General features: G+C 41.4%; 3 protein-coding genes across 5 annotated transcripts; 2 read left to right on the top strand and 1 right to left on the bottom strand.

The window, feature by feature from the left end:
• The first annotated feature begins 15,756 nt into the window (after nt 1–15,756).
• RSPH1 (radial spoke head component 1) lies at nt 15,757–33,545 on the top strand. Its single transcript, XM_005303701.5, has 9 exons — nt 15,757–15,920; nt 17,530–17,643; nt 17,764–17,869; nt 26,023–26,113; nt 26,449–26,584; nt 26,900–26,971; nt 30,989–31,145; nt 31,628–31,783; nt 33,361–33,545. The coding sequence occupies exons 1-9, from the start codon at nt 15,867–15,869 to the stop codon at nt 33,432–33,434; spliced, it is 960 nt and encodes a 319-aa protein (XP_005303758.1). The 5' UTR covers nt 15,757–15,866; the 3' UTR covers nt 33,435–33,545.
• Nucleotides 33,546–42,951: 9,406 nt separating this feature from the next.
• UBASH3A (ubiquitin associated and SH3 domain containing A) lies at nt 42,952–82,023 on the bottom strand. Of its 3 annotated transcripts, XM_005303702.4 has the most exons (14): nt 81,849–82,013; nt 78,115–78,168; nt 75,768–75,954; nt 73,132–73,330; nt 69,714–69,883; nt 68,430–68,638; nt 55,991–56,117; nt 53,756–53,864; nt 52,068–52,190; nt 50,989–51,081; nt 49,685–49,829; nt 45,143–45,249; nt 44,538–44,644; nt 42,952–43,524 (listed from the first exon to the last, which is right to left on the bottom strand). In XM_005303702.4, exons 1-14 carry the CDS (start codon nt 81,959–81,961, stop codon nt 43,387–43,389), a joined length of 1,881 nt encoding a protein of 626 aa, XP_005303759.2. In that variant the 5' UTR covers nt 81,962–82,013; the 3' UTR covers nt 42,952–43,386. The 3 variants fall into 3 exon arrangements, 2 of the variants coding, with proteins under 2 accessions (XP_005303759.2, XP_065433949.1); XM_065577877.1 differs by lacking the exon at nt 42,952–43,524 and having other exon boundaries at nt 44,535–44,644; nt 45,039–45,249; nt 81,849–82,020; XR_006174739.2 differs by lacking the exons at nt 42,952–43,524; nt 44,538–44,644 and adding an exon at nt 46,953–47,117 and having other exon boundaries at nt 81,849–82,023.
• A 2,320-nt stretch (nt 82,024–84,343) lies between these two features.
• TMPRSS3 (transmembrane serine protease 3) lies at nt 84,344–110,928 on the top strand. Its single transcript, XM_065577619.1, has 13 exons — nt 84,344–84,361; nt 85,528–85,672; nt 88,190–88,300; nt 91,450–91,566; nt 93,435–93,558; nt 95,490–95,615; nt 96,169–96,212; nt 101,728–101,893; nt 103,787–103,956; nt 106,392–106,487; nt 107,601–107,743; nt 110,417–110,569; nt 110,875–110,928. The coding sequence occupies exons 1-13, from the start codon at nt 84,344–84,346 to the stop codon at nt 110,926–110,928; spliced, it is 1,467 nt and encodes a 488-aa protein (XP_065433691.1).
• The last annotated feature ends 5,544 nt before the right edge of the window (nt 110,929–116,472 follow it).

The raw sequence follows: 116,472 nt of genomic DNA, 5'->3' as shown, positions 1-116,472 counted from the left end.
AACATGTCTGAGACGTTTCAGGATCAGACTCTTTGTCAAGAGACTAGGTCCTACATTTACAGGAAGATGGACTTAATCTAATTCCCTTCCCACCTGCTCTAATTTGGACAAACCCTTATTTCAGTTATGTTTTGAAGAATCTGTTTATTTTATTCAGTACCCAGTAACGTAAACAGTTATGGAGTAGCAGCTTTAATTATCCTCTACAGCACAGACAGTTTCTATTTTGTATAATGTAATATCCTTGGCTCCAGCAGGCTGCTTACAAAATGTCTCACAGCTCTCACTGGAAAGTTATGCTTCATTTCATTTTCTCCCTTGTACTGCCTATCCCAGCTTTCACAGTTAAACAAACTCATTAGCTCCTAACATGATTTTACTTATGCCTGATCCTGCAAACATACATGCTCAACTTCACTACCATGGGTAGGCCCATTCATTTCAATGGGACTATTCAAAGTAATAAAGTTAAACGTGGTGTTTGCAGAATCGGGTCCTTGGCAGTACATTGAAGCTTAGTAAAATTACACTAGATAGTTGTGATCTTGGGTAGCCATTGTGCAGCTTGCTTTTTCTGACAGTTGACAATAGTGGCCATTGTCATTATATAAACACCTTCAGAAAGAGATTTTTGAATTCAGTTTCCAAAGACAGTCGTTTATGTGGTGTCTAAAGGAATAGCTCCACTATATAAGCTATTGGAGAGAGTTGTTTTATATAACTAGGCCCACAATATTCCAGTACAGGCCCAAACAAATACTTCATTTGCTTTCCCACTTTAGAGACAGCCCTTGACTTCCTCCTCCACGCAGAGTAGTTGGCATTCACAACTATTCAAGTTGGGGAAAAAAATGATCCCTGCCTTGGAAGCTAAAGTGTTGTCCTGGATTATGATCAATCTTATCCTCAAAGTAGAACATTTCTGGTTCACAGGTAATCCAGTAATTTAGGACCAATTTCAGAAAAACAAACACTCCTACTCTGTATGTTAAATGTTTAGTTTTGGCACAACTAGTAGAGAGGAATGTCATACAGTATGGGCTAAATTGTGACTTTATCACAAACCCTGGCAGTACATAGTTGCCCAGTCACAATATGGCCCCTTGTTCCCTCATTACTCCAGAGAAGAAATGATCTGCCTCAGCCTGATGCCTGACAGGGACTACATCCCCCTTCACAGTAGCTCAGCAATGCTGGCTGGCTCATTGGAGGTGGAGCTAAAGCTCTATTCACTCCCCATCTGTGCAACAAGTGGGGAACCAGGGCCTCAAGGAAGTTGCTCTATCGCTACACTGCTACTCACTATATGTGTAATCCTTACAGGGGAAGGCAATTTATGCCCCCTTCTTCCACTGTTGAGGAGCATTGGGTAAATTGCCCAATATGAGAAAACTTGATATGTGGCTGGGGAGGAAACATCAGCTACATTCTACTAATAACTACAGCACAGACAATGCAGGGAAGCATGACATTATTGAGCTATTGATGGGAGCCATCAGTCTGGGCTGCTTCTTTATCAATATGCTGATTTTTAAAAAAAAATTCTATTTTATGGACCGTTTAACAGAGAGAAAAATAGAAAGAGGGTGCCCTCCTATGAAACACAATTTGCATAATTTGAATAATGCCATTGCCCTTTTCTGCCAGCACCAGAAGACACTCAGGCAATGTTTACTCTGACTGACGTAAAAAGTGAAGATTTGCACTCTTTGCAGCAGAACGGTCAGATACCCTAAAGTAACATTTGTTTATATGCAAAACTACTCAACATAAATTATATTCTTACCATTACATGCACAGCCTCTTGTCTTTTTTAAGTCTGTTTTGACCTGGTTATGTTATCTGATGCCTACTCTCCTAAAGTACATAAGCTTGATTTGGTAACATCCAGTCCCTGATTGCAAACATCTCCTTAAAATAAATAAACCAACAAATAAATAAAAACAATTCTCCTCTTAAAGCTGAAAATGCTGCTCTTATTGAGATCAAATAAAAATCTCTTCCAGACCGTTCTTCTCGAACACCAGAAACCGCTGCTGCATTTAGCACAGCTGCCAGCAGCTAAACTTGCCAAAAGCCAGCAAGTAAGCAAGAACACATATAAAGAGTGACAGGAGTCTGTGCCTGCCAGTTACACAAGAGAACAGTGGCAGGGAGAATCAGAAGGTCAGCCTCCAGCCTGAGATGCAGATAGTGATATGGCCAGGAGTAAAGAATTAAAAAAAAACATTGAGAGGAGAATACATAATCCAGAGCACCATGCAAAATAATTGTTGGGTTTTGATGACGTTTTCTTTATAGAAGGTATGTATGAGGATGGCAGTATGTTGTTGGATTGATTATACAAACCATTTCCTTTCTTGCCACGCCTGTTCCAGCATTCACATTGCCCAAAAAAAAGAGAAAAGTTTGTGCTTATCTCCAAAAACAAACAGTTATTATGCTCTGTATATTGACATATCCTTGACTACATCCCTGCTGACATCACAGCCTGAAAAAGTACTCCAATTTCCTGGGTAAAAAGTCAGTTTAATTTGTACAGAATTAAGGTGTACTCTTAACTCCTTAAAGCTCTGACTCAGCAAAGTACTTAAGTTCATGATTTGAAGTCAATGGGAGTTAAGCATATTTTTTAATGCTTTGCTGAATTAGGATGCTTTGTTGAATTGGGGCCTTAATACAGAAATTCTGTAATACAGCCTGTAGCCACATATAGCATTTAGATGTACACAGCTGGTTTCCCTCCCAGTATGTTATATTGCATGATCTCATTTTCATGTCTTATGATTAGCCTTTTATGTATATGCAGACAGTTTCAGAAGCTCAAAAAAGCTAATGCCTTCTCTAGCTAATAATGGGTTACTATTTCCAAAGAAGTAGCAGTATTCCGGGCATGGGTACAACTATTGGTCTTCATTTGTTTTTATTAATTTTAACAGCCTTTGTCTCCCCAACAGAGGACATGGGATATTATATGAACAATTTACATCAAAATTGGGGCCAGTCCAGATATAACCAGCCGTCAAACCTTGGCAAAGAAAAAAAATCCAAAAGGAAGAGCTGGTAACAAAAGGGAGGGGGGAAATAGCTATAGGTGCAGTGGATTTATATCTGGATTTATATCCTCTTAAGACAGCCAATAAAAAACTCTGGTCATCCTTAGGAAGGGAGTTCAACAGGCAGTTCCGGAACCCAGATGTTTCTGTTCTAGCCTGATTGAGATGGCACCTCTGAACTAAAGATGTGGTCCAAAGCCCACTGAAGTCAATGGGAGTCTTTCCATTGACTTCCATAGGCACTGAATCAGACTCACACAGCAAAGACAAGATGGCCAATTTCACTTGCTTTGGAGGAGCACAGGGAGTGAGGCTGACCTATTGCCGTGCTCTGGACAAACTTCTGATAGTGTCTCTACTTTTAATCGCTTTTACAGGGAAAGGCTTTGGGCACACTTACAACCAGTGTAACGGCACTATCAGAACATTTTCAACAAATATTTCTGTTATGACCAGAGTAAATATTTCTCTAATCCTCAATAAATAAAGATTTCATCTGTGGCTGCTTTATCCAAAGAACTAAAAGCCCCCCGTTGAAGTAAAAATTGCAAGTCAGAAATGTTTTTGTACAAAAAAAAAAAAAAAATGTATGGCAAACTCTTGTGCATTTATAACTACAGTTGTGCCAGGACTGGAATGCCAGATTTAAAACCACCTAGATCTTGGGGAAGTCTGAATCTGGATTCATTTGGATATCAGAGCATAGGGGAAACACAAGCCTACTCTGCATTACCAATCTTGGAGAAAGGCATCTGTTGCTTGTGCATGTTGTGCTCTCATAACTGAGCAAATAGCACATATATTAAGGGAATACTTTTAAGAGGGCAGGAAGCAATTACTCTCCTTAGATAAGGATGGATAAGATAAGAATCCAGTTAAACAGCAGCAGAGAAAATCACGTTAAATATTAAGAAAACCTATAACTACTGGAATGATTAGGCAATAGAACACACTATTGTGGATGGGTGTGGAAGTGCCGTCATGAGTGCTATTTAAGGATAGATCTGACCCCTACAATAATGACTCATAGCATGCTTGGTGAGTCACACACAAATCTCTTGTTCCAATCAGACAAATGAGGTCAGCTGCCTCTGTGCCATTATCCTACTCTTACTGGACCCTTGTGGAGGTTTCCCACGGGCAGTCTCAGAAAAGTTGCTCTAGCACCAGGCTTTTCTATGGAGCCCCTCCCAGTAAAGGAACCATCTTGAGTGTTGTTTCTTGGGGCATTAGGTGTCAGAGAAAGACCTGGGCAGAGCTGCTCCATTTGATCCATTCTACTAGGAATCAGTAGCTCCTATAGTGAGTATAGAGGGCACTTGTCTCCTGCAGATCCCAGATTGAGACGGGAGGTGGAATCACAAATATTCCATAGTGGGGCAGACCTCACCTCTCTGTGAAACAACTTGAGCAGAATTCCATAAAGGAATCCATGAGGAATTGTTCTCTCCTTTAGTCCTCTCCCGCATTTTCTAACATGGGTACGATTGAGCTAGCCCAATTCAATCAATGCTGCCATGTGGCAGGAGGTCCCTCCCAACCCATATAATCCTTGATTTGGAAAATCCATGACTCTAGGTTACCTTGACAGGGTCACAAGTTCTAGATCCTTCATCAATCCTTTCTTAAAGCATCTGGAAAATAAACTAATTCTCATCTGACCCCTGTCCACAGAAAGAGTACCAACAATACGTTAAGAATTCTGAAATTTTTAAAAAAGGATTGTTTTTCTTTTAACTTTACTATAAATGCAGCGTGCAAGTCAACATATTGCCAATCTTATGTCCCATCTGATCCCCCTCCCACAAAAGTCTGGATGACAACAATGCACAAATTGAGAGAAAATGAGAGAAGGAAAGGAATCTCAAACTGCATAGACACCTGTTATAGAAGTGTTGGGGAAGAGTTCATAAGGTTAAGGTTAAGTTCATAAGGTTTTTCCTTTAAATGGCATTTGGTGTGTCATTTTCTTTCTCGTCCCCTCCCAAATATTGGAAGGGGAAACTCTCCTTTTTATATAAAAGTTAAGGGGAAAATACTTGTCTTAAGAATGGGATATTCAAAGTCAGCTGTAAGGTTTGAGGAGTTCTGGAGTAGGTATTACCACTCCCTTGGGTCTGCAATAGAAGCTGAGCAGGGTTGCATTAGCTGAGGAGTAATGAAGTGCTACAAGTATTTCAAGAATGGCTTCCTCCATATTTTTTGTCCTTAGGCTGTGACAAACTATGTCTCAGGAGCATCTATGTTTGCAGGGTGTGGGGAAGGAAGGACTAGATAAGCCATTCATTTGTTTTCATGTATAAAACAAACTTTTTTCTTAGTCATAAACACAGAGGGATACATACAGATATGTTAAGCAGCTCCACTTTTGCTGGAAGGGTTATACTTTGTTCATGAGTATAATATGCTCTGTATTAAGAGTTAACTTATGTAATTTGAAGAGGGGTGGATGTGAAGACCTGGTAAAAGATCTGGGAGTATTCTTTTCTACGATTTTTCTTAAAATACCTGGTCCATTCCAGAGGAAACAAATTTGATATTCAGGGCCCTTATTCTGCCCCCACTGAAGTCAATAGAAAAAAATCTCATTGACTTCAATGGTTCAGGAATGAGCCCCAGAAATAAGTCTACTCTGGCAATGATAAGTTAATTGTATCCAGAGCAGAGATGAGCTCTGTTGGAATCAGAGAAATCACCTCAACTTTCATCTTAAATTGGTGACAGGATTCTAAAAAGGGTTCCAGAGAGCAATCTCAGTGCCTAGTAGGATGACCAGACAGCAAATGTGAAAAATCGGGACAGGAGGTGGCAGGTAATAGGAACCTATATAAGAAAAAGACCCCAAAATTGGGACTGTCCCTATAAAATCAGGACATATGGTCACCCTAGTGTCTAGGTAGTGAAAAACTGCTACAGTTCACAGATGTACTGCTGCTGGCGGAGGGATGAAAGCATATGGAGAAGGGTCTAAAATGGAGCACTCTTTAAGGGCTGGAAGTCTGGAGTGCACTTGGTTGGCTTAACTGAGAGGATAAAAGCACATGAGGTTCTTCAACAACTTGTGATTCTAAATGCTAATTGAGGATCTGGTAATATAAGAAACTGTGAAGCTGTCACAGACCACAGTTGAGTGCCCCATCTCAGCCACACACTAGACTACTGTGAGGGAACTCAGTCACTGGTCCCTGGAATTTTAAGACTCTGGACCCTGAACGGAGCCCAGACACTGGGTCCTTCTCTCTGTCTAGCACCCCTCTGGAATTCCAGTTCAAGATAGAGGTCACAAGACAGTAGGAAGGTAATGACCAGCCTTACAATCAAAATGGAGTTTGCAGTCTCATACAGACATATAGAGAGCTCATAATCTCAAACAGAATTCACAAATTGTACAGACAAATTCCCCAATCATCACAGAGGTGTTATCAGGGGGAAGGAAGGAGGAGATAAGAAAAGGAGGTGGATATGTTTAGTGTTGGCAAGCAGATGTCAAATTCTGAAAGTAGTAAGAAACTGGAATAGAGTGGTTTGTATACTATACAGTTATTAAGAAATAACTGTACAGACCCCCTCATCCAGACACAGGGGATTTGCATAAGTGAGAAATAGTCATACAATTATGACTTAGTAAGTGTACAGCTTCCTTTGCTCTGACAGTTGGGGAAATTTGATTTCAATATTGTTAAATATCTCAAAACAGGATGTTCCCTCAGATTAATAACCATGCACGAAATAAATTCCAAAGCCAAAGGACAAGGAGTTTGTTAACCACGTACACAGTTATTTTGAGGTCAATATTAAGCAACATTGAACTGCTTTTTAATAAAATGTCTTCTCCCTCCTCACCTTTGTTCCCTGGGAAATAAAATCATTATATATATGCCATATAATAAGAATACCTAGCTCTTATTGAGCACTTTTCATCAGCAGATTTCAAAACACTTTACAAAGGAAGATCAGCATTATTACCGCCATTTCACAAATGGGGAAATGGGGGCACAGGGAGGGGAAGTGACTTTCCACCCAGTAGGTCAGTGGCAGAGCACTAAGAAGTGCCATGTTTCCACATACTGAATGTATAGATTCCTGTGTAAACTAATGTGAAAAAAAACATTTCTTTGCACATGTTGCAGTCCACGCATAGGAAACGGATATTAAAAATACTACATACTATCACAAAACATCTCTCCATATGGGGTACCATGATTGGCTGATGTGAACACACTGTTCTGATTAGCTACTGTGCTCAGTGCTCCAGTTCCTTATGCCAACAGCCAGCACTACTCCCTGTTACCAACTCAGTTTTAGCTATCTCAATATCAGCCCATTATCTTCCTTACCTTTGAAGCGGGGAATCCTCATCACTCCCTACATTGGTTTGACACCAATAATTAGGTGAGGGTGACCAAATAGTTAGAAGTTGAAGTGGTTGTGCTTGTTTTGGGTACGTGAATGAGTTCCGAGGCCAATAGCTAAATATAACAGAGGGATTTAGAACAGCAAATCAGAATACAAAAATGTGCATGATCTATTACTGAGGCCAGGTCTACACTATAGTACACTAACTCTGTAAGCGTCTACACTAAAATGTAGCTCCCACCAATGTAACTCGCCCACTACACTGGCTTAATAGCTCCACCTCCATGAGAGATGTAGTGCTTAAACTGATGTAGTTAGGTCGATGCAGTGTCAGTGTAGACACTGCATTGCTTACATTGACTTTTGCTGTCCCACAATGATAGCCAAATTGGTGCAAGCACTCCTGGTGAGGACCCACACTGCTGACAAAAGCAGCATGGTGTGGACATGCAAAAGCGATTTAATTATTTCAGTGGCTGTACAATGATGTAACTTAGGTTGACTTAATTTTATAGGTGTCACAGGGCAAGTGCGCCCGGTCCCTTCTTGGGACGGGATGGGGGTAATGATGGCCCCACGGCTTTGTCTATACAACCATCCCTTGTCTTGGGATAGCTTGGCCTAGGGGTAAAATTCAATATGTCTGACCTGTTCAGCAGGGCTGTGTGGCCTGGTGGCCAGAGTCAGTATGGCTGCCACTTCTCAGGGCTGCATGGCCCAATGGCCAGAGTCAGTACAATGACCCTTTTTAGTAGGGCTGTTTGGCCTGGCAGCCAGTCAGGGGAGTGGGTTGCCCCTTGGTGGGGGGTGGAGGGAGGGTGCAGCCGGGTAGGGGGACCCAGGCCCTCCCTGCTCCACCGTGTCCCAGCTCAGGGCCCTGTCAGTGGTAAGTATGCCTGCCACTGAGTCAGCCGGAAATCCACCCGAAACACACTGATCTCACATGGCACCATAACTAGTCCCCCTGAGCTACTTCCTACTCTGTTTCTGATGCAGCGTTCCTGGGGTCTCTGGGCTCCTTGGTCAGTGCAGCTCCCAGCAGCTCCGACACTTCTTGGGCATCCTCCAGAGTCTCAGCGTCCCTGGCTTCCACCATCAGGGGCTTCCACAGTTCCCAGGCTGGAGCTCACAGCATGCATCCTCCCTCGTCAGCAGTCAGCCCTGAATGAACCAAGCTGCTCCCTTTTATATCTAGTCTCCAACCAGAGCATGCCCAGCAGGGCAGCGGGGGTGAGGCCTCCATGGTCCAGAGAGTACAGTTAATTCTCGCACAATCGGGTAGACTTGTCCTGAGAAATGACCACAGAGTCATCAGGCAAAAAAGACCCATTTAGCCAGAGTATAGATGACTGCATACATTGTCTATTTGATATGCGGTCTTATACTGCATCCATCATGCGGTACCTGAATACCAGCTCAGTGGTTTAGCAACTTCCCTGTGGTCATACTGCCTATGACAATTCAATTTTAGTGGAACTTAAAAACACCACTTCTGTTTATTTATATAGGAACATAAGATTTTCCAGACCAGATCACACCACTAGTCCATGAATTCCAATATCCTCCCTCTAGCAGTGGCTAGTACCAGGCATTTTTAGAGGAAACTGAACTCTCCCCCACCCCAATCTTGGCTCACAAATAATGCACCTAGCCAGTTATGCAGTGCTTTACATGGGAAGCTGGGAATCCTTCCCAACTGCTGAGGCATCAGCTTAAGCACCGAAACATGAGATTTAATTGCCTATTCTTTTTCTTCTTTCTTTATCCTCCCGCACCCTCAGATGCACAGGGCATTCATCAGTTTCCACCATTTCGTCTGGTCTTATGCTGGTCTGTTTAGGCTTCTGAATGTCATGTTGACAGATTTAGCTTCTTTCTCTATTATCCTATGTTAAGTTTCTCTAGGTTACCCTCTTTTTTTCTTTCCAGGTAGAAAAAGTGGTATGAAAGTCATGTTGGTGGTATCCTTAAAGTGTCTCCTAAATATATCTATTGTCATCTTCCTACAAGAGCGACTAACAGGGGAGTTTTGCAAGGGAGTTTAGAGGATGAGTGTGAGTGGGGGCTAGATACATTTAACATTCTTTAAACTTAAAGACATAAACACCCCCTGATAAAAACAAAACATCAGTGCGCTGCAGGAGTAAAAAGAGAATGCAGGCAGAAGTCCATCAACAGCGGGGGGGTTATCCAGTTTATTGCACCCAATGCAGCATGTATGATTACCTGCCGTATGGGCAGATGGCATATGTTTGCATTTGGTGCAAAGATCTCCTGGCCCTCAGAGACTGTGTACTGGCTTTGGAAACCAAGGTGGCTGAACTGGAGGAGCTAAGGGAGACAGAGAGGTACATAGATGAGATTTTCTAGGACACAGTAGACTGGTCTCACCCCCGGTCTGACAGCCTCTGGGCTGTGGAGGAGGATGAAAGTCTCAGAGAAGGAGAACATCCAGCTGGAGCAGAGGGAAATGATCCATAGTTGGGACCCTCCTTCCAGATGATGTTGTGGTATCCTCTCGCACTGAGGATACCCATCTGGGGGAGGGAACTCCAGTTCTTTGGAAGAGACAGGTATTAGTAATGCGGGATTCGATCATTAGAAACGTAGATAGCTGGGTTTGTGATGACCGGGAGAACCGCATGGTGACTTGCCTTCCTGGTGCGAAGGTTGTGGATCTCTCAAGACATCTAGACAGACTTATGTGTAGTGCTGGGGAGGAGCCGGTGGTCATGGTACATGTAGGTACCAATGACATAGGGAAAGATAGGAAAGAGGTCCTAGAGGCCAAATGTAGGCTGCTGGGTAAGAGATTGAAGTCCAGGACCTCCATGGTAGCATTCTCTGAAATGCTTCCAGTTCCACATGCAGGGCCAGTTAGACAGGCAGAACTGCAGGGTCTCAATGCGTGGATGAGACGATGGTGTAGGGAGGAGGGATTTAGATTTATTAGGAACTGGGGAAACTTTTGGGAAAGGGGGAGCCTATACGGGAAGGATGGGCTCCACCTAAACCAAAGTGGAATCAGATTGCTGGCACTTAACATTAAAAAGGTCGTAGAGCAGTTTTTAAACTAAAGGCTTGCGGAAAGACAACAGGTGCGGAGGAGCATGTGGTTCGGACAAAGACATCCCTTAGGGGAGGACCTATTAATGGAGATTGTCTATGTCCTAGTAAGAAGGAGAGGATGGAAGATGATAAAATACGGGTAGGATCTAATGAGAAACAGTCAAATGAAAAAGAGCCCCATTCAATTACATCATGTAATGGCAGACAGCTAAAAAGTGACAAGTTTTTAAAGTGCTTATATACAAATGCTAGAAGTCTAAATAATAAGATGGGTGAACTAGAGTGCCTCGTATTAAGTGAGGATATTGATATAATAGGCATCACAGAAACTTGGTGGAATGAGGATAATCAATGGGACACAGGAATGCCAGGGTACAAAATACATTGGAAGGAGGGAAAAGGTCGAGCTGGTGGGGGAGTGGCAGTATATGTGAAAGTAAGCATAGAATCAAATGAAGTAAAAATCCTAAATGAACCAAACTGTACCATACAATATCTATGGATAGTAATTCCATGCTCTAATAATAAGAATATAGCAGTAAGGATATATTACCAACCACCTGACCAGGATGGTGATCATGACGGTGAAATGCTCAGGGAGATTAGAGAGCCTATAAAAATAAAATACTCAATAATAATGGGGGATTTGACTGGTACATGTCACCTTAGGATGGGATGCAGAGGTAAGGTTTCTTGACACCTTAAATGACTGCTTCTTGGATAAGCTAATCCTGGAGCCCACAAGAGGAGAGGCAATTCTTGATTTAGTCCTAAGTGGAGCACAGGATCTGGTCCAAGATCTGAATATAGCCGGACCGCTTGGTAATAGTGACCATAATAGAATTAAATTTAACATCTCTGTGGTGGGGAAGACACCACAGCAGCCAAACACTGTAGCAATTAATTTCAGAAAGGAGAACTACACAAAAATGAGGAAGTTAGTTAAACAGAAATTAAAAGGTACAGTGCCAAAAGTGAAATCCCTGCAAGCTGCATGGACATGTTTTAAAGACACCATAATAGAGGTTCAACTTAAATGTATACCTCAAATTAAAAAACACAGTAAAAGAACTAAAAAAGAGCCACCGTTGCTTAACACCTGTGTAAAAGAAGCAGTGAGAGATAAAAAGGCATCCTTTAAAAAGTGGAGGTTAAATCCTTGTGAGGAAAATAGAAAGGAGCATAAACTCTGGCAAAAGTGTAAAAATATAATTAGGAAGGCCACATTTTTTTTTGAAGAACAGCTAGTCAAAGACTCAAAAAGTAATAGAAATTTTTTGTAAGTACAACAGAAGCAGGAAGCCTGATAAACAACCAGTGGGGCCACTGGACTATCGAGATGCTAAAGGAACTTTCAAGGACAATAAGGCCATTGCAGAGAAACAAAATTAACTCTTTGCATCGGTCTTCACGGCTGAGGATGTGAGGGAGATTCCCAAACCTCTGAAGGAACTCAAATGTGAAACTGCAGAACTACTAACTGTGGTTTTTAACGTAACATTTAAACCAGTTTCTGCACCAAATGACTGGAGGATAGCTAATGTGACACCAATTTTTAAAAAGGGCTCCAGAGGTGATCCAGCCTGACTTCAGTACTGTGCAAACTGGTTGAAATTATAGTAAAGAACAAAATTTTCAGACACATAGATGAACATAAATTGCTGGGGAAGAGTCAACATGGTTTTTGTAAAGGGAAATCATGCCTCACCAACCTACTAGAATTTGTTGAGGGGGTCAACAAGCATGTGGACAAGGGGGACCCAGTGGATATAGTGTGCTTAGATTTTCAGAACGCCTTTGAGAAGGTCCCTCAATGAAGGGTCTTAAGCAAAGTAAGCTGTCATGGGATAAGAGGGAAGGTCCTCTCATGGATTGGTAACTGCTTAAAAGATAGGAAACAAAGGGTAGGAATAAATGGTCAGTTTTCAGAATGGAGAGAGGTAAATAGTGGTGTCCCCCAGGGGTCTGTACTGGGATCAGTACTATTCAACATATTCATAAATGATCTGAAAAAAGGGGTAAACAGTGAGGTAGCAAAATTTGCAGATTATACAAAACTATTCAAGATAGTTAAGTCCCAAACAGACTGCAAAGCACTACAACAGGATCTCACAAAACTGGATAACTGGGCAACAAAATGGCAGATGAAATTCAGTGTTGATAAATGCAAAGTAAAGCACATTGGAAAACATAATCCCAACTATATATATAAAACAATGGGGTCTAAATTAGCTGTTACCACTCAAGAAAGAGATCTTGGAGTCATTGTGGATAGTTCTCTGAAAACATTCACTCAATGTGAAGCGGCAGTCAAAAACGTGAACAGAATGTTGGGAATCATTAAGAAAGGGATAGATAATAAGACAGAAAATATCATATTGCCTCTATATAAATCCATGGTATGCCCACATCTTGAATACTGCATGCAGATGTGGTGGCCCCATCTCAAAAAAGATATATTGGAATTGGAAAAGGTTCAGAAAAGGGCAACAAAAGGATTAGGGATATGGAAAGGCTGCTATATGAGGAGAGATTAATAAGACTGGGCCTTTTCAGCTTGGAAAAGAGACGACTAAGAGGGGATATGATAGAGATCTATAAAATCATGACTGGTGTGGAGAAAGTAAATAAGGAAGTATTATTTATTCCTTCTCATAACACAAGAACTAGGGGTCACCAAATGAAATTAATAGGTAGCAGGTTTAAAACAAACAAAAGGAAGTATTTTTTCATACAACGCACAGTCAACCTGTGGAACTCTTTGCCAGAGGATGTTGTGAAGGCCAAGACTATAACAGGGTTCAAAAAAGAACTAGATAAATTCATGGAGGATAGGTCCATCAATGGCTATTAGCCAGGATGGGCAGGGATGGTGTCCCTAGCCTCTGTTTGCCAGAGGCTGGGAATGGACGACAGGGGATGGATCACTTGCTGATTACCTGTTCTATTCATTCCCTCTGGGGCACCTGGCTTTGGCCACTGTTGGAAGACAGGATACTGGGCTAGATGGACCTTTGGTCTGATCCAGTATGACCATTCTTATTTTCATATTTGATGCTTTAGATTGATTTGCTCTACTGAGAATTTCTGGTGTTGCAAGAAACTCTTTCCAGTGGACTCTGAAGATCTTCCACATCCATTTACTTTAGAATGAAGTGATCTTCTTATCAGTTTCAGGGGTAGTTTTCTGTGACTCTACTCCATAAAGGAGTCCAGACATGATGCTGGTGTTAAACATTCATATTTTTGTCAGTGCCAATCATGCTACTTTTCCAGATCTTTTCAATTTTATGTTGTTTTCTGCTTTTGATATTTGTTGCTTGATATCTAGCATGGTGTCACCAACACTGCACATCTCACTCCCTCGATGTACATGAATAATAAAGCGGAAGTACAGGTTATTATCAATGTACTCTTTTATTGTATTCCCATTGAAACACCCTTCTTTTGATGCTAGTCAAGGCACACACAAGTTCTTTTGTGCATAAATTCTCCTTACTATGAGTGCTGCCAAGTTAGCTGCATCTTTCTTGATAGTTTTCAGACACGCCAGCACATTGGTATGTTGACCATAAGATCTCTGGCTTCGATTTGAAAGAGTACACTGTTTCCAATAAGATTTACCCAGCTGTCCACAGAAAGCGCCTGCTCTGTTGTCCCGATGAACAAGACTCATTTACAAGCAAAAGTCATAAGATATAACAAGCAGGTAAAAATCTATGAACTGGGATTTCTGAACACCACTATACCCAAGTGAAAGAAAATTGGACCTAGCAATAGTTTAAATTTAAAATATTATTTACAGGTCCAAGACCAAACTATATGAATTACTGGGAACGCTCAATATGAATGACAGAAAAAGAATTGTGAACATTTGAAGCATTTATTTAGACAGGTTCATGACATTAATTGTACACACTAGAAAAAAAGAAGTCCTAGGTGTAAAGAAAGGAGTTATTTCTGGGGAAGTAAATATTTAATAAAGATAAGCGATACACTATTGAATATGTATAGCTACGTTATCATAATTGCATTTCCATGAAGGACTTCAGTCATAACAACAATAATATCGAGGCCCAACATTCCTTTAAAGAAACTCAAACAAAAATAACCAAAAAACAAACAAACAAACAAACAAAGGAATGAGGAAGGAGGTTTCTATTTATTGGGATGTGGTCATTTTCATTTTCTAACAGGAAAAAAGGCCTGACACACTTGTCCTTTCTGAAGTAAGGAGTAGTCATACATTATGTGCCCTTGGTCATGCACTGATCTAGAGATGAGTCCAAACCAAAACTCTTGTTAGAGCTGTGTAGCTGAAGTCGCTCTGTACCCTAGTCATAAAATTAAAATCTGAACATGGTGTACTCTGGTAAAGTTTAGAGTCAGACACAAGCCCCACACTCAGAAGTGTAGAAATTTGGAATTTTGACTTGTACCTTATATTTGTTGGACTAATAAAGCCATGGCACCAGGGCCAGCTCCAGGCACCAGCCTACCAAGCATGTGCTTGGGGCGGCACCTGGAGGGGGGCGGCGCTCACCGGGGAGAGCGGAGCCACAGTGGGCTCGCCGCCCTCCCCGGCGCTCCGGCCAGCCGGGGAGAGCGGGGCTGCGGCCGTGCTCTCCGCCTCCTCCCGGTGCTCCAGCCTGTCGGGGAGAACGGGGCCCCGGCCGGGCTCCCCGCCCTCCTCCCGGCACTCCAGCCGGTCGGGGCGAGCGGGGCCGCGGCCGGGCTCGGCGCCCTCCCCTGCCGCGTTCCCCACCGGGAGGCGGGGGCAGCAGGCAGTTTTTTTGCCTGGGGCGGCAAAAAAGCCAGAGCCGGCCCTGCATGGCACAGCCGGCCTTCTTCCATCATTGCTGAGCTAAACCACACGCTGTAGCCATTCCCTTTGTTTGTGCTCAGTGCTATGCCATATGTGCACCAGGCTGAATGTGCTCTGCCGCCTCTGTGCATGCCATACCCTGCACTGTACCTATCACCCCACAACTTGCACACACCCCTCATGTCAGTGGATGCTACTGTCTCTGTGCCTCGCGTCCTGCTCTGTGCCTTACAATCGCCCCCTGCATGCCCCCGCCCCGGGTGCCCTTTATCCCCTGTGTGCCAGTCCCTCGCCCCCTGCCGGCCCCTCGTCTGCCCGGGACTGTGCCCTTGGGCGCTGCGCTGTGCGCTCTCGTCGCGCCCTCTCCGGTACGAGCGCGACGCTGCAGCCGATTGGCTGGGCGGGGCGCCCCGCTCTCAGGACCCGGGACAGCAGCACGCGCCCCAGAGCGGAAAGGGGGGCGGTGCCAGTGCGTGTTGCTAGGGTGACGGCGCGCGCCTCCCTCCGCCCAGGACGGCGGTTCCCATGGTGACGGAAACGCCGCGGGGCCCGGCCGGATCATGTCGGACCTGGGCTCGGAGGAGTTCGAGGAGGAGGCGGAGAACGACTTGGGGGTCAGTGCGGGCCGCGGCCGCCGGCTCCTCCGGGGCCCAGCGCTGCCTCCCCCGCCCCGCTCCCGGGCCGGGGTCACCCCCCGCCAGCGCCTGCCCCGCAGAGCAGGAGCGTCCCCGCCCCCATACGGCCGGGCCCCGCCTCACCCGCCCCTCTGTTCGGATCGGCCGCCCCTGAGAGCCGCGGCGCCGGGCGGGCGGCGGAGCGGATCCCTCCCAGCTCAGCACCGGTGCAGCCTCCCCCCCCCCCCACGCCCAGCTGTGCCCAGCAGCCATCCAGGCCGCGCTGGCTGCCAGCCGCCTTTCCCCGGTGCCCTCGGCGATCCTCCCTCCAGAGGCCGCGTGCAGCTGGGCAGCCCCGTGGAGAACAGCTGGCACCAGCTACCCCAGAGCTGCCCTTCATTGCCACCCAGGCACTGCTGCACTGTTACCCTAGGTGCCTGGGGGGTGGTTGTGTCTGTGCACCAAGAGAAGGTTAAAGGGTGACGTGATTATAGTCCGTCAGTATCCTCCTGGGGAACAAATATTTAATAATGGGCTCTTCAGTCTAGCAGAGAAAAGTTTAACAGGATCCAGCGGCTGAAAGTTGTAGCTAGATAAATTCAGGCTGGAAATAAGACATACATTTTTAATAGCGAAAGTAATTAACCATTGGAACAACTTACAAAGGGTCCTGATAATTTTTAAATCAAGATAGGATGTTTTTCTAAAAGTTCTGCTCTAGGATTTATTTGGGAGAAGTTTTATGGCCTGTGCTATATGGGGGTCAGACTAGATGATCATAATGGTCCCTTTGAATCTATAAATTCACTTTTTCCCCTGGTACAGCCCCAGTCCATAACTATGTGGAATATTAATGAAAAAGCACCCATTAGACACGATTACACCAACATATCTTTAGTTTTGTCACCCCAAAAAGAACTGAATTTGTAATTACTCACTGTTGCATATTTTAAAGGTCAATTCTGCTCTAATCAAAGTTAACAGAAGGCCTGCCACTCATGTCAATCAGAGTAGGAGCAGAGCCATGGACTAGGATCACACAGGATATTGGATTTGTAGTATTAAAGTATGGGGAAACGAAAAAAAAATTAATCACTGTTATGTTGGGATTCTCAAAGCTATGCGATGTGTATCTCAAACAAAATATTTTTTAAAATAAGAAATAATCTTATAAATACAATGATGTCCTTAGTTGCTGTTTTCTTTTGGAATATATACATTAGTGATACTCAGCCTCAAAGAGTTGCTAAGCTACTGCATTCAATGGAGTTGTAGAGATAAAAAGGACTTGAGTGAAGTCCTGTCATTTTACTAGGGTATGTAATGTCTTTTTCAACTTGCTGCAGTTTATGCAGCAAGAATCCAGCCCCCAACAAATTTCAGTAGTTTGCAGGCAGAAGACACCTTTGGGTACCAGGTAGGATTTGGTGGGTTGGTACAAGATACTCACAACAGTTACCAATAGATTTCTTGGCCAGGTGCCATCCTGGGACTCAGGAAGAAAAGGAGCTGTTCAGAACAAACAATTGGCTTCCTCTTTGTACTCATATTGGATTCAGCTTAGAACCCCTGCCTCTTAACTGTTGAATGGCTTATTCCATCTAAATAGGAATATGAAGGTGAACGCAATGCAGCAGGTGAACGACATGGACATGGAAGAGCACGGTTACCCAACGGTGATACATATGAAGGAGAGTATGCCAATGGTGTGAGAAATGGGCGGGTAAGATAATTATAGAGGATTATTTTGAAAGCCATGCATGTGTTTCAGCAGTTCCATTAGTTTAGGCACTTCATTTTCCTTTTAATTCAAAGTACTATATCTACACCAAATATATTGCAGGGGACCTACAGATTTAAAAATGGTGCTCGCTACATTGGAGACTTCTTTGACAACAAAAAGCATGGTCAAGGCGTTTTTATGTATCCAGATGGATCAAAATATGAAGGTAAAATGTGCATCTTTTGTTGTTGAACATAATTACGAAGATTTAAATATTTGAGAAGATGAGGTGCTTCAGTGGAATTATGGGAAACAATGAGCCAGGCAGCATATTATTGCTTCAATCCACAAAATTCTTTTTTCCCTCTTCATTCCTGCCTCACCCCAGATGTTAGGAGAAGAGTGGATTGAAGTTTTTGGCAACAGTTTATTCCTGCCAAATCATCTGATCAAGTGGAATGCTTCATTATATTGAGTGTTGAGCAAATTCTTCACATTCTTAGTTAGAATCAGAGTAGAAGAGAGTATAAGTTATGTTAAAAACAACAACCCAAGAACATCACAAGAATATTCATTGACATGTAGTGATTATGCTGACAGTCAAGTTCAGTCCAGAACATTTTCAGATCCTTTCAAAGAGCTATAGGTTCTGAGTATTGTAAAAATATAGGATTCAGTTCTCCACTGCATCCAAGCAAAGCAGTGGAGAGTGGAGGCTAAGGAGGAGCCTATCACAGCTCACCGTTTCTCAGCCACCTAGAGTTGGTGTAAGTTAAACCTTCAAGAAGGCAGTTTAAATTTACCCTGTTGGCAGAGAATCCATCTCCTATCTTTCTGGACATGGCTCCCTCCCCTGACCTTTCTCCATACCCGTATACCAAATGGAATACCGTCAGCAGAACTAGGATAAGATGTGGCAGAACCAGTGATGCAGGTAAAATCCATTTCTTACTGGTACGGGGGGTGGGGAGGGCAGCAGCTAATGGGGGGGCACATAACCCTCCATGTGACTCCTCCCAGCCCCGCCCCCACGCTTTCTCCATCCTCTCCCCACGATCCACCCACTTTACCTGGGGATGGAGGGGGTGCTCTGTCCTCCTCCTGTTGCGCCAGAGACTTCAGGAAAGGAGCAGAACGTGGGGCTGCTGGGCAGCCCCGTACGGGCGGCTCCTCTGGCGCGGTGGCTGTACCACCCCCAACCTTGCCGCCAAGTCCTGTCCTCTGGCATGGCTGCTGTACTGCCCCCAGTCTGGCTCCCCAGTCGTGTCCTCCGGCGGGGCTGCTGTAACACCCCCAGCCTCGCCTCCCAGTCCTGTCCTCCAGTGGGGCTGCTGTACCGCCCCCGGTCTGACTCCCCAGTCATGTCCTCCAGCGGGGCTGCTGTACCGCACCCAGTCTGACTCCCCAGTCCTGTCCTCCGGTGAGGCTGCTGTTGTACAGATGGAGCCAGAGGAGAGGCAGGTCAGTGGAAGGGCAGGGGGTGGGGCTGGGGGCAGTACAGCCGCACCAGAGAGGAGCCATGTGGCCACTGGCTTCTCCAGTGTCTTTCCGGTACATAAATATCTTGCTGGTATGGCATACTGGGCATACCGGCCTACTTGCACTGCTGGGCAGAACTCTACATTGGCAGAGATTCCCCCAGAATTTTCTAAGGGGAATCTGTGGCCAGAGAGCTTAGACTGAAGAATCCAGCCTTTAAAGCTTACTTTAAAAAAAAGTTTTTACCTGTTGGGAAAACATTTATTTATTTATTTATCTTTATTGGTGAGTTTGCCAACAGCACGGGAGGAGTCCATATATATATATCTGCACCTATCTTCAATATGATAGTAACCCCCACAGGGCATATATATATATATATATATTTTTTTTTTTTTTTTGAGTTAACACCAAGTGTCCCACTACCTCTCTGTGGACAACTAGTAAATACTCTGTGGTCCACAGTTTGAGTCACTATGATAAATATCCTAATGCAGTTTCTACTTCTGGGAGTAGCAAGAGTCTTTTCCCTCCTCTGTACACCTCTATAAGTGTGCAGTTCAGGAAAAGTGAGAGATCCAGGAGAAGAAAGCTTTATATATTATAGGTAGATAAGAAATCTGCTACTTAATAGAAGCACCACCTCCAAATGTAGGCATTATATCTGACTTGTGATTAAGCATTCGCCAGGGAGGATCACTGCTTTCATCAGAATATGGATTGGAAGGCATGGGAAGATTAGATTCATACTGATGCATCTTGCAATGCAGAAGAAATGGATGTTAGCAGAAGTGCAAGAAAGAATTAAGTGACTTGCACAGACATAAGTTAAATTAATTTGTTTATGACAGTGTCTTTTGGCCTGATTCATACACTGATTCAAAGCTACGTTGGATTCTTTGCTTTCTGAGGCTAAAATACTCCTAAAATGAGGTCAAACTATATTTTACTAGTACAGTCTTTGTTCTATATTTTCCCCTCTAAGGAAAGAAATATTGACTGATGTCATTGTGACTCCCTTACTTTCTGTCTGCACCTATCTTCAATATGATAGCAACCCCCACAAAAAACCAACAACCATAAAACTAAGTTGCATAGGCCCAATCCACAAAGTTATTTAGGCTCCTCACTTCCATTGAAATCAATAGCATTCTGTTGAAATTAGCATGTGCCAGCAGTTCTCCTTCTATCCCCAGATGCTCTTTTAGGGTTCTTGTACAGAATTATTTAATTTAGCTTGATCTAGATCTTTGCCCTGAACAGAATTCTCAAGATTAATCTGAAGGCTCATTACAATCTTTTACAAATAACAGATTATTTTAGGAATTCACTTTCTTCCTTTATGGTAGCAATGTCTAGGAAATGCAACAGTTTAAGCAAGATACTGTACTTAAAGAATCTCATAAGACAGAAGATCAGAATATCATTAGTCCAGCTCCTGAAACAGAAGCTCATACAGAATATTTCCCCACATTTTAGTATTAGGAATGACTGATTTGGTCTGATTCTCTTCACTGTCTTCCCTGAAATATGAGGAGACAGATAAGTCAGACTCCAGCCACTTCATTAACCATCTTCAGAGAGTTCTTTTCCAGGATGACATTTAATTGGAGGACTAATGCTGTCTCTGCAAAACGTCAGGAGGTTGATCTGATTGTTGACACTTTTTATTCATTCTTTTCAATAGCGTAATGTTGTATGCTATACCATCAGCTTTGAAAGAGGAGGTCAGAACCAAAGACAAAGTTTTTAAACTTAAGTGCTTAATTTTAGGCACCCACATCCATATTTATGCCCCTAAATGAGTGAACTGATTTCCAGATGTTCTGAGCCACCCAGCTCCTGTTGCACAGTATCTGAAAATCAGAACGCTCAGTTACTGGTTTTGGCTTAGGTTCCTTAGAACCCGTTAAAAGATTATTTCAGCTACAGTATAAGACACTCTGAAATAGTCCCACCCTATTCTTCCATCTGATGTCTGTAAATGTCTCAGATCTTAAAGGTGACCTGAAAAAGAAAATAATTTGCCTTCTGCTGTCTTTTTTTGCTGCTTTGTGATGTGCAAAGAAGGCCTGAAAGGTAGGGGTTTTGGCCTGTGTTAGAAATTTAAACCTCGTGAAGGCCAGAAGACTATATTTACTGGAGAGCTAGTGAAATGGTGATAATCTGAAGGGTCAGTACAGTGAACATTGAGTTAAGACTACCAGCCACCCCATTGGGTTGGGAGAGGTGGCTGCCCTGCTCAAGATAGGTCACACAAAAGGAATAAGAACAACAATATTCCAGGCTCAGCAAGGTGAAAGTTAAACAGGCACAGAGTAGCTACCTTTGGCCACAGGGCAAATGAAACAAAACAAACACAGGGTAGTTTCCTCCCACTTACCCCAAGTGTCCACAAAGAACACAGGGCAGCAGCTTCCTTCAGTCAGGGCCTAGTTTGAGGAAACAAACAAAATTCAGTTCTGACTGTGATCAGAGTCTCTTGGCTCCAGCATAACGTTCTGTGTACAAGGCAGCCAAATAATTCCCCAGATCCTCCTGTCCCCTGAGGAAGAAAAAGATAAATGAGGCTATTATCTCTTCCCATTTTGGATGTCTGTACTGCCTAACTAGCCACAGCTGACAGCACTTCCCTCCAAGTTTGGCAGCTCAGACAGTCTTTAAGCTTGAGTTTCCTCTTTTCTGGGTAGTGAAGATGTTTACATTCTGGTTCACATGATCGAGATGGGGCACATACACCACATCACAAAAGACCTGCTTTATTTGGTTTTGCTAATACCCATTTAACTTTAAGAATCATAGAACTGGAAGGGACCTTGAGAGGTCATCTAGTCTAGCCCCCTGCACTCATGGCAGGACTAAGTAATATCTAGACCATCGCTGACAGGTGTTTGTGTAACCTGCTCTTAAAAACCTCCAATGATGGAGATTCCAGAACCTTCCTAGGCAATTTATTCCAGTGCTTAACCACCCTGACAGTTAGGAAGTTTTTCCTAATATCCAACCTAAATCTCCCTTGCTGCAATTTAAGCCCATTGCTTCTTGTCTTATCCTCAGAGGTTAAGAAAAACAGTTTTTCTCCCTCCTCTTTGTAACAACCTTTTAAGTACTTGAAAACTGTTATCATGTCCCCTCTCAGTCTTCTCTTTTCCAGACTAAACAAACCCAATTTTTTCAATCTTCCCTCATAGATCATGTTTTCTAGACCTTTAATAATTTTTGTTGCTCTTCTCTGGACTCTCTCCAATTTATCTTTCCTGAAATATTGCGCCCAGAACCAGACACAATACTCCAGTTGAGGCCTAATCAGCATGGAGTAGAGTGGAAGTATTACTTCTCGTGTCTTGCTTACAACACTCCTACTAATACATCCCAGAATGATGTTTGCTTTTTTTTGCAACAGCGTTACACTGTTGACTCATATTTAGCTTGTGGTCCACTATGACCCCCAGATCCCTTTCCACAGTACTCCTTCCTAGGCAGTCATTTCCATTTTGTATGTATGCAACTGATTGTTCCTTCCTAAATGGAGTACTTTGCATTTGTCCTTATTGAATTTCATCCTATTTACTTCAGACTATTTCCCCAGTTTGTCTGCAAACTTTATAAGTGTACTCTCTATGCCATTATCTAAATCAATGACTAAATATTTTGGGGAAAGAAAGCCTATGTTAAAGATTCAGCAACCTCCTCCCTTCAGTTAAGGTGTTAGGCCCCTGAATAAGTGATGCCCTGGCTTTGGCAAATTAGTGCTAATCTACTGGTACATACCCTAAGGTCCACTTTTAGATTTTGGAGGAAGGGTCCCTTGACATAACCAAATACATATCCCACACTACAAAATAAGACTATAAGACACGATAAAATTTATGGTGTGGGAGGTGGGGACAGCCAGTGCCACAAGTTACGTAACTTGCACTGTCCACATTAACCTAAATAAAGGTATGCATGTAAGCATGATACTAGGTGAGAATAAATGGAAGAATGTGTTTGGAGTGAAAGAAATAGCAGGCAACTATGTAAGTTTGTGTAGAGAGGGGCAGAGAGTGGGGAGGGGAAAAAATGATTGGAGCCCAACCAAGTAAGGGAAGAGGCTGAGAGCCTGCCACAGGGAAGAGAGACAAGAGGATGAGAGGTGGAACAAAAGGGTCAGAATGAAGAAAGAAGGGAGGGAAGAGAAGGGACCAGTGCAAGACAGTGCTGCTTAGATTGAGGACCTGTATGGCCTGCTGTATGATGACATTGCCAGAGCAGAAAACAAGTGACCTTTAAACTATTCTAAAGGGGAATCTGAGGATTCCTCCTGTGTGGTAGCATGTTGGATATTGCCTGAAAGGAGGGCATGGTTGAAAAGGTGGAGTGTGTTCCAATGATACTTGGTTGGCAGAATAGTCCCTAGGGACGGTCTAATTAACGTAAGTTAGAGCAGCCTTGTGGCTAGGTCTGTGGCCCAAAGAGCTGTGACTTTAAATAAGCCTTCTCATCCTGTTCTTTAAATCATCAATTAAGCAATGAGATGACATTGCGTAGTTCAGACAACAAAATGATTGCATTTTAACTAAACCAACAAGAGAACACAAGATAAAGAGCGTTTGAGGCAGAGATAGTCAGCATATAGAAATTCTGTATGTGCAGAAACATTCACCTGATAGTAAGTAATCTTTCAAGTCATGAGTAACCAAGAGCACAATAACTGAACAGAGGTGCAAAACCACCTCACTAGTGAGAACACTGCTGATAGGCCTTTCTTCTTCCATCACACCTAAAAGTAAAGTAATGCATGCATGGATATCCAGCTTCAAGACCAAAAAGTTATGCTGTAATCTGTCATACATGGCTATATATTGTCAGCTCTACACTGTGTCCTGTTAAGTTTGGAGTATGCTTATTTATTTGGGTTACTTTTTTTGGAGGGGGGGGGGACTTCTGTAATTCTATTAATGTACTGCTTGTGTTACTTGTGTTTTTATTTGGAGCTCTACTTCTCCCTTCTGCAAGTCCCCTCCCAATGGAGCTATCCTGCAGGACCTAGGTTCCCTAGGGCTGGGTTTTTCCAGCCCCAGAACTGGATGAGCACACACACAGCCACACATACATTAACAGAGCCAGTTTGAGCAGACCAGGTCAATTAGCACTTTTAAGGTGACCCCTTATATGTCTCTGGACTTACTGGGCTTAATGAAGCAGCACTTTTAAACTGCCTCCTCTTATATGCCCCTGGGTTCCTTGGGCTGGGTCAAGCAGCACTTTCAAGCTGTCACCCTTATGCATCCCAGATTCAGCACGTCCCTATCCCCACTCTTACATCACAGTTGTACTGGCAGTAACCTATTTGATGAGCAAACCCCACAGTATTTTGGGTGCTGTAGGGATCTTTAGCTTAGGTAAAAGAAGCATTGCTGTAGACCGAATGGGGGAAGCTAAAAACACAAAAGAGTAAAGTTTAGCAAGAGAGAGAGAAGCAACCAGCTTAATCATAAAAGTTATTTATTGAATAATAGTGATAAGTACACAAGGAGAGCCTAAACCAACATAACATGAATTATTAAAGGTTAATACCTAAGGTAGAAAGGAAAACAGAGAGAAAGAGGGGGATTTCACCCACTCCATGAGGCTTGAATGGGTTGGGGTTCCCAGGTGGTGGTGGTAGCTCAGGGTCTTGAGTGCTGGAGACAGGCAGAGCCCCCAGCACGATCAGTCAGGAGAAGATGGAGTCCCAGTGGAACTGATGCATAGTTTGGATCTAAGCATCAGAACACTGACTGGAGGGTGAGTAGGGATTTTTGTAGAGAAAATACAATGGTTCAAGGGAGAACACTAGATTTGTTTATGGGTAAACTGATGACTCAAGGGTTTTCTTTAGGCTAGAAAATAGGAGCTGATTATTCTTGGCTATGGGTGGTGGTTTCTTCCAGGGAGCTCACAATGCAACTAGGCTGCTTTAGTATTTTGGATATTAATCAAGGATTCATTACTAGAATTGGTCTGATAATTGCTGAGCTGGGTGTGTGCAGGCGTAGATTCATTAACATCTGGAGCAGAGATTCCCATGATGCAGTGTGTCCCTGCTTTTCTGGTCCCAGAGTTCAGGGCGGTTTTCTGTTCTCCATTCTGTATGCAAATTGAGATGTTTCCCTGTCCTATTTTTTTATGCAGATGAGGCTAGGGGAGTTGTCTCTGTTTTTCATTCTGTATGCTAATGGAGATGTCTTAATCTTGTCACCCTTGTCAGGAGGGGTCTAGGTGTGTCTCCCATCCACACTTCATTGCTCTCTGCAAGTCTTTTCTCTAATGCGTTTTGATTTAAGCAGTAGTAGACTACAGCTGGCTAATTCTAATTCTCTAGCTCTCAACTGGCCAAGTAGATGCTGTTTTGCACTGATTAGCTTTATGGTCCAGAACATTCTCCCTGCCCTTTCTAGAAGCCTGAAGCCCTACTGATTCTCAATAAGAGAATAGTTTAGCACATCCTCTGAATCTGTGCATGCTCATGGCTTTTCTCCTGACGTCAAATCTTTCCATCAGTTAGAAATACTGTACTAGTAATATCAATAATAATAGTGACAAATGGTGGCCTGCTTTTTGTCAGAGAATGCCAGTACTTTTCTAATTTAATTTACTGTGGAGTGTGAAGAGACTACACTGATATACAAGCCTGATAAGCTATCTTTACTGTTCACACCGAAATTGAAGATTACTGAGGTAGAGCTTGCTTCTGCTCTCATTGAATTCAGTTACAGAATTTACATTGTCTGAGTTTACATTTTCATTTTCTAATACTGTATATTCTTCATTCACATAAAAAGTTGACTAGATGTCTAGATGATCATTCTGAAGGCTGACTTCTATGACAAGTAAAACTGATCACATCTCACTCTGTTTTTGTCATGTCCATTGCAGGAGAATGGGTGGGAGACCAAAGACATGGCAATGGAGTTTACTACTACGTGAATGGAGACACCTACACTGGAGAATGGCTTAACCACTATAGGTTTGTTTCATTATTACAGTGAACTTTCAAGTTTCTTGATGAAGTTTAAAAAATGTTGTCTTCAGAGTTGTGGTTGTCCTTTTGAAAGAGAGAGCTGTGGAGGGCCTTGGCAACCAAATCCAGTTTGGAATGGAAGGAAAGCCTGCAGTAAGACATCAGCTGAATTAAATAGAGCCAGACACAGAAGGCAGATGAGCATGAATGTATGAAGAAGATGTTCTTGGGGTTGGAAATATAGATTAATGTGGCATTTCTTTAAATACTTTAAAATTGCAAAGTAATCCTGCACTTTTAATTTACAGTAATATAAAGTACAATTATTATTTGCCTCTCAGGCACGGGCAAGGTACATACCTCTATGCAGAGACTGGCTCTAAATATGTTGGTGGCTGGGTAAATGGGCAACAGGAAGGAGCAGCTGAACTTATTCATCTAAACCACAGATACCAGGGCAAATTTGTGAATGGAAATGTAAGTATGTTGGAAAACGCTATTTGAATTTGAAAAACTAGCGCATGTTGTTGTTCTGGTATGGACTCTTTACATTGAAAAATTAAACCAGGTTTCCCATTTTGCACAGTATTCTTTGAACCATAAATGTAACAGGTATAAATAAATCAATGACGATGCAAAGTTTCTCCAAAGTTTACTTTTCTCATTGTATTTTTATTTATTATTGTGTAAATTACATAGTACAGTGTTAAGTGATCATTTCTATTTTTCATTTATTCCTTCAGAGTTTTCTAGCTTTAAAGTCTTGCTAACTTTTTATTTCTCTTTGTACAGCCGGTAGGTCGTGGAAAGTATGTCTTCGATATTGGGTGTGAACAGCATGGTGAATACACACATCTAGATCAGGTAAATAATATAATACAGACTATACCAAATGTTAGAAAACTCAGCAAGTCAGGTTAGCCTGTTCAAACGTAGTCTGCCTAGCTCATTACAGGTACTGTATATTCAAAAAGTCCAACAGCTTTAGAATGTGCTTTTCTAAGCACCAGAGTCAATAAAAAAACGTGTCTGGCTACTGTGCTGTGCAAGCCCTGACACATGAGGGCCCCATTGCTGCTCCCATTGCAGACACTAGAAGTTTTGCCGTTGATTTCAGTGAAAGCAGGATCATACCTTAAATGTGCTAGCCTTCTGCAATACAAAAAGCCAGACAGAGTTTTGATTGACTTTGGCCTTTATTTTGAAGATGTCATGTCCCTTTACCAGATATGGACTGGCTTCAGAGCTTGCTTATATACACCAGATGTGGTCATCATAAGATCCTTTAATGCTGTGCTTGGTATAGTTGAGGTTCATTTAAATAAGGTATTTTACACCCCATGCCCCTTAGTGGCTGAACAGTATAATGTATTTTAGCACTCCATTACAAAAGACTGGAAAATAAAAATATAGTACTAAGTAATTCTAAAATTTAGTGAAAAATTACAGGTGCAAATTTAGAGCCACAATTGAGACTACTTTTGAAAATGTGGTCTGTTATTGTCTTGATCCTGTGAGGTACTAAGTACCCACAACTCCCATTGATTTCAATAAGAGTTGTGGGTGAATAGTATTGGGGAATGATTTTTCTTCTTGCTCTTGAGTGTGGCCTTTCAGACCTGTTTCTGACTACCAGACCTACGTACTCTAGTTATATAATCAAAACAATAATGCCTAGCTGTTATTACAAATATATTTTTAGCTTAGTATTTTAGTTTCAAGATAATAAACATGCTGCATTTAGTTCAGAACTTGCTCTTTTTCTATATTGCCTGACATGCCAGATCTTAGTCTATTACATGCTATTTCAAAACTTCCAGGGAAACAATTATTTCAAATATAATCGCACCTAAATGAAAGTTTTGGGCGATTTGTAATCTTTTATTTTTTTAAAAAGGGTCTTTCTAATTTTTCTATCTTTCTACAGTTAACATGTCAATCTAGTTCACATTTATTTCTTCTCTTTCATTGATTTGCTCAGCTAATACAACCCAAGGACAAGAGAAAGGGCAGCAAAAAACTGCCTTCTGTTCCAGGGTTCGGGAACCCACAAACCACTAAAGGCTTTATCTTCATGGAGCCTAGTGTAACAGAGGTGCTCTTTGGGTTTGAATGAAGTGTTTCTGCTGCATGGTTTACCCGCATGTAACAAAAACAAAAAAACAATATTCCTTCATAATATCAGTTTGAATGAGAAACTTTTGCTTTACCTGTAAAATTTAACTCCAGTTGTTTTTGTTTGTTAAGACCTTAAAAATATGAAGCATTTTATAACTGAAATGATTATTATTTCTATTGTATTGAATGTTTTGGAAAACAGCTATTAAGATGTAAAACATATGCTTTGGCTTTGTTTTACTTTTATTCCTTAATCAAACTGTATTTGCCTCCTTAAATGACAAATAATGATGGGTGTTTCCTCTTTGTCTGTAAATATACTGCAATTACATTTCGAAATGTTTAGATATTGTTAGACAAAGCACTAGGAAAGATAACACCTATCCCAAGTATATTTGTAAGCAATAAGATATGAGGAAGTGTGTATGGTTATAATGGAAGATTTATGTGTGTGACGTGATGAAACCTTCAGCCCCCAAGAAGTATGAGCAATATCAATTTCTTTATGCCAGTGCTCTCAGATTTCTATAAAAAAGGAACAACTTGCAGCTCCACATCAGATCCCTAAAGAACAGTGTGTGGTGGTGGGTATGCCAAAGCCAGTGTCTCTGCTGCTAGAGGTCTATGTTGGGAGAACTCAGGGCTCTTGCAGACAGTGGCTTCACAGATGCTCATTGTGTCTGGGAGGAGAGGAGGAAAGTATCTCCCCCTTCCCCACTCCCCCTGGCCTGGCTACTTTGTGTGTGCGAAGATTTGCCCCTTAGGCGTTTGTCTATACTGGAGCTGGGACTGTAATTTCTAGCTGAGGTAGAAATTCCCATGATCGCTCTCTGATCAAGCAGTGTAGCCAGAGTGGTGCAAGCAGTGGGAAGGGCTAGCTGCCCAAATACGTACCTAGCATTTCAGAGGTGATTGTGTTTGTGGGCTCCCCTGCTGCCACTCGTACCTCTGTGACTACACTATTTTTAGCATGCTAGCTTGATCAGAGCTAGCACAGATATGTCTGTCTGAGCTAGGAAATATACCTCCAGCTCCAGTGTAGACATACCCTCAGTTCTAACTGGTGCTGATTGAGATGAGAACATTAAAAACATTAAAAATTAGGGCTCAGTTATGGCCTGTAAGAGCCTGAACCATATTTGGAAAGTGAAGAGGTGCACTATTGGGGGTGTTGCCTGAGGACATTATACCTTCGCAAAACGGGCACCTAAAATTAGGCACTTAACTCCATATTTGGATACCTGAATATAAGTAGCCAGACTTTTACAAGTGCTGAGCACCCAGCAGCTCCCACTGACTTCAGCAGGAGCTGATGGGTGCTTGATACTTTTGAAAATTAGGCCATTTATGTAGGTGTCTAAATGTGAACTTAGAAGCCTAACTTTAATCACTCACTTTTGACAGTCTTAGCCCTTAACTATAGCAATTACTCTCAAGTGAATCCTGTGATTATATTATTTACTGTAGGTCACAGTGCTATACTCCCATTACAGCAGTGGTTGGCAACGTTTGGCACGCAGCTCGCCAGGATAAGCACCCTGGCGGGCCGGGCCAGTTTTATTTACCTGCTGACGTGGCAGGTTCGGCCGATCGCGGCCCCCACTGGCCGCGGTTCGCCGTCCTGGGCCAATGTGGGCGGCGGGAAGTGGCGCGGGTGAGCGATGTGCTGGCCGCGGCTTCTCGCCGCCCCCATTGGCCCAGGACGGCGAACCGCGGCCAGTGGGGGCCGCGATCGGCCGAACCTGCCGCGTCAGCAGGTAAATAAAACTGGCCCGGCCCGCCAGGGTGCTTACCTTGGCGAGTCGCGTGCCAAACATTGCCGACCCCTGCATTACAGTAATGAGAATAAACAGTCAAAACTTTGCTTGTTTGCTGTAGTTGAAATAGTTGTAGTACAAGACTCATTTTCAAATAAAATTAGTTAAGAAAAGTTATCTTTCAATACAAGTAGCTAGTCTATTATTTAAACTCTCCCACTTTTGTATAAAATAAATCATTCTTATTTGTAAAGAAAGTGACAGAAGGTCAGATATTGAGAGCACAAAAGCTCATGTACAGTACTACATTCTTCATAAGTTCCATGGGTCTTACCTGAGCACAGACTGCACTGCCTTGTGAAGCAGAGAGCAATTTTGTATTGCGTGCACTCTTGCTTGTCTGTTTCTGAAAGGAGTTGGGGCAGAGAGCTGTATAACTCCACTGTGAGAACCAGGATGCATTCCCCCTCTGGGGCGCAGAATGCCTCCGTGAGCTCCCTATGTGCCAGACCTATGGTATAGGCTGGTGTGGAAAGGAGGCGGATAATGATCCTGCCTTCTCTCCTTTCCATCCCTTTTATGGCATTGGGGAAATGGAACAGCCCAGTCTCTGTAGGTACTGCTGTTAGGCCCAGCCCTTCTGAGAGTTGCAGAATGATTAAGGAAGAAGGCTCTTTGGGCCTTCATGACACGCTGTGTTGCCTGAATCTAAGCATAAGAAAGAAAGGAAACCAGCCATTTTTTTTTTAATTTTGAGACCAACATTGTAACTGACTGACTGCCTTCAAGTTTTCTAGCTTAGAAAGGTTTTCTCTCTCTTCTAAAGTTTGTGACTATTAATGTTGTTCAGTTGTTGTTACATATTGGCACCTTACTCTAAAGGGCTGTATCGTTACCATTTCAAACTCAGGGTAAAGAGATTTCAATACATGCAAACAGGCTCGTAGTCCTTACCTTCACATTCCCAATTGTGATGCTAGATTTTTTATGTTTGTTTGTTTTTTAGGATAAAGGGGAAGAAGAGGAAGAGGAGGAATCTCAGTCAATTATTCCAAAATGGAAAGCAAAAAATATTACTAAATTAACTCTGTGGACACCCGGGATTGAAAAACCACCACCTCCTGAAGAGCCTCCGGCAGCAGAAGAGATACCAGCAACTGCAGGTTTGTCCCGATGAACTGTTGGAAACTCCTTCCCCCCCAAATTCCCCAAACTGTTTCTGCCTGATTAATTTGCATATGTTATAATAAGAGAGTTGTACTTTTTGTCAGCTTACAAGATGCTGGATATTAGCGAAAAGTAAAAGTGTGAAGGTTCATCTTATTGCAGCACATTCTTATGCTGCAGCATGCATGCTGAATATACTTCCATTTGATATAATGTGGTATTAGTAACAGAGACAACTGTCCTGGGAAGCCTTTAACATTATTGAAATTATTATAATCTGATTCAGGGCTTGATACTGCAACCCGTCTATACGCATTCCCCATGAAGCCAGTGGGACTACTCACATGAGCAAAGGCTACAGGATTGGGCCTAAGATGTTAGCTGTTACTTAAGAGTAAAAATAATGGCAATGAGCAGATCTATGAAGTTCTTCTTCCCCCTCATAGTTTGGCATATATCTCCTTTTCTCCCGTTTCAGTTGCTGAGGAACCTGTTGCTGAGGAACCTGTTGCTGAGGAACCTGTTGAGGTTGGGGAACCTCCTGCTGAAGCTACAGAACCCATTGAAGATCTGTCTCCATCTAAGGAGGGAGAAGAAGAGGAGGAAGGGGGCAAAGAAGATCAAGTAGATCAGGGTGAGGAAGAAAGAGAGGAATGAGTGATTATAGTTGGTCATCTGAAATGGTGCATGTCAACTAGCTGAAAATGTGTTACTGTGTGGGGGCACATTATCATTCTGAAAAGATAGTAAACTCTTGTTTTTCATAAAGGGCTAAATCGTCACAAGGTGGCTTTTAATTTTGTATACTCAAGTTTATGTGCATTATTGTTTGGACATAATGGATATTTGAAACTTCTGTGTACAAAAATTAGAGGCCGGGCTGACATGCCTCACAAAATTTAACCCCTCAGAGTGAAGCTCCCCTCATCCCCCAATGAGAGGAATGTTCTCCTCACTGGAATGAAAAAACAAAACAGAACCAAAACACCCTAAGAGATAATGAAACAAACCTTTTATATTAATGTAAAATTTGTTTAGTTAGAAAGTGAAACTGACATTCAGGACTTCAAACTATATCACTTATCACACAAAGCTTTGTTCTGAAGAAAAGAAATATCATTACTATTGATGGGTCTGATCTTTGTAATACACTAAATGGAACGCCAGAGCTAACCAACACCAGAACTTTGGATGTTTGAAATCTACATATGGATTTGGAGGCTTGATCCCATTGGTGACACTTGCACACTCTCATTCAGAAAGCTAAATTAATTATTAAAAGAAAAACTGAAGTTATTGCTTTTTAATGTTTGGATGTTTTAAGTATAGTTTCTGAATTTTCAGTATTTTTAAAAAAATATTTCAAATTATTTATCAAAATTATTAGAAGGTATTGTAAAATGAGGCCTGTGTTAAGCCATATTTTATGAGTAAATCTTTGCCTACTTAAAATATGGACTGCATATATTAAAACATATCCAGATTTGTAAACTTTTTTATTCTGATGTTTCCAACCATCAAGTGTTTGATTCTCAGTTTTTCATCAATCCATTTCATGTTAAGGTAAAGTGCAAAACTGACAACAGGAGCCAGAAAGACAATTAAATGGCTTGAAAATATGCTGAAACATACCCTAAACACGTAGAGCTAAGTTTTTTGATTTCAGGAGAGTTATGTCCACGAAGAATTTGGCCCCTAATATACAGAATGTGATGATGCTGAATGTACTTGTAATTTTTAGGCCTCATTATTACTTTATTGATGAATGTTCTCTAATAATGAAATATTGATTGAGCACCCCACACCTCAGTATTTAGTATTTTTTGTAATGAACTGAATCAGTCCATTTAAGTCCTGCAGCATTCTGTTGATGAACCTAGGACTATGAGTATGGGTTACATGTTTATATCCTTATTCGTTTACCATAGGGTCTTTACTTTGGTAATGTGAATACAGTAAGTGGACTGTAAATTTAAAACAGTTTAACAGTAATAGGGATTTTGTTATATGCCTATCTTCTAACAAGAGTAGGATTTTTTAAAGCACTCCACTTAGGCCCACTCCTAATAACAAACTAGACAGTATATGTAAGGAGCCTGCATTATATTTTCCAGGATAAAGTATTACTACAATGAATGAATTATTTAAAAAGATCTCAAGCACTATTATTTTATTAAATTTACCCCAGAATTCATGTTTTTCCCCCAACAGCAAATACTAGTTTAGAGGAGAAGGAGGAAGAATCGAAGGAATCAGAGGAGGCAGAAATAAGTAAAGAAGAATAAAACCAAATAAGGAAATTACACAGAAAAAAGCTGGGTACCATAGCCCTGTATTATTCTTATTTAATTGAAAGCTCTGTTATACTGTTTTGAATAAACATATTTTTCTGGGTACTTTGTGTAGAAAATGCCTTTTTGGGTGTTTTTCTGAACTCCGAGTTTATGATTTCTAACCCCAAGTCCATTTTCTTTGCTATATACAGTAGCTGTAACCACTGGTTGAACTCAGTGGGACTCCTCACATGGATAAAGTTACTCATTTGTGTAAGTGATTACAGGATCGGGGCATATCTTTGGACTCCTTCACATTATTACTTTAAAATGGAGTGTACACAAATGAGAAGAAAAATTCTCAGTAATTTCCCATAATGTATCAGACCATTGTTCACTGAAGTCTGTATCTTAACTGTGGCAGTGGTCTATGCGCAATTCTTCGCAGGAAGGTGAACCTTGGATCTTATAGTCCTCAAAGTCCTTAAGAGCAGTACCAAACCAAAACACAGCCTCTATGTTGGAAACTAATTCACATCATCAAAAATATTTTTGAAATTATGATGTTATAAAGCAATTAAAATGACATTTGCACCTGCTTCTTCAGCAGTTTTACTAACTTCAAAGACTACGGCAGTGTGGAGTTGCACAAAAAAAATTGCACTAGTGTACAGTGCTATAGCAAGTTTTTGTGCATCTTCCGTGATTGATTGGAATAGCACAAAAACAGTTGCAAAATCTCAGTGCTTCAGCTATGTTTTCTTTTCCTTTATAGAAAAACAAAATAAGAAGGAACTAACCACAAAATGCTATGTTAATACAATGTTAAAATTGCAAATTTGACTGCACAAAATTCAGACAATATAAATTTAAGGTTCTCATAATAACAATAACTCCCCCTTGTTGAGTTACTAGTGGTGTTCCCCAAGGGTCAGTCCTAGGACCAATCCTATTCAATTTATTCATATATGATCTGGCGAAAGTGGTAAAAAGTGAGGTGGCAAAGTTTGCAGATGATACTAAAGTGCTCAAGCTAGTTAAGACCAAAGCAGACTGTGAAGAACTTCAAAAAGATCTCACAAAACTAAGTGATTGGGCAACAAAACGGCAAATGAAATTTAATGTGGATAAATGTAAAGTAATGCACATTGGGAAAAATAATCCTAACTATACATACAATATGATGGGGGCTAATTTAGCTACAACTAATCAGGAAAAAGATCTTGGAGTCATTGTGGATAGTTCTCTGACGACGTCCATGCAGTGTGCAGCAGCAGTCAAAAAAGCGAACAGGATGTTAGGAATCATTAAAAAGGGGATAGAGAATAAAACGGAGAATATCTTATTGCCCTTATATAACTCCATGGTATGCCCACATCTTGAATACTGCGTACAGAAGTGGTCTCCTCATCTCAAAAGAAATATACTGGCATTAGAAAAGGTTCAGAGAAGGGCAACTAAAATGATTAGGGGTTTGGAACGGGTCCCATATGAGGAGAGCTTAAAGAGGCTAGGACTTTTCAGCCTGGAAAAGAGGAGACTAAGGGGGGATATGATAGAGGTATATAAAATCATGAGTGATATGGAGAAAGTGAATAAGGAAAAGTTATTTACTTGTTCCCATAATATAAGAACTAGGGGCCACCAAATGAAATTAATGGGCAGCAGGTTTAAAACAAATAAAAGGAAGTTCTTCACATAGCGCACAATCAACTTGTGGAACTCCTTGCCTGAGGAGGTTGTGAAGGCTAGGACTATAACAGGGTTTAAAACAGAACTGGATAAATTCATGGAGGTTCAGTCCATTAATGACTATTAGCCAGGATGTGTAAGGAATGATGTCCCTAGCCTCTGTTTGTCTGAGGGTAGAGATGGATGGCAGGAGAGAGATCACTTGATCATTACCTGTTAGGTTCACTCCCTCTGGGGCACCTGGCATTGGCCACTGTCAGTAGACAGGATATTGGGCTGGATGGACCTTTGGTCTGACCCAGTATGGCCATTCTTATGTTCTTATGTTGATACAATGTTTAGGCCCTGATCCTGCAAATACTTCAACACTTGCTTAACTTTAAGCATACAAGTAATCTTATTGACTTCATATAGGACTACTCATGTTCTTAAAGGTAAGCCAAGTATGTATTGGCAATTTTGTGCCTAAGATATTTTACAGGTCTCTTTTGGGGTAAAGTAGCTGTTTCTAGCCCCGGTGAGTCGTGAGATATCAGTGTTACTGAAACAGCACTAAATATTTTAATCCTACACCTCAGACCAGGATAATTTGAGTGACATTCCACATTAAGGGGAAAAGGAGTTAACATTTTAGTGGCAGGTTCTTTTTATTGTAACACAGAACCTATCTGAAGCTGTTGTAGAGGTTTGGAAATTAATAGTAGAGATAGTTAAAGAAAGGAAGTGATAGGTGTAAAATAAATACAGTTTATCACTTGGTTTTGCAATTTTTCTCCTGTCTACAGTTTCTTATGCGGTTATTTTGTTTAGTTATTGAATATTCTCCCCTCTCCTTACATGGCTTCCTTGGTGAATGGAAATATCATATTTCCATTAGTGGCACTGCTAGATTAAGGAAAGCTTGGCTTACTAATGTAAACTTTCCTTCTCTTTTAGAAGAACTCATGTAAATTAGAATTCTATGATATGCAAGCTTTAACATAGTCTGAGGCAAATTTGATGAAAAGCTGCATGACATAGTTAATCAGTTGCTGCTATCTCAAGGTTGTCTTCAGTTCAAGCTGAGTTCATTCTTGGTTGGTTTATGAAATTACTTTTTCCTCAGGCTCATCATGAACTCTGACTTCCAGGAAACTAAAAGCATTTGTTTTGTGAGCATATTTACTCGTGCATTTGGACCGCATTCCTGTTTCTGTAATCCTTACAGATGTTTATGGTACAATCTCACCATGAAGAGCAAACTATAAAACCTGCACCCTTCCAGAACAAATAAGGAGATAGCAACCAAAGTCCAATCCACAGACTTACTTTATAATACATTGTTTCTCTTTTCTTCCTCATATTGCTACAGCACCATCGCTACCCTTAGCACTGAGACATGCATGACCTCTAGTGGTATGACACATGCTTCGCATCTTCTTACATACAGAGTAGCCCAGGCTGCTAAGAACCTTTCCTTGCTTTCCTGAGAGCCCTGAAGTTATACTATCTTTGTTGTTTCAACATCTTTCAGCAGTATGTTTCAGCTTGCTTACCGCTAATGACTAATCAGAACTCTGACCCTGAAGTCAGTAAAAGGTTTGCCTGAGTAAAATAAGCACCTCAAGAGCCTGAATAAAACTAATTTATTAGCAAGTACCTGTGAAAAATGAATTGTTGAGAGATAACTGCCTCTCCCTCTCTCTTTCCTTCTTGTCTTCCTCACTATTCTCCTGCTGCTGCGCTAGGGGATGTTCATGTTAATTTCACCATTCTATGACATCACAATAAACTGTGGGCTCAGTGATGGAGCGCAGTCAAACAAGGTTCTGCACATGGATTCTGGATACAGATTATTGTGCCACTTCTCTTGCAATGGAAACTACACTTTAGCCCAGTTTACTGATAAACCCTCTTTTCCAGCCCTCTGCATGTTCTGAGTGATGGCTGACAGTCCCTGTTTTGTTCTTCTAAAAAGACTTCACAGGCAGCAGAACTTGAATGGACATCTTTCTCATCACTTTTCTAGCAGAATTCTGATGCAAAAGGTCCTGCTGTTTCTGGCATTTACAGAGAGTGTGGGTTCTTTTAACTTAGCAGAACCTTTTTTTAGGTGTTCAGATTGGGATCTATCTTATCCCATAAAGTTCAGAAACAAGGAAAAAGATACCAATGTTAACACTATTTTAAAAGACTTTAGAGATCAGACGTTAAAGGGAGGAAAATGGAATAAAGAACCATGAAGTTGCTTTCTGAATTTTATACACATATATGTGTATATATTCACAAAACACACACACACACACACACACACACACACACACACACACACACACACACACACAGTCTCTCTTGTGGAGTTTGCAATTTTTTCAGCCAACTTCTTCACAAACCACTCTTTGGAGATTTTCAAATAGCACAGTTATTCTCTTGTGCTGTACTATGTTACTCATGAAACATCTTCTATTTTAGTGACATAATAGATGATTTACATCCTGATCCTGAATATCACAGAAGATAATAAATTAATGATTTCCTCAACTAAATCTATGGGACTACAAAATCCTATTTTATATGCATCTGGCTCACTGGTTTTTAGACTGATGTATTGGCAAACTTGTTTGCCTGTATTGTCAGTGCCGCCCCCTGCTCAGGACTCCGGCGTACCAGTAAGTCCTTTAAGTTACTTTCACCCCAGATGGAATCCCACAGTGTGCCAGTTTCATTTGCATTTCTCAGAGTACCACAGTGGAGCCCTTGGCCCTTTAGATCGCCAACGGAACCCCAGGGGCTCCCGGCTGCCGCTGCTATCCCAGTCTTGGGGCTCTGGTGGAGATTTAAAGGGTCCTGGGCTCCACTGCGGTAGCGAGCCCCTGGCCCTTTAAATCACCCCCGGATCCCTGCTGCCACTACCCTAGGGCACATTGGAAAACATATCCCCAACTGTCCATATAAAATGATGGGGTCTAAATTAGATGTTACCACTCAAGAAAAAGATCTTGGAGTCATTGTGGGTAGTTCTCTGAAAACATCCACTCAATGTGCAGCAGCAGTCAAAAAAGCGAACAGAATGTTGGAAATCATTAGGAAAGAGATAGATAATAAGACAGAAAATATCATATTGCCTCTATATAAATCCATGGTACATGCACACCTTGAATACTGCGTGCAGATCTGGTCATCGCATCTCAAAAAAGATATTGGAATTGGAAAAGGTACAGAAAAGGGCAATGAAAATGATAAGGGGTATGGAATAGCTTGCATACGAGGCGAGATTAAAAAGACTGGGACATTTCAGCTTGGAAAAGAGATGACTGGGGGGATATGATAGATGTTTATAAAACCATGACTGGTGTAAAGAAAGTAAATAAGGAAGTGTTATTTACTCCTTCTTATAACACAAGAACTAGGGGTCACCCAATGAAATTAATAGGCAGCAGGTTTAAAACAAACAAAAGGTATTTTTTCACACAATGCACAGTCAACCTGTGGAACTCTTTGTCAGAGGATGTTGTGAAGGCCAAGACTATAACAGGGTTCAAAAAAGAACTAGATAATTTCATGGATTACCTGTTCTGTTCATTCCCTCCGAAACATCTGACATTGGCCACTGTTGGAAGACAGGATACTGGGCTACATGGTTCTTTGGTTTGACCCAGTATGGCTGTTTTTATATTTCTATTTCCTATCTCTCTTGCTTCAAAACATGCACACAAGTTTGGCTCTTAGACTGTGGTTGAGGCCACGCCTCTTCCGGTTGAGGCACCGCCCCCTGCTCAGGACTCCGGCGTACCAGTAAGTCCTTTAAGTTACTTTCACCCCAGATGGAATCCCACAGTGTGCCAGTTTCATTTGCATTTCTCAGAGTACCACAGTGGAGCCCTGGGCCCTTTAGATCGCCAACGGAACCCCAGGGGCTCCTGGCTGCCGCTGCTATCCCAGTCTTGGGGCTCTGGTGGAGATTTAAAGGGCACTGGGCTCCACTGCGGTAGCGGCGGCTGGGAGCCCCTGGCCCTTTAATTCACCCCCGGACCCCTGCTGCCACTACCCTAGGGCTCCGGTAGCGGGGCTTGGGTGGCGATTTAAAGGGCCCGGGGCTCTCTGCAGCGGCCGGAGCCCCAGGCCCTTTACATCTCTGCCCGAGCCCCGCTGCTGGAGCCCCCAGGGTAACGGCTGTGGCCCAGAGCTCCAGCGGTGATTTAAAGGGCCGGGGTTCCCGGCCGCAGTGGAGCCCTGGGCCCTTTAAATCACTGACGGAGCCCCAGGGGCTCCCGGCTGCTGTCACTACCCCAGGATTCGGGGCTCTGTCAGCGATTTAAAGGGCCGGGCTCCGCTGTGGTAGCGACGGCTGGGAGCCCCTGGCCCTTTAAATCACCACCGGAGCCCTGGGCTGCCGCTGCTACCCCGGGGCTCTGGCAACGGGGCTCTGGTGGCAATTTAAAGGGACCGGGGCTCCGGCCACTGATGGGAGCCCCAGGCCCTTTAAATCGCTGGCCTGGGGAAGCCGGTCCGGTCCAGCACGGCGTACCGGCTCTTGCTTTCACCTCTGGATTTCATGTTTAATGTCTCATTGATTTCCATATCAAGTATATGCATCTTACAGATAACACAATTGTTTATAAAATTGCCAGCCCTGCAACCACAAGCTGGAAACTGAGACTCAAAGGATGTTCATGCCTTCTTGCACATCATCACCTGTAATAAAGGGTCTGTTAGATATGTCCTTCAAATACACCCGTGCTAGTCCATTATCTTTAAATTGTGTTCTCAGTGACACCTGTGAAACCCAGGCTCACCCCATACCTGTCAAAGAGTTTGTACCGGTGTAACCGATGGAAATTTAGTGGACAATTATGTTAATGATGCACAAGCAGCAATAGTTTCCAACTTGGTGTCTCTTAGCTCCATTAGTTGTGTAGAGGTAATAGGAATAAAATGTAATAGATCTATTTCATCCTTATAGTCACCAGGTGTCACCAAAAGAGCAGCTCTGTTGAGTAAGAAGATGCTATTTTTTTCAGAGTTGGAAGACTTTTAAACTTTTCTATTTTTTTTTAAGCAAAACCTATTTATGAGCCCAAACTACCTGACAATGTCTGTAGTGTGCCCTGAGATCCTTGCATGAGAGAGGCTATAGAAGGGCAAAGCATAATTATTTCAACACAGGTAAAGAAAAATTTCCGCTGTTTTTTACAAGACAGACAATACTGATAGATAAATATTTTAAAAATATATCATTTACAATTTAAAAAAATTCAGAAACTGAGCAAGTTTTGCCTTCTCCATGGCTGTTAGTGCCAGTCGTACGTCCTGCAGGCAGGTATGTTTGTGACAGAGAGAAACCAGAGTTGGATCTTAAGAACTTCCTCTCTGAACTCTTTTGGCTGTATCCCCAAACAGGGAACATTCCACAACTCCCCTCTTACAAGGTGTCACTTGGGGAACAAATCCCACCCCTCCCCCCTTGAAGCCTGGGATTGGAGCACAGCTATTGTTCCAGCTCTGACTCACTCTTGTTACATCTTGATAAGTCTCCATACCTGGTTCATCCTTCTTGAACCAAGCTTGGGAGGCTTGCAAATTCCCTCTCCCCTAGGACAGTGAGCCAAGGCCATTCACTGGGCTTGTAGAGGGGACAAGTGTGCTGGGGTGACTGACCTGGCCATTTTTCCATAATAGCAGGGTAAAGTGAAGTGGGATATGAGGTGGGAAAAAGAGACCAGAGCATGTGGCTACAGAGCAAGGAGAACAAATTGAAGCAGGCTTGCTAGGATCCAAGATCAGGCTGCAAGCTCAGTTTGCTGTCCATGGCAGGCCTGGATGGAGAAGCTCTAGAAGGTTACTTGGTGGGGTACTATTATTGACTGATTACAACATATAAAATTGAAGGGAAAGATCTTGGGTCCAGATCAAGACTAAAAAGCACCTGTCCAGGTGCTAGGTGCGTTAGGTGTACTTTTAAAAGTGCAATGACATTTTACAATTGTGACACAGCAGGGCCAGAGGGCAGCAGGAGAGTGGTAGATGGGAAGTATTTAAGCCCTAGGTTGATCAAGGCCTTAGTACCTGGGGACTAGGGAAAGGTTACTACAGGGTAATTGGGGCACCTGGAGTCAATTAAGGCCCTGCTAGGGTGACCAGATAGCAAGGGTGAAAAATCAGGACCAGGGTGGGGGGTAATAAGTACCTATAAAAGACAAAGCCCCAAATATTGGGACTGTCCCTACAAAATTGGGACATCTGGTCACCCTAGGCCCTGCCCAAGACCTAATAAAAAAACCCTGCTTGGGGAAGGAGCAGGAGTAGACTAGTGTTTGGAGGAGTGTTGTTGCTAGCTAGAAAACCATACCAGGGGAAGGGAAACCCTGCCTGAGCATGGAGGACTGAGGGAAACCCTACCTCAGGGGAAAGAGGGTAAGCAGCCTGCAAAGCTGAAGGAGCTGGGACCCAGAGCTCACAATGCTCAAGAATAGGGGCAAGGAGCGGCACCCTGACTCCCCCACATGAAGGAGAAGTGCGGGACCCACCACAGTAACATCGGCCATTTACCAATCAATAAATTAAATAAATAACAGCTTCCTCAAAACCAGAACATCAAAGTGAATCATCCAGAGGTTGACACTAACCCACCCACAGCACTTCTCACAGTGAAAATCTAGTCCTAAATATAGAAAATATTTTTCTGTCCCTCTAATGACCACTCTGACTGTTACCATCTAATTTCAGCAGGCTGTTTGGCACCTATTTTTGCAATGATCTTGTTGAATTTTCCCCATACCTCTGTTTCCCCAGAAGCCTGAAAAAAAAAGATAGGCTTTGCAGCATATTCAGAAAGTCAATGGAGACAATGTTAAGGGTGTGTGAGATGTAAAGAAGAAATAGAGCTATGCAAATAATGGATTTTTTTGGTTTGGTGGTTGAACCGTTAAAAAATGTTTTGGATCAACCCAATCATTCTGTTTGGTTTCCAACTTTTTTGACCCTTTTAATTATTTAAAAATAAAATTGAAGTAATTTTTTTAAAGTTTCAACTTAAAAAATGTCAAAACAAATTGTTTTTTAAATTATTTTTCTTTTTTTTTTCAACCAACACAATTTGCTGAATTCAACACAAATTAGCAAAATGTTTCAATTGTCCCAAATATGGGGTTTTTTTTGTTTTGTTTTTTTTGAAGGAAAAAAGTTTAGTCTGAAAAATTTTGCTCGGCTGTAGGAAGAAAGAGAGAATGAGTCATGTCTAAGAGTGAAAAATAAAACTATATCAGACAACATAAGAAAGGAATAAGGACCTCATTTATTTCTCATTGAAACAAAATCTCCCGGTTTCACTTGGGATAGTCAGGGCATTACGAGGAAGATAGTTTAAAGAGGCAATGTGAACCTTTTGAAGAAGTGTTTGTCGGCGTTTGGGTCTGTATCCCTTTAAACAAACAAGGAATTGATAGGAATGGTGTACATGGTTTGTGAGTAACCAATAAGCTTGTCATCTCAGGTCTGGGGGGGTAAAACAATAAGAAACAAGCTGTGCGGTTCTGTCACATGACAGCCATCTCAGGAAACCTGCAGCAGATAGAATTACCCACAGCATGGTCTTGTCACCATTACGACAATGTATTGTACAATCTTTTTTTAGCAACAATGAGGCAATAAATTCAATTTTCTTAAACTTTTTTTCTGCAAGTCATTTATTAACAAAGATGTGATATTTGCATGGTTAGAGTCACTTGATGGAAAAGCTCCTATGATGGAACCTGATTATGCATCAGAAGAAAATAAATAGTCTGTATGATACATCATGTCCATTCATACTCTGGATAAACTAGAAGCAATCAATAAGAAAACAAAATGTCCACATGTCTGAAACAAAATGTCTAATTCTTTATTGATTGTACTTTGTTCTTGAAGATATAACCATATGTTTTCGTGAGTGCGTCAAGCAACGAGGCTTATAGTCAGTTTTATATATATATATATATATATATATATATATAAGCATTACAGATGTTAGTCTAAATAAAGAATTTTAAAAGTTCATTCTTCAGCACTGGATGAATTATCGTTCACTTTTATGTCAGTTAATAGGTTTTTTCTTCTGAGTCACTGTAACAAAAACAGAACTCAGGTTCAAAAACTTCAAAAGTGCTTTCTGTGCATTGACAATTCATACAAGTAGTAGAGGAAAATTCCCCCAAGTTCTAAATATTTTGGACAGACCGCTGGCCTGTGTTGAACCAGGAGGAAAAATATTTGTCTTCTCTTCTTTTTTGAACTATATAATGAATGAATATAGAGTCTAACTGTCCAGTATGCCATTTCTCCAATTAAATGCTGCATTTGATCCATGGGTTAACGTCTTAACTGGTGGGTTAATCATCTGCCATCTATTCTCCTCTTTAAGCTCTTCACAGAAACACATGCCCAGTGAAGGTATCTGGAAAAACAGAGAGATTTCAACAGGACTTTGTATTAGAACTTTCCTGAATACACTGGAAATGGGGAAGACATACCATATAGACTGAAAGCACAGCGTAATTAAACAGTTTGCATTGTGGAACAGGGGTGTGTATCTTGAGAGCATTTTAGGAATACAGATCAAGATATTCTCCCACTTGACCTAAAATGAATTGGTAGCATGAGGAAGTCCTATCTGTTGGACACTAATGGAGCTTGTGTCAGCTCCACAAGCTCTTCCAGAGATCTGATAATCAAGCTATGTTCTTTCTATCTCATGCATCATCACCAGTAATAAACACACTGCTGACCAAATTCTCCCCTCCCTAACACCAGTGCAACAGGTATAATGGAAGGGAAAATTTGGCTTACAGAATCTTTGTTACCGGTGATTATGTACAAACCAGAAAGCATAGGTTGGTCATCAGATCCCAGGATGAGCTTGTGATGCTGGCAACACAGATCACTCTTTTATTCATAAACGGAGCAAATATGATTTGGGCTCACTGAGACACAGTGAACATGGTACCCCACTGTACCACTTTACAGACTGACTTTTCCAAATGGGAGCTGTGCTTTCTTGACGTAGGCCGCACAACACCTTGGGAGATACAAAGGGGACACTGTTATCCATCTTAGTGACAGACAAACCAAGATACCTAGGGGGAGATTTTCAAAGGCACACCTGGCAGTTCGGTGTGTACCTCCCAGTGACTTTCAATGGGAATCTGGTGCCATGGTGCCTTTGAAAATCTTCACCGGAGAGACATGATATGCCCAAGGTCACATGGCAGTTGACTGGTAGAACTCACATCTCTTGACAGCCAGTTGTGTGCTAGAACTACTGAACAGAGCTCCCTCCAGAATCAGAGAGTAACTCTTGTTTTGAGCAATTGAAAAAACAAACAGCCCATTGCTTGAGTAGGTTCCTTACTGAAAATATACCAAGGAGAAAACAGTGGGCAAGAGCTTCCTGTTGGAAAAACTTCTTACCTTTCTAACCAATGAGGCAAAATCATTGCTGTCTCTGGCTGGGAGCCCTAGTACAGGTCGAGTGAAGGAATCCAGGGATGAGCCATGACCCACTATCAGGATGATACCTGTTACACCAAAATAAATAAAGGAAGGAAGAAAGAAAACTGTAACTTCACAATTCACTGTGTGTTGGTTATGCTTATTGGCTGTTTTTGTGTTGTTCATCTTTGCAGAGCTGTGTGACATATAAACTGGGCAGGTGTAAATATCCTGTTTGGTATGTTTCATGCAATTTAGCTAACGAGACAAGCATTTGCTGGGGGGAAAATGAAGCTTTCAAAACAAAAAAAAGCTGCCTTACAGTGTCAAGTCACATCCTGACAAACTTAGTTTGTCAAACTAAGACCCTGCATATGATATGATTTAGCAATGGAGTATTTTACTGCTTTATGTTTAGTCTTGTCTATTTCTATTTTAAATAATAGATATATTAATTTAGTATAATGTTTAATAATCTACCTCAAAGACAGGACAATACCAAGCATCCATACTGAATGTATTTCATATGGCACAGCTGTTTCCGATCCTGCCATTGAAAACATGCGAGAATGTGAAATATTTACCGTTGCTTGTACAGTCACTGAGAATCTGTTTTATAACTGCAGAGCATCTGCTTACATACTCTTCATAACTTTCCGATGGCACCAGGGAGGAAAGTGGGAAAGTACATCTGATAATAAAAACCACAGAGGAGTCACTATCTAGGTAACGTTTGTTTGTATATTGAGACAGTGTCAACATTATCAGTAAACAAACTGGTACCTATACACCATCTTTACCTCAGAGACTGCACTAATCTGAAGCATGGTACTTCAACTCACACCAAACAGTAGCTTTCTCTGCAAGTAGTCCAACTGAATCCAATAGAGGAACTCACAGAATAAGATACTATCCAGTGTGAATAAGGGTAGCAGCATCTGTCCCTTAGTAAACCTCACAATGGATCATGCAGTTTATAAGAAATATACCCCAGAAATGCTTGTGTTCAGAAAAAAACATACAAATATAGGCTCCTCCAGGCAAGAACATTAAAAAAAAAAATCATTGTCCAGGTAGGATGGATTTTAGGCTTAAAAACTGAGCCAAACCCTGAAGTCCGTACTCAGTTCTTATCTATACAGAACTCCCACTGACACCAATGAAATGGCTGATTCCAGGATTTGGCCCCTTGGCTTGAGTGTCCCTTTAAAAATCCCTACCTGTGCCTGCTTTGACAAAACAAATTAACAGGTTTCAGGGTAGCAGCCGTGTTAGTCTGTATCCTCAACAAAACAAAAAAAAAAAACAGGAGTACTTGTGGCACCTTAGAGACTAACACATTTATTAGAGCATAAGCTTTCGTGGACTACAACATTGAATCTATCTCTCCTTGTAAGTATTCTCACACTTGCTTCTTATCAAACTGTCTGTACTGAGCTATCTTGATTATCACTTCAAAAGTTTTTTTCTCTTACTTAATTGGCCTCTCAGAGTTGGTAAGACAACTCCCACCTGTTCATGCTCTCTGTATGTGTGTATATATTTCTCCTCAACATATGTTTCACTCTATATGCATCCGAAGAAGTGGGTTGTAGCCCACGAAAGCTTATGCTCTAATAAATTTGTTAGTTTCTAAGGTGCCACAAGTACTCCTGTTTTGTTTTTTTTTTTAAACAAATTAAACAATCCTTGTTTGCTTTTTACTTAAAAATAAATCTTTATAAAGACCAGTGAGAATATTTATTAATATTGGGCCAGTCTTAGGATTTTGGGCAGTTGTGCCTTCAAGATCTGACCTTATAGTTTCTTTTACTTATAGGTGTCCCCTGCATGTAAAATATAGTGTTTACAAATTAAGGGCCAGATCTTCAGCTGCTATAAATCAGCGTATCTCCACTAAACAGCTGAGGATCTGGCCTGAAATATTTAGGGTTCTGTCATCAAGTCTAGAGTAAATGGACAAAGGAAAGTTTTTATTTCCTTCATTATTTCTTTCTATAAAGTCACTTCTCCTGTTAGCTGGAGACCTGCACAGCTACATGTTGCTCTGCCACATGCAATGGCTCTGGTCCAGGAAACTATACCAGCTAACTTCTTTCAACCACACAGAAGATCAGAATCTGATCATCTTATCTCACCCATTTAAAACCAGCGTGAGCAGCGAATAGGTAGCAAGTAGATTGATGTATTGTAGGGCTAGTGTACTAGACCTGTCATACAGTACAAAAGTGAATTTCAGACTGTCCTCAGAGCTTTTAAACCATGGGACCATCACTGAATAAGAGATACAATAGCTGGATGGTTAAGCGTTCCTCCTCTACTTTTACAGGGACCCATTCAACATAGTATTCAAGCACCAATTCAGAAAGCAGGGAATAAGTAGTAACTAAAAACCTGTGAGGAATGCAGATATCTTTCAGTGTGTGATCATTGATAATGGGTCATTCTATGTATTACAGTAGTGCCAAGAGACCCCAAGTGAGACTAAAACTCCATACTGTAGGTACTGTACATATTGGCTATGTGTGGAAGCAGTCCCTGCCCCAAGTAGCTTGCAATCTAAATAGACAAGAAAGACAAAATGTGAAAGAGGAAACAAAGGGAGAGAGGTTAAGTGATTTGCCTAACAGATCAGTGGCTGATTCAGGAACAGAACCCAGGTATCCTAATACCCAGTCCAGCACCCTATCCATTAGACAACACTGCTTCTTTAATGCCATTAAAGATCAGTTTAGTTTAGACTGAGTACCTCCACTGATGGCGAGTGATCAGGGTCCTGACCAGAAGATGGTCATGACTTTTACTTAAATAATCTAAATGGCAATCAGTGGGTAGAGATATCTTATGTGACTTTGCAGAAATCTCACCACTAAGCACAGTCCTTTCAGGAAGGTTACAGACTTCACTGACTCTTCTGTGACCTAGAGATGCTATCTTCTGCAAACAGTACTAGGGGTGACGTGAAACCTTGATGGTGTCTACTGATTTGGAGAGCCCATGGTGATGGAGTATTTGAGGAATACAATATCTGTATATCGATAGCAAGGATCAGAATTATTAAGCAAGAGTCAGTAATGGAGTTAAAAAGCAAAGCTTAGACCTCGATTGGCCTGGCCATAAACATAGAAAAGAAACAAGTGCAATGGCTCTTCCCAAAAGAAATAATAGTGAGGGTGCTGAAGAAAGGAGGAGCCAAAGGAGTTGGAAGGAAGGGGGTTGCAAAGTTACATGTATATGGTAACAGTAGCTACTGGAGACAGTAGATTTTGACCCTGGCCATGTGAGAGGAATTAACCTTTTTTAACACTGATTTATGGCAGATGACCGGGGCTAGGAAATAATAGTCGCTTATAATCACTCACGTGGGGTGGGGATAGAGAGAATAGAAATGTGAGCTGTACTTCTGAATGAAATTTGGAGGAAGGAGCACAGGTTTCAGCAGGGAAGTGTTTGGAAAAGGCACCAGGAAACCAGTCTGTGTACATATGATTAGAATGCTATCTGCAGTTGCAGCATCTCTACAAACAGTTCTCTTAAAAAAGAGCCAGTTTTGTTTTAGAAACATGGAGACCTCTCATGTTATTATCCAGCACACTGCACATGAAACATCTGGGGAAGGACGCTACACTGTTTTCATTGATGTACAAAATGCATATTTATAGTTTGTTTAGGTTATTCAGTTGCTGGCTGGCTCCAATGTTGCAACACTTTACAGTTTTCCCTTCCACCCATTAAGCGCTTTACCCATCTTCAATCGTGGCCTGTCTCTATGGAGTCTTATATCAACTGATTTTTTTTTTTAAGATTAGTGAGTTTGTATGGAAAGTGAGAAACTAGGGGAAATAGTAACTTTGCTGTGAATAGTTTTAACCTAGGAAAATGAAAGGGTTTGTCTATTCACTCACTCTGAAACTAAGGATTTTGCTCTGTGTTGAGAAATACTATAAAGACACAACACTTTTTTACTTGTCCAGACATGGGAAACCCCAGAGTGAGGTACCTTTATTAACCGAGGGATTTTCTGGGTTTGGCCATGCACTGCAGGTGTAATGCAGCATGGCACTGTGAACAAACAAACAAACAAAAAGAGGCTAGAACAGATTCAATGCCTGGTTCATTTCCTGTTCTGCTGTGGTTTACAAGCATTCAGAACCTTCACCACACCACAGAATTGCATTGTGGAAGGCAGGGACAAAAAAGGGGACTTTGCTGAGTGCAGTGATTATTTTTGAGCAAAACAAAAAATACCACAGAATTTAATGCAGAAATCTATTTTAATGGAACATTAACATCCCGACAACCTATAAAATTAGAATGACAGATGCCTTGCTTTCTGTTCATCTCTCTTCTCCCAACACATTTGGGCTGCCCCTGGTTCCTACAACTCTCTGCTCCAGCAGTATTTTGGGACATGAGCTCTGTCTCCCTTACACTTGCTGTTTAGAGGGACTTAGTTGAAAATTGGTGAGTTTTTCTTGCTGTTGAGAAGTTCACATGTGGAACTGTGCGAATCTTGGCAGCTACGGGATCATGTGAGATCAGCCCCCATTGGGACAAATTCTGAAACCTTCACTCAATTTTGAGCTGAGCACCAAGGAAAGGACTTGACCCCCACCCCACCATCAAAATGCAATACAATTCTTTCTTGGCTGAAATGTGACAAGACAGGAATTTTTTCACACTTAACAAATCATGGCTCATAGTTTTTAGCTAAAAGTAAAAACAAAAATATGGATGTCCATCATGAGAGTCTAAAATATTTAGATAATCAACCATAGGCCTGATCTTGCAAACTTGAAGTCAATGCCATTCACTTCTATAGGAACAGGATTCAGACCCGACACACACACTCGCCCATCCATATACATGTAAGATTGATTCACCCGTTAGTATGTCACCTTGCCCAAAAGCAGTGAATTATGTAGTGAAAGAACTATATATTGGCACGTCCTATCTTGGGACCAAATAATATAGGCTTTACTCAGCCCCTACTCTGTCTGTTGAAGTCAATGGTCTAAATCCTGAATCATTCATTTTTGCAATACTGTCTTGTGAGACTTAAGAACTGCCAAAAACAAGAGAGGTATCAGAAATACACATTAACATACTGTACATGCAGCATTTACCTGTAACTGGGATCTATATTGTAAGTAGCCTCTGTCAGTTCTGTCAGTGCCATAAAGGAGGGAATTATTTTGTTGGCCTCCCATTTGGTCCATTCAAAGAGTCCAGGTTCTACCCTGATTTTAATTTTTTGTTCTAATTTAAGCCCTGCAATAAATAAGAGATTTTTAAAAAGGAAAGGTGCATTCAGAGCTTTAAGCTTTGCCTGCACATGGCACCTTATTCCTGGTAATAATTTTATTAACAAAGTAAAAATACAATGTAAAACAAAGACTATTAAGTACACATAATGTTGACTACATGGAGTCTCAGTCCTTCTAGATACCCTACGCCACATGCTTAAACAATACTTGGTAAAGTTCTGAAGCTGGCAACCCAGGGGGAGGAGAAGAAACTATACTATATTCTTGCCAGAGTCACTGTAAGCGTAAATTCTCAAACCACGATTATTTGTGGAGTGATGCCACTGGGTGCTGCGGGGTAGAGAACAAAATGGAGACAACAACTCACTCCGCACAGGTGTTAGAGGGTAAGTAAATATCAAGAAGAAAATTGTTGTATGCTGTTTCTATATACCGTGTAGCTCACTGGGCCTATGTGGAGCAGTAAATCCAAACCTATAAAAACGATGTTAAAGAAAAATCTCCCTGTTAAAGAGAGGTAACCTGAGTTTTACTCTGTATTCTCAGAAGGCCATACTGATGTGAATTTCCAGCAGAAACGCAGTGTTCCTTCTCAGTTTTGGAATCACAGAGTCCTATCATCCATGGCTTTGTGATTTTAAAAGAAATTTTTTGAGTGACCTATCACGTGGGAGTCTTCATTTAAAAAGACTAGTTTTTAATGATGTGGCGGTCTCAAACCTCTTGTTAGCAAAGGCAAACTTCCAGGAGAAACTCTCAGGTTTCTTTCCCCGGGTACCTGTCCCTGAGCGTAATGGAAACACTTGATTTTATGACCAAAATCATTCATGGAAGAGTTAAATATAACAATTTGACAATAAGTTAAATTCTACTTAATCTGAAATGTCTTTGTCTTATACAACGTTAGATTCCGTTTTAACTTTATTGGACATGATTCAATTGAATACAATTTTACTATTATAGCGGGAAAACTTTATTACTTCCTCACAGTATCACCTAGCCCTTGCTCTAGACAGAAGTATCTGTCAGCACTGATTAAAGGCAAAAGTAAATTTTCAAAAAGCCATGCAGCATTTTAGGTGCTCCACTCTCATTGGCTTAGAGGAAGATTGACTCAGAAATGGCCAGTGTGGTATAAGAACATAACCATTTTGCTAACCTACCTTCTAGCACGTGTTGAGCTGTCTGTATGCAGCGGAGTGCAGGGGAACAGTATACACGGCTAACTGCCTCTTGTTTCTCCAGCAGAGCTTCTCCTGCAATACACACGAGAGTTGCTCTTTACAATCATTAGTACTACTGCAAAATATTTCCCACAGATATTAGTTTGAACTTTACAATAAACTGACTTTGAATGCACTCATGCCTCTTTTTAATTCACTTTCCACAAATATTCTGGTGGACAAGCTTACCAGCAGGAATATTTGTGGGAAGAGGAAATGTTAAGTGAATACTAGAAAAACAGTCATAGAAATATTTGAATTTGTAAAGGCACTTAGATACACCTATGGTAGATAGAGAAAGACAGGTATTTGCACCACAACCCTATTTCTGAGATTTATACTCATCAAAGCAGGGAACAGAAACACATCATGGATAGATGTATTCAATCTGACTACCCAATACAGTTCAAATATCAATATAGTGAGTATGAACTGCTCACACACAATCTAGAGACCAAGAAACTGCATGTCCTGCCCCACGCTAGCCAGCCAACAGAGAGGCTACAGTCAGGGCCGACCCTACCATTTTTGCCGCCCCAAGCAAAAAAAAGAAAAAGAAAAAAAAGCCGCTCGGACTGCCGCCCGAACTGCCGAAGCAGCCAAAAAAAAAAAAAAAAAAGAAAGAAAGAAAGAAAGAAAAGAAAAGGCGCCCCTTAGCATGTGCCACCCCAGGCACGTGCTTCTTCTGCTGGTGCCTGGAGCCGGCCCTGGCTACAGTTCACTGCTCCGGTTCAGACTAGAAGCAGAATGTACAGTGTTGTGGCACATTGCTCTGACCCTTCCCTGCCATAAGGTGGCAGGCTGGCTCTTGCACTACATGAGAAATTGGCCCTGCTCCCCACCCTGCTGTACAGCTCCCACATGAAACAGCAAGGTCCCTTTCCTGCTGCCCATAAAGGAAATCTACCAGTTACGCTGCCAAGAAGCATTCCTATGGTAAAGCCAGCATGCGCTTTCACAGATTACAGAAGTCTTTCTTCCACCCCTTTTCATTCCTATTAGAATAATATCTAACTTACCTACAAGTCTAGACTGGAAAACACCACAGCATGATAAAGGAGGATCATATTCAAAATGTTTGATGCCGTCTCTTCGTTTTGGCAGACTGGCAGGGAAATTCAGATCTGCTCTGTGGTATTTTCCTAAAACAAAACAGAACATTTCATCCCTATATATAAAGGCCATAGAAATACATACGTACATATTTCTGTTATGCATGCACAATAATTTTCTTCTGCATTTTAGGCAACCCATTTCTGAAAACCTGACCCTAATTGTCTCCCTGGTGAAAAAAGGGAGTGAGTGATTTCTTAATATTATCTCAGGGATACTGCATTTTACATTCACCAAAGCAAACCCGGGAAATTGTTGATTCACTATGGCCCAGTCTCATTGGGTTCTGGGAAAGACAGCAAGGAGGAGAACCGTCTGACAGAATGACACATCTCCTCTGAGTTCCAGAGTAGCGGAACACCAGAGAAAACAAATGCTCTGTAAAATTCACCAGAGACATATATTCACATCAGAGCAGTGGAAACTCTTTTTACCATTGCCAAAGTTATAAAAAAACAATGTTCTCATAGCAAAAAAGAAAAGGAAATACTTCACAGATTTTAAAGCCAGAAGTGATCATTATGGTCATCTTGTCCAATTTCCAACATAACCCAAGAGACCATGAGCAAAACACAATTCCTCCCCCACTCTCACCCCCAAATATATATATATATATATAAAACTTTGTTTCACCTCAGAATCATGCTTTGAAGGCCAAAAAACCCGTCAACCTTGACTTTTCACCTATGCCAGTGTTAACATTTTGTCATTTCTCCACAAAAATCTCATTGTTTGCTCCAGTTATTCTTGACTGGGTTTGACTAGCACAGCGTCATGATTTTGATCAACATTGTAATGTTGAAAAGCTATGTCTAGCCACACAAAATAGGGAAATTTGGGCATTGATCAATTTTTTAAATTTCTGAAAATGCTGGTGAAAAATTCATGTTTTGCACTTCAACTCGAGACAAAAATGTAGTTTCACTGAGCTCTATTTGTACAGTATTACTTGGGTAGGATGACTACATGGGAAGTACTGTGACTATAGCAAATGCAGTAGATCCTCAGAGTTCTGAACACCTCAAGAATGAAGATTTTTTGTAACTCTGAAATGTTTGTAACTGAACAAAACATTACAGCTGTTCTTTCAAAAGTTTACAACTGAACATTGGCTTAATACAGCTTTGAAACTTTACTATGCAGAAGAAAAATGCTGCTTTTAACCATCTTAATTTAAATCAAACAAGCACAGAAACAGTTTCCGTATCTTGTCAAACCTTCTGTTTAAACTTTCCCTTTATTTTTTAGTAATTTATGTTTAACAGTACTGTATTTGCCTTTTCTTTTTGTCTCTGCTGCTGCCTGATTGTGTACTTCCAGTTCCAAATGAGTTGTGTGGTTGACCGGTCAGTTTGTAACTCTGGTGTTCGTAACTCTAAGGTTCTACCGTATTGCTTTGACTATATGATACTACTAGGCTTTTTGTGTATGAAGGGTATTTCTGAATAGCTGCTTTCTTCAGCACTAAAGTTCAGTCTGGTTTGCAGACATTTACAAGAAGTAATTTAGACTTTATGCATCACGGCCATCATGGTACAATATTTTCTTTTCAGTCTGGTTTGCCAAGGGCCAGTCCTCCCGTTCTTTTACTTACCATCTGCAGTTAAGCATTGCTGAATCCAGGACTTCCCAAAAACATGATCCACTCTCTCCCCATGGCGCATCACCAACAGGCCTCTTCTGAGAGCAATAGCCTGAGAAAGCTGGATGCAGTGACCCATTTATATTTTAGTGTTATTAGTTAATTTTATTGCAGTGGCACCTAGAACCTGCAACTGAGATCAGGCCTGCAATGTGCTGTACACACATACTAAAGGACAGTCCCTTTCCTGAAAGGCTTACAATCATTTGAATAAACTAGACCAGGGGTTGGCAACGTTTGGCACGTGGCTCGCCAGGGTAAGCACCCTGGCGGGCTAGGCCAGTTTATTAACCTGCTGACGCGGCAGGTTCGGCCGATCGCGGCCCCCACTGGCCGCGGTTTGCCGTCCCGGGCCAATGGGGGTGGCGAGAAGCCGCGGCCAGCACATCTGTGATTTCAGTGGCTATAGATTAGGTTATAAGACCATGTTTACATTAGGAAAAAGGTGTTTTAACTAACATGTTAAAATCCTAGCATAGGCACAGCAAACTGGATGAGGAGAATTGGAATCCTTACAATACAGACAGATCTGCATTCAAATTTTCCACTGTACACTGCATCTTATTTTATCTCTGCAGCAACAGATTTTGTTTTGCGTCTGAGGGTGTATCTATGACACAAATGGAGGAGTGGTTGTAACACAGAGTTAGCTTTACCCATGTTAGCTTTAATCTAGCTAGCACAAGGTAACAATAGCAGTGAAGATGTGGCCGTAGGGTCCCCAGGGTGGTCTAACAACCCTAGTATGTACTCAGGGTCCCTGGCTTGTACTGAGGCAGCTAGTCTGAAATCCGTGCCACTATGTCTATATTATGATTGTTACCCGCGCTAGCTAGATTAAAACTAGCATGGGTGTGTCTACCCGTGCTACAGTCACATCTCCGTTTGCTTTGTACACATACAGTACCCTTAGGAAGAGATATTAATAAACTGCAGTGGGAAGATTATGATTCAGGGTTTTGCAATCTTGCTTTTCTGTTTTGAGGGAACTTGAGTGCAGGAGCAACTTCCATCATAAGGCCTCTCAAAATGAACACGTGAATTACTGCAAGAAACATACTGTGGATCAAATCAGGACTCCAACCCAGAGCTGGGCTCTGTGAGAGAAGGGAGGAGGAGCACACAAGCTGTGGTGTCAAGGAGGCATTATATTATGCCCATAGAAGTCATCATATTTTCAGGGTGCTGAAGGGAACACGATGAGGTCTGGTTTTGGGAGGACATCCTCTACATTCTGGCTGCTAGCTACATTCTTCTGGGGATTAGTATTTCTAAGAACCTTTGTTTCTAATGTGCAGGGTTCTTGCAAATTTCAGGCCCCTACCAGGTCACAAGAAAGGAGCTGCAGACAGAATGCACACAAATGCACCCAGGTCACATGAACATCAGAGCCCATGCACCCAAGTGGGTAGCCCATCTGAGAAGCTGAGATTTAGTCAAATTCTTGCCCTTTGCTGGGCGACCTGTTAATAAATACTGGGGATACATTGTAAAAAAACAAAAACAAAACACCTCCTCCTCCCCCCCCAAAAACCCCATCAATATTGAGGGCAGGGGGTTAAAAATGTAAATCTGTCAGTGTTGATGGTGACCCTTTCAACTAATTTACTCTCTATTGTCTTACACACTTATTTATTGTAGATATATATAAAAACACAAAGAAATTACAGACTAGGATCTAAGATCCTACAGTAAGGCATATAAATATCTAAGATAAGGTAAAATAAAATCAGTTTGGCCAAGAAAGTACAAACATAGGGCCTAATTCTGCTCTCAGTTACACTGGTGTAAATCCATTGAAATCAGTGGTGTTATGCAGGCCTCAGACTGGTATGAGAGAAGAATTAGGCCCAACGCCTACTGCTAGCAATATCTGCACATTGCTCCGCAAGCCGTATCTCCAGAGTTTGACACAAGCCTTGCTTATACTTAGAGGATCTGTTTACTCCTTGCACATAAAGAAAGCTGACATTTGAAAACTATATTTTTTTCATTTGCTTTGTTATTTTTTACTGGCTGAAGCAAAGAGACATTAAGAAATGTAAAAGCCATTTCTCTATAGATAATATTGAGATGAAACTAGAGGGTGGTATTAAATGTTCATTTAAAAACATGTATTTGTATAAGCATGTTACCTGCACTGATATTTATGCACCTGTCAAAGAGTAAGAAATGAAGACTTATTACCTGGAAAGCAAGTGTTTGGGTTACACTCTTTGTCATTACTGGGATATGGACTTCACCATTCAGTTTACGTCTAGGTTCATTTTCATTCTTGGGGAGCAGTCCTGAAGCTGGAGTGAAAGTGTATTCTCTGTGGGAAAAGTAGAAACGACAGATAGACGCACATAGAGAGATGGGATTTTTAAGGCTTGATCTTGTATCCAGGGAAGTAAAAGGCAAGATTCCCATTCACTTCAGTGGGAGCAGAACCATAAAGAGTTTTGACATGCTTCGCAAAATTGTATATGAGAAAGTCTGATCCCACAGTACTAATACAAGTGACAGGCTATTGCCAGATTGTGGTTAATAAATAACATTGCCCCTTTTGATCTGAGTGGTTAGTCAAAGTTCGGGGTCCTGGAGATGTTCCAGTTGGAAGCAGAAATTGAGGGACTTGCAGTTTTATTTATGTACAAGGACTGTACAAAGTCCTGCTTCTCTGAATGCAGGAGAAACCAACAATAAAGGAGCAGTTTCCTATTTTATAGCACCAAGCCTCTTTAGCCAACAGACCCACAAGATCACTCTCTGGCTTTTTCCAGAATCACACTACGTTTACTGGCTATTGCTTGGCTTTCACATACACACACACACACACATGCGCACACACACACACCCCCTCTGCCCACTCAGTCCAAACTCCTGGGCAGGTTCACAGTCCCTGTTTGTCTTAGGTGCGGGGCTTCTGACTCACTCATCCAGACAGTTATGTTAATTGAAGGGGGCGTTCATGCCCAAACTCAGAGGTTTGTGATTGATGCAATCACCAGTACCTCTCAGCATAACTCTCCTGTTTTAGCTCTGCCCATAATTCTGATGGTACTCAAAATAACGACACCCTGTATGACCTATGCCAAAGAGAGAGCAAATAAATAATTTAGCAAAATGATACAAGGTTAACTATCTACATATGATCGCTGTTTTCACATCATCAACCCTAATTGATTTAATTTCCACCCAACCTCCTTCGGGATTTTTTTACTCCCTGACTGACTTTCCTTCAATCACCTGGGAAATCCCTATTGTTTCTGTGAAATTTGTTGGCTGACGCAGACCCTGCCCATTCTGTTTGAATGGGGGTTGTGGGATTGATCTCTACAACAACTTTTCCAGGACATATCTACACAATGACACTACACCAGCACAGCCAGGGCTGGATGTAGGGGCAGGTAACCCAGGCGACTGCCTGGGGTGCCAGGATTGGGTGGTGCAGGACTTGGGGTGCAGTTTTAGTTGTTAACGACAAAAGGGAAAATAGAATGTATGAAGTAAAACGTTTCAGGTATTCCATATGTGGATTCATTTTTCACCAACCTCTTAAAATGTTCTGGACCTTGTAGAATCTTGTGGAACCTTCCAGACTTTGAGAACTACATTTTCCTCAAACCTCCTAGAATGCTGTCAGCCATGCCCTCACGAGTATATCAGGGGCATGGCATTGCCAGTCAGTCAGTGAGTGAGATATAAGAACAAACTGAACTGAAGTGAGAGCCCCACTGCAATATTGTGAACCTTGTTTTATTGTGTAATTATGAACGTGTACTGTGTTTTAAGACTTAAGAGTGTAAGTACTGATTAATAAAGGACATATTTAATGAGATGCCCGAGATATCTAGTGAGCCTATATCTACACAACAATATAAAAGAAATACTGTTTCTTCTTTTGCCATGCTTTACATGTAATGTTTGATGATTTTCTAAGACTGCAGAACAAAGACTTTTGTTCTCCCTAATACTGTCTATTTTCCTCTGTACAAAAAAGATGCCCATAAGGAAGTCTTCAGGAGCTCAGTATAGGAAGAAAAAATCTCAGTTGCAATCTAGTTTGCAGTAAGGGGAAAATTTGATGGGAAAATATCTGAAACAGAACAACATAGACCAGACTTTAGGCAGTTGCTATCATCCCAGTGAAGAAGAAATTGAGGAGTGAAGCATAAATGATGGATTACTAAGGAATTAGCAGATTTACCTGAAGATAAGGAATGGAAATGTGAGGAAAGTGATGGAGAATCATCCAGTGGCATAAAGGAGAGTGATGATAAAGAAGAATGTGGCTTACATGAAAAGGAGAATAATGACAAAGAAAAATCTGGTTTACATGAAAAGGAGAGAAATGATAAAAAGAAGAACAGGAGGACTTGTAGCACCTTAGAGACTAACAAAATTTATTATTTATTCTTTTTGCGGATACAGACTAACACGGCTGCTACTCTGAAACTTTTCATTATGCAAAGAAATGATAAAGAAGATTCAGCCTCGCATGATGACAGAAACAGCAGTGAGAAAAATTGCACATCACAAATTGATACATCAGATCCTGGTTTATGGCCAGTGATCCTAAACGTTGCCAATATTGATTGTACAATTTTGAACGGGTCAGACAAAATCAAGGATCTGACCTTTCCATTAAATGAGCAGAAGCGACACTTCTCAAAGTTGCACTGCAAAAGAGTGCTCAAGTATGGTCAGAAACTGAATCAGCATTGGCTACTCAAAATTAACTGACAAAGTGTTCTGTTTTTGTTGCAAAATATTTGACAAGAATGCCAAATCATTGCTTGTGCTTTCTGGGTACAATTACTGGCATAATTTAGCTGATGCTGTGAAGCTACATGAAAAATCACCAGGCCATATTACAGCCTATTCTAAATGGATGGAGGTCAAATCCAGGCTCAAGCTGAATAAATGCATAGATGCAGAAAACCAGCGCATTATTAATGTAGAAACCCAGCACTGGAGGAACATGCTTGAGTGTCTGATCTGAATTACCCTCTTCCTCGCAAAGAATAATTTGACTTTCTGGGGCTTGTCAGACAAGTTGTTCACTGAACATAACTGTAATTTCCTCCGTTTGGTAGAGCTCCTTGGGAAATACGATGATGTCATGGGTGAACACCAACGTCTAGTAGTTCATAGAAAAGCAATGGACCATTACTGCAACAAAACAATTCAAAACAAATTGAGTGACCTTATGGCAAGGAAGGTGCTTGATAACATATTGATGCAGCTTGGCAAAGCAAAGTACCACCCCGTAATAATGAACTGCACTCCTAACATTAGCCACAGAGAAAAGATGTCATTTACAGTAAGATTTGTTGATGACGAGGATGGCTGTATCCAAATAAAGGAACATGTCATCTGTTTCCGGTTTGTGGATGACTCTACTGGAAAAGGCCTAGCAGAACTGTTTATGAACGTTTTGAATGAGAATAAAATAAAGCTTCAGGACTGCTGCAGCCAAAGCTATGATAATGGTGTGAACATGAAGGGAAGAAACAGTAGCATCTAGACAAGGATCCTTGTGCTGAATACAAGAGCTTTCTTTGTGCCTTGTGGCCACCATTCCCTCAACTTGGTTGTTTCAGATGCAGCATCTTCTTTAGATTCAGTATCTCTCTTCGGAGTACTGGATATACATATTGGTTTCAGCATCGGGTATCAGGTGGAAGATCCTCATGGGCAATGTTACAAATCTGACCATGAAGCCAGTAAGTGACACTAGCTGGGAGAGGCACATTGACAGCATAAGGTCACTGAGGTATCAAGTAACTGAGGTTTACGACGCCCTGATGGAACCAGCGCAGTCGAGTAAAGCCGAGGCCTGAATCCGACATGAGGCGCAAAGCCTGGCAAACCAGATCACTGACTTCCAATTTCTGGTCTCAACTGTGGTTTGGCACGATACCCTGTTCCAAGTAAACATTGTAAGCAATGCATTACAAACTTAGTCAATGGACATCACAACTGCTACTACTTTGATGAGAAGCTACTTTGATTTTGTTGTGGTCTACAGAGACAACGGATTTGAAGATGCCATCACTGCTGCCAAAGAATTAGCAGAAAACTTAGGAGTTGAGCCTGTCTTCAAGGAAACTTGCATTCATCAGAAGAAGAGACAGTTTCAATACAAGGGCAGAGATGAAGTGAAGGGAAGCTTGGAAGAAAAATTCAATAGGGAGTTTTTTTGCTCACTAGTTGACACTGCTCAAGTGTCCCTTGAAGAAAGGTTCAGAGAAATGAAGCACCACGAATAGAGGTGTGAGTTTTTGTAGCTGCCAGCAGACAGGAAAACACTCTTGAACAATTGTACAGACCTTCACTGGATGCTGAAACATGGAGAATGTTCGTACATCAATGATTAAAGACTTGTATGTCAAATTAGACAAAATTCATTACATTTTGCCACCCAGGAAACACTCTCCATTCAAAGTTCTCCAATTCATTCATAATGCAAAGCTGAAGGACACTTTTCCTAATGTGTGGATGGCTTTGAGGATTCTGCTTGTGCTGCCGTTCACAGTCGTGAGTGGTGAGCGCTACTTTTCAAAGCTCAGGTTCATTAAAACATGTCTTCATGCGACGATGGCCGATGAGAGACTGACATCGCTTGCTATTTTATTGCTTGAAAATGCCATTGGACAATCTTTGGATCTCTCTGAAGCTGTGCTTCAGTTCACAGGGGCAAAGGTGAGAAAAGTGACCTTTTAAACTAAAGGGCTAGGGTTAAATTCTAAGAATGTCACCTACTGTAACACGATTTAATAGTGGTTCACCCAGTGTTGATGCACAGTTCAATTTCTTGATGTTATTACATTTCAGTTATTCTTAGATTAAAACGTTTCTATAAATATAGAGGAAATGATTTTTTATTTGGTTATATATGGCATGAATAAATACAGATTTACAGATTCTACCATGCACATTTATCATCTTATATGACAAGGATAAAGCATGCAGGCAAATCGTGCATCCAAGTTGTGAAATGGGCTACAAATACAATAAAAAATAAGCTATTCAAAAGTTTAACAAATGGAGGGGGCGGGGAAGCACCAAAGACGCTCCTTCCCTTGGGCACCATTTGGTCTAGGGCCAGTCCTGAGCAAGGCTATGCCGCTGTAGTGCCAAAGTGCAGATGCTTCCTACAGTGAGAGACAAGGTTTTTCCATTGCCATAGAAACTCCACCTCCCTGAACAATGGTAGCTAGGCCAATGGATGCATTCTTCTGTTGACCTACTTTGCATCTATACCAGGGGTTAGATTGTCATAGCTATGGTGCTCAGGGGTGTCAATTTTTCACACCCCTGAGCACCACAGCTATGTCGACCTAACTATTAAATGTAGACCAGGCTCCAGCCTCAACTTCCACAGCTACATTCTCAGATTCAAAAGGAGAGGGGGCAGGGCAGCCAACCTGAAATTCTACCCCTTCCCCCCGAACAGTAAGCATTAGCATCTGTGTCCAATATGAAAGGGGCAGTCCCAACAGCCTTTTTCAGCTGTGACAATGCTAAAGCTCACCCTGCTGTCCACTGAAATGATTTCCGTGTTTTGCTATTTGCTGCTTGTCGGAAGCACTCAGCAAGCAAACAGGATCAGTTCTTCTTTCAGATTCACAGGAGCATTAGCAGCTAAGATTCCCCCCAAGATGCTGGGTCTCAAAATAGATTTCAACGACTCCCTATCTTTCCTGTGCTGCAAAGCTACCACAGTGTGTAGCTGATACAATGGTTTCTGACCCCCGGGGCAGGCCAATTTGTTCACTGCAAACAAACAGCCTCCAAACCATTTGTTTCATTTTTAAAGGGAACATCCACAGACTGAATTTGTAAGACACCTTTCCTGGCACTGATTATGCAGTTATTAGCCATAATCAAATCCAAGCCAAGCTCAAATCCAATTAGCTCAGCCACTATTTCAGCCACCCAGACTTCTGGCTCGAATTCCAGGGGTCCAATCTTCAAACCCAGTTTTCCCAGTTTTTGGATAGGTTTCATTGCCTCAGTCACTGTCTCCATTTGAGACCAAGTAAGGGGTTCAGTTATGGATCCCCTGCTCTCTTGCTTTTTTAACAGGTCTGGTTTAATAACTATTATATTTGAGCCAGTGTCAATCACCACTGTGCATTTTGCAGATCCTTTTACACACTCAATAGCCAAACCCCCATGTTTGTTCAACTGTGCAGATTGAAGCTAAAACTGGGGGCTGATGCTTGTACCTCCACCAACTGTTGCCCCTTCAGCTTGGTGCTCCACCATTTCCTGAACTGAGAGAGAGGCTTTCACTACACACTGGTGACAGTCTGTCTTGGCCTGCATAACATTTTTAAAAGTCCTTTTTGGTGGCCAATTTTGTCAGCATTTATCAGTATCAGCATTTAACCAACTGTTTCATTTAATTTTTGTATTATTGCCAATTTCCCTTCTTTACAAACCAAACTGATCAGTTTTTCTAATAGTTCAATACAGTCATGAACCAGAATAGAATCCCCTCTTTCATCATATATATTAGACACAGAATGGTACTTACAGGGCCCTCGGCATTCAACTTCCATCTTCCCCACTATCAGCTGTTTCCTCTACTGGTGCATTGCTGCAAAGAAATATTCAAGTTCCATGGCAAATTCCACCAGCTCTCAGAGTGTCTTTGGTCTCCTTTCACTGATCTTGATCTGCAAGTCCAACTCCAGCTGAGCATCTATAAATTCATCCATCACCAATGTATCCTGGAAGGCCACATTGCTATCTGGGTATGCTAGGAGCACAAGCCTCTGCAGGTCCTCTGCCAGATGGGGTTTCTTCTCTCTTTCTACCTCTTAGCTGCATTCTGGCCAGCTCAGATTGATGGCTAGCTCCAAACTACATGACCAGGGCTTGTACCAGGTCTGGATAACTCTGTCTCTTTTCTGCAGGTAAGTTCTGCAGCACTTTCAGACCTGAGTCACCCACATTGGCTACTAGTATCCTCCCTTTTCTGTCTATCTGCCCAGCCATTGATTTGAGCTATAATGTTGAACTGAGCCAAATAAGTGTCCTAGGGAATTTCCCCCTCCCTTTTGCATTATTTGACCTGGGACAGGCTGAACTCTCCCCTCTGGGCCTCTGTAGATTACAAACGGGGTAGAAATCTGTTGCAAATATTTGGTCTTACTCAAGTCCTCTGGCTGGCTCAATTCCTCATCCAGATGGCTGCCTGCCACTGTGGTCTGTGATATTTAGATTTCCTTCTGGAGCCGAATTTTCAACTCCTTAAGTCCTTGCTGCAATTCCTCTCAGTTAGCAAGTTCCAAATTGACCAAAGCCTGTTTGAGCTGCACTATTTTGTGAAAAAACGTCTGGCATATGGCAGTCAGACTGTTGGTCAACTCATCAAGCCATTTTACCATTCCAGCCTAAGCATGTTTCCCAATCTGTCTGGGCACTTTGTAGTTGCTCCTCCAACAAGGTTCTTATCTCAACCTGCAAATTTTCTCTAAGCCCTTTCTAGGAAATCTCCAGCTCTTGTTTTAGGCCTTGTTTTAATTTGTAGTAGCCATTTCCGATTTCTGTAGGTACTGTATCTCCATTATTTGTTCCAACTTGGTTCAACAGGAATACTATAATCTGTATCCTTGGAAACTGGATCCTACTACTATTGTCCCTTTTTGACCCACGTGACTAGTCAAAATTCAGGGCCCTGGCCATGTTCCAGCTCAAAGTAGAATTGATGGAGTCTAGTATTTTCTTTGATGCAGTCTTGTTTATGTACAAGGAATGTACAGAGTCCTGCTTCTCTGAACACAGGAGAAACCAAGAACAAAAGGAGCTGTTTCTTAGTTTATATCCCCAAGCCTCTTCAGCCAACAGACCCCAAAGCTCTCTTTATCTGGGTCACACTGTACTCACTCGCTACTACTTGGCTTTCTTGCTTTTTGCCTCTGCCTCTCCTTCTGTTCTGTTTGTTCTCCCTCCCCTCATACGCACAACACAAACAATACTCAGCAAACCCCTTCTGTCCTCTCATTCCAAACTCCTGGGCAGGTTCACAACCCCCATTTATCTTAGACCTGGTCTACACTTAAAAATTAGATCAACTTAGTTATGTCACTCATGACTGAAAAATTTTGCACCTGGAGGACCACAGTAAGTTTGAACTAGCCCCCCACCCCCGGTGTAGACATTGCTAAGTCAATGGGAGAATTCTTCCACTGACCTAGCTATCACTTCTCAGAGAGGTGGATTAACTGCATCAATGGAAAAACCCCTCCTGTCAATGTAGGAAGCAGCTACATTATGGTGTTACAGCGACACAGTTGCAGTGTTGTAGACATGGCCTGTGTTGGGATGCTTCTTATTAACTCATCCTGACAGTTACATTCAAAGAGGGGGGCATTCATACCCAATTTCAATGAGGTTTCTGAATGATGCAGTCACTAGTACCTCTCAGCATAACAATAACAACACTGTCATACCAGATGCATTCAATGAAGGTTAAAGTAGCAGCTTCCACATGTCCACCTCTGTCATCTTGTGAACTGGTACAAGCATGTGGCGGGTGGGAAGGCAGCACATTCTGCACCTCCTGAAGTCAATGAGAACACTTCCACTGACTTCAGTACTGGATCAGGCTCTATATGGTTCTAAGGCTCACCCAATATTCAGCCTAACATTGCAATTTTGCCCCAGGGAAGGGATGCGATAATAATGTGCCAACCAAGGAGACTTCAGAAGATGCACTTTTACGCTTTTCTAATACTTGAAATCCCCAAAACATGTATATTTTAAAAAATCTGCTCCCTTGAATAAATTGGCCAATAGACTAGATTTGATGATCTGGGCCATATGTACATATTTTTAACTGCAGTCTCAGTACAAGGAATGAATGTTGAAAAAATTTGACTCACAAATTACAGTAAAGCCAGATCTGTACCAAACCTTCCAGTCAGCTAGTTTGTGATTCAGGCAACCACATGAACAGTGGGTTAAGCCGAACCGCACTCTGGGGCTTTCAGTGCACTATAGCAGTGTCCAGACAGGATAATACTGTACAGCAAGCTAGTGCGCAGCAGATTCACACCCTGGCTTGCCGCACAGTAACTTGCCATGTAGACAAGCCCTAAGCTGCACACCTCAGGTATAACTGCAGGAGGATTGTGCTTCCTGAAGAGACACCTATCTAATACAAAAAATCTCCTCCTACTTCCTTTCCCCTGGTGAATAGTAATTTACTGCTGGTCTACACCAGCGTCAAATTACTAGAGCTCATGTCCCCCACATGCTGGCTCAGCTACTTGGCCATTGAGTGAAGGGTGGTGGGGTTAAGGCTTCATCCCACCCCACCCACCTGCCCCGGGTGGAACAAGTAGGTGAGTAGACCTGCTTTTCCTACATAGTCAGATCTAAGGACTGTGTAGCTCCAGGAGGGACATAAGTGAGTTCTTAGTCCATGGGTATGCTTCCTGTGCCAAATTATTTTATACAGTTACCATACCATGCTGTTTCTGAACTACGAACCGTCCCATATAATGCTAAACAGATATTAATTAATGGCAAGGAGAGCGTGTAAACCCTCTGAAATGTGTCAAACAGGAAATGGTACACAGTTAGCTCCCTCCCTTCAAGGATACAGCAAGGACTGTTTTGCAGCTTTTTGTGTAGAAAGCTAAGCTCTTATCTATAAATACCATCTGCAGAGCTTGCAACTACAGAGCAAAATGCAGCGCAGAGGCAGATGCTTTTGAAATGAGGTAAAATCATCAAGATCAAGGTGGCACCTATGTGGGGAAGCAGCCTCCACATTTCCTCATTTCTAATTAGCACTGTAACCTCTAACAATGAAAAACAAGAGGAAAGAAGATGCAATAAGCAGAACATAGGCCAAGGGGCCAATCTGTATTGCAGAATATTTTCTTCTAAAATTCACTAAGATTTTTAAGTTACACAGGAACCAAAAACATCTGCAGCCACAATCCTTTTATTTTATTGTTCCTAAGCCCTCTAAAAATAACTCACGCCAAATTTGGTATGAAAAGTGTTCCTGGGTTGAGGCTTTGAATGCCAAATTTCAGTGTAGAGTGACTATAACTGAGCAACAATCACTTATGTATAAGACACAAATTGGTCTCTGCACTCATGAAAGAGACTCATGGACTCTCGAATTGATAGGACAGACACTCCTCTTCTGTGACACAGGCACAGGGGAACTCTGGTGAGTAAATGCAACAGGGAGCATGGAAGTGGGAGACTTTACAGTTCCAGTGCATATTTGTCCCCTGCCCTGAAGTCCATGGAAGCCCTCATGCAAAAATTCTGCATGCTAGAGACCCTGCAGTTTGAGGAGTCATACCAGGGCGGCTGGAGGGCACAGCTCTAGTTAGCATTCTTCAGGGTCTGTTCCCCCTCTAACCGAAGATTTGCTAGAAGAAATTCCTGAAAGATGATCCTTGTCTATATTTTAATAGCTCCAAAAGATGTGTTCACATGAGAACTTCAGCTATAGAATCTCCAACATTTTTCTATGCATGGGGTCTCTATGGATTTCTCCATCTTATAATATGCTTAATGAAGACAGCATGAAAGAACCTGGATTTTGTTTTCTACTAGCATTCGGTCCATGTCACAAAAACCAATTCTAAGATATCCTGCCAGACCTTCCTGTACAATAACATTTTGAATTTCATATAAATATAAGTGTATTTGAAACTGATAATTTAAAGTCATTCATGCAGATTCAGTGAAACTATTAGGTACCTAAATTATTATTAGTATGGAGATGTAATAGTGCTACCATGGTTAAGGATGGGTTCTTCTTTTTCACTTAAAGCAGGGGTTCAGCCTCTTTGTTTTATATGAAGAATACAGTACACCTTCACCAGATTTCCAGTACGTAATCTGTTCAGTGATATAAAGTTTTCTATGAATTTTAAAAATGTTAATTAGTTTGAGTTATAATTAATTAAATATCAGCCATTTAAGAAAGTTTAGATTTTGTGTCTCAATGTTTCAGATATCTCTTGCCAAACTTATTACTGATTTTTGGTGCTTGAACATTGGCCCACTTGTACATTATAACAGCATCGAAGAGAGTGGTTACTTGTAAAGTTTATTATTTATTTTTGATTTATGAAAAATATTCATCATAATGTTTTTTCTCCATCACAATGTTAGTTGACAAATATTTTTTACTTCAAAGGAATTCCCTTGAATCTCAGTTTTTCATTTCCTATGGTTGTTAATAAAATCTTAACCTCCCGCCTCCAAACCCTCCCCGCCCCCAGTGCTTCAGTCACTGGCTAGTAACATTAAATTTTTTATTCACCATCTAGCAGTGGCTCCCCTTTCATGAAAAACAGGGTCTCTTTGAAAGTGTCCCGGAGCCACTACGATGTTGGAGATCCTTTCTAACATTAAAAAACCAGGGAAATTCAGACACAAGAACACTATGGTGTGTATCAGCTAAGGCTTTGTGCGTACGTGTTTTCACTAAACTGTGTAGAAGCAATACTGGGGTATGTGTGTGTATGAAGGAGTCTGATGTGTTTGTGTGTTGTGGAGATTTTAGGAAAGGGGGAACTGGAAGGCTGACATCCTTACTGCGGCAGATTTAAGGCTGTGATGCAATATCTGTGACGCACAATAGTTATTCTAGAAATGAGGAGTCTCTCCTTGGGTGGAAGAGTAGAAGGTAGGTACTGTCGGATGCCTTAAATTTTCATTTCCTTCCTTATGAGGTCTCGTGTCATCTATATTTAACTGATGTACATTGTACAGTTATTATGTATGAATTTAGATGACATAGTAACCAAAATATCCTAGATGTTTTCCAAACATATAAGCCGACATAGTTCTTGCTCTGAAGAAAATTAAAGATCAAAAACGTAGGTGAAATATGGGGGAAAGGAGGCATCCCACACACAATGTGAAGAAAGGCTTGGTCTCTAGTTCTGTTTGTTTGTTTGTCTTTGTTTTGTTAAGTTATGGAGGCAAAGGTGGGATATAGTGAATGGCATGAGAGAGAGAACTAAGAGAAAACAAGAGTAGAAAAAAGAAAAGGAAGGAAAAGAGAGCTCCACAACTCATCCACACGCTGTATAGGGTCAAAATTAAACTTCCTGCAGCTTGGCTTAATTACAAATAAACTAATAAATAGTGACAAAGAGTCCTGTGGCACCTTGTAGACTAACAGAAGTATTGGAGCATAAGCTTTCATGGGTGAATACCCACTTCGTCAGACGCAATAAACTAATGACAGCATGACATAAATTCCAAGCGCAAACCTTCCCCCTCCCCAATCCCCTTTCTCCTGTTTCCTCCTTGAGGACTGTTGATGCTCACTTGCTTAATCTGTGTAATTGTGGATGCCACTACACTATAAATGTGTACACTGCATGCTATGTTGTGTATCAGACCCTATGCCAGCTCTGCCCAGAGAACCACTCTCTCCTCCTTATTTCCCAGGTAGTGTTAAGGCACCCACTTCCTGTAATGGGTCAGCAAGAATCAATCAGCATCTTTGCAGGGTTCCAATACCTACCAACAGGGTGGGTCAAAAGACCTCTATCACTGTGTTATAGTATACAAGGGAGTGAATATAGAACAGTACTATATAGGTACATCGCCGGAAATTACGGAGAGGAGTTTTACTAACCTGTGTTTAACCCAAGTATCTGACTCATTGGCTTTTTCTGTGTAATTTTCAGGAAGAAATCCTCTGCAGCCAGTCCGGTGAGAGGTACCAATCACCCAGCCATCACTAACATCGGATTGTTGTGATCGGTCAACATATATCAAATCTCCAGTATTCAGCATTAGCTCATCAATGTTCTGAGGCTTGTATTGGAAGAGTGCTTGCAAGATCTGGTGGGGGATTAAAAAAGGAAACGTCTTCAAATGCATATCAGGTCTTATTTCCAGAACATTAATGTTATAAGTGATGGAGCATTTCAGAGAAGAGCTGCTTAACTGTGCGCTATCAATTGTTTCTCTATTTTTTTATACTGTAGCTTATTCTTTAATGTCTTTTTTCTTTATCATAGAGAAAAAGAGTGTAGTGGACTCTTATAATATATATAAAAATAGACATTTGTTGTTCATAAAAATCTTATTTTCTGTAACAAGTGTAGAATAGTTTAAAAAAGATAGAAATATTTGTAGGTATGTTTTCCATAATTTACAATTATTTGGCATATGAAAAAAAATCACACTGTAAGTTTCATAGTATTGCACTCTGGGCTGTTATCTCTTGTCTTATACTTAGATTGTAAGATCTGTGGGGCAGGGACTGTCTTTGTGCTTGGTTTTTACAGCGCCTAGCACAATAGGGTCCTGGTCCTTGACTAGGGCTCTGAGATGCTACTGTAATTCAAATAATAATATGCTGTACTGATCTGGTTGAAAAATGGTGAAAATGTCATGAAAAAGTTTAAACTTTTTAATGAAAAAACTTCATTGAAAAGTTGAAAAATATTGACCAATTTTAATCAAGAATCCTTTGAGCAGAAAATCATCAGGGATATAGTCATGCTCTACATTAGGGTATTCAGCCCTTACAGCTTTTTCCAAGGTAGGTACAGTCAACTAACTTATGTTTTTACTGTTATGCAGTGATCTGCCTGGAAGAATGATGGTACTTCCAAATATTTCTTGCTTATTTTCTGTATTCTTATGTTCACACTCCATAATAGTCTAAAATTCAGTTTTCCTGTTTGAGTTTGGAATTAGATCTGATTGGTCTGCATATCAACAGCCATACAATGTCACACAGTTATCTTCCACTGATTTGAGAATACAATTTTTCAGCCAAAAGAAGCACCCTGCATTGTAATGTATACTGAAACTATGAGTTATGCATGCATATTTTTTTCATGAATAAAAAACAAATCTGCTTTTAAATACATGACTACAGAAGACTCAGTAATGTTGAACGCTGTACCTGGTAATTTACAAAGCGCATATCTCTAGAATACAGAGCAGCTGTCCACTGGCAGCTCTGTCCCGGGCTGATAGATTTGGCCAATTGTTCCAAAGTCTTTTGATGGTGAGGATAAAACTTATGAGCCAGGGTAAGGTGCAGCTGCTTTGTACAGGGTTTCACGCGGCAATCTAGGAATAAAATAATAATCCTACAAGGTCACAAAATGAGGTGAAGTTTATCTAGGCTGTTTATTTAGCACCATGATGCAGAATTTTATTCCACAGACTTCTGCGCAGTATATGAAACAATGTAGTAATCAAAGGCAATCTTTCAGACTATTACACTATTTCCAAGTGAACATTCTTAATCTGGTGATGTGCACAGTTCACCCTTGCTCTAAAAAAAATATTTCATTCTTTCTGGTTCACCAATGAATACTCCCTTATTTTCTTCTACAAAATATTACTTCTGAGAAATGAAAATACCATCAACCAAATCCTGGTGTTAAGCCATCAGCTGGTGCGCAGAGCACTCAGGCTCTGCAGTTAAATATAACTCCATAGACCCTGAGAGAGGTGTTTCTCTCTCTCTCTCTCTCTCTCTCTGATGCAGCTGCATAGTGCCTATGCTCCATGGTCTCATGGCCCCACCACAAACTCCTTTGCACACTTGACTCCTCTCCTTTCCCTGCAACTGTCCTGACTGCCAAAGGTAGAAATCAGAGTGCTGGAAGAAGACATCTGGGCATAGGTGCTGGACCTAGGGATGCTGGGGGTGCTGCTGCACCCCCAGGCTTGAAGTGGTTTCCATCATATACAGGGTTTACAGTTTGGATCAATGGCTCTTAGCACCCCATTATATAAATTGTTCCAGCACCCCTGCATATGGGGAAGCAGTGCCTCCCAGTTAGGGTAGCAAGTTGACGGAGTGTGAGGAGGAGATGGCATTACAGCTTGGAGAGAATGAATGGGACACATGGTCAAGAAGAGGTTGCTTAGATAATGGCTTTGAAACAGGCTCCCCCCACACACACACAGCCCACCTTTCACCCTCCCACGAGGAGATAGTTTTGGGGTTAAGGGTACCAGCTATCTCTTTCCCTTCCTCATACAGGAGCAGTACTGAGTGACTGGAGCCCTAGGCCTGCAGTAACCTCTGTTATCCCAGGGGCAGGAGAAAGGAGGTCAGGATCTATGGAGATCGCTTGGTGGGAAATCCATGGCTCCTATCAGCAGAACACTTGTATGCTCATAGAATCATAGAGTATCAGGGTTGGAAGGGACCTCAGGAGGTCATCTAGTCCAACCCCCTGCTCAAAGCAGGACCAATTCCCAACTAAATCATCCCAGCCAGGGCTTTGTCAAGCCGGGCCTTAAAAACCTCCAAGGAAGGAGACTCCACCACCTCCCTAGGTAACGCATTCCAGTGCTTCACCACCCTCCTAGTGAAATAGTGTTTCCTAATACCCAACTAAACCTCCCCCACTGCAACTTGAGACCATTGCTCCTTGTTCTGTCATCTGCCACCGCTGAGAACAGCCAAGCTCCATCCTCTTTGGAACCCCCCTTCAGGTAGTTGAAGGCTGCTATCAAATCCCCCCTCATTCTTCTCTTCTGGAGACTAAACAATCCCAGTTCCCTCAGCCTCTCCTCATAAGTCATGTGCTCCAGACCCCTAATCATTTTTGTTGCCCTCCACTGGACTCTTTCCAATTTTTCCACATCCTTCTTGTAGTGTGGGGCCCAAAACTGGACACAGTACTCCAGATGAGGCCTCACCAATGTCGAATAGAGGGGAACAATCACACTCCTCGATCTGCTGGCAATGCCCCTACTTATACAGCCCAAAATGCCATTAGCCTTCTTGGCAACAAGAGCACACTGTTGACTCATATCCAGCTTCTCGTCCACTGTGACCCCTAGGTCCTTTTCTGCAGAACTGCTGCCTAGCCATTCGGTCCCTAGTCTCAAGCAGTGCATGGGATTCTTCCGTCCTAAGTGCAGGACTCTGCACTTGTCCTTGTTGAACCTCATCAGGTTTTTTTTGGCCCAATCCTCTAATTTGCTGATGTGATGAATGCTAAGGAAAACTCTAAGACAGACAAATATACAGATCAATCCCCGCTTTGACCTCTTTTGTATTAAGCCTTATTGCACCCATTACTGGCTGTATATTATAAGGATATCTATAGTACTCATCACTGTAACATCCAAGCACATCCCAAAGCTGTATTGCAAAGTCCTTAGTGGATTTCATAGAGTTCTTCTCCCTTCCCCAGCATAAGAAACCTTGCTTTGAATATATCCCTACCTTTCCCTCTTCTTCTTTTTATTGCAGTGTAAGATGGACCCAGCATTTGGCCTTTTGTCTTTTTAATTACACTTACAGATGCTTAAATGTACTCTTTGGTATTCTTAGCAATATTTATTGATTTGATCTGTGACATCAATGTAGTAAACTTCTATTTCAATATTTCATGTCTCAGACATGCAGTTTTCAAGGATCACTCCGAAGCACAGGTCCCTGAAGGGAAATCTGTGACTCAGTAACAAACCATGAAAGCTGACTAGTCTATGTGGGCATTGCAGGAATTCCAGACATTTACAGATCTGTTTGGATGCCTATCTTTCTTCCTGCCTCCCTTTCTTCACAGCATCACCATAGTAACCTGAACATCACCAAAAGCCAAAGGGTCCCATCACCTTCCCACACTGCCGTAACTAAAGTATAGAGCTAGGGGATCTGACATGATAAGGCTTTGGTTGATGTATTCCTTCTGGACTCATTTGTTTTCTCCTTTCCTCATCCATGATCATAAAACTCACCATTATCCTAAATTATGTGCCAGGCTTCAAGTTAGGGGTGGTGACGTTTTACACTCTCTGTCCCTTTCCATTTTGGAGGCTCAGAACATTAATACTTCCAATGTATGCATTAATTTATTTTTACAAAAACCCCATGACACCTACTAAGGTAACCCCTTGACCTGAAACCGCTGTTTAGCAATGCAACACTGAACAGACATCAAGCCTGCCTCAGAAACCATGGAGATGAACACAGTTAGGTGCCTAAATAGAGAGATATACACAGTATATATATTTTACAGATAATTCTACTCAGTAATTGCCTACAGAATGTTACAAAGTGAAGGCTTTGCTTAGATTTCTCAAAGATAATAAGAACACCATGAAGTGTTTTTACTAACTGCCATTTTATGCATCTGGCTTTTGGGAAGAAGAGCTATCTTAGGCTAATACATTATGTCTGCTGTGTAAAATAAGCGAGAAAGCAGGGCCCACTTTCCCCAGGCATGATTTTTTTCAAAACTTTGGGGCAGGATGGTTTCATGAAGCGAACAACAGAATCTGATTGGAACCCCATCAGAAATTTAGGAGATACTTAAATTACTACAGTTTCCAATTGAGATTGACGGTACCTGCCAAGATCGAAGCCTCAGTAGCAAAAGCCACAGCAAACTCTTTGATGATATTTGCATGGGCATCATTAATGAAGAAACCAAGGTAGCTGACAGACGAATGTAGTGATAGAGAAATGGCAGGTGGGAACAAATGTAAAAACCTGTCACCAACTTTCTTTAGGGCTTCATGCAAGAATTCCACTTTCCGATCTTCACACTAAAAGAAAACATATGGGGAGCATGCATTACAAACCATCAGTGGCATAAACAATTTCTACTGGACAGTATCCAAACTTTAAAACCACTACCATAGTTCGGTATTAGTTGGCACTCCGACTGGCAGTCACAGCAGAAAGAACAAGTACTGAATATTCACAGAGATTAAATTACTTTCTTATCCCTTGAAATATTCCATCTAGAACAGGGTTGAGATACATTGTGTGGAAGCTTGAAAAGGCTGCTGCCTATGCATACTTTCTGTGGTTAATTCAGACTTTTACATCTGACACCTTTCAAGAGCACTACATTCATTGCAAACTAATAAATGTTTATTTCCTATAAAATGTTATTAATGGCCAACTAGTACCATGGTGTTTGACATTTTGCTATGAAACTTGTTCTCTTTATTTTGTAGTCTCAGCAGCATTATAGAGTATGAAATTATAATGAATATCATTCGTTTGTCCAACTGCTCCATCACTGCACTTTCCATATTGCTTCAATAGATCTCTGACAAAGCGAATGGCAAAGTGCTGCAAGGATGCAAACGTGCAACTTCGCCAGCAATGCAAGGTCTCTAAAACTTTTACAGATCAGTATAGTTTTAGTGATACCCATACCGTTCTTCCACTGAAGTGTACACATTGATCCTTTAGGGCGGAGGCAGCACCTCATTATGCTGTTTAAGACTCATTTTGTAGAGAATATCTCGATATTCATAGGGAGTATTATTTAGATTATTTTATCTTTAGATTCAGAAAACACCCTGATCACAGGTCAAATTTTTAAAAGTGCCTAAGTTATTTAGGAAGCTAAGTTTTCAAAACTGACTTAGGTACTTAGGATCTTAAGTCCCATTGATTTTCAGTTAGGCTTTGTCTACACTGGAACTTCGTCGGCAAAACTTTTGCCATTCAGGGGTGTTAAAAAAACAACCCTGAATGACAAAAGTTTTATTGACAAAAAGTGACGATCTGAACAGAGCTTTATCGGCAGGAGCGCTCTCCTGCCAACAAAGCTGCTGCTGCTCGTCGGGAGTGGAATTTTTTTGTCGGCAGGAGAGAGCTCTCCTGCCGACAAACAGCAGCTACACTGCGTGCCTTTTAGCGGCTTGGCTGTAGCAGCGCAGCTGTGTCACTAAAAGCTGTGTAGTGTAGACATAACCTTAGACTTAGGCTACTAATTGCCAAAGGACAAGATACATCATAGATAATGTAGACATTGTAGACAACTAGTGTAGACACACTGAATTATATTGAAACAGAAAACAGTTGACTGTGTGTATGTAATTACTGCGACTATCTAATATGCAGTAGGTAGTGCACAAAAATTCAGTGCAAAATTACTCCCCTGTGTAGTTTAGGCATTACAAAGATATTTTGGTGAATTTCCTGCTTAGGAGCTTTTGAAAATCCCCCTGGGTACCTATCTGCGTCTGTAGGCATCTAAATATGTAAATCTGTTTCTAAAGTACTTTTGAAAATAGGATTTAGGCTCCTAAGTCACTTACACACTTTTTAAGTTTTTACTCCATGGCAATACCAAGGTATAGAATGTGAGCTACGATGGGCAGGAGAGCAAATGCAGCACCAGGCAAAGCAGGGGAAAAAAGCAAAGAGAACCAACCTTTTTTCTATAGCTATTTTTAGTATGTGGAACTTTCTCAACAGTGAACTGAGAGCAACCACTGTTCTTCCAGTCAGCATCCAAAAGCAGTGAGAAATGAATGCACAGAGGATGTTAAGTAGATGATATGTCTGAGGGTTTGCTTTTTTGTGCACACTGCATATGCAACTGCTTGCCTAATTTGCATGCTCAGAAGGCAAAAAAAGATAGTACTGACCACTTGCACATGCAAATACATGATTCGCAAACACAGCCATGTTAGCTGCATGTACAGATTAGGTATGCAGTTGCACTGACATATTCATACATAGAGTTTAAATGATCAGACCTCAAAAAAGCCTAAATCCAGCCCCTCTGCTCTCATGAGACTGAAAAATCTCCCTCTAATCCCTACTTCCAGTCCATAACATTTGTTGGCCTGATCATTCCTCAATATCCACCATCCGAATATTTTTATTGATATTTGTAAATGTAGAGGGGAATAAATGCAATTACCTTAGCCTGTGTCCCAGCATACTCTGTGATGGGATACTGTTGCTGGATTTTCAAAACATGGCATTTATTTGAACACACTGACCTTTGCATATTGAATCCCTCATCCATATAATTTTTGCATACTATCATTTGTGCTCCTGCTTGCACATAGAAAACAATCACACCTGAGTTTTTACAATTATGCAAGGAATTATTAGTGCAAAATAATTGTAAGAGCAAGTGAAAATACATGATCAAGAGAGTCCAGATTTCAATCTGAATTTTACATTAGCATGGATTTTTGTGCTCAATGGAATTGTTAAAGGCTTTCTTACCGTAAAGAAATCACAAAGAGTTATGTGTGGGAAAATCTCATGGGCTTTGTTTCTTGCACATTGGTTCTTGCTCTCGTTCCAAAATTCCTGCAGTTTGTCATGCAAGGGTCCAGTTGGGCATAAATAGAGAGCATATTCCTGAGGGATTGGATCATCCAAAGAAGGATCATTACAATGAGAGTGCAACCTGAAATTGAGAGTGCATCGCACAGGGTAAGTTAAGGCACAATTCTGTACACATTCCTCCATCGCTCTGGTGAAGACATCCACAATAAAAGCAGAGAAAGAAAAACAAACAGTTGCTACATGAGAAGAAACTCATAATGAAATAAGAACAGATTAAAACTAGAGCTGGTCAAAAAATTTCCCCTTGTGATATTTATTGATAGGATGAAGTCTTTTGGTTTTTAAATGAAAATTTTCTTTTTTTTTTTAAATTTGAAAATGAAAACATAATTTTCAGTATTTGAAAACAGAAAACTTGTGGTATTGTTTGTTTGATTTTCTCCCACATTTTCTATTTTTCCATTGGAAAAGGGAGGAAAAGGGGCAGGGGGAGGAAACCACCAAAAAATGGGGGGGGGGGGGGAAATTGAGAGGTAATTTTGCAAATATAGGTTTAAAAAAAATCCTTCACAAAACAATTGCATTTTTATTCATCTCTAGTTAAAACAACAACAACAACAACAAAACACCCCCACCAAAAAAAACAAACAAAAAAGAAAACACATCAACTGAAATTAATAAGTCATGCTCCAATCTGTAACAAGTCATTTTGCTTTGGGAATTGCAGCATGATCTGCCACTGATTTTTTCAATTCACAGCATGAAATAATTTCGGATGGAGCTTGTTTTGTAGCCTATGTTGAACTGGATATGTGCTGGGATGAACATGCAATCCACCACTTGATCACCACTCTGGATGTCAGAAGTACATGCCACATATCAGCATGTTTTGCAACACATGGACCCAGATCCAAAAAATCCAGAACCACCTTCCTTGTAATATGAACCCTAATTAAAAGTCATAACTTGTGTCATCTCAGCCTTGCTGGAAACACAACAAAGAGGAATATACAATAATGTATATTTCAATTGTGCAATGTTCTCATTCTAAGCCTTTGTATGTGGATGATTAACTGTATTTGCCTTAAATCGCCCCATTTGGAGCAACATCAGTTGCTTTGTAGGAGGCGCTACTGCTGCTGGGTGCTCTTTTATATCTCTTCTGTGTCTCACAAATATCAGCAGAGAGCGTGGGTCTGAGATTTGACTCAGGTCTGGTCTACATTTAAAAATTAGATCGACCTAGCTACGTCACTCAGGGTTGTGAAAAATTTTGTGGCCTGAATGCTGTAGCTGGGTCAAACTAATCCCTTGTGTGGTCGACAGAAGGATTCTTCTGTCAATGTAACTACTGTCTCTCAGAGACGTGGAATAACTACACCAATGGAAAACTCCCTTTCCATAACGTAGGAAGCATCTACACTACGACTCTCCAGTGGCACATCCGCAGTGTTGGAGCTGTGCCGCTGAAGAGGTATAGTGTAGACATACCCTTAGATCTGGGATTTAAATTGCAAAATAAATCAGCATCAGCAACATCTCCATACTCCATCATCAGTGTCTCAGGCTGGAGAACAAATTCAGATGACCCAAGAGTAGCAATTGACAGTACCAATGGTCATGCCTATCCTGGATTCTTATTTTTTAAAACCGCAAACTCTTAGCCATTCAGCTTGATTTTATAGCCTTTTCCCACCTGGAGTTGTGTTCCCTACAGTCAATGCCTTTTAACTTAACATGTTCCAAATTCCTTTACAATTGTAATCTCTCGGATCTTTAACACCTCCTTTTCTACTTTTGCTTCATGGGCTGAGCATCTAAACTTCCCTCTCTGATCTATAGTCATCATCCAGTTCTGTGAGAGGGAGAGGTTTTTGTGCATAAGTGGAGGTGTGAGAAATTGGAGACATTTATTACATTATGATTCCTCACAATCCTCCCTTCTTTGACTATGTCAAAATTAGGTGATCATGACAGTATCCATCCCCCACACCCACATGTTCTCTCACGTTCCATAAAACAGAACCATCATTTAGGAAGCAGTAACTCTGCTCTTACTTTATTTTGCACTCTGTGCAAATAATTTTATGCCTACAAGAAACATGATCGAATAAAACTATTTCCATAAAGCAAAATAAAGATGAGCTCAGATTTGATTTCATTTTTACCATGAAGTCTGCTAAATCCAAATCCAGTGGGGAAACAGCCCATAAGCAACTACATTTCATTCGGTTTCATGTGAAAGTACTCCTGGGGGAACTGTAAATTATTTCATTCTTACCACTTTGAAGCCTCGTCTGCTGTCTTGTGTCCAGTAGCAGCCAAAGCTTTTTGCCTAAGGAAAATAAAGTGGATTCACCAGGAGAAAAGAATAGATGCAGCAAATTCTGAATAGATGCAGATAGACAGCAAATTCTCCTTTGAGTTCTGGAAACTTTTCCTTAATACGCTGTATAAGCATGATTTGTATCGTATATGGGCCCACATTATTATTAGAGATGGGGCCAAACAAATTCCCAGCTCCAAACACTATGGTGGGCAGAACCAAAACCTTAGATCCTCACACTCTTATACTTGGGATCTGGAAATCTGGATCCAAATTTTCCCAAAGGAGTCAGTGTTTTGTTTCTGCCCATTAGAGAGACAGATCTGAGCCACAAGTTCAGGGATTTTGGTTCAGGTCGATTTCTAATATGTAATTACCATTCTATGGAACCAAATTATACCCAAATTCAGTATCTTTTTCTATCAGGGCAGTATGTTCCTGCACATACACATCTTTGAGACCAAGTGTTGAGTTTCTTGGGGTGGGGGAGGTGGGAATAAGTCCAGCAGAGGAACTGGACATTTCAGCCTGGCCACAATTCTAAAACTCACTATGACTCATGTGTTTCTTTTGCTACACCCAAGAGACAATATTTGCTACACTTGAAACAAGATTTTCTGCCTGTTGGGGTCTTGAAGCCAAATTTGTAACATTTAATTCCCTTCTGTTCAAGTTCTTATATTGCATCCAGCCCTGTGATATCTGTGCTCCTTCCAGCAGCGCATAAAACAGTGTGACTGGTTTCATGTACTTTTTTCTGTCTTCCTCGCCCCAGGGAGAAAATTGTATGTGGATTTGTAAATAAATAATTAAACGTATTACTTACATACGACGTGCTGTGTCCTTTTATTACTGAAGGCTCAACATGGCCAAAATACAACTCTTAATCTTTCCCCCCAAGCCCTCCCCGCTACTTTCTTTCTTGAGCACGGTGGACACCACCACAATCCTTCCTGTCACTCAGGCCAGTAAACTGGGTGTCAACTTTGAATGACTCAGACCTGTCTCTAGGACCTTATGTCCTAACTATGTGCAAATCTTGCTGATTTTTTCTGCACAACATCTCTAAGGTATGGCCTTTCTCATCCATCCTCACCGCTAACACTCTCGTCCAGGCTCTCATCATCTCGTGTCTTGATTACTGCAACATCCTTCTCTCTGGCCTTGACAAATGCAGCCTTACCCACTCATATCCATTCAGAATGCTGCTGTTAAGATCATTGGTTGCTTTGACCATGTCACCCCTCTCTTTGCCTCCCTCCACTGGCTCCCCTTTCTAGCATCACGCATAAGCAGCTTGTTTTCACTTCCAAGGCCCTTCACCAGCTATCTCTATCCTACCTATCGTCTCCCATACGCTATCAAGAGGTCGACTCCTGCCTTCTCTTTGCCAATTCCAGCCTCCGTCAATTTTCAAACGAGCTTTTGTTCTTTCTCCCATGCAACCTCCAACTCTTGGGAATGCTCCCGGTCAACATCTACAAAGCCAAATCATTGTTCTCCTTCATTTTCCTCCTTAAAACTATCCTTTGCCATTAGGCTTATAAAAAATTGACAAATGGCTAGGCAGCTGGGATGCTGAGACCTCTGCCTATCATACCAAATCAGCATTGTCTCATTGTTTCCTTGTGCCAGTCTGTATCTACCAGTTGTCTCAGCTCATATTAGGACTGTAAGCTTATTGAGGCAGTGACTGGGGTTTTTTTGTGTTTGTATAGCACCATGCATGGTGGCATCCTGGCTTATGGCTTCCACAAAGCAAATAATAGGCAATAAGGCAATTTAATGCAAAAATGGATCCTATGTCTACACATCTCTCTCAAACAAAAAGCAGAAGAGTTCTTACATATATATATTTTAAAGTACTGTTTTAGAAGAAGAATAAACTACCAGATCCCTGTCTGGAAATGCTAATAACAATTAGTACTGTATAAGCCTGGACTTGGGGGTTAATGTTTTGCTGAGATTCTGCCTGATTCCCATTTACACTAATGCACCTTTAAACTGCTCAGATGTAAAGGGGCCTTAGGGTAAAAGAGATTATGGCACTGCAGCTCTGAATCGTGTAAGATCAGGCTATCTTATGATATTTCCAACACAACCTGGTTTTGGCCAGGCCAGGAATGCTGAATGGCTGAAATCAGGAACTGAAAACACATGCAAAAGTTTTAAAAATAATAACCAAAGTTTCTAAGCTGAGAAAGTTGTTCAGTTCAAATTTTAGGCAAACATCCAGGCTACTTTTTAAATTTTATCCAAACTTGCTCAGCACTTTGACTATTTAGCTAACTGTTTCCTTTACACTAGAAAGCACAAATACACTCCATAGGTAGCACCACTGTGCTTTAAAGAAGATTTGAAGAATTTAGACCTCAGAGCCAAAAATTTTCAAAACTGGCCACTCATTTGGGGTGTCTCAGTTTTGGGATGCCTGATGGGAGAGACCGTGAGCCAGATTTTCGGAAGAGCTGTGTCCCCAAAATTTCAATTGACATTAATGGGAGCAACGGGAACTCAGTACCTCTGAAGTCAGGCCCAAGGTGTCTAAAGTTGGCACCCAAAAATAGAGGGCTCTTTAGAAAATTAATTCAACACTTTTGATACTGAACCTTTTCAGACATAGTTGCTTCACTGGTTGGTTTTATTTTCAATAAGAAGCCAACATATATATATATATGGTTATGAAGATGTATTGTAGTCAGTTTTAAATTCACATTGATGGATTCTTATTTCACTCTCTGTCTGTCTGTCTGTCTGTCTCTCTCTCTCTCTCTCTCTCTCACACACACACACACATGTTAAGAATTTGCAGGAAAGGGAGTAAATTTTTGAAGGATGAGATTTTCAAAGGCACATAGGAAAATTAAACTGCCCAACTGCCACTGAGTTGAGGCCCTAGATTCCCCCATGTCCCTTTGAAAATCTCACATAAAATGTGCTTATCTCATCTGAAGATGTTTAGGAAACAAGTGACCTTAATACTGCATTTTTCTTTAATGCAGAGTCAGATTCTGCCCCCAGTTACACTGCTCCCTCACAGGGGTTGCCAGTACAACTGAGAACAGCATTTGGCGCTTTCGTATTTTTCATGGAGATACTATTTTCCCCTCTCCCCTTTGGCATGTAATTTTTTAACATGATCCTAAACTGAGAAAAATTCTTTATGGAATAAAAAGAGTAAAAATGACAGTTGTGCTGAATAGTTTTATATGATATTTATAAACAGAAATGATGTTTTGTGAAAAGTAAACCCAGTCTCTAATGTCCTACATGTGGTAAGATGCCTTTGCTGTGTCGTAGAAGCCAGCATAGGCTAAAAGGTGTCTTTAAACTTAACTGTGTTACAGCAAATTTGATGAATGAAAAATGTGACTTGTTTCTGGTAATACTGTGGGAGATAACTGAGCACGTCAAGTGTTTAACAAGTTTTACAATCTCTCAACCCAAAAGTGGATAGTTTTTAGATTTAGATATTAAAAATGGATGCACAGTAGGTTCTTTTTAGGATAAAATCAATACGCCACAAAATGCTATAAATTAAGCCCAAAACATGATATCTTATCCACATACAGAAACATCTGTGTCAAGCAGTTGTCTGTTTCCTCTGTTAAAAATGCAAGCTGTCTATGTTCAAGTTTTTATGAGAAAATTCTTTTAATATATTGAGGTAACTTAAAAATACTACTCACGCTATATGTGCAGGGAATCCCATAGATAAGAGGGATTCCAGTAAAGCGCAGGTGCTTCTGTTTTTGACTTTGTTCAAGACCTTCGAATATAGCTGTGTTTCAGCCACTGCCATCTCTTCCACTCCTCCTGTGAATGTATGTTCAGTACAGGCAGAAATTAGTAGAGAGAGACAGAGAGAGAGAGGCTGCTAAGATAAAAAACCTCAAACCCCTTGTGATCTTTTTGACAAAAGCTAATATCCTGTTTTCATAGCATGTTAGTCTTTGCACTTTTACTTTAGGGTGGTTGAAAGGCAAGAAATATATGCAGTCTTTGTCTGCCTGCCATAGACTGTAGCAAAATAAGACTAACCTAGTATATGTCCACAGTATAGCACAATGCGTAGTCAGTGCAAATTTGCTAATTGCAGGGAACTGAATCTCTCACTTTCAGATCATTTTAAATGCACCCCAAGGCAGTAATGAGTCAGTGAGCATGAGCTGTTGTCATGCATTGGTTGTTCAGTGGCATACGTGAAATCAGTTGGTGGTCTGAACCTGGTTCTTAGTGGACACATTTCCTCCTCACAGAGCCAGCACCACAACTGGGCCCCTTGTTGGCATCCCCATCAAAGGGGCTAAGAACTGTATGAGCATGGAGGCTGAAATATGATTTCTCCTTTAAAGGTGGCTCCTCCAGGTCAGGTTCAAAGCACATAGGTTAAGCAGTATGGGAAAAGTTGTACTTCCAGCTTGTGCTGCTCTTGGCAATAAAGCACTAAGACCAATGATATACTGGATAAACTAAAGCATTCCCTTGATGACCCAGCAGCAGGGAGAGACAGGATGTCAGATTCTCCAGTTTACACACTACAAAGTGAGTTTAAAATGGCCAGAGATTGCCCAGAAAAATTCCCCATGTGAGGGGAATCTCCACTGAATCTCCCCTGCCTCTGTGCTGCTATGTCCCTCCTGGCACAAGGGGTGGGGGGCAGGGTGTATATCAGGGGCTGGAAGAGGAAAAGGGTTATCAAGGAACAGGAGAGGGCATGGTAAAGCAAACCTTTGCTATACCTGATTCTCCACTGCTGTAAGGTTCCTGAGGGCCCTTATGTCAGTTGAAGATGCCTCCACACCTGACCCTGGAAATTTTAACTTACCCCAGGTCCTAGTGGCTGAGAATCAGGGAGTTGTGACTAGTTCCCTAACAGCCTCCCCTCAGGCATAGTGGGGAATTAAACCCAGGTCTTCCGAAGCTGAGCTTAGGGCAGCCGAGGATCAAACCCATGATCTTGCTCAGTACGCTAGGAAAAAAGAGAAATATTAGTCATTTCCATGTGTAGACAAACCAATTCTGCTTTCACTCCTGCCTCTAAGTGAACCCAGACTGAACCTTTTTGATCAGTTTTCTTTCTTTTTTTCTCATTTTTTTAAATGCCTCTGCTTCCTAATTCCTGCAATGATCAGAAGCAGAACTGCCAAAATAAGGTAATAAAAGCTGTTCTTGTCACAAAGCTGTCCTGGCTAAGAGGAGAAAGTATCAGAAATATTGTACAACCTCCTTTTCTTGTAAGAGTTCAACTCTGATCTTGCAGAGCCAAGTTTGAATAAGATTCCTCTGAAACTTCTGAGATTCTCCCATCATTAGTAAATGCCACAAACTACTCTAAAATATTAGCACTCTCATTGGGGAAGCCACAGTCTCTCAGTAGCCCTGTTTTCACTTATACATACCAGCAGGGCTCTTTGGCTCGCTTCACAACCTCCTGTCCCCCCCCTCAAAAAAAAAAAAAAAAAAAAGATCAAAACAAGATCATGACTATACTGTTATTCTGACCAGGATTTTTCATTTCAGCTGCTCCATGAGCTTCTGAGTTTAGAGCAGGTGGAATTTTCCCATTGGCTCAAGTGCACAATTTTCAGAATTATGGAAGTGGAATTCTTTCATAGTTAAAATGCAGATCTATCCTGGGAACTATCTTTTGGTTTGCTCTTTGCCTCATGCCTGGTGGGTGCATTTAGCAACGAGCACACCAAATTCACAAAGAGCAGTGCAACCAGGTAAAGGGCCTGGTTTGCCAAACCGACTTGGTTTGAGGGGCTCATTCACCAGAGCCCAGAATTCTGGCATTTGCTTTTCTCCAGCCACTTTATTTAGTATAAATGGAACAAGCAAGCATACCTGTGACTTAATCTTTGGAGAGTTTCCTCTCAGACAGGTTCATGAAAAGGTTTACAAATACCACAATATTACCTTACCTGATTACACTGATTAAAAGGGTTGCTGAGTTTTTGCCTTCCTGGTATCCATAGCTATTTCATCCTAGGCTACCTGATATCTACGACCAGGTTGAATTACACAGACTACAGTAATAATGTCATTTGCTACAGTGGTTGAGCCGGCAATTCTGGGTGGTTTGATGAAAATATTTCCTGAGTGGACTGGTTTAATAACAACTAGATTTCCCTCTGGCTTATTACTATAATGAAAAGAGAACATATTTTTGTTTTTAACCATGACGTCTCAAGAAGAGGTGAGTAACACCCTAGGCCAGAGTAAATAATGATTCTAACATTTTGTAGCTGTATGTCATGCATCTTAATGCTGTTTTATTTCCAGAGCACAACACATTTAGCAATGAAGGTATTCTTTAGGTTCAGAAATCATTTGCAGAAGGATGCTTTTTCCTTATTTCTGCCCTAAAAACAGCAGTTCATATAATGCCTCTTGACATTTTTAGTTACCAGGACTGTCTAGTATATCTGAGAAAATAAGAGAAAAGTTGTATTTTGATAGGTAATGCTTGCTAGATGATGAAAAGATAGTCTATGTTCCCTAAAAGTTGGTGGTAAAGATGAATTATACTTTGTCTAAGGCAAAAATTTACTGGGCCTGATATTGTGGATTTACAGTACACTAGCGCCTCTGACTTTAATGCATTTACTCCTGATTTACACCAGTGTGAGTGCAGAATCAGACCCACTATGTCATTGATTATACAGAGCCTACCGGACCAGATACCGAAGTTTTCTGTATCCTATCTGTATCCTATACCTTCATATTAATTTTAAAACATAAGGTTTATTTACACAGAATTACATTTTAATTTCAGTTTGTGATCTGCATACAACACTCAAAGGTTCTTCAGCATAAGCTAAATGGGAAGTCCGACAGATCAGAGCAGGCTTTGCACAGTTCGTAACTTGTACTTTCCTTTACAGTACTTACAGTAGCAATTAAAAAGCACCCTGTGGAAAATGCTTTGACATTTAAAGAAGGAACTTGTCAGAATTTCTTGATGTGGTGAATGAATTACTCTAAATAACTGTGGTTATAAGCAGACTCAAGCAACATTTTAGTGTCGGTAAATTGCTGGTCAATGCTTGCTAATTAGCGGCCCATTTGTGCAAGTTGCTGAGTGCCCCGACTCTCACTGAAGTCAATGGGAATTGCAGGAGCTCCTCGGTAACACATAGGAGGTGCTCAGCATCTTGCAGGATGAGGCCATATTTAGGCAAACAGAGAGCAGGCCTGAAAGCTGTCCCTGGATTTGCTTTGTATCAGCTGTTCATTCCAAAAGTATGCACAAAGCAGGGCCCCTCAACAAAAAAAATCATCACCAGTAGAAAGGCACTGGGGGTGGTATGAGGAGAAAGAGCAGTTGGTTTTAAAAGTGACTTCTGTTCTTTGTTGGTCCAGGTACTGGAGACTAATCCCAATACTGGAAATCCTGAAATCACCTCTGATACTGAAGACAAATTGCCAGTAGCTGAAGTTCATTTTTTCTACAAAAGATTTTTCAGCATACAACAAGCAAAAGTAGATCCCAGTGCAAATGGACTTGGTAGGGATTCTACATACTTTTGTAATATGTACAGTCAGGGGTAATCAATGATTTTTTGTCATCATCCAAATTTATTGGTGAAGGTCCAGACTCCAGAGAAAAAAATAATAACAATGATAATAAGTAAATAAAAAGATTTCAGGGTCCTTTCAATGGCATCTGGCTGTTCAGATTTGGCCTGTGGTCTGCCTATTGACTACTCCTGGTTTATGTAGTAATTTAGCCTTGCAAAACAATACTTACACAAACAGGGTACATTTTTTTTTATTGGTGAGAAAGTAGCACTTATTTTTTTCACTAGCTTCTCAGGGTGAGAGTGGGTGAGGACATTTTTTGCCTGGGCGGATATGTTTCCATGACACTTTTGCAAGGCTGCATTATTCATAAAGTTTCATCCAGGTTGTAGCTTATTTGTTTCTTACTTCAGATATGACACAATTCTGAATGTTTTATATGAAACCTTCCAAATCTGGAAATCCATATCATTAGAAAAAGGCAATGCAGCAGAGTAGGTCACGGATAGTACAGTATGCATTTTGGTTACATTCTACAGGCCTGATCTTGTTCTCATTGAAACCAGTGACAAAACACACATTAACTTCAATGGGAGCAGAATCAGACCTAAGGTCATAGGTAAAGCAATATTAATTTATGCATAGACTGTTTATGACAGCTCTGCAAAATATTCATTATGACACCAGACGCCAGATAAAATGTACCTGATTTCACATTTTGTTTGTCTAAGAGATTCGTTCAATTTCTACTGAACAGGTTTGAGTGAAATTGGATTTGTTTGTGATTTTACATGAAACTGGATGAAACTCAGCAGTTTTGTCTGAGCTTCTAGTTTCTGCAAATCCAAAATTCAAAGGTAAGTTTAGGGGTAGGGTGGGTACAGCTGCATGAATCAAAACTGAAGACCTCCTGTATATGTAAATGGCACCTTTCTATTATTTACACTTGCTTTGGCCTTTGTATGTCAAACCAGAATAATTATATATATATATATATTTTACACAAAGCCATCCATTATGTTCAGTGGAAACTGTTGCCTCTCTTGTTGATCCATTGCTATGGATTCCTGTTCTTTAATCCATTTCACAGGAATAGGCTGGGCCTCTATTCCTGCCTCTACCACTGATTTGCTGTGTGACTTTCACCAAGTCAATAAGGCTCAAATTTGCAAAAAATCGCTTCTAATTTTGGGTGCAGTTTTCTACATCTACATTTCTAACTCTTTTGCTCCAATTAGCCTTGCTTCAAAAACCAAAAAATTAGAGCTCTATTCTTGCCCTGAACTTTCGCTTTCTTCTGCCATCTCCTTTATATGTGGGCCTGTCTATCAGCTCTTCCAAAATACTGGCCAGTTTTGTCCTTCTCTTGATTCTGTCCTGCCTCTGTTTCAATCTTTAGCATCTCTTATTCACTTCCAGTCTTTTGCTCCGAATCTTTATTCGTCAAACTGTAGGGAATGCAGTGTGCTGCAGCTAGGCTTACTTCCTCACTGTCACAAGTGGAGCCATACCACCTCCTTCCTCTTCACTGGATTTCAGTTGTCCTGAATACAGCACACAATGTAGTATCCAGCCAGAGATGATGGTAACAGTGAGCCTCAGAAGTACTAAGCTGATACAGGAGAGATTCTGAAGACATTTTTGGCAGAAGTTTTCATAAAAGTGACATTCAGAGCCATTAATTCTTAGAGAATTAGAAGAGAATTTTTTTCCCTCCATTTGAGAGTTTTATAATCTATTCTAAAATTCTGAGTAGATCCTACACTTTATCCTACACACAATTCTGAATTTTCTTTTCTCAGAGTCATTTAACTCTTTAGAGAGAGACATATACTTTTTATCTTCCTGATCATGAAAATCAGAAGGTTTAGAAGTCAAGTTTTGAGTTCACTGGGGCTCAGCCTAACCCAGGGGTCGGCAACCTTTCAGAAGTGGTGTGCAGAGTCTTCATTTATTCACTCTAATTTAAGTTTTCGCGCTCCGGTAATACATTTTAACGTTTTTGAAGGTCTCTTTCTATAAGTCTATAATATATAACTAAACTATTGTATGTAAAGCAAATAAGGTTTTTAAAATTTTTAAGAAGCTTCATTTAAAATTAAATTAAAATGCAGAGCACCTTGGACCAGTGGCCAGAACCTGGGTAGTGTGAGTGCCACTGAAAATCAGCTCGCGTGCCGCCTTCGGCACACGTGCCATAGGTTGCCTACCCTAACCACTCAGGGCCTGATTCTAACCCATCGAAGGCAAAGGGAGTCTTTCCTTTGCTTTCAATGGGCTATGGGTCCAGTCCTAATGTGCAGCCCACCGCTTGCAAGGTTCCGAGTGCTCTCAACTCCTTACACAAGTTAGTCGGCACCTCAAAGGATCAGGCCATGCCATGAAATGAACGGAGCTGTTACTACTTGAGTCTATTTTAAATTTAAAAAATGTTTTCACTAAAAATTTAAGTGTGTTTATGTCATAGAAGCTGCTGTTTCTCACTTTTCTTTTTGGTTTCTAGGAGCTATCCAGCCATCATCGAAGTGCCATGTTTTAGTCTCACTAAGGATTCTTCCATTTATCCTTGTTTTATTACTTGTAGTAATCCTAGCAGTTGCCATTGGCCTGGGTGGTGAGTACAATTAGTTATTTATTAGGTTCTCAATTAACCATTCAAGCACTTAATTTTTCATGAGTCTTTTACTGAGAATCGAATTAAACTGCACCAAAATAGTTTACTGAAGTAAAAAATCCTTTTGGTGTGATGACTTGAAATTTTATTTACCTGTATGAACAAAATTGATCTGGCACACAAGAGAGACCATTGGCATAACCTACATTCACAACACTGGGAAACCTGAAACAGTAAGAAACCTTCAAGGCAAATACTGTAATTGAAGACATAACTGACTGAAAACACAGACGTCAGTGATTCGACATAATGATCCCCATTCAAAAACCAAACATTTAAGCAGCCTGTGTGGTTGAGGAATAGAGACTGGATGTGGCTTTAGACAATGTCATTTTTTGTCCTGTATGTCTCTTATATACTAACAAAAGACTGACATCACTGTGTTTGAGTGCTCTAACGTCCTTTCCCCAACCCAAAAAGATGAGAACAAGAAAAAGAATGAGCTTAGTTGAAACTGGAAGGTCACACCTGCACAAGTGCAGACGCAGAATTTGTTAGTGCTATAGCGACACCTTCACATCCAGAAAATTCATAGACTTACAAGGCTGAGATACAAATGGGAGGAAACAACTCTGCACTGCAGCTCTGAGGAGGTTCTCCTTTCCTTCTTTGCTGATGTGGAGCCAGTCATAGATACCAGACCCAGAATCTCTCCCTATAATGAAACATATACTGTGGATTAGAGAAGTTGGAAAGGAGCCATAATTGACAACAATGCTGTTTCACTATACACCTCTACCCCGATATAATGCTGTCCTCGGGAGCCAAAAAATCTTCCTGCGTTATAGGTGAAACCGCGTTATATCGAACTTGCTTTGATTCACCGGAGTGCACAGCCTCGCTCAGGGCCGGCTCTAGGTTTTTTGCTGCCCCAAGCAAAAAAATTTTTGGCTGCCCCCCCCCCAGCCCACCAGTGCCCCCCCCACCCGCACCCCCTGCCACCCCAGCACTGGGCTCCCCCCCAAACATGGGATCCGCTACCAGCACACGGCGGCCAAGCCCTGGCCCAGCCGTGACTCTGTCCCCATGCGGGTGGAGCTGCTGGGCGGCGCGGAGTGGGAGTACTTCCAGGTGGCAGTGCGGCTGTGGGGTGGCGCGGAGAACACGGCCCCTTCCTGGGCGTTGCGGCGCTGCTGGTGGCCAAGGTGTATCAGTTTGTGCTCACCGCCCTCACCCCTGACTTGCTGGCCGCCGAGGACCTGGAAAGCCCCCCGGACCTGCTGCTCTTCAGCCTCACCGCGCCCTGGCCCAGCCCTGGCGGGTGAGAAGGCAAGGATCTCCGGCTGCGGGGCTACCTGCTCAGCACTGATGAGCCCAGCCAGCCGCTCATCTCCTCACACACTCCGGGAACCCCTCTCGCTGCCACCGCAGCCCGGGCTTGGCTCCAGGGGACCACACTTCCCTCCCTCCCCGGCTCCTCACACACTCTGGGCAGGGCTGCCCAGAGAATTCAGGGGGCCTGGGGCAAAGCAATTTCGGGGGCCCCTTCCATAAAAAAAAGTTGCAATACTATCGTAACCTGTATTTGGAAATGTAAAAAATAACTAGTGAAATAGACTCAAAAATTAATTTGTAATAATTTGAAAATACACTAAATACATTATTTAAAAACATTAAATGCTTTAATGGTATGTATACATTTGCAATTACATAATGGGCTGTTGCTGGGTGATGGTGATGGTTGGTGCCAATGGGCTGTCGCTGCCTGGGGGTGGTGCTGCTGTTGCCCAGGGCTAGGTGGGGAGCTGGGCTCTGGGTTGGGGGGTACCCGGCTCACAGGGGCTGGGCTCAGGGCTATGGGGAGATGGGGTCGGGGGGTGTCCGGCTCAGAGGGGCTGGGCTCGGCGCTGGGGGTCAGGGCTGTGGGGGGGATGGGGTCAGGGGTGTCCGGCTCAGAGGGGCTGGGCTCAGAGCTGGGGGTCAGGGTTGTGGGGGATGGGGTCGGGGGTGCCCCGGCCCCTTACCATGCCGCTTACCCCCTCCCAAACATCGCTGCAGCCGCCTGGTGTCTCCAGCGGGGCCTGAGTTCCCGCCGCTCGGCCGCAGCTTGCAGCCCGGCCCCCTTACCGGCTGAGATGCCGGGGGATGGGGGAAGACGGAGGCGGGGGGAGGCTTGGACATACCCGGGGCCTGGGGCAAATTGCCCCACTTGCCACCCCCCCCGGGCGGCCCTGACTCTGAGAACCCCTCTCGCCTCCACCGCAGCCCGGGCTCGGCTCCAAAGGGCACCGCTTCTCTCCCTCCGCATTCCTCACACACTCCGGGAGCCCCTAACGTCCTTTCCCCAACCCAGCCGGGCTGCGGTGGTGGCTAGAGGGGCTCCCAGAGTGTGTGAGGAGCGGCGGGGGGGGGGGGAAGGGAAGGGAAGACTCAGCGCGGCAGGGGCAGCAGGACCCCATCTCCCTCCCTGCATCCCCTCCCCTTCCTCCCCCCCGCTCCTCACACACTCCGGGAGCCCCTCTAGCCACCGCCGCAGCCCGGGCTGCAGCGGCCACGAGAGGGGCTCCCGGAGTGGGGGGGGAGGGAAGGGAAGCGGCGCCCGGGGTGCAGGGAGGGAGATGGGGTCCTGCTGCCGCTGCCGCGCTGAGTCTCCCCAGGGCAGCGCTGTACAGGGCGCCGCCGGGCTGGGCAGGGGGCGCGGATCCCAGCTCCCACTAGCAGGGCGAGTGGCTGGGCCGGGGCCGGCTCCCGGCAATGCCGCCCCAAGCAAAAAAATAAAAAATAAAAATAAAAAAGGGAGGCCGGAATGCCGCCTCTTAGAAAGTGCCGCCCCAAGCACATGCTTGGAGGGCTGGTGCCTAGAGCCGGCCCTGGCCCCGCTCCCCCAGAGCGCTGCTTTACCGCGTTATATCCGAATTCATGTTATATCGGGGTAGAGGTGTAATTGCCATTACCAATGGATAAATTTAACAGCATTGTGTAGCAACCTCCAGATTGTATTTCAACATTCCCAGAATACAAGGGTTGTCTTTTCATAAACAACACAAAAGTGGGACTATATAATCAAAGTAAGAAAAAAAAATACTTCAAGCACACAAATTACTATCCTGATGTGATCATGTTAGTATGTTCTCTTTAATTCCTGGCAGTCCAGTACAACTGCATTGGGAAGTTTCGATGCAGATCGTCCTTCAAATGTATCCAGCAATCAGCAAGGTGTGATGGTGTCTTTAACTGTAAAGGAGGAGAGGATGAATACAGCTGCGGTATTTTTTATTCTATTATGAGTCACTACTAACATTTCTTGGCAGCAGAGCGTGTGCCATGTTGTAGCAAAATGTGGGGATAAGAATCGATGAAGCAGGGGAGGTGTTGTGTTCTACAGATCATCCCCTGATCTATTAGACTCATAGACTTCAAGGCTAGAAAGGACTATCGTGATCATCTCGTCTGACCTCCTGCACATTGCAGGTCACGGAACCTCACACACTCACTGCTGTAATAGACTCCAACCTCTGGCTGAGTTACTGAAGTCCTCAAATCATGATTTAAAGACTTCAAGCTACAGAGAATTCACCATTTACACTAATTTAAACCTACAACGGACTTGTGCCCCATGCTGCAGAGGAAGCAAAAAAACCCCAGGGTCTCTGCCAATCTGAACTGAGGAAAAATTCCTGCCTGATCCCATATATGGCGATCAGTTAGACTCTGAGCATGTGAGCAATACCCACTAGCCAGACACCTGGGAAAGAATTCTCTGTAGTAACTCAGAGCCCTCCCCATCTAGTATCCCATCACCAGCCATTGGAGATATTTGCTATGAGCAGTCACAGATCGGTTACATGCCTTTGTAGGCAGTCCTCTCATACCATCCCCTCCATAAACTTATCAAGCTCAGTCTTGAAGCCAGTTAGGTTCCCCCCCCCACCCCACTGATTCCCCTTTGAAGGCTGCTCCAGAACCTCACTCTTTTGATGGTTAGAAACCTTCACCTTATTTCAAGCCTAAACTTGTTGCTGGCCAGTTTATATCATTTGTTCTTGTGTCAACATTGGGTCTTAACTTAAATAACTCCTCTCCCTCCCTGGAATTTATCCCTCTGATGTATTTATAGAGAGCAATCATATCTCCCCTCAGCCTTCTTTAGCTTAGGCTAAACAAGCCAAGCTCTTTGACTCTGCTCTCATAAGGTAGAGTTTCCATTCCTTGGATCATCCTAGTAGCTCTTCTCTGCACCTGTTCCAGTTTGAATTAATCTTTCTTAAACATGGGAGACCAGAATTGTACACAGTATGTGGGACTTCTCCCTGAAAATCTGGTCAGGAAAAAAATAAACTCAAGCTGTATTATCTCCCTCTGGGCCCACTCTGAATCTTCTGCTAAACAGCCCATAGAACCCAGCCTTTAGAAGCACTGCTCCAGCGGAAGTTGTGCTGGCTCATGGCAGGTGGCCAGTAGAGAGAGCACTGCAGCTCCCAAAGTTGTATCTCCATTTTCCCTCCACAGTCCCCAAGATCCCTTCCATCAGAGGTGATAATGCAAAGAGATCTCCACAAAGGGATCTTTGGGAGATCAGGCTTGAAGTGATGATCAGACATGTCCAATCCTATGTTCCTACAACTATGTCATGCTGCTAATACAGCAACAATTACTTTTAATTACATTTTTCAAAGCTACTCAGCTTGGGCTTGATTTTTGGAGGTTCTGAGCACATGCAGCTCCCATTGATTTCAAATGGTATTTACTTGCCAAGAAACTCTGAAAGTCAGGCCATTAATCTCTCTATTACTGCTAGAATTCTGGCGAAAACATTCTGAATCCATGTCCATTTATGTGGGGATTTGCCAGGTACGTCAGGCTGCACTGATGAAGCTGCATTTGCTGGGTGTCCCTTGGTATATTGTCAAGTAGTGAAGAAGGTAAAGGAAAATCAGTTTTCTATTTGGAAAAAGATACAGGTGAATTATCTCAAAGAAACAAGTGTTCAAAAGAGACAAGTAATACAGACAGAATGAACCAAAAGATACAGAAGCCATGGTGATTTGCTTACATTGTTTTGCACTTGATAGACTTCTCAGTGGTTTTTATTAACTTCTTATTGGTGCTTTTTGTGTTTTTCTGAATCCCTCAGTCAGGCTGAGTGGAAAGAAGGCAGTGCTTCAGGTGTTTACTTTTGGTTCCTGGAGGACTGTCTGCTCAGATGACTGGAACGATGAGAATGGAAATGCTACATGTAAACGCTTAGGTTTCTCAAGGTATTGAATAAAAATGTTGGCGTCTCTAAATGACATTTTAAATAAACTTCTATGGTGGGAAGTGCTACTTGCCAGGCTTGGACACCCCCTGAGAAAGCTCCATCTACTGCACAGACCAGCTTCATTCTTGCAGGAGACAATTCAGTACTGACATTTTAATGGCATTCCCTATAATGTGACCAGAATGCTTTAAGTTATCTTGTATAATGAATCTACTCTGATTTTTATACAGTGTTAGTATTAATGTAAAGATTACTAAAACAAATGATCACAGGTATTAGGATAAAATACTACTTCACTATTCAACATAAAAGAGGTGAAGTCAGGAAGTTTTATTTTCAAAATATACTACAGAGTGGACGGACCAGCACCAAAGAGACTGCTTGAATAGGAAAATCCTCCTCTCATTGATAGGAGCCACACTGCTGGGGCTAGGACGGGGATAGTGGAGTGGTTAGAGCTATACTTCCTGTTGACGTAGGACAAGATGGCCCAGGATATTCAACTGTGTTGCACCTTGGGGAGCAAATTGGTGTTCCCAGAAGCTGGGACTGGATGACAGAGGATGGATGACTCGATAATTGCCGTGTTCTGTTAATTCCCTCTGAAGCACCTGGCATTGGTCATTTTCAGAAGACAGGATACTGGGCTAAATGGACCATTGATGTGACCCACTGTGGCCATTCTTACGTTCTCATGAGCAGGGTCCCTGGCTGGCAGATATGATAGAAGGTAGCATGCAAGCTAACCAGATAGGGATCTGCTCATGCCATTATTTGTCAGACAATGCCCCTTTGGGGCTGTGATGTACCAACCGGCACAGTAACAAGTTCCTATTAGGTGCTAATGCTTCTGTGCTGCTCCCCAGCACACCTGCACAGCAGACAGCAGGATGTGGCCCTAAGGAAATAAGAGCCTGCTGTGCCATGCTGCTGGAATGTTCACCCCCAGATTCAAATTTCACCACACAATGTTTTTTCACTGAACTGATATTTCCTATAAGCTGTAATGCAGCAGATACTGTCCACCTCTATTCAGTCAGATCACATGCAACAAACTTCAGCCTAGAACTAGGGAAAATACAGCAAAAGAGTTTCATGGAATATTGATTCAAATTTTAAAGTAACTCACCTTGATTGTGTTCCCATCCCTTCTGTGTTTGCTTCCCATGAATATCCTAGCAAATGTGTTTACTTGATGGAAACTGAAAAATGTAAGTGACTATTGGAGAATAGGTATTGGAGAATATTTATTAAAGGGAAAATTTGAAAATAAGTGAGTATTTGCACCAGAAAACTGATTCTAAAATGTACACATATCTGATCGGTACATAAATATCAAGTGACTTAGTGTCCAATTAAGTATAACCAAAACAGCTTGAATTTCAGTAACAACTATTCAGAATGAGCTAGTCACAAGTGATCTATAGACCAAGAATTATTTGAAAAAAATCTGAAAAAAAATTCACACTCTTCTCTGTGAAAATTTGTAAACTGAAAGAAAAGCAAAATTTGTTGAATAAAAAAAACTCATTACAATTTTTTTACCTCTTCTACTATAAAAACTAAGTCTTATCCTAGAGGGAGAAGAAGAAATGTATGTTAGTGTTACAGAAAATGTACTGACCAATTAAAAATAAAAAGTTCAGTACAAAATTAGAAGTAAAACCTATTTTCTCTGCCAATTTAGGGACTCTGTTCTGTTCTCAGTGTGTGTAACTTCCATATGTATTAATGGCAGTTCCATGCAGGCATGATCAGGCAAATAGCCTCCTTTGTGAGAGATGACTCTATTGCTTTATATGCTGTTAGCATCAGACTGGTATATTTGCTACTTTGAATCTTTTAGTAATACCCCCACTGAATCATTTAAAAGTATTATTGGAAATTCTGTATCAGCAAGCTGAGTTTATTTTTTTTATTTGTTTGCAGTTACATAAGTACTGGTTACCTACCTGTGGCTGCAATCGAAGAGGAGTTTCAAAGACATTTTGTTTCTGTCAGTCATTGGTCATCAGCTGATCAAGTGACAGCCTTACACAATGCATCATACTTAAGGTATGTTTCAGATTGTTTAGTTAAATAGAGGAAACTTACTAAGCAAATCAGAGTATATATGTTGATAGAAATGGTCTAAGTAATGGAATAAGAATTGTTAATAGATTAAGTTTGTTGGCTTATTTTCTCAATAAGTTACACCTTTTCTCAGGCATGTAGGCCTTCATAAGTGTTTCATGCTGTCAGATAGCAGAGACCCAGGTTCAGTGGCAGCTTCATTACTTGTTCCCCAAAGAATGAGAGTTCATGTGTATTAGGGGCTTGATCCAAAGCCCATTAAAATCAAACTAAAGACTCCAATTGACTTCCATGGACTTTGGATCAGGCCCTTAGTTCATCTGTAGATATATTCTGAGATCTATATACTCATACAAATGCACATACCTACACACACAGGGTATTTCTGCATGCACATATATATATGTGCGCACATACAACATTCAGTGTCTTTTCTTTTAATTAGACCCTAAATATGAAACCAGATATATATCCCAGAAATTTGAGAAACCAAAGAGCATGCTTAGGAACTAATATTACTGTCTTTTCATCTTAGAGAAGCGTGTACTTCAGGCAACGTAATCATCCTAAAATGTTTGGGTAAGTGTTTGTGAAAGTTAAAAGTAACAGATCAAAAACTATCTTCAGTTACATTAATTTCAGTTGGCTAATGTGTGAGGAATGAATCTAAGAAAATCCAGGAGTATATTAAACAGTGAGTAGTGTTTTTGTGATGTCCAGGAAGAACTGCCTTCTGTAAATAAAGTTTCAAGGAAGGAATTATAGAAGGTCAGAGATGAAGATGTGGGGTGAGGAGGCAAGTGATGGGGTACAGGAGCATATATGGGGCGGATTTACGTACAAGCAAGGAAGCAAATATTTAAGGATACTGAATGTGTTCAGTCAGTGGATGGATATTATAACTCCAGCCAATTGTCACTGGGGAGGGGAAAAGGGAAATGTTTCTCTTACCTGTGAATTTTCATTCTAGGACCTTTCATATCAGAGAGTCTTTAGAGTGGGGCCTTCTCCATTTCCATGGCAAATAGAAGCAGACCAGACTTCACTCTAAGCATGGGTGTGCAACCGCCCCTCAGGAAGTGTTCACTCTAACAGCTTCCAAAGCTGAAAAATACTATACAAGTTTAAAAGTGCTATTCAATTCGAACCATCTGCAGCAGTCTTGAAATGAAATTTAGGGATTTCCTAGAGGAGCACCTTCCTTCCCTTTCCAAACTACTTATAAAGTGAGTAATAGCCAGAAAAAAACTTGGACATAATGCAATCCTCTGAGGGAGGGTTAGGCTGTCTGACATGGAGCACCCTCAAATGAAAATTCACAGGTAAGACAGAATTTTCCCTTTTCCAGACCCCTCCATGTCACTCTTCACAGTGGGATGCAGAAAGCAATAAATCATCTCTTGGAAGGGAGGCAGGATTCAACTTACCCATGAGGAATTGAAAAGAAATTTAAAGGTTATTGGGGCACCCCTTTCCATAACATTCTATCAAACACTGCATCATCTGGGAGAAGGAATTTGCCCTGATAGTGTTGGAGAAAATGTGGATGGAAGATTCTGTAGTACTCTTACAGACCTCTGCATAAGATGAATGTGATCTCTCCACTCCACAAAATCACTATTCTTTTCAGAGTGCATAGTAATGAGAAGAGTTGTACCTGAGGCTTTGAATGCCTCTGCTATATATCCTTATTCCCTACTTGGCTCTGCTCATATCTAACTTCTCTACCTCCTTAAGATGTTTGGATTCAACCAGAAGGGCAATAATACCACTTCCTATTATATGAAGAAGATTACATTGACCTTGGGGTGATAATCCTGTGGATCGAGGCCTCCTCAATTACCATATTTGACAGAGTGTTTCATTGTGCACACCAAGCACCAAAATCCCCTTTGTCAAAGAGGTGGCAAATAGCCAAAAGATATTTTCAGTGAGAAGAGGAAGAGATCTACCGACTGTGAAGCTGAAATATGGTTTTAATTAGGACATGTAGTACACAGATTAAGATCATGACATGAATCTGCATATTGCTAGAGAACTGATAAGAGTAGTTAGCCTTCAAGAATCAGTTTATGTGATGGTAATAAGAGATTCTCATGAGTTTCTTACAGTGCAATATGCCCACAGTCACTAACTTGTCTTTCCAAAAACAATTGTTCTTGAGCCTCATGGTCAGGCCATCTTGTAAAAATACTAGAATGTCCTTTGCTTCAGCTTACTTTGCCCTGATATGTGTCCCTTGTAACACCAACATCTAAATCCCAAGTGATACATAGACAGCAGACAGAATTTCTGCCAAGACGGTAGAAAGGTGTTGGTTACCTTCTTAGAATGACTGTAGCTCCTTCCTCTCAGCTGATGAATTAGGCAGGACTGGATTTTAGTTTAGGCTAGGTCCTGGTTGCACTGTGTTTTGTTTGTGCATGTGTTGGCAGTTTGAGAAGATGTTCCAGTTACATTTAAATCAGGTCTGAGAACCAGGACCTGAGAGTTAATGAGGAGGTGATTATTTTCACAATGGCTTATACCTTCACAATCTCCTTTACCATCTTTACTCTCGGTGGTAGGGGAAGGGAGTGGGAAGACATAAAGGAGGCCTTTTAGCCTACTTCTGAGATAAGGGGACCACAGCCGCTGTTTTTGAATGTCTCTTCCTCATGTAGTACTTCTTTTGGTTTTCTAGCGGGTCTTGGATGCAAATAGGTTCATCCTTAGGTTTCACACCTGGCCTGTGATATGCCAAAAGGCCAGATGGTCTAGATTGCATTCCATTGGTTTTAAGTATCAGAGGGGTAGCCGTGTTAGTCTGGATCTGTAAAAAGCGACAAAGAGACCTGTGGCACCTTATAGACTAATAGACATATTGGAGCATAAGCTTTCGTGGGTGAATACCCACTTCGTCAGATGAATGTAGTGGAAATTTCCAGAGGCAGGTATAAATATGCAGGCAAGAATCAGTCTAGAGATAACAAGGTTAGTTCAATCAGGGAGGATGAGGCCCTCTTCTAGCAGTTGAGGTGTGAACACCAAGGGAGGAGAAACTGCTTTTGTAGTTGGCTAGCCATTCACAGTCTTTGTTTAATCCTGAGTGGATGGTGTCAAATTTGCAAATGAACTGAAGCTCAGCAGTTTCTCTTTGAAGTCTGGTCATGAAGTTTTTTTGCTGCAGGATGGCTACTTTTAAATCTGCTATTGTGTGTCCGGGGAGATTGAAGTGTTCTCCTACAGGTTTTTGTATATTGCCATTCCTAATATCTGACTTGTGTCCATTTATCCTTTTACATAGGGACTGTCCAGTTTGGCTGATGTACATAGCAGAGGGGCATTGCTGGCATATGATGGTGTATATTACATTGGTGGATGTGCAGGTGAATGAGCTGGTGATGTTGTAGCTGATCTGGTTAGGTCCTGTGATGGTGTTGCTGGTGTAGATATGTGGGCAGAGTTGGCATCAAGGTTTGTTGCATTGATTTTGTTCCTGAGTTAGAGTTACTATGGTGCGGTGTGTGGTTGCTGCTGAGAATATGCTTAAGGTTGGCGGGTTGTCTGTGGGTGAGGATTGGCCTGTGAGGGATCGTTGTCCAGGATAGGTTGTAGATCACTGATGATGCGTTGGAGAAGAGTTATATGGACTCTGGCCATTGGGCCGCACTGCTCCAACGCTGGGAGCAATTTATATGGACTCTGGCATTTGGGCACACTACCCCGCCCAAGGGGTGATTGCGTGGAGAGAGGACATTAGGATGCATTGGGCTGCCCACAGAGAGGCAAGCAGGCAAACTTGGGAATAACGAGGTTCTGACACCCCACCCCCCCGCCCCCGCCGCCACAAAGGGGCAGTGCGGTGCCAGGTCCGCCACAGGAACCAAGACAGATGAATATCAACATCAAGAACCAAGGCCTAAATCAGATTTCAGCATTTAAGTATCTTGGGGGCTGTTTAACAGCAAATGGAGAGATCGACAGAGAACTGTAAGCAAGGCTGCTGCATGTGTGGGAAGTCTAATGCAGGATAAGTGAAGTGATTTGTAATAAATGGATGCTCAGACTACTTAAGGGACAACTATACAAAACCCGGGGAAGAGCAGTTCGTCTGTACTGATCAGAGACATGGGTGACCAAAGAGAGGCACTTGAGAAGACTTGACACCATTGAAATGAGATATTTGAGGGCAGTGAGAGGGGGACATTGCTGGACCATGAACAAAATGATGTAATTAGTACTGAGACCAAGGTTTGCATATCAGAGAGAAGTTGCAAGAGAGGAATCTGTGATGGTATGGGCATGTACAAAGAATGGATGAAGGTCCACTTCCTAGACACCATGGTACAAATAAGTGACGGTCACGTTAACACCACCCTATACTGAAAACCCACCGACCGCTATGCCTAAAATCCCATAGATGCTGAAATTTTGTGAGTGCTGTAACTGGCTCTTCCACTTGTTTGCTCAAAGTCAAGTTTCTGAAGGCTTTTAGCAATGATGAGAAGGTTATTAGACAAAGATAGGCATGTATCCCTTTCACTTGAAGGAAGGGATGACATGGCATTTGTGAATACCATGTAGACATTATGAATCCAAAAAGGGAGTACTCTGTATTGAAAATATGATTTGTTGTAGCAGAAACTAAAGCAGCGGTTCTCAAACTGGAGGTCGGGACCCCTCAGGGGGTCACAAGGTTATTACATGGGGGGTCACGAGCTGTCAAACCCCACTTTGCCTTGAGCATTTATAATGGTGTTAAATATATTTTAAAAAGTGTTTTTCATTTATAATGGGGGTCGCACTCAGAAGCTTGGTATGTTAAAGGGGTCACCAGTACAAAAGTTTGAGAACCACTGAGCTAAAGTATCTCTGGGTGACACTCCCTGATCGTATCTTCAGTAGTTCTTTAGGATGTTTATTTTCATATTTTGAAGTTTTGGGAAGATAATGCTGTAATGATGGACTTCAGTATTTCCAGCTGGAATATGTATCACTTTGTGGGTATGTCATGGTTTCTCTTCGTAGCAAAAAGAATCTTGTGACCTTACAAAAATATCTGTCTCTCCACAGAACTGGTTCTATTATTGCTAAATGTATAATAAATTGCTAGACTATACTTGTGGTTCATTATTAAGAATGTTTAAGAGACCAGCTAATCAAGCTTAGCCAAAATTATTGTCTAAAGACAAAGCAGTACGATACAGAAAGGAAAGAGTTAATATGTTATGTTAACAACCATTTGTGGGAAGGGGGATGTCCTGTGGCCTTCTCAATCACCTGGGCATAGACCTGTCTATGAGCAGGCATTTCTTTCTTCCTGATTGTGATGGGGGAGCCTTGCCTTCCCTTGAAATTCAGGAGGCTCCAGTGAAACTTTCCTGCTTCATCTGCAAGCTGTGGGAATAGGGGTCCAGTACCTGAGGGAGAGGCAGTGGGGACTTTGAACTTTACCCACAATGCTCTACAATGCAGACTTTGGTCTCGTTTCAGTGAAGGGAGCTTTGATGTGGCCTGCTCTACTGTCTTGGTGGGGACCTCACCCTTAGGAGAGCTTGAAACTGGTTTCACGGTGGCCTGTTCTTCTGCCTTAGCCTGGATCTCACCCACAGCCCAGCTGGGAGCTGACCTCCTGTGGTCTGCTGGATGTCTGCCATTCTGAGGGGAGAGAAAACCAAAAGAACGGGGGGGGGGGTGGATAATTTGTTTGTTTTGGGGTTTTTTGAGTTTAGCAGTTTTAAGGAGAACAACCTTGAAGCCAATGATGGAGAAAAAAACTACTGGGAGACATTTAGTTAAAATCTTTTAAAAATCCTGTGAAAGCTCTGCTCTAAAGGGAGCCCTGGAGTCTGCTGTGTGTACTGCTTGGAGGCACAGAATTCTGGGGAGTTCTTCCTGAGGTGTGGTCCTAATCCCAGGCTCAGAGCCAAGACATAGTCTGCCTCCAGTTGGAGGATGGGGAACATCTACTGCGAAGACTGTCTGACATGGAAGGGACTGAGAATAGCTGGAATTCAGAAAGTAAGGAATAAAGTTGCCTTTCACACAGATAGGATTGTGCTTACCATGTTTATAATACTCTCGCAACCATTCTGTCTTCCCATCCATGCAGAGTGTGGTACTAGGTCCAAGTACTCCTCCCGAATAGTCGGTGGAAATGCATCATCACCCTGGCAATGGCCATGGCAGGTCAGCCTTCAATTTCAAGGATTCCATCTGTGTGGAGGATCCATCATCACCCCATGGTGGATTGTCACAGCAGCCCACTGTGTTTATGAGTAAGTATCTTATCTACTTACTTTGTTTAACTTTCATATACCAGGCTGTGACAACTTGAGGGATAATTGCTTTCATGCAGGGGAAGGATAATGGAAACAGAAGGACAAATGACATTGAAGAACAGTTCTGCACAGGAGTGAAGTGTTATCCTTATTTTACTTGCTCCAGTGAAAGTATCTCACGTTACTGTATAAAGAAGGCATCTGTTGAAAAAATGCATACACTAATAATGGTCCAACAGTTGTGATATCAAAATCTGAGGTCACATCTGGGAGATTGGGCCTGATTTTCAGAGGTTCTGAACACTCAAACTCCTTTGGATATAAATGAGAACCGTGGGTGCATAGTACCTCTGAACAAATCAGGCCGTAGGCCAAAATGGCTAACCTTTGACACCTGAAATTAGGTATCTAATCAATCCTAAAATAAGTGGCCTGATTTTCTGAGATTCTGAACATGCATGAAGTCATGTTCTTCTGAACAGTGGGGTCATCTTTAGTATGTTTGAAAAACCAAGCCTAAGTATTCATTTAGATACCTAACTTTAGGCACTCAAGTTTGAAAAATTTTGGAGAAACCGTATGGCACATGACTTAATAATTTAGGAAGAATTTGTACCTGACCATTCTTATAGTCACAATCTCCAAATTATTTTAGGAGACCATTTTAGCTTGTACAAAATCAGTTAGTTGTAGGACTGCTGACAGTCTAGTGTGCAAACTGTAAATGGGTAAAGACTTGCTTAGATTTTTCTTCTTAGAGTAACATTAAATCTGTTCCCCTTCCTTATGTGTAATGAGAATAGTCTCCCAGTGAGAGATCTTGTTTGCATGCCAGCATCGGAAGGCTCCCATCCTTACTCCTAGGAACTCACAGGTTAAGGATTTGTGATTTGTTCAATATTTCACAGAGAATCCGTAGTAGAGCCAGGAACTGAACACACGTCTCCTGCGCCCCCATCCAGCAATTTAGCTAACCTATAATTAGCATCACAGGCTAAATCCTAGAAGATTAGATTGGAATTACCGCATGCCTTGAAGGCCAGCAGACATGAATAGTGGTGAACCAGTGACAGAAGTGAGTTCCAGAATGAAGGTCCATCCACTGAAAATGCCCGGCTACTACCCTCTTAAATAAATCTAGTGACTTACTTTGAGCACCCTAGCTGGTCTCAACCACTCTGGTGTCACACAGGGAAAGAAGTGGTTTTTCAAGTAGGCAGGATGCAAAACCGCATAAGTCTATAGAGAGAATCAAGATCTTAAACTGCATCAAACTGATAGGGAGCCAGTGCAGCCTTTTCGAGCACTTGTATATATATATATACACATATGTGTATGTGTACTCAGCTAGTCACTGTATGCAGAGGCGCCATCTTTCTAAGTTGCCAGGGGGTGCTCGACCCAGGCCCTGCCCCTACTCTACCCTTTCCCCCAAACCTCCGCCCCTTCCTACCCCTGCCCAACCTGCTTCTTCCCACCCCCGCTCCGCTTCACCTCATTCTGCCCCCTCCCCTGAGTGTGCCCTGCCCTCGCTCCTTCCCCTCCCTCTAGGGCCTCCTGCACGCTACTGAACAGCTGATTGTGGCTGGCGGGAAGTGCTGGGAGGGGGGAAGAGCTAATTGGAGGGTGCAAGTGGGTGCTGAGCACCCACTATATTTTTTCCCTGGGTGCTCCAGAGCTGGAGCATGGAGTCAGCGCCTATGACTGTACATATGTTTATTTATGAAGTGAAGTTTAAAACATGGCTGATATTAACAGACAGCTAGAAAAGTAGCATCGATTATAAATATTCCAAGTCCTAAAGCTATTCAATTTTGTGTGCAGGCACAGTAGACAATTTTAAAACTTGACATTTATTAAAGTTTTCTCCCTCCTGCCTCTTTGTTTCAGTTTGTACTTGCCTAGCTCATGGAGCGTGCAGGTGGGCTTTGTGACTCAACAAGACACTTCAGTTAATCCATATTCAGTGGAAAAAATTATATACCATAGAAATTATAAACCCAAGACAATGGGGAATGATATTGCACTGATGAAGCTGGCAGCACCACTTGCTCTCAACGGTAATTTTTTCCCCTTTGTTTTTTTTCTCTTCTTTTTTTTTTAAATTAAAAGCTAGGAGTAATTTCTAGTGATACAGACCAGAAAAGCCTCTGAAGCACAGATGGGCTTGAATCAGAACACTGGGGAGAAATCCTGGCTCCTCCAAAGTCAGTGCAAAACTCCTGTTGTCTTCAATGGGGAACCCCCAATGAGTTTTGGGGAAGTTCAGATCCAATCCACATCCAAACACTGCAGCTCAGGCGTATGTCTATAATGGGCCTTATTACAGGAACCCCGAGTCAAACTTCTGGAGAAGTTTTGATTTGGATCCAAACTGGATATGAACTTTGAAGGGCAAACTCCTTTCTACTTCAAAGCAGTTGCAAGGCAGAACTGTCTGCTCATACTTTATCATCTCATAAGCCATGACTCAATGCCCATTAAAATTAATGGAGAAAGTCCCACTGATTTCAATGGGTGTTGGATTAGGCTCACAGTATAGATGGACTAGTCCCAAAATACCTAATACTAGGAGATATCCTCTACTTAATACAGGGTTCTCAAACTGGGGGTCGTGAAGTTATTATATGGGGGGTCACGAGCTGTCAGCCTGCACCCCAAACCCCACTTTGCCTCTAGCATTTATAATGGTGTTAAATATATAAAAAAGTGTTTTTAATTTATAAGGGGAGGGGGGTCACACTCAAAGGCTTACTATGTAAAAGAGGTCACCAGTACAAAAGTTTGAGAACCACTGACTTAATAGATCTAATTCACATGGAAATGAATATCATTAAAAGTCACAAACTAGTCTTTAAAAACATAGCCAGTCCATTTATATACTTCTTACAGTGGTCACCATTTTAACACATGAATATCAAAGCTATGTGGGCTGTTGGAAATCACACAGAGGGAGGAATCTACTTATCTGAACCATTTATTCTTATTCTTCCAAACTAGTTTTCCATCCCTGGTAGAAATGAGCTCGCCTCTCACCCTTCCAGCTCACAGTTGAGACTAAAGTATTAAGTTTATGCTGCCTGTGCCCCTGCTGTACTACTGTCTGTGAATATATGGAGGTCTGCAGTGCCCGAGGCTTTGAATCTGGCACTTTTCAAGAGTATTAACATTTCAAAGAAAAATCAAGACAATTAAAATAAAGTGATGCATTTAAATTAAAAACAAAACAAACATCACTCTTACTTTCAGATCAGGATGCCAACTTCAACTGACATGGCTGGTGAACCAAAATACAGAAAACATTGGTAAAAAGAGCATTGTGCTGTTTTCAAATAATCTACAAATATCTCCCCAAAGAGGACACCTTTCTTCATGGGGGTAGTTCTACAAATGTTCTCACTTCTCATTGCCGTGATTTCTAGTTCCCCAATTGGCTCTTCTTTAGAAACCATATCTACTCTGTGGTTAAATAAAAATTAAGCTTCAGTTTTTTTCCAAAATCTCAACTACCATATTTTTTAAAAAAAATTTAGGATACTATCAAGTTTATAAGCATTCTGCAGTACATGACTATCTCTGAAATTTATTCACAATATGATCAGAACAGCTGGAATGTATCTAAAGGGAATTTGGAAGGCTACATACTTGTGGCCAGATGCTTTGCACAGAGATAATTTCATGCTGGAGAACTGAACTGTTTGTGAGTCCCTGAGTGCTACTGGTATTTGTGCAATGAAACTTCCCTTTCTTACTGCCAGTTCATTTAAACATGTTGCGATCTGCAGCTGCAGACATACAGTGATACCACAGTCACTGGTAAAGTGCATCAAATAAATTGCACAACATTCAGTGCCCCAAATCCTAACCCTATATATTCAGCTGACTGAAGAAAGATAAAAGCCCTTGCAGAGCCCTGGCAGTCTAGTCAGTAGAGGGCAGTGGTATGCCCCCATAACTTATATGTAAGTTACTAAATATGTACTTTAGCAAGTGAAATGGTATAACACTGTTTTTAGATACTGTTTTGGATTTTGCACGTGGGAGGAGACTATTCTATTTTTTAGATGGATTGATTTTCATTACATGTTTACCTTGAGACAAATCTTGAAGCCCTTACTCATGCATAAAACTCTCATTAGAGTAAAGGCTGAATAATAATTAAAAAAAAAACCTTTCCAGATCTGGCATTATAGCAACTTTAGAGCTGTTCCTATCAAATGCCCATTTAGTGCAGCTACAGCTTTTCTGAAGTTACACTTGTTTTAAACATTTCAAGACATATCCCCCGCTGAGGATCTGACCCAATTACTTTATATGTAATAATACTAGTACTTAGCTCTTATATAACACTTTTCATCAGTAGATCTCAAAGCATTTTACCAAGGAGGTCAGTATCAGATATATGGAATAATACACATCTGAACACAAGTACCACTCTGCCCCCATGTAGGTCTTCCTCTGCGTGTTTTAAGAGCAATTATTTCTTTTTAAATAGGCCTGATAGAACCGATTTGTCTGCCTAATTTTGGTGAACATTTTCCAGAAGGGAAAATGTGCTGGATATCAGGATGGGGAGCTACAGCAGAAGGAGGTGGGTATTTTAATGTCCATTATAAATTATATGCACTAAAAAAAGTCATGTGGAGTAAGTACAGTGTTTGGCAGTTGCAGTATACAGCATTACATCTTCAGAAAAATCTGGAAATCAAAGCTATTCCTAAATATAGCAATAATCTAGGGTAAAATTCACCCATGTGCAGAGGGTCCAAAAAAGGCATATGCACCACTTAAAGCCTCAAAGTAGGGTTATGCACAGGGCTGAATTTTATCTCTAGCAAATACTACCCAGAGTATTATTAATTTACCTAATTTGATTGGTTTCATTGTTTCTAACCTCAAGTAGAGGAAGTACAGCATGATCCAAGAACCAAATGTACATTGTCTACATTGATGTACTTTAGAGCTGGCTGGATAACAAAGAAAATGTGAATTTACAATGAATCATGGGCGTCATCATATTCATCAACCACTGGATGAATCACTCCATGAAAGTGAATGTCTTTGAATACTAACACTGTTCATTAGTCACCTCTTTAAAATGTTTCAATCATTCAGTCAGAGAGCAGCAACACTATGGGACCTAGGTAAAGCCAAGGTGAGAGGTGCCCTAGGAAAATCAAAGGAAGGGAGAGAGGCAACCAACCACACAACATGAACAGCAAACAGTCAAAGCAAAAAGCTTGTGAACAACACCTATTGTGGAAACGATTTATCCAAACAATTTGGTCAATAGTTACAAATTATGTATACTCTCAAAGAAAATTAGGCTTATTTGCAAATAATTTGCTAACTAAACAGGGGGCTGAATTAACAAGTATTGTTTGTAATGAATAGTTTGACTAGCTCTGAAGTTCTTTATGTCATCATCAGTTGTCAAGTTTGTAGAGCCACATAATGCACAACTTTCACGGCTATATGCTGTAGCTCGTTATTGGGTAACGTAGGCAAGTGACAGGACGTCTAGATTTCCTGTTTGTGTATTATCATGTTAAGGTTAAACCATATTCTTTTATCCTTGTCTTGCTAATTCTTCATATCCTTAAACTTTTGTTCTTTACTATAAGACATTGGTTTCAAGAAAATAATAGCACTGTACAAACTGTAGGACTTTAAAAAAAAGAGAATTATCTATGTTTTTAAACAGGTGATACTTCAGAGACCATGAATTTTGCTGGTGTTCCTTTGATTTCTAATAAGGTTTGCAATCACAGGGACGTCTATGGGGGAATCATAACTTCTTCAATGCTTTGTGCAGGTTTTTTAAAGGGAGGTGTGGACACCTGCCAGGTATGGAAGTTTCTTAACTACAATTGTATTGGTTAACATTGGTTGTAAAAATAAGAGTAATACATTATCAGGAGACAACTCCCTTCTTTTTTCTCAGGAAATATTTGCAGGTATTTACTATGTGTGTATAAGAGATACTGTGACTGTTTGCATTCATAACGTATGGCTCCCTTCCTTCTTTTAATCTGTGTACTTTACCGGCTACAGGAGAAGGTAAATTTACAGTTCCAAAGAAAAATGTACTTAAGATATTTTCAAACTTCTCTTATGTGCTTAAGCATGGTGCCATCCACTCTGTGCCCTGCTCACACCATTGGCAAGGTGAAGAGTTCTCACTTAAAACAGTTCATAAGAGCTGCAAGGTGCAGAAACTCCATGGTTAACATATAGCAACAAGAGCATTTGAGAAATGGAAATGTGTAAATCTGGAAGAGAACTAGATTTGGAAAAAACTAAAACTAGATAACTCAGAGGATTGGTAATGAACTATGGAGTCTTTCACAATATCTATAAATCACTGGCTCAAATCCAGCCCAGGTTAGTGATCAAAAATCATTAAGTATTTGTATTATGGTAGCACCCACAAAAACAATACATTACAAAGTGTCTTTACCAAAGAGGGCCACTATGTGGCCAGTGATCATAGGGATACCGAAAGCTTTGTTGGCGCAGTAAGATCACCAGTGATGGACATAAACTGAACATCCAGCCAGGCTATCTTAAGGACCTAGCTAGAGTTTGATCCGGATGGCCCTTGATCTGCAAGGAGGTTACATCCCTTTGGGATTTGCCCTAGTGATGATGATGAGCACCCACAATGTACTACTGTGTGCTGTCTAAATATAGAGTAATACTAGTAATACTGCCCTGCCCTAAGAAGCTCACAAATGAAAGGCAAGGGAGAGGGATAAAATGTACCAGTTTACTAGCCCTGCTGTTTGCACTGAATATTCATGTTTGGAAGTAGCATTCCCTGACGTAAAGAGCTCCCTCTGGAACTGCTGACAGTGTTGAATTAAATAGAAAAAGAGATGGGCTTAATAGATATGGGATAGTTAGAATGCCTTCAAGTGCTGTCATCATTGTCGAACCATGGACATACTAGTAGCACTGTAGATCAGAAATTTGACTATTCACATCTATTATTCTGTGTTCATACAGTTAATGGCAGAATGGGGCTTCAATCTTGGTTAGTTCCTAGACTTGACCATAATAAACAAAGGAAATTCTACCCGGAAAGCAGTACTTCAGAGTCACTGGGTCAGGCAGCCCCGGTTGGCAGGTGTAGCAACGCAACTTCATGGATGGCATTTCCAGAAGTGAATCATTCACAATAGGTCCTCTTGGGCCTCAGCATACCGACATGTAAATTGATATTTGTGGATTTTCCATGAACAGTTAGGAAAAGCAGATACCCAATCCCTAAATAGACTCTTTATCGATCTATCCCAAAGAATCCTCAAGTAATCCTTGTTCCAACCCGATAAAGACCTTCAGGGCTTCTACTTCTCAAACCATTAAACAGTGAGTAAATCATGTGGTGACAGTGCCCCACAATTGTAGGAGCACTGAACACTGCTGACATCTGCTCTGGGAGTCTTTGATTTGACTGTCGAATGTAGTGTGAATGCTTAGTAGAGCTGAGCAAAAATCAGAATTGCCATCCCATGAGAAATTCTGATCTTTCAATATTTGTTTTTATCTTGAATTGGGACAATAAGTTGAAATATCACAATTTTTCAAAGAACAAAGAAGTTCTGAAAATTTTTGATTTGGCACTTTGAACGTTTTACATCAAAACAAAACATTTCAACGTTCCCAAATAGAAATAATTTGGTTTGTTGAACTGACCCAAAATACTTTGTTTCAAGTCAGTTCAACATTAAACTACATTTCCCTATTATGGTGCATTTTCTTATGGGAATTGTAGTTCAAGTTGCCAGATGCCTCCATTCTTCTCTATGGGCCAAGCTCCCTGGCCTGACTACATTTCTGTTATGGCTCCTGTAGTCATGTGACTCCCATTATGCACCTTGCTGCTCAGTGAGAACATCGTTGCATCATAGGAGATGTAGTCAGTCAGGACGCTCAGCCCATGAGAGAGAATGGGGGTCTGAATGACAATTCCCATGAGGCAACACATCATAATAGGAAAATGCAGTTTAATGTTGAACTGACTCTAAATGAAGATTGTTCGACATTGGGTTTGTTCAACAACTCAAAATATTTTGATTCAAGTTGAACCAACTGAAAACAAAATATGCCATTTTGATTTTCCTAATGAAAACTTTCAACAAACTAAAGAATTTCCATAGGAAAATTTTGATTTCATGGAAACTGCATTTTTTGTGAGAAAATCATTCCCAGGGAAGATTCTCTACCAGCTCTAACACCTACTACATCTTTGCACATATGAATGAGAAATGACAGATAACACTTTTTCACAGTAAAGAGAGAGGTAATTTCATGTGTACTTGTCTACCCTATAGAAAAGCCACTTGTCTGTGAAAATCAAAGTCCCTGTAGTGTATGTTTTTCGTAAGATTCAGAAGGGAGAGGAATTAAGAAACTCTTTTAACCAGTCTCACTTGCTACACTCCAAAATAAATAGCTCCTCTAATTGTTTCTTTTTTGGAGATGCTGACCATTTGTTTTATTTCTTTGGTCCTTCAGGGAGATAGCGGGGGACCCTTAGCTTGTAAAGATATGAACACCTGGAAGCTGGTAGGAACTACCAGCTTTGGGATGGGCTGTGCAGAAGTAAATAAACCAGGAGTCTACAGCCGTACCACCTCATTTCTTGACTGGATACATGAACAAATGGAGGTTTGTTTTTCCCCTCCCATCTTTTGTCTGGTAATCAGATTTTGCTCTTACTTCAAGTAGGTCTATTGCTCAGAATGAGAGGACTCCAACAACGCCTGTACAGGCAGTGCAGCTATCTTACTGGGGCAGTCAACATTTTAGTTGTATTTGGGAGACACAAAGAGAATGGCAGGGATGACCACCTAGGGATGACTACCAGGCAATTGCTAGTGGTAGCTGATGATGTGAAGATGTTTTATTTCTCAAAAAGAAAAATAAGCTTTAGCAATAAAGTATATATTTCACTTTTATAATTTCTTACAAAGTGGATTACCAGTTTCTGGACTTCGTTTAAATCTGATATAATTGTGCCTCGGTAATAGCTTGATATATTATTGGTGGGGGTGGTAGCACTGCCTACGATTAAGGTTGCCCAACACTCTTCATTATAAGACCCTGTTTTTCAGTAATTTATAACTTTGCCAATCTCTAATTGCTTGAGTTGAAATTATCCATGCTGGGTGTCCGCCTCAGGCTGAATTTTTTGGAACATTTGAGCCAAAACAGTTCAACCATTTCTGAGAACAAGGCTAGGGGGAAAAAATCATTGTTTTGCTCAAGTTAAAAAATTCTGGTGACCTTTTCTTTGAACTGCTTGATCACCCCCATGCTTTAGAGAAGGAACTTGAAATTTGCAGAGGAGTGGCCTCTGTGTCAGGGATGTGTCTTTTACTATCCCTGTAAAATTCTGCCCAAATTTGGCCAAATCATAGTTTAGCTTTAGAAAAATCATAGTTCACACATGCTGAATAGAGACCTCAGATTTTAGCAGCTAAATTCCCTGATGATTCCATCTGCACTGACCATGCTATATCACAGGAGTTTCCCCACAATTGCAGCTTTGGATGGCTGTGGGCTGTACTGGGTACCACACACCTGAACACTTGAGGGTGTATAGCTTGTCTCTCCTGTGCTCCCAATGTCCCCCTTTGCTGTTTTTCACAGCTTCATCCAATCCATTCTCCTAAGGGTTTCCATTTGAATGGGGCATCATCAAGGTTTAACAACCTACATTGTCCCTGGTCTGGAAGAGAAGTGCTACAGCCCTGATGGCAGATGGTGGATTCTGCATACACAGAGCGATTCAATGATCCAGCAATTTCATAAAATCAACCAGAATTATTAAGTTGCACATAGATTCCCCAAGTTGTCACAAAGACGATACCCTTAAAGGGCTAAACATGGCAAGGCCAGAAGCCATGCACTGTCTAGGGATGTGGCATTTGCATGTACATTCCATTTTCTAATGCAAAACTTCATTTAGACTCAGTCAAACTCGGTCTCAGATTTCTAGAGGCACACACATGCTTTGCTAAACCTCTGTTGGCTGTAGTCATAATGAAATAACCCTATACTACCTGAGGAGAGTCAGTTGTGTTGTTTAATAAGGTATTTTCTCAACATTAAGACTAGGTTTTCCACCCCGCACCCTCACCCCTATTAATGACACATCCCAATGGGGAGGAAATGAAACCACATCAGGCCTTGTCAGAATGTAGCTGATCTATTATTAACCTGAATGAGTTACACCCTGAGGAATATTACACATTGCCAATTAAACTTGAATTAGTGAGAAGTGTCCCCACCCTAGCAATAAAACCAAAACCCTGCCTAGCACCTAATACCAACCACCTGCACCCATACACAGTACTTCCATCAGCCCTACTAATGTGCCCTTCAGCCTCCTCATACAGCACCAGAGCTCCCACATTTAGCCCCTGTTGTTCTGTCCCCCACCTTCAATCCCCAGCAAGGTTGAGAACCACTGGATTAAAGCATTCAAAAGTATCAATGACATTTGGTGAGCAGAATGTTGTTTGTTCAGATTCTCAGTAAATAGAATGGGAGTTAGTCTGTACCTTCTTTCAGTGCAGGGCATATTTTTCTGAAGAGTTCTTACTACGATCTAGAATTAGAGGTAATTTCAGCAGTCATTTACTGTGCCATGTGGATTAAAGAAATCATGTGACTTTAGAATCATTTCATGAAGCAGTAAGATGAATATTTTAAAAGATGCAAAAATGGTTTTTATTTTCAGAGAGAAGAACTGCGAACCTGAAGCTAGCACTGATTCACTGAACTTTTGAAACTTGATTTCAAATTCCTGCTCCACAGAATCATGTACCCCATCCCTCGGACTCTTATATAGTATTTTATATTAACAGCAATTACTTTCTATCATCTCTTCATTGGTACTCAGAACTTACTGTATTTAATGAAAAAGAACAATGGTCTCTTCTGGTTGCATTCAGCCCCTTTCAGATGTAAAAGGCAAGTAGGATTTGGGATGATGTGCATATATGCTTTTTGGCACCTACACGTCTCATGTAAAGAAAAAGCAGCAAGAAGACCGATAATACAGAGTGCTACCGGGATTAAAAATTGACTTGGGTGATACTAGCAGAAAAATTGCAGAGGAGGAAATTCAAATCAGTGACTATTTTTATACTTCCTTTCCAGGGATCAGAGTACAAGAAGTTTATTCTCCTCCTAGATCTGTGCACATTCAAGTTAAATATGCCACTACACAGCTATCATCAGATTTCTTTGTTAACTAAATTGACAGAAACAAATATCTGGCAATTTTTCAAGTATACTCCGTTCTCATTATTAAGAGAGCTCTAGGCCAGATCCACTTGTATCTTGCTGAAAATATACCTTAGTTTGACTCAGATATTTCATGGTGTTGTAAATGATTGGCTCTGAAATCAGCGAAACACAGCTTTGAATTTTGCACATAAATTCTGAGACTGTCTTGAAGATAGTTTATCAGAGTCTCCTTTATTGCTTTTTGATGCGTTATTAAATTAAACACACATGTTGCTACAACTAAAACATGCCATACAGCACGATAGCACAGCATATGCTGTGACACAGTATGGTACAGAACCACAGAAATGTCTGGCCGGAAGGGACCTTGAGAGATTATCTAGTTCAGCCTCCTGCACTGAGGCAGGACTAAGTAAACCCAGACCATCTATGACCATCTATAAATATATCTAGTGTTTCAAAGTCACAATATATAGAAATTACACAAGATAGCCCACAAAAGCTCTCTCCAGAGAGTGGGGGTAGGTTTTGTATTGTTTATGCACCTTACCCAAAATAGCATTCTGCATGAATCGGTCTCACAAAGATAACCAGCTTATGAGGGGGAAAGGCATATAAAGTGCTGCTGTGGTTTCCTGACTTACAAGCTATTAAACAGCTGCCTCTTGTGGTTATGTTACAAAATACCCAGTATTTTATATCCGCTCTTTGTAAAATTATAGCAAACTAGGTATTTCTTATTTTAGAAAGCAGTTGTGGGGGGCTGGCTAGCTCACGTAGATGATAATGATAATGATGTAGAGAAGTTTTAATCACTAGTTCAAAGCTGGTCGAAGCTAATACCACCACTGGATGGCTGACTGCAGGACGGTATGTTTTTAATGAGGTCTGGTCACAGGCAAGTTGCCAGCTGATAGTTATCCACATAACAAAACCCTTCCTGGCCTTCTCAGCAGAAAGCAAAAGGATGAAATCGGAACTACCCTGTCACCTGTGGAGATTAGGTCAAAGTTCAGAGACAATGGTAAAACAATGTGAGGGAGTTTGAACTGTCACTGCCCATATTGTGCTGTGGATACACCGAATACTTTGGTTACAAAGGTGGCTATTCTAGTAACTTTCACCAGGACTAAATGTACATAAAAGAAAACTGCAGTGCAGCAGAAATAGTATTTCTAAAGACCGCATTTAGTTACAAAGAATAATAAATTATTCAATTAAAATATATTAAGTTTCAGAAATAAGAACAACTGTAAGCTGCTATTTTGACATTTAGTGGGAAATTAGGACGGAAAGAATTCAGACTTCATTGTGAATCAGAGTTTCAAAGTTACTTTATGGTTAAATTGTTATTAATTTCTCATTTGGTTATTCTAATAGATCTAATCAGTCTGATGCATTATTAAAATGGCAAACACCAAGAGACATACCAGTACCATTCACTGAACTGAGACAGTGATATATTTCTAGAAACTGCTTTGAAATTCCTTTTAAACTATTCTTATTTACTAAGTAAGATTATATAATAATCACTGCAGTTTTCCTTTAAATTAAAAAATATATACTAATACTAAGTTCAGATGACAATCCTTGAAAGAGAAAGTGAGATGTAAAGATGAAAAAAAATATAAGGATGGGTTAAGTGGGAAGGGGGTTGACTTTAAGGGATGGGGGCTAGCCTGAAAAAAAGACTTCACGATATGGTCTAATCATTCTAGTAACTGAAAATTCTCCATGAGGTAACTGAATTTCTAGTCTCTACATGTGCAGTTTTGCAGTTGTGGTTAAAGTCTAATTTGCAGGATGATTTTAGGACCATATTGTATATGTGTAAAACATCTAAATACCATACTAGCATGTTTTCAGTTCTTGCCTCTCACCATCACTTCTATTTTTTTCATCCAATGGCTATTTTAAAAATATGCACAACCCTTCCCCGCCCCCACCCCACCCCAAAAGGGGGCTGGGGGTGAAGAGGCTTCAGTTTAATTGGGTTTTCTCTATAATTCCCTGATAAGTGCCTCAGTGTTTGAAAATCTTTGTACTAAAGACATGTATATTTGTTACATTATTAAACAAGCTGATTAAGCAGCTTAAAAATTTGTAACTCACAATTGAAAGAACTGGGATTGACACAGGATTACATTACAGTCAAAGTATCCCTTAGATATATGACACACTTGGTGTGACATGCTATGTGTAAGGATACACAGACAGCAACACCTTAAAAAAAAAAAAGGCTACAGTCTCAGCAAACTGATTAGTGGTTTTAGAGTTAAATGTGAAGCATGTTTCAAAAAAATCTTTCACCATCATCAGTGGATGGCAGGAGAGAACCACAGACTTCATTAAACCGAAGGAGGCAAGGTTTAAAATGTGCTACCATGATCTGGTAATTATAAAATGGAAAATTGTACTTGCCTTTGGCCCACCAAGAATTCATTTTTTTTGCTTAAGATGTTCAAAAGAAAATGAGACACACGTGTTTGATTCTTTTTTAGGTTAATGAATGACAGCTGTTTTGCTGTTGTTTTTCCTTAAAAAAAAAAGAAAGAAAGATAAGAATGTACACGTTTGGTACTCCAGCAAATAAGGGAGTTTTGAGACAAGCACCTGGTTTTACATACTATTCCTATTCTATGTTGGTAAACCCTTCATACGCATGTTTTTGCAGAGGTGATCCTGAAAATGTTTTGGTGTGTATGTGTGGGAGGGGGGTCTTGTGCTGAATTACTTCTCACTTGTCTAGTTCTGTGTTAGCCTGAGAACACAGATGATATGCATCCGAAGAAGTGGGCTGTAGCCCACGAAAGCTTATGCTCTAATAAATTTGTTAGTCTCTAAGGTGCCACAAGTACTCCTGTTCTTTTTGAAGAATTGCATAGTGGATTTTTTAAAAAGGGCAGAGAAGCCTCAACCAACCCTTTTACAGGGCTCTAGAGAGCTGAAACTGACAAAAAGTGAGTGCAACAGGGGAGTAGTTTGAACTCCTATACCCCATGCGCCTCACTGCAAACCTATAGGATTTAACTGTTGTGTTGCTGAACAGTGCCTCAGAGCAGCATTTGGGTGTAGTCTAATCATCAAGGGACATGCTGTGTCTGATACCTCTATTAAAAGCCTACCTTCTGCAGGTACATCTGTGAAAGTGAAATGAATTATATTAAAGAAATAGAATGAATTAAAGAATGTTGTATGTACCTTTAAGTAGAAATGCTACAAGCCAGAGGGCAGGAAAGCAGACATTAACTGCTTAATGAATTGCCCCACTTAAGGGCAATTGGTGAAGCATTAGCCTTAAATCGATAAGAGTT

This window comes from Chrysemys picta, chromosome 1 (genome assembly GCF_011386835.1).
Source record: "Chrysemys picta bellii isolate R12L10 chromosome 1, ASM1138683v2, whole genome shotgun sequence".
Classification (NCBI taxonomy): domain Eukaryota; kingdom Metazoa; phylum Chordata; order Testudines; family Emydidae; genus Chrysemys; species Chrysemys picta.
Note: the sequence above shows the minus strand (reverse complement) of the source record. Positions and strands in the feature narration are given on the sequence as shown.

Coding starts and splice junctions, on each gene's coding strand:
- RSPH1 (XM_005303701.5), top strand. CDS start 15,867: ATGTCGGACCTGGGCTCGGAGGAGTTCGAGGAGGAGGCGGAGAACGAC. Junction 26,114..26,448: donor GAATGGCTTAACCACTATAG/GTTTGTTTCATT, acceptor TTTGCCTCTCAG/GCACGGGCAAGGTACATACC. Junction 31,146..31,627: donor AGAGATACCAGCAACTGCAG/GTTTGTCCCGAT, acceptor CTCCCGTTTCAG/TTGCTGAGGAACCTGTTGCT.
- UBASH3A (XM_005303702.4), bottom strand. CDS start 81,961: ATGGCAGTGGCTGAAACACAGCTATATTCGAAGGTCTTGAACAAAGTC. Junction 78,169..81,848: donor GGATTCCCTGCACATATAGC/GTGAGTAGTATT, acceptor TATTTTCCTTAG/GCAAAAAGCTTTGGCTGCTA. Junction 43,525..44,537: donor TTGCCTCATTGGTTAGAAAG/GTAAGAAGTTTT, acceptor CTGTTTTTCCAG/ATACCTTCACTGGGCATGTG.
- TMPRSS3 (XM_065577619.1), top strand. Junction 85,673..88,189: donor TCCCAGTGCAAATGGACTTG/GTAGGGATTCTA, acceptor TTTGGTTTCTAG/GAGCTATCCAGCCATCATCG. Junction 93,559..95,489: donor AAACGCTTAGGTTTCTCAAG/GTATTGAATAAA, acceptor ATTTGTTTGCAG/TTACATAAGTACTGGTTACC.